The following is a 144,179-nucleotide window of genomic DNA, read 5'->3' as shown; positions in this document are numbered from 1 at the left end:
AATGCAACTCCCCCAGAAAGTTTTATTTTGTGTATTGTAGTAAGGGTGCGACCATAGTTCCTCTGAAATCAATAGCAAACCTCCCATTGATTCCACTGGGTGCAGGAGTAGACCCAAGGCCTCTGACTCTGGAACAGGAAAGTAGTTCTAAAAGGACTTCAGCGTCTGCCTACTAGAGTAGATTTTGCACAAAATACTAAATAAGCAGAGTCCCCGGCCTAAATGCATCCTGAAATGTGATAAGGAAGGAAAAAGAGAATCCATTATTGTTCAAAGAGCACATTGGAGCTACACAAGCAGAAAATGTATTGCTTGATAATGGATATCCTTTTGGCAGGAATATCTAGTAAGTCTACAAGGTCATCAAAGTTCTGCAATAGTTGTTGTATAATGAAGAAAAAGCAGTAACTAGATCCCCACGCTTTGGGAAGGTAACAAATCTCTCCTTGCTTGCAGTTTCCAGATTCATTCCCTTGTGAATCTCTGAATCCTTCACACTTCTTTTATATAGAAATTTCCTTCCTCCCTCTTCTTCCTCAATTTTGGTAATGATAAAATGTGCCTAAAATTGTATGTCTCAGTTGAGCGACTTAATTTCATTTGTTGTGGTACCAAGAGAAGCGAGGGAAAGATGTCAGATACTACAGAGGTATTCTCACAGTTGCATTTGCTCTTTTATGTCACAGAAAGTGGCAAATGAGAACTCCATCCTACAGATCATTTGCAACATCTTTTATTCTTATAAAGAAAACATTCCAATACTATTTTTGTTTTGTTTTGCTATTTAAAAGAAGAGAAAAAAAATAGTAGCTGTGTCTGGCCAGTTGGAATGGAAAGGGTTCTGCATGACATGAGAGAGTTTATATACATGTGCGATGTAAGGCTTTCAGTGTAGAATAGAAAAGTAAATAAAGATTGCTTGGGCCCTGTAAGGGCCAAACACACATAGTATGGATGGCTTCCCTCAGCCATAGTCCAAATTAAAGGTTTTTAACTGGGACTTGACTTCAAACCAAAAGCAAAGATAAAATAAGGCTCACATCAGCCATGTTCCAGAAAAGAATTCGCCAATTTCCCTTCCCGCTGGTTCTCTACGCAGCCCTGCCCCTCTGTCTCCTGTAACACCTTCCCCTTCAGTGGATAGCCAATGATTAGGAAATCAGCTGCCTGCTGCAAATGAGGATCGAATGCAAATCCATCCCTGCTAGCTAACGGAATGCAGGGATGGTTGGCATCTGGAGCTGTGATATAACTTATCCCTGCCAGAGCTAATGTGGGGGTCCCCTCATCCCATGACATAGGAGCTGGTTGTTTAGGGGAGGCTTTTTAAAAGTTCCTTCTTCTCTTCCTAGGACAACAGAAAAATGTTACTGCCTCCCCAGTTTTCAAAAAGGTCTTCTTTCTGCCTGTACGACTGTCCAAAAATGGAAAGGCAGTTAAACTCTGAAGTTAATATGCCAAACATGCCTTTGCTACTGTAAGCTTAGAAATGAATCTTTTGTTTTTCTGGCATGTGTCTCATGCTCTTGTTTACTGTTGAACTCTTCAGAGAAATTCAAGGCACAGTGGTCAAATACAGAGGCCACTTCTGGCACCCATACCAACAACAGTTCATAACCATGTCACTGAATAAACAACGGCTCGGTTGCACAACTCTTCCTCATGTTGGTGAGTACTTAGTGACACGAGCAGTCCCAGAGATGTCAATGTGATTATTAATCTAAATACACGCTCACCAAGGAGAACGAGGTTTGCGCTACCTAGTCCTAAATTAAAAAGGAAAAATAAAAGAAACCAAAGGTAAACATAAAGCTTCTATTTCTCCATAATTAGATTTTGTTAGTTAGAGTCAACAATCTCTTCCATGGTAACAGTAAGGTCCCCTCTTTCAAAAGTGTTATGGGTGGAGCTTTCAATTATTATCTGAGCACACTCTTCAGATTTGTCCACACAGTGGGGCAGTTTAATGTATGGGGGTGTGATTTCTAAAGCACACTAATATATTGTGCATTAATTTGGTCTCTTAGATTCATAGACTTTAAGGTTGGAAGGGACCATCCTGATCATCTAGCCTGATCTCCTGCAAATTGCAGGCCACAGAACCTCACCCACCCATTCCTGTAATAGATCCATAACCTCTGGCTGAGTTACTGAAGTCCTCAAATCATGATTTAAAGACTTCAGGTTGCAGAGAATCCACCATTTACACTAGTTTAAACCTGCAAATGACCCGTGATCCATGCTGCAAAGGACGGTAAAAACCTCCCAGGGTCTCTGCCAATCTGATCCGGGGGGGAAATTCCTTCCCAACCGCAAATATGGCGATCAATTTGATCGTGAGCATGTGGGCAAGACCCACCAGCCAGACACTTGGGAAAAAATTCTCTGTAGTAACTCAGAGCCCTCCCCAGCTAGTGTCCCATCACTGGCCATTGGAGATATTTGCTGCTAGCAATTGTAGATGGGCCACTCTAGGCAGTCTCATCATACCATCCCTGCCATAAACTTATCAAGCTCAGTCTTGAAGCCAATTATGTTTTTTCTACCACTAGACCCTGGTCCCTCTAGACCCTGCTGGTGCGCACTAAAGTTTCCCTAGTGCGCTTTAATGCAGTGTTGTTTGAAACAATACTAGTTAAAATTCCCGATTTTAAATCACACTAGGGAATCTTTTGTGTGCACTAGCAGGGTCTACATAGATCAATTAACGCACAGCACATTAATGCTCTTTAGAAATCACACCCCTGCAGAGCACATTACCTCACTGTGGAAACAAGCCCTTAGAATCACATGGACCAATTCTTCCTCTCCCTTACACACTACAAATCAGGAGTCACTCCACTTAAATCAATAGAATTACACCAGTGTAAACTTGGTGTGAGAGAACAATGAGGCCCTATGAACTCTAGCTGTCACAGACATTGCTGGACTCATACAAAGATGTTGACTGTAATCAAATATCACGTTATGTGATGCTGAGATAAAGCTTTTCTCAAAATAGGTAGAAAAGAGACACAATCTGAGTGCCCAACAAAAGTTTCCAACTCATGCTGTGAGGGAATAATAGCCATGCCACTTCTTTTTAAAACAGTACTTGGTGTGTAAATTTAGTGCTTACGGATGGTCCAGACTGACCAGCTGTGGAGGCTGAAGCCAATGGTTTATCCACAGAACAGGTAAAGCATAGATGGTGGCCCTGTAGGCTTCCCCCTATTGCTCCAACACTGTGCCCTGATGCTCACCTAGAAGGACCAGCTCTTTGGGTTCATTGCCTAGGGCCCATTCAGTCCTTGGCCTCTCCACTAAGCAAAGGTACTTACCGGTGATTTTTGTGATGTGGCCATTTAATAACCCAAATTCCACTATACTGGACATAAAGAAAGAAACATTTTTTTAAAAAATAATAAAACATGAAGGAGTCTAGCTCACTAGGGGGTGGGCCAGGGAGATAAAGACGGAGACTTTTTATTCCTAAAATCCCGCCAAGTCACCATTTTTGTCATGGCAACGATGAACACCAAGCCTCGGTCCTTTTAGGGCACTGGTTTGCATCTCAATGTCAATGAAAAATGACTTACCGTGTCATGCTGCTGTTCTGAAGAAATCATCTTACAGGATTCTCACGGCTGGGTCTCAGCTTCTCACTGAAAGGTTGGTGAAATGCCCCTAGTTTTTATAGCTTTTGACCATTAAGCATAGTGGTAACAAGGTAGTGTGTGAACCAGGCCCACTACTGATGGTCACAGGCCATCCCCCGAGCATAAATACTGCCCTCCAAATGTTCCAGTCAGTTCTGATTGCCTGGCTGTGTGATCATAAAACTGCCCAGATTCAGTGAGAGTAGTAACTGACAGCTGCCCAATAAGAAGCAGATTATGCCTCTTGTTACAGGAGCGTTCTATAAAAGTATAGAGAGATGCAAATTAGAGCTGATCAAAAATTTTCTGACAGAACGCTTGTTCCCTTGGAAAATGCTGATTCAGTGTAACCAAAACATTCTGCAGGAATGTGTCCATTCTGTCAAAACTTTCGATGAAAACCAGGCAAGCAAGCAGACTAGCTGCCTGGCCAGCCTTGCTGTCTGGATTCCTGCCAGCCAGAGGCAAGTTGTGAGGGTACCTGGGCAGCCCAGTAAGGCAGCTGCCCAGTGAAATAAGACGCATGGGGCGCAAGCTGGCTGGGAAACTAGGGGCAGTTGATAACCTGGAGAAGGAGCTGCCCAGGCAGCCAGAAAGCCAGCCGCCCAGGGAGCAAGCTGAAAAACTGCATTTTGGTTCTTCCAGAAAGAAATTTTTCACACTTTTTCCTCCCACAAAATTTTTCAAATGTGTGACCTTTGAGCCTGATTTGAGAGACATTTTTTCACAAGTGGGAGATTCCTCTTTTCAGCCAACTCTAATGCTAATGTGTCTCAAACCAGGCCCTGCAAAAGAGAAGCACCTAAAATGAGTGGATGCTTTTGAAAACCTGAGTTTAAGGGTGACATCCTGGCCTCAGTTAAGTCAATGGGAGTTTTGTTATTAAGTTCAGTGGGACCAAGATTGCACCCTAAATGATTTATCCTTGGTCACAGAGGATGTTTTTGGCAGAACCAGGAATAGAACCCAGAGCTTCTGACTCCCAATCCACTGCCCCAACAACAAGACCATCAGCCCCTGAAAATGTTACCTCTGGGTCACTCTCCCTTTGTGCCAGCCCTACACTTTAGATCATTTTTAAAACCTTTCCTTCTGGTTCAACTCCCACCTCTTTGCTGCCGCCCCTGTGCTCCCCCTTTCCCACTGATGCAAGATTTCCATCTGCTGCTGCTCCGCTTTTCCCGGATTTCTTCTAGAAAGCTGTCACTTCATTTTTCACACACTCTCTTTTATTATCCATGTGTAAATGCTATTATTTCCCCCTCCCCACAACTACTTGTCCTTTCCATTTATTTCCATTCCTCCTTTTCCTGACATGTGCTTCTATGGACCTCTGCATGATTTTTGTTCTCCTTTGCATTTCAATTAAGATATCTTGGGGCAAAATTGCTGCCTTTTCACATAGTAAATGGCCTCTCTGAAGTTTCTTAGTGTTGTCTTAGGCTGTTGGTTGGCTCTCTCGCCAAAGACCCAGGGTCACCTTCGCTAGTTTTGTAAAAAAGCAATGTGCAATAACCAGAAATGGGAGAGCTGAGCTAAGCAGTTTTTATTTACTCAAGGGCATATTCACCGTGTGATGTTCTGCAGGGATAGAACTGGAATGCAGGTCTGCAAGGTGCATAATGGCCAACACTTCTGCAACACTAACCAGCAGCTCTAGCAAGGCTGGGGGCATTACCACAGACTCTGTGGGGATAAATTTCACAGGAAAGCCCACTTCAGAAGGTCAGACCAACAGGTTCCCTTGTCATCCCCAGTTGGCCCAGGCACGCTATTTAGGTCCAGGAGGTGTGCCAGGAAGTGTCTGAGCAACAATTGAGCTCCTCTGCCAGCTGAATAATGCACCTGCTCTTGGACCCCTGACCTTGACTCTCACTCCAGGTTCCTGACTCTGGCCACTGCTGCTCTGACCACTGGGCCTGTGATTCTCAAACTTGTGTACTGGTGACCCCTTTCACACAACAAGCCTCGGAGTGTGACCTCACCTTATAACTTAAAACCACTTTTTAATATATTTAACACCATTATAAATGCTGGAGGCAAAGCCGGGTTGGGGTGGAGACTGACAGCTCATGACCCCCCACGTAATAACCTCACGAACCCCTGAGGGGTCACAACTCCCAGTTTGAGAACCCCCTGTTCTAGGCCTTATTGTCCAAGTCCCAATTGTGAGGCAGCCTCACAAATGATGCCCATGTTCAGTCCAGGTCTACCCTACACACGTTTGCTGACATACCTATGTCAGTCAGAGGGGTGATGAGGTGTGATTTGTGACCTACAGAGCTGCGCCAGCAAAAGCCTCCAATAGAGACATAGTTAAACTGGCAAAACTTTCACTTCCTCACTCAGAGGAGCTGGAATAAGCCCCGCCAGCAAAAGCAGAGTTTTGCTGGTACAAGCTGTGTCCATGGTAGGAGTGCAGTGAGTGTGTGTGTGTGTACATACATATATGCGCACGCATAGCTATACCAACAAAGCCTTCCAAGCATAGTTCAGGCTGGAGAATCATAACAGCCTTCAGCAGTGAGCTGCTGTTTAAAGTAGTTTATTCGGTGTATACAAGGGATGGCCAAAAAAATGTCAGCCTGAAGCTGTCTCTTCTTTATATGGGGGTGTTGTCCATGATAAAAGCAAGTGTAGTATTATCAGGAAAAATTCTGCCCTCAACTAAACACACTCAGTTCCCATTGAGTGAATTACGGGTTATGAGTTCATATTTGAGGTTAGAATTTGCAGCAGCAATACTTAACAGTTCTATCTGAGGTTCTCAAACTACTTCACCCAACCTCACAACCCCCCCAGTGAAATGGGTGTGATAAGTATTGTTGTTCCCATCTTGCAAACTGGGGTATAGAGAGGTTAAGCAGCTTGGCCAGGATCATACAATGAGTTGTTTTGACAGTCAGGCTCAGAACCCAGAAATTCTGATTCCCATAACCCTGTGCCGATTGCACGACCATGCTGAGATGATGTAAAATATCCCATCAGAAAACACTCTAACTTAAGAAGACTTGTCCTTCCAGTAAAGCCAGATCCAGGGACTCAACACCAAGCCCAAACAGTGGGCATCTTTGCAAAGATGGGACTGAAGGGGAGGAGAAATTCTCCTTACTCTTCAGTGTGGGTGCAGAGCTGCTCTGTAGAGGTTAGTTCATCCCACTGCAGGCCCCCATGACTCTGCTGCAGGATCCTCTGAATGGCCCCTCCAAAACCAACACTCCTTCCCACCTTTGCACAACAGAAATACGCTGACTCTGCTGCCAATAGGTCCTCCACAACCACAGAGTGGGGGGCCTGATTTGCCCCTTAGTGACTTGTACATAAATGAGTTACAGTGACTATTTATTATTTGAAGTCTATGACACGGGATAATTTAACTCTAAGATTTAAACAACTGTAATATTGGTTAGTCCAGAACATTATCTGCTCACTGCATGGGCTAGTGGAGGGGGCACTAGGCTCTGGAATGTCTTATCTCTCATACACCCATGGCATACCACCATATGAGACAAGAGACTGTCATGTTAACAATGGGGATGGGGAAAAGGAGGAGATTGGTGCATCTGTCTTGCTTCACTGACTCCTAGCACCAGTGTTACAGAGCATGCCTACGTTCACCAAGGCTGAAGTGAGCACTTACAATCACCATGAATTGCGGAGATTTAAAAAAAAAAAATTCAAAGAAAGTGTAGCATGGCATAGTGAAGAACAGGAGATTGGAACAGTCCCTTTAAATGAAGGTTTAGGAGGCACAGCTGGGCAAAATCCCCCTAATCCCTACTTCCTGCTCCCTTTCCTCAGTCAGTGTTTTGGGGGTGAAAGGCCCCCTCTTTGTAGACATGTTGCTGCAGAAACCAGTTTTTAGACAATGGCATTTTTCCCCTGTTCTTCTGTAGGACAACTTTATGAAGAAACACTGAGGTCCCTGGTGCTAAGCCCAAAACTCTTCAGTGGGTACCCGAAGTTAAATGTTATGTAAACGCATTAGCTAGTGTGGGCTGAATTAATTCCTGCTGTAACTCCATTGACCTTGTCGGAATTACACCAGGGCTGAATCTGACACCTAAGGCCACATAACTCATTGATTGTTCATGAGAATGAGTTACTAATTATAATTTCCAAAATGTTAACTGTTAGGAAAATACTGAGAACATATTATAGATTGTAGCTGCTAAGGTTATAAATTAACATGCTCATTTCAATTAAAGTTAGTAACCAAGTATCTGTAGAGGCCCTCTTCTGGTCTAATGAAAATCAGCTATGGGCTGCTGGCAACTGGAAAGCAACAGATGAAAAAAAATGGTAATCATGACCTTTCAGAACTGCTCCATCGTGTCTGAAGACCAACTTCCCCTTACACTTCCACATTATCTGCAACGAAATTTCTTCCAAGCTAAACAGTTTCAGAAGACTGATTTCAGGAATGCAGAAATGTCTGCTTAATTTCAACCTCAATAAGCCTGCATTGCAACTCATTCTTAATGTATCAAAGTTAAATGTTTTAAACATTTATCTAGTTGCTGTGGCTTTGCCTTGTGCATCACACACTTTATCCATCAGACATGACAACTGCATAATATTTTTTTATTTTCAGACACGGGTCACAGATTCTTCTCATCATGCTACTTTTTCCTGCCTGCCCTTTTGAGCTCACTGGAAAATCTGTTTTGTAATACTGCGGGTAAATGAATTACTGTCACAGATGGCCTGTAGAGATTTCATACATGCTGCAGTTCATTTGTCCAGGAATGAAGAAAAACCCTTGTCTTTCGTGGGTATTATCAGTGACAGCAGATCAGACACTATGAGGCTGCTTGCACTCTGTACTCTACTGATTTCCTAAATTTTTATGGCTCATCATTTACCATTTTTGGATTTAAACAAACTAAAAGTAGTATGTTTAGTTCCACAATGCAAAGGATTTACTGCCATGAACTGTAGTAAGGGGTTACAGTCCATTTTTATATTCCTGTCCTGTACTGTTGTGGCGAGCTGCTAAATAGCTGTAGTGTTCCACTCCAGAAGTGGCTGCACTTCAGCGGTTAATAAAAAAATCACGTCACAAGGGCATGTTGAGACTTAATTTGTTAATGTTTGCTAAGTGCTTTGAGATTCTCAGATATACGGTGCTACAGAAACTGAAAATATATTTGATATTAGGACAATGGAACGGACTGTGTAGGGAGGGTGTGGAAGCTCCTTCACTGGAGGTTTTCAAAAGGAGGCTGGATAGCCATCTGTCTTGGATAGTTTAGACAACAAATCCTGCATCCTGGCAGCGGGTTAGACTAGGTGACCCTTGTGGTCCCTTCTAATCCAATGGTTCTATGAGTCTATATTAAATAAGTAAGATGCTGTGAGTGTGTCCTGATCAGCATAGGCCAGGCTCCTACTGAAAGACTTGCCTGTTTACAGCCTATCATCAGGGTTCTCTGTTCTTGTTTAACACCCACCTTTGCTTCTGAATTCAGTCTGATAAGCAGTCGGAAACTGTATATCTGATACAGTACATGCTGGGGAGGGGGCAGATCGCTTAGGCCAACTTTTTCAAAATTGTGTGTCTAAGGTTAGGCGCATGCATCCAAACTTAGGCCCTGACCCTCAGACAAAGTCAATGCAAGTGGACCCTATGCCTCTACGGAGCCCTCTGTGTAATCCAAAGGCACTGTGCAGGGTTCCAACTATGCAGAAATCACTGCAGGATTAAGGCCTTTGGCACTGAAAAAAAGTAGCCTGGTTTTTAGAGGTACCAAGCATCCACATAGCCAATGAGGACACACTCATCTATGTGCCTAATTCTGGATTTAGGTATCCCAGCTTTGAAAATGCTGGATTTAACTTCCCCATGGTACAGTTTCCTGTTCTGTAAAACGGGAGTGACATGATATACTTACCGCACAGGGGAGTTGTGAAGTTTAAAGAATCAATAATGGTAAAGTGCTTTGAGATCCTCTGATGGAAGCAGCTATAAAAGGGCAAAGTGGCAGTAACAGCTATTGAGTTTCCCAGCCATCACAGCAGGAGACAGTCTTGTATATAGCTGACAAGCAGTCACCGTCTGCTCCCTGTCTCTGTTTGCACTTCATCAAGTTATCTTCTTGCAAGCGAAGAAATCCCAGCTGATTAAACAGCACATTCATCATCTGGATTTTTCTATATCATTTTCTATATCAATAGTGTAATAAAAATCCCACCTCAAAAGTTCATGGAGATCTGCTCTATCTTCCACTCAAATCCCTAGAGGAGCCACAGCAAGATTGGCAGTTAAAATATACAGCTTATTCATCCACAGTGCCAATCAAGGAACATTAAACAAAAAGATTAGTTCTGCTTTTATTTGTTTGTAACATGAAAAGCATGAAATATTTAACAGCACTGTAATGAATACCAGATGGGAATAATGCTGATTTTAAGGACACTGTTAACCACCTCTCTTCCACACTGCTCAAACAGCCAGGCAAATCAAGCAGCCCATTAGAACAATTTATGAACTTCCACTGAGGGAGTTCTATCAAGAGGTCCACTGCTAATACAGTGCAACCCTGATAACATCTGTTAGGGTTATTCATTGAAGAGGATTATATTACAATCCTTAGTAATACCATGAATGCTACGGTAAAACCGGATGAGACTTCAGTTTCATTCGCTCCAGCAATGTGTGTTTATCAGAGTGTTTTTCCATAGTTGGAAGCTGAGGCTGCATTCATGAAATGTCAAGAAATGAAATTCAGAAAGCCTGAAATATTAACTTAGGGGAAAAAACCCTCTGTCTTTAATCTCTGCTGGATGTAATACTCGCCTCCTACACATAGCACTGGTATTACTGCAAGGTGATTTCCACAGAGTGAATACGCCTTAAAAATCACTCCCTCTTAACTCCGCACTGTTGGTTTTTGTTTCATTCAATATTTATCATTCTGTAATCTTGCTCCATTTTTTTCTAATTTAATAGGTTTATAATGACGGTTCTGTTTTCCCTTAGTATTACCTAACCATATCATGAGTGTTCAGATCCAAAATTACATCATTATACTGGCAAGGACTTTTGTACAGTTACAATCTAGTGCTCAGGCATTAGACAAAGAACTACTACAAAATTGTTCTTTGGACCATTCTGTAAGATCCCTATTGACTATGAGCCACATCCTCAGCTGGTATAAATCAGCCTAGCTTCATTAACTTTAATGAGGCTATGCCCACTGGCACCAGTTAAGGATCTGACCCTCTTATTTTTATTTATTGAACTTGCCACCTTTCAGTGTTATGACCTAAACAACAGCCTTTGTCCTGCTGCAGCAAAGGTAACTATCTAAAACAGGTGTTTCTTCAATAATATCCAGCCTATATATTTATAACTGCCTAAGATACTCCTGTGGCCTCTAAAACCATTTACAGTAATTCTCATTGACTGCATCAACTCCCACTGATCAACTGCAGACTCCACTGCAGCCTGAACTTGGTCAGTCCACTACTCGCTCACCCATAAATTAGTGTTTTTCTTTTCAAGCCTGTGAAAATCTCATGCACAACCCTCTCCTCCCTTCTAGAAGTAATTTCCCTGCATTCTACATAATATCTGCAATACAGTAAAAGGCTCCAGTTTTATTTGGTTGTTTCAGAAAAACTGACCTAACACAGGCCTATCACCATGAAAGGGGCTCCTAGGGGCTTGGCCACACAAACCCTGTTGGTGCCCCCCATAAATTAATAACCCACAAGGAGGATTATATTGCAGAGAGAAAAGCTGTTAGTAAGAGTTGCAGCATCATTTGTGTGTTGATGTGAGCAGCCAATATACCATGGTGAGATAATCTATAGGTCACCATAGTCTGACTTTCCTAAGGTCACAGAGCTGCCTCTGTGCTTGCATGGTCTCCTCTCTACTGTTGCTGGCACCTCTGAGGGTAGCAATCACAGTCCTCTTCATGACCATTGCACTGCTAGCTTTGGCTGAAGAGTTTAAACTTGCACAAGTACGATCTTATGCCTTCTCCCTAATAACCTTGTGTTCTCCAAAATACATAAGGATCATCTCAGGCTTGGGAATCGGAAATCCTGGTCATTGGAAAAGATGTGTTAACAGCTGGCTAATGTTTGAGTGCTTGTCACAAAGAATGCTCAGGACTTTTATAAGCCCACATTGTTTTACTAGAGGCAAGCGTGTAATCCAAATAGAGAGAAGATTGTCACGAGTCCTGCTGGAAGAGTAAATAACTGTTGGGAGATGTGTTGTAATCTCTGAAGGAGAATCAGGGCAGGGCCGGCTCTGGCTTTTTTGCTGCCCCAAGCAAAAAAAAAAAAGGGGGGGGAGGGGCCAAGCAGGGGAATAAACAAAAAACCACAGCGGGGCCAGAGCGGCAAAGCAGGGGGGGGGGGCAAAAAAACGGTGCGGCTGGAATGGCAAAGGTGGAAGCGGAGAAACTGCAGCACAGCCGGAGCAGCAGAGCAGGGAAAAACAAAAACAAAACAACAACATAAAACCACAGTGGGGCTGGAGCGGTAAAGGGGGGGGAACAGGGTGGTGGAGCGGCAAAGCAGGTGAAGAAAAAAAAAGAAAAAGAAAACACGGCGCAGCCAGAGCGGCAAAGCAGGGTGGGGGAAACAAAAAAACGGTGCAGCTGGAATGGCAAAGCAGGGAAGAAAAAAAAAACCCTGCAGCACAGCCGGAGCGGTAACGCAGGGTGGGGGAAAACCAAAAAAACCTGCACGGCTGGAGCGGCAAAGCAGGTGAAAAAAAACAACCTGCGGTGCGGCTGGAGCGGCAAAGCGGGGGTGGGGGAACGGCACAGCCAGCAAAGCAGGGGAGAACAAAACAAAAAACCCTACAGGGCGGCCGGAGCCAGGGGACTCCCTGTGCTGCATAGTGCACGCCCGGTCTAATCATAGAATCATAGAACTTAAGATCAGAAGGGACCATTATGATCATCTAGTCTGACCTCCCGCAAGATGCAGGCCACAAAAGCTGACCCACCCACTCTTGAAATAATTCTCTCCCTTGACTCAGCTGTTGAAGTCCCCAAATCCTGATTTAAAGACTTCAAGTAGCAGATAATCCTCCAGCAAGCGACCCCTGCCCCATGCTGCGGAGGAAGGCGAAAAACCTCTAGGGCCACTGCCAATCTACCCTGGAGGAAAATTCCTTCCCGACCCCAAATATGGCGATCAGCTGAACCCTGAGCATGCGGGCAAGACTCTCCAGCCAGACACTCAGGAAAAAGACTTTCAATATCCCAACATTGACCCTCGGTACTAATTACCAGTGGTCGCACGTTATTGACCTATTGACTAAATCACGTTATCCTATCAAACAATTCCCTCCATAAACTTATCAAGCTTAATCTTAAAGCCAGAGAGGTCCTTCGCCCCCACTGTTTCCCTCGGTAGGCTGTTCCAGAATTTCACTCCCCTGATGGTTAGAAACCTTCGTCTAATTTCAAGCCTAAACTTCCCGACTGCCAATTTATATCCATTTGTTCTCGTGTCCACATTAGTACTGAGCTGAAATAATTCCTCTCCCTCCCTGGTATTTATCCCTCTGATATATTTAAAGAGAGCAATCATATCTCCTCTCAACCTTCTTTTGGTTAAGGAAATCAAACCGAGCTCCTCAAGTCTCCTTTCATACGACAGGCTTTCCATTCCTCGGATCATTCTAGTGGCCCTTCTTTGTACCCGTTCCAGTTTGAATGGGGGGGAGAGGGGAGAGCGAGGGGGGAGAGAGAGAAGGGGGGCAGCCAGGGTTTCAGGGGGAGCTCACCCCGCGGCCCCGACCTCCGTGCCGCCTGCTGGGAGGGTTCTGAGCTGCTCCGGTCGGTGGGGAGGGAAGGACACGGGATGCTCTGCCAACTTTGCTGCAGGGCGCTCCCCTCCTCTGCCCCCTACAGGGCGGCCAGAGCAGCAAAAAAAAAAAAAGCCCCCTAGAATCTGCCGCCCCAAGCACCAGCTTGCTCAGCTGGTGCCTGGAGCTGGCCCTGAATCAGGGATCTCTACACACAGGAAAATAAGACAACTGAGACAGTGCCCTACGTACAGCTCACCAGGAGTTAAACAACACCAGAAAAGACAGAGACCATCCCAAAAGTTCATCCTAATACATGACTTATAGGCAAAATACACAGAGGGGTTTTCCCTACTGCCAGAACATAATTCTTCTTTGGAGTTCTTCAACTTTGATTTTCCTGGCAGACTCGGTCTTGCTAGAATTCAAGGAAGAAACTGGCAATTATTTGATTACTAAAAATATTTCTGGGTCCACACAAACCACAATGGTAAGAGAAATAGGAGTAAAGTGTATAGTACATACTTAACTATAATAATGCTTGTTTACTTACACAGGATTAGACTGAACTAAACTTTGGACAGAGCAGGAATTCCCCTATATCCAAATATATATATTGTGTGTGTGTGGTTTCCCTCTCCTCTGGAACAGTGAGCAGGGATCATCATCTGGGACTCTTAGAGAAAAGTCTCACAGAGTCCTGTAGAAACGTAACAAGGTTCTATAGATTTTATATCTTTCTGTAGATCCTGCAGTGATATAATTTTCTAGTACATTTGCTAGGATGGTCTTAAAGAAAAGTTGGTATTTTCTAATAAGGGTTATGATTTTAGGATCAAGTAGCTGTATTCAGCACAATCATTTATTTGCCTGCAGTGTGTGAAGATGATGGGAAAGGAGGCAACAAACACTCGCAGACATTAGTTCTTCCTACCTTCTTGTTCTGTGTTCCTAGGAGAGCACAAACATATGGATGGAAAGAATTCAAGGCAGAGTAAAGAAAACAGAGAATCGTCCCAGTATAACTGAGAAGCCCTTAAAAAGAAAATATATTTATTTACTGCATTACAACTGCAACACATACAATTATTTTCCCCTTTAAAAAAAGACATGCAGTAAAATATTCCGATTTTACAGTGCAGTTTAACATACAGCATAGTACTTCATTGATAACAGTGACAAGCATAAAAAAACAGTCACATGGCAAGAATTGCAAGTGATAAATTTCCAGTCCCTTTATCTTTATTGCAGACAGGAAAACCACCTCATATTTTATTGGTCATCCAATGTTTTAAAACACTGGAGCCTGATCTTGCCAGGTGCTGAGTCCCCAGTGAAGTTCTGCAGGATCAGCCCCCATTGTGTAGGGAGATGTATGCTTAGTACCAAGTTGTGGAAGTATTTTCTACGCAATAAGCAAAATTCTCCTGTATGCACTACACTGTGAATCATTTAACAACCTAAGGCCTCACTTTCAGAGATGCTGAGCACCCAGAGTTCTCACTTACTTTAATGGGAGCCAGGGTGTCTCAGGGCTTCTGAAAAAGTAGGCCACTTTTGCATATTCTGAAACATTTCCCTGTAGATTTCTATCACATTCATCTGTGCATGGGACTTCAATTGATTTCATCTGGATTCCAGCAACAGAACAAATCCAGGCTATACAAGGGAAATCACAGTGCAAACCAGAACATAAAATTTTGCCTGGAAATGCTCAAAATGTAACCCACTTCTCTACTTAAAAGGCCAAAGGCTTTCATTAAGAAAGGACACATTCTGTCTCTCTTATTCACTTGGCACGTTACCTTATTCTTAATAGGCCCAATTTAATTAATGGGACTACCTGTGGAGTAACACACTGCAAAGTGCGAATAAGGATCACAGAATTCAGCCCCAAAAGGCTATGGTCTCATTATGGATTCTCCCATAATTTCCAGGCAGGGTTTCTTAGGAAATGTTACTTTACCATAGTCCTGGGTTCTGAATGGGCCAAGTTCATCCCTCTCCATATGATGGAGTTACACTAGGGATTAATTAAATCCAATAATCTTTTTTTTTTTAACGTAAATAAAGCCAGGCTCTTGTTACTGAAATTATAATTTTATACACTATCATACATAGGCAGCACCGAGAAGCCAACAGCTTCTTTTGATCTGTCTGGAATGTAAGAGGATATTTTTGAAGACAAGAGTTTCAAAATTACATGAAATTCAGTAGAATAAATATATATTATTTCCAAACACAAAGCAAGCAGCAGTTTACAAAAATACTATTGTTACAGTCTTTCTGCATCAAATGTGAGTAAGAGTAAAGGATTTGAAAAATTAGCATGACATTTCAAAAGACCACAGTTTTAATAAAAAAATAGACTGGTCCACATTTCCCTGAATCAAGCCAGAAAGGTTAAGGAAAGGTCCAAGACAAGGAGTCTGTCTTGGACGTGATATCAACTGTGATAACTTGCACATGTACAGAGACAGCTGTTTGGCTCCAGTATTGTTTACCTTAGTAGAGAGCCTAATTTATCACAAATGTATTTAAAAATCATAAGTTACATGACAAAAGTGGAAATGGTCCCTGCAATGAGTACTTGTGTTCACACAACAGAAAAGTGACAGCTATCCAGTTAATTACTTCTCTCTCTCTCTCTTGCTCGCACACACACAGACACACACACACTATCCTAAATGTTACACTGAACAGCACATGCATAAACAGTTATTAACACCAACATTAGTATTAGCTATCATATATGACAGCTGTTTGTGCTCTAAGTGCCTCTTACACTTGTTTTCTACTTGAATATTAACATTTACAAGTAGACCTGAACTGCAAAACTGGGACCTGGGTTCAGGTCTGGATTTCAAACACTCCCACATGGTAAGGCATTCAGATCTGGAGTTCTGAACCAGACTCTTACAGTGATTAAGGTCTGGATTGGGACTCAGATTATGAACTATCTTAAAGTTCAGTCATGTTCAGGATTAGGGATCTTGTCTGGCCTTTTATAAAGTCAGGCCCTAATCATGGAAATTGGATCCAGACTGAGGTACAGATGTCCACAATTCCATCCTCTACAGTTCAAGGATGTTCAGATGTTGGCTTCCAGTTAATCTCTAATAGCAAGTGGAAAATATATCTACATATCTGTACATCTTTTAATTTTAAAAAAACCCTCAACATTTAGGGCCTAATTAAAGGAAATTTCAGAAAACCAAGTTGTTCTTATTCAATGTTTTGGGACAATACGTTGACTGCAAGTGTAAATCCCATAGCTGTGCTTTCCTTTTTGTTGTTGTTTTTGGTAACATACACTGGGTACCTTTCAAGGGCTCTTAGCAAATTACCTTAAACTTTTTTCCTACAATTAAACAAAGGGTGTGTGTGTGTGTGTGTGTGTATGTGTGTGTGTGCGTGTGTGTGTGTGTGAGAGAGAGAGAGATGAAAGTAACAGAGATGGAGTGTAAGTGAGATGGGAAATGTCCACAACCTCCTTATGACCTAGCTCTGTGAACTGAATTGGGCCCAACACAGCCAACTGGTTCTAGAAGTGAGGACAGGTCTTCTGCAAAAGCTTTGTGCACCCTGGAAAAACAATAATGCAACTTCCATTCTTAGTAGCACTTTTTAATGTCAATGAGATCGAGAGTCTTATGAAAGGTGATGTCAGAGAATTTTCACATGCACTTTATTGTTCCTGCAAATGTTTCATGTAGGTCCAGTGCACCCAAGTAAACAAATGAGGAGAAAGTAAACTGCTGGAAATATAGCTGTGATGTTTTTCAGATGGAAACCACTCTCATGGAATTATGCAAGAAACTATGAGAGCACAAGCTAATAGAAGGACTTCCAGTCAAATATACATGCCTATGACTTGGAGATACAGAATTCAAACATAAGAATAAATCATGATGCATCTAAATAGCTTCAGAAACACAAAATGCTCAACCTGTGACTCTCAGGTAAAACTCTTAGGCTATGTCTGGCAGCCTCCCAGCCTGAATAGAGACATACGCTAGCAGGGCTTGAGCTAGCATGCTAAAAATGGTGGCGGAGAATCATGCCACCCACCTGATCTCAGACCCGAGGAATCAGGGGGGCTTGAGAACTGGAGCATGTGCCAAGCTGAAGCCAGGCTAGCATGAATCTGTCTACCCAGGCTGGGAAGCTTGTTCCCAGTTGCAGTGTAGACATATCTTTAAAGGGCCTGATCTGGCATGGTGCTGAATGGGAAGGTGAAGGCAATAGCATTTCAAGGTCTCAGCACCTCATGGGATCAGGCCAGAACAGAAGAAAATACTGAAAACTTGTTAAAATATATTTCTAAACTTTCCTTGCTTCATTTTAAAACAAACACTTTTCCTTTTCAAGCTGCACTTGAAAATTACACTGATGTGGAATGTCATCTTTCTTCAAGTGGTACAATTATTACACTTCCCCTTATACCCACGTCGCAGCAATGGCTAGGCTGTCCTTGCAGAGTACAGGGATACACATATTTGCAACGAAAACCAAGTCTGTGGTGTTTTACTCTTATTGGAACTGACAAAGGAGACATTAGGATTTTGGGGGGCCCTATGTTCTGAAAAATAAACCCTCCAAGCAAGAATTCTAAATGGAGGAAGATGTCAGCTCCAGGCCAGAAAAAAAGCTGGTAATGGCAGGTAGGGTTGGAGCCAGCTTGCGTCTTCCTCTGGCAACATTCCTTCAATATTCTCTCTTATTTTTTCAGAAATGGTTTGAGTTCGTTTTTCCAATGAACTAAAGGGCCAAAATAAATGGTTTGCTACAGTGGTTGATAAATGGTTTGTTATAACAGTCTGTCAAAAGTGCCCATTTTTCTGTTTGAAAAATACCCAACTATTTATGATGTAGAATTGTGTCATTCAAATGTCCCAAAGGGCTCAGGGGCATGCAGACCCAGACTGCAGAGCACATGGTAGTGCTTAGACAGTCAGAGACAAGGCTGGGATAACACAGCTGAATTTGAAATGGTGGCCCTTCCTTTTCTGATTAAATGGCAACTTTCTATAGCTAGTAGCTGAATTATCCATGAATGCCTGCTTAAAGGGATCAGAATGAAGGGGCTTGGGCAGGTTGTTTGTAATACAAATGGCATGGTGGCTATTATTATTTGTTAGGCACTGACAACACACTCTGATCTGTGTAAGACACAAATGCTCCAGTGTGAAAGGCAGATTAGAGAGAGGGCAAGATGTACCAGGAGATCCAGAGAAGACCGTTCATTGAGATCAGAATAACTTTAAAATGTATCAGAATAAAATTCTAACATGGGTGGTGTTTGAGGGCCTTGTAGCAGAAGTGGGTCTGTAGGAAGGAGCTGAATGAGGAAAAGGTGGGGGACGGGGACAGAGTACTCTGGGGTTGGGAGGCTGTTCCAAGTGTGGGATGGCATAAAAATAGGCAGGGAGAAGGAGTGAGTCAGTAACAAAGAGGTCAGTGAGGCAGGGATTGTTGGAACGGGGATAGGCTGTGAAGGGGCTAAGAAACTAGATCAGAGATGTAGGCTTGGGCAGAATTGTGCAGGGTGCAGAGGTGAGGAGGAGCCATTGAAACAATGCATGGTAGGAGATATTCAAAGAGTGGGAGCTACTGGCAGGCGAGGAAGACAAGTTTAACAGCTGCACTGTGGACAGACTGGAGGGGACAGTTATGGGAGAAGAGGAGGGCGGACAAGAGAAGGTTGCAGTAAACAAGCAAGAGATAGCCAGGTCACTGATAAGTCATCAGGCCAGGAAGGAAAGGTCAGATTTTAGCTATACCAGTGGGTGAAAAATTAACATTAGAGAGGGTTCAGAGAAGGGTGATGATGAGAATGACCAAGAGTACAGAAAAACTCACATGTCAAGATACACTGAAAAGACTGGGAAAGTTCACCTTAGAAAGGAGACAAATCAGAGGGGACATGATAAAAGAATTACAAACAACAAATAGCCGAGAGAATGGAGATCGAACACTTTTTTTCTGGGTATGTAACACAAGGACAAGGGGACAGTCAACGAAAATGAAATTTGTCAAATTCAAAACTGATAAAAGTAAATACCTTTTCACATAACATGTAGTGAGACTTCGGAACTCATTGCCACTTGATGCTATAGAGGCCAAAAATGCAGCATGATTCAAAGAGGGACTGGGCATTTATATGGATAACAAGAATATCAAGATTTATAATAGTTAATGCTAACAACAATTTTGGAAGTGATATAAAAATATAAAAAGTGATAAACATGCTTCAAGATTTAACACAATTATTAGGGATTAGGCAGAGACTTCTGGAGCACATGGTGCTGGCCTCTGCCAGACAGAGGATATGGGATAAAATCAACCTTGAATTTGATCCAGAGTGGTAATTCCTATGACCCCGTGTTACAGCACCTAGGAAACCTTATGCCTTTTGAAGGCATAATCCCTCCTGCCACCTCCATCGGGGTGTTGCACCTCCTCCAACACAGCTCAGTCTCTGCAGTGGTCAGTACCTGTCAATTGCTAAAGTAGATTAGGTAACAATGGTTTGCTTGTGAATAGTATTGTAATTATAGTGGTGCCATTTAGGCTACCAGTTGTGTTGGCATATTCCTGATAAACCCTGTTCTTCAGGGGATGCTGATAACTCTTCTACAAACACATGGTCTGGTTTTCAGTTAGACAGACCAAAGAACTTAAAAACATATTAAACAGACTGCATGCTAGATTATTAAATCATATTTGATATTTTGGGGAAACATTGTTTAGATTCTTGGATCTGTTTTATTTTAACATTGTACAAGTGCAAAATGAATAAAGAAATGGCATGTCTGTGTAACTCAAAAAGTCCAGTGATTAAAAAAAAAATTAAGTGTGGTTAGTCCAAGACATAATCAAACTTTTTGAATCATAGTTAAATATGGTAGAGATGTTAAAATTTGTTACTGAATGGATCAGAGTGTCTGTGCAAAGTTAGCTACAGATTTTTTTAGCAGGCAGACTTCAGAGAATAGTCAAGCACCCACAGCTGGATTAACACAGTGAACCGTAAGAGCTCAGAGTAGGTCAATGATCTGAGAACTATGAAGAACTTGCCTGACTCCCCCCAGCAACCCTGAAAGGAGCCCTTATATTTCATTGGGTAAATGTGTTTCAGCGGCAGAATACTAAATAAACCAATGGGCAGTAAAGTCTCCAAAAGCCAATACAATGTAACAACACACAACCAAAATCCATGCATGATTTCAGTCAAAGGTGTATTTATCTGAGTAAGGAGCTAAACGTTTTTCAAAGGCGGAAATAAATATATCTCCACCTGAGCCAAAATAAATATTGAATGTAAAATGAATGTTGTTGCTACTTAAATTTAGTCAACTATTATCCGACAATTCCCATGATTCCCAAGCAGCCAGAAAGATTTTCAGTGCAACCCATTAGTTTGCAGAATTCCATTTGCTCCCTTTTATTTATTTGTACAACTGAGTGTTTAAGCCCTATCTCCTCTTGAAGTGTTCTTGTAAGTCTCCTTCACGCTAATGGGAGTTCCATGCACACACCAAGTACAAAGTATTTAATGTTCAAGCTGAGTAAATTCCTGAGATCCCAGAGCACCAGTATATAACAGAGCTGGTAATTATTTTGTCTAAAGAAACACTATGTAGATATCTGCAACAGTCACTTTTTGGAGAGACTGGTTCTTTTCTGAGGACCGTAATCAACTCCAATGATTAAGGATTAAGTTGAGATGAATAGTGATTCTAAGATCCCTGCAAATTATGCAAAGTGATCACTGTATAATGATTAATTAGTAGTTTTATTAATTAGGTTAGCAGCTTTATTTTCAGCCAGAAATATTTGACTAGAGTAAACATAACAGCCAGGCAAATAAGCTATTATGTGGCTTAGAGATCAGGATAGCTCTGCAATCTTGGTGTTATCAGGAGAATATTACTTTTTTGTGTGTTCTTAAAACATACCTTTTCCTCACAGAAAGAGCACTGGAGAGAGGCTTATATAAATAGAATTTAATACAATCTAAATTGCTGGTTGGAATCAGAGAATATGCTATAAATAGGTATGAAGCACAATAGCAATTTTCTACCTTATTGTACTGCAGTCATGGAAAAAATTGTTGAAAGCGCCTGGCTGCAGAATCAATTACAATTCATAAATTAGACTCAGCAAGCTTTTCTCCAAAGGCTGGGGCTGAAGCCTGAACTTGGAGTGCGTGGAGATCCTACTAACTTCCATGCATGAGCAGCTGGAGTGTAGAATTTGGCCCTTTGGCATCATCCTGGTCCATCAGATAGCGGATGCTAAAGAACTTTGGTGCATGCAGTTTTGCAAGCACCAAAATGTTAACTGTGCACACAAAGTGAACTTGCATGCAGCCTGAGTAGTCAGGCGCTGGTCTGATTTGCATGTGCAAATAGTTCCCAAGCTCACATGCATTTAATTTAAGGGCTACAGCTTTCCTTGAAGGTGCTCTGACTCTGGATTAGCTGTAAACCAGTCAGGTAGCATGAGCACTGGAGGTGTGGCCTGGCCCAGTTGCCAGGCATTTTAAGTACACCATCAGCACTGATTGCATTCTGAGTCCAAATCTGAAGCCCAGTTGTGAAGCATCCAGATTATTATCAGATGTCACAGATAGAGCTGTGTATAACTGATTTTTCAGGTCAGTGGCCAAACAAACAAACAAAAAAATAATTTCAGGTTTACCCAAAACACAATCTTTTTTTACTTTTTCGGCAAATGAAACATATTGAAGAAAATACATTCAGGTACCATGAGGTGTTTTTAAACAAAAACAAAACAAAACAAAACAAAAAAACTTTCAATTTCTTAAAATAAAACTGAAGTAAAAGTCAAAATGAAAAGTTGTTTTGAATCAAAAAGGCAAGATGTTTCATTTCAAAATGTCAAAATGGAATATTTTGACTTTTTCAGAATTTTTGTTTGTTATTTTCTATTGAAACAATTAAGTGAATCCAACACACATTCATGAAAATGTATCAGCCAAAAAGTTTTACCCAGCTCTAGTCACAGATGATCTAAGATTTTATAAAAGTTAGGACAAGAAAAACTGTGTGCAAAAACGTAGACAGAAATTTGTACCTAGCGTTTGTGAGACTGCTTTTGAAACTTTGTTCCTTAGGGTGCATTTTATAGATATTGGGGCCTGTTTTCTTGACACAGGAAACTAACTGTGAGGAAAACAGTCCTGTGAGGGGGAGAACTGAATCCACTTTCCTTTACCATTATTTGAGCTTCAGATCTTAATAGCAGTTACCCTCCCAAAAATCAATAAGGCAAAATCTTCTGAATTAAATTAAGAAATGAGGGAAGGTTGGGTATTTCTCTCTTTGACCTTCCCTGCCCCCAACGGACACCCACACCAGAAAGGACCCAATTTACATTTTTCTTACACTAATGTAAACTGGGAATAACTCCACTGAGATCAATGAAGTTACACCAGCATAAAACTGGTATAAGAGAGAAATCTGAGCCTAATGCTTGAGCTGATTTCCATTAAAACCAGAGGAAGATTCACCTCTGCTATGTGATATTTGTATTGCTTAGTTTGTTTACAGAAAAGCTCCAAGATTTACAGCAGAGACGTTAAAGAATAAATGCAAGGCAAAACCCCAGCAGCAAAAGTGTGGTTCTAATTTAGATTTTTTTTTAAACCTGCCCCAACATTGAAACTTTAAGGTGACATGGAAGTTATTTTCGTAAGACCCTCTGCATGGAAATAATTTCTTTAATGTCCCCTACATTTGTATTGCCAACTCTTGTAAAACCCACTGCTGAACTCAAAAACAATTCAGACAAGAAAAGCCAGCGCCCAGAAACTCTTGGGAGAGTCTATAATTTTCATGCAAAAAACCTGACCATTTCCTCCTTGATCTTCACCTTAACTAACTTTTTCCACTTGTCATAGTTCTTTTTCTCTCCTGCCTTTCATCCTGTTTTATTTCATTTCCTGACCAGAACACCCCTCAAAGAAGCAGAATGTGGCTATGCTACAAACACTGCTACATCTCTATCCTGCCCCATCCCCCTTCTGGTTCTTTGTACACATTGAAACGGTTTGAAATGGAGGTGGGAGAAGCACATGGTTCAGAGCTTAGATTAAATTCTTGCTGCACAGAGTAGAATTTGCATGGCTCTTGAAACAGCTAACTGGGGGAGAGGAGGATGTGCCTCTCTTCTCTGCTGGAAATAACAGTTGCGAAGAAAGAATTCATTTGCTGCATCGCTTGTGAATTATAGTTCCTTTCCATCTGTCTCCTTTGCGAAGGAGGACACAGCTTGATGCCTTCCTTTCCTTCCTGTTTATATTTAAACCCCTTATATGTCTCTCACAATTTCTTCTTCTTGTCACCTTTCTGCTTTAAGTCACCAGTCTCCTCTCCTAGCTCTTAACTGCCAGTTTTTAAATCGGCATCGCTTTTAGATCCTCCTCTGTTCTTCCTTCTGCTGCATTTCTGCCCTCTGGCTCTGCCTACTCTTGCGTTTTTCCTTCTAATTTCCTAGTTGACTGAAAAATGTACAAAAATAACTGTGTTCCCTTTTTTTTTTGGAGCTGAATTTAAAAATTTCAATGACATGTTTCATCAGAATTCCTAAATTTGAAACATTTTGACCAGCTCTAGCAACGATCTAGCTCCAGTGTAGGTGGGCCATGAGCAGCAGATAACAATTTGACCACCTTCTCCTATCCACCTGCTCTGAGCGGGGTTAGACAACAGGTTTGTTAGAACACCAGCATTCTCGCTGTATTAGAACTCCCACTGGTGTCACTGCAACTGCAGGAAGCATGAAGAAAAATGTTTGTGTAGACAAGACCTCCCTGACAGTGAGAGCTCTCTGCAGGGGAATAGTCTCCTCAGAGAAATGGTAGAGGCCCCACCACTTGGACATTTGAAATTAGACTGGACAATGTACAATGGGAAATAATCCTGCATAGGCATAGAGATGGACTAGATAAATGATTTTCAACATGTGGTCCGCAGATTGCTTGGGACCCGCAGACTATGTCTAAGGGGTCCGCAAAAGGTTGTTGTTACCATAGGACATTAGCTTTCAACCTGTGGCCCATGGACTCCTGGGGGTCTACAGACTATGTCTAAGATTTCCAAATGGGTCTGCACCTCCATTCAAAGTTTTTCAGGGGTATGCAAATGAAAAAAGGTTGAAAACCACTGGACTAGATGGACCCTAATGCAGATTGTTCTTTGCATTCTATATTCTTACCGTTCATGCCTTCCTTTTTCAGACCCTAGTCTTTTTAATCCCACCTTCTCTATCTGCACCCACCTTCTTACCTCTCTCCCCCCACCGCTGCCTATTCCCTTCTATTCGGAACACCTCATTATTTCCTCCCTCCTATGCCAACTTGTCCTCTCTTATCTCATTTCCTCTCTTTATCAAAAAAAATTTTTTAAAAGACTTTGGGGGAATCTCAGATCTGAACTTTGTTGTTTCAACTCTTCATAATTATTGACTATAAGAGGGTTCAAAAAGAACTAGATAAATTCATGGAGGATAGGTCCATCAATGGTTATTAGCCAGGATGGGCGGATGGCGTCCCTAAGCGTCTGTTTGCCAGAAGCTGGGAATGGGCGACGGGATGGATCACTTGATGATTACCTGTTCTGTTCATTCCCTCTGGGGCACCTGGCATTGGCCATGGTCGGAAGACAGGATACTGGGCTAGATGGACCTTTGGCTGTTCTTGTAATCACCATTATACTTAGTGGAATTGGGTCTGTAGTTAGTATATAATTTACATCAAATAATATAACGCATGTAACTATGGGCCATATTCTACCTTTTATTGTGGCATGGAAGTCCCATGTATTACAATAAGGGATTGGTGTTTTGTATGCAGAGTAGAATATGGCAGGATGTAATTAACCTCCTGTGTGTTTTATGGTACAAAAAAGTGAGTCCCACCTACAAGTATACAATAATGAGTATCCAGTATAAAATTGATACTATTTTGGGACTTGTTTGGAGAGAGACAAAAAAGTCAGTTGCTGCCACCTAGAATTCAAGTTTCATCCAAAGAAATAGCCAGAATAGGGGACACTAAGTAAGATTTTTCGACTGACAGTACGACGACTATGACTCTGAGGATAAAAATGAACAGAAAAAAAGGAGGTGAACCAAAGAAGTGCCACAAAGTATTTGAAACAATTCCCTTTCCTGCCTTTGGACAAGATGCAGGTTCCAATTAGGTAAAACACCACCATGAAATGGTTGTTTCATCATAATAATGCTGTGAACGGCATTTACTTTAAAAAGCACACTGAATGCAATACATTTCTGTTAAAAAAGAAGAGCTGATGAAAACAGGCACAAAACCAGGTAAAAGGATGACAATTCTCAGTGTCTCAGACCTCAGACTTTTTAAAAACGTGTAGTATAATTGTGCTTGATGCAGTTACACTATGTCAGGTTTTGTTAGCAAACCACTGACATAACGCCTGCTAGGAAGGAATCATGTTTATTGACTGTATTTGTTAATGTATTTCTGTGCTGTGACCATTTTGTATGCTGAGGCTGAGACAAGCTACATCCCACTGTCCAGGTCATGTGGTCCATCCCAGAGCAATTTCTGTGCAAAAAACGTTCGTGTGGATGATCTTTATAATTTAAAAAGGGGGGACAAGATCATATTTTTCTCTCTTGCACAGTTCACTGCTACACAGAACTTTGTACACTGTAGCTGCACAAAATAAAATAAAAATTACAATTTGGTTCCAAAATCATTTCATTAGAGTGAGGTTTAGAAAAATGCCCCATTATTTTCAGCTTTCCTTGCCTGGGTTTATCTCTCCGACTTCAGGACTGACAGTGGACAAAGCATTAGAAAAAGCTGGTAGACTGTCACAGAGAGCATTTGAATATACTGAGGGCCTGGTCTCACCCCCACTGACGTCAATGGGAGTTTTTGCACTGGCATCAGTGGTGACTGGATAAGCAATAGAAAAACTAGCTACTGATCCCAAATAGAAACTTCCCCCTTTGCTAAGGCTGAATGTTAAACAACATATTTAAACATGATTTCATTGCATCTCACACTCAGAGACAGTTTTTCCTGGCACATGATTCCACAGAACATCCCTTATTTTCTCACACTCACTTTGATTTCAGTTGTAAACAACAGGAACTCAGTTTTTTAAAATATCTGCTATTCGTTGCTGAACAAAGGCAGAAGCAAAAACATTGCAGGATTAGACTAAAACAGTGGAGTTTAGATTTTTTTCATTATAGTTATATATACACACACACACATATATATATATACACTCATAGTATAAATATATTCATATAATATTGTAAAAATATTAATTTAGCTCTAACTGTTAATACCTGATTTATATGGACTAACCTTATGCTGCGTTTATTTGATGATGTTTCCAGTTAATCTGGTGGCCATATTAGAAACCCTAGATTTAGAGGACCAGCAATAGTCAAGACACCCAGGAAAAAGCAGCCTGGATGTCTAAGCCAGTCACTTCTTGCCACGTGCCTGTAGAGGAGTTAAGTTGGAGGAGGGCCTTCGTATCTCAGCATCAAGTTGAAGGAGCGGGCGAAGTTGTTGGCAAGCTTGCAGCTGTGGGTCTCCTCCACCAGGGGGAGCAGAAACGCCAGGAGCAGTAAGAACAGCAGGAGTATCTGCAGTGGCAGCGCTGCCCAGCACACGCGGTGCAGGAAAGGACACATCCCCCCTGGACGTCTCTAAAAGACACAAACCAAACGAGGATGACGGATTTATTGAGCATATTAACAAGAAAAATAATGGCAATAATTGGGGGAGGTGTGATGGGCGGGGAATAAAGACACCTCAAATATTTCCTAGAATCAGTGATAACGGAGGTGGAAAAGACCTTTTAGCCCATCTTATCCAGTGCAGAACTGGTGCCTGTGATATATTCCTGCATGTTCTGAACAGTTTGACTGATTCAAGTAATGGCGCTTGAACCACTTCTCTGAGGTTATTCCATGGGCTAACAGACCTCAGTGCTAGGAATTATTTTCTTGAGAATTATTGCTTGGCTTCACTGGAGAAAGAAAACAACGATCCTTAGGGTCAGGTTTCTGATTATTCAGCGATTATAACTACACATACATACACACACACACACACATACGACTACTAATTGGTCTTCTCCCAGGTAATGCCGAGGAGAAAAAGTCCATTTTAGCAGCTAATATGTCACAGCAAAATGAAAGCTTTGCTTCCTGGGAGAAGCCAAACAGCCTTAGGCTTTGTCTCAGTAGAGGAGCTTCATATGCTGTTTGTATTCATTATGGCCAGATCACTCAGAGATTTGATTTGGTTTGGTCTCCCAGTGCAGTCTGATCCTTGGGCCCTCTCTTTATTGCTGACCTTCCCCATGGGTAGGAAAAGCAGGAGAAGGCTCCCGCGTTATTACAGCCAATCCACTGTTTCTCATGCTTCGCCAAACAGATTTTATACTTCACGAGATGCAACAGAACGACAAAGAAAAGGGAGAAGCACAAGAGATGGTGAAAGCTGCCTTTAACATGAAGTACCCCACGAAAGGAAGAGAAGAGCCAAATTCTGCTCAGTTACACTGGTGCAAATCGAGAATAATTCTATTGCCCGCAAGGAGTTGCTTTGGATATACACCAATGTTACAGACCAGAATTTGGGCCTGGGACTTCAGGAAATACTCATTAAAGTGAAGGGTTCACAGTAGCAGGATTCCTGGTGATTATTAAAGATCTCTCAGGAAAAAAAATGGTTAAAAGTAACCAAATTCTCAGGTGAGGCAGTTTCTTCAGCAGGCATGGATTTACATTGGCAGCACAGTAATGATATTTAGCATCTACCCAATACCAGTCATTGGGATAGCCTAATTTTGGCAATTAATTGGTGTTTGACTATTAGCTGTAAATATGCCCAATGGCTTGTGATAGGATGTTAGATGGGGTGGGATCTGAGTTACTACAGAGAATTCTTTCCTGGGTGTCTGGCTGGTGAGTCTTGCCCACATGCTCAGGGTTTAGCTGATCACCATATTTGGGGTTGGGAAGGAATTTTCCTCCAGGGCAGATTGGCAGAGACTCTGGGGGTTTTTCACTTTTCTCTGCAGTGTGGGGCATGGGTCACTTGCTGGAAGATTCTCTGCACCTTGAAGTCTTTAAACCATGATTTGAGGACTTCAATAGCTCAGACATAGGTTTGATACAGGAGTGCGTGTGTGAGATTCTGTGGCCTGTGTTGTGCAGGAGGTCAGACTAGATGATCATAATGGTCCCTTTTGACCCTAAAGTCTATGATTCTATGATTTACATAATTTACGAATCTTAATTAATTAATTCATATAACACACCTGTGAAGGGTAGTATCCTCATTTCACAACTGAGGAAAAAGAGAAGTTAAGTGACTTGCTCAAAGCCACAAAGGAAACCAGTGTCAGAGCTGGGATTAGAAATTCAAACTCCTGGCTCTCATTTATACTCAGATTACTAGGCAATACCTTCCTCCCACTGCATTACCAACAGACACTGTCCTTTGAAAACACCAGCAGAGAAGATAATGTCAATAGACTAGAACACTGTCACAGACGAATGGTCTGTATTATAAATTGTTGAGCTGTTTCTCCCCCTTGTAACTAAACTCCTCAACCTCCTGCTGCTCTCTCTCTCTCTCTCTCTCTCTATATATATAAATAAATGCTGGGGCATTTATAGAAATTGCCAAGGCACACCACCAAGACACAGTTTCAGAGCATGAGATAATGATTCTGTAAAAATATTCTTCTGTTACAGCTGATGTATTTCTGCTGTATCAAATGACTGATGGAGATCTAGTTATTGGATCTGGCGGATGTTGAGGCAATAGAGTGACAGCTGGTTGGTCTACCCTTTCTGACTTGCTGCATTGCGACTGGGTTAAGGCCTGATCCAAATTCCACTGAAGTCAGTGAAAACTCCCAGCCCTTTGAGAATATGTTGGGTGCTTCGGCTGCTTCTGGTCATCTTTTGCTTTCAGTGAAGTGCTAGAAAAAACTGGGAGTGTAAATGAAGGTGTTCCCTGAGGGACCGTCACTGTGCACAGCTGCCCTTCACAAAGCAAAGCAAATCAAAACGTAGTGACCCCGGTAGCATTGCAGGAGCCATTTCTACATATGGATGTGCTGTTCTTGACTATTGTGTCCAACACACTAGACACAACTGGGTGTCCTTATAGGTTTTTCCCTTCTGTTAGTCCTAAAGGCCAAACCCTAAAGTCCTTAGTATGCTCTTAAATTAGAGTTTTGCCCAAGTAAGGACTGAATAAAATCTGAGCCGGGGGAGGGAATTCGCACCCTTATGTTGAATAGTCCCACTGATTACAAAGGGGTTAGTCACAGAGTAAGGGACTAATAACCAGGAGTAGAGGTGGCAGCATTGAGTCCTGAGTGAAGCATTCGGGGTTCGGCTCTAGATTCTACACAACAGGCTCTTCTTCAACATCACCACACTCTCCTTGGAGCCATGTAACTCAATGGCATTTCACTAGGGATTTCTATTTTCCCTGGTTCTTCTCTATTTCTGTTTAATTCCCCATTGCCACCATAATAGCCTAGTCCCGCAATGTGGCAGAGACACTTGTTCTAAATTCCTGTCTCTCACACTCCAGAGCCATGTAAAACCAGACCATGGTTATTGCTATTTGCCAACAGTGGTACACCTCTACCTCGATATAACGCTGTCCTTGGGAGCCAAAAAATCTTACCGCGTTATAGGTGAAACCGTGTTATATTGAACTTGCTTTGATCCACCGGAGTGCACAGTCCCGCCCCCCCCGGAGCACTGCTTTACCGCGTTATATCCAAATTCGTGTTAGATCGGGTGGCGTTATATCGAAGTAGCGGTGTAGTTTTGTTTGATGGAAGATTTGGGGAAGAATTATCCTTGCCTTGTGAAGATGAAGAGTAACTCTTTCTCCCACTGTCAGAAAATGAGCACTTCTACCAGGAACAATGCGTGGAAGTACCATTCTCTCTGGCACAAGGTTTAATATCAGCATTATTAAAGGAGGAGTTCCCTATAACAGTGAACAGCTCAGTGAGGGATGGACATTACAGATGAGATTTTCAAAAGCACCTGAGGGAGTTAATTGATTGTGCTCCTAACTCCCTTTGGCGCTTTTGCAAATCCCATCAGATAACTCTCCAGAATTCAGTATTGCTTCTGAAATTTGCCTTATGTTTGGAGCTAATTGCCAAGCCAGCTGCTCTGCATTTGCCCTCCTAGTTATTTATTCCTGCTGGAGAGGGGTTACAGAGACTCTAGGCTTTTCTATTTGTGCCTCAGCTCCACTTCTGTTGTCATCCAGCAGGTGCCTTAAGAGTATCCAGGACTTCCTTAGACTCCTAGGGCATCCATGTTGCCAGTAAGTGTAGTCCCTCTCTCACTCTCTCTTGCCTATGCCAGCTCTCCTAGGGAGGTGTAGAGGGGAGGAGATTGCTCACTGAGGGCCAAACTCTGCTTGGCCTTCAGTAGGTGCTCAGTGGTGGTGAGAAGGGTGCATGGAGCCTTCCCCTCACCTTCCATGGACTGCCTGAAAAATCCTAAAGGTACACAAAGGGGGCCGGGAGGGGGCAGAGTCAGGTCCCTACCCCTCCACGCCAGCCTCAGGGATGGAGAGAGGCACACCCCATAAAGGGGTATAGTAGTGGATGCACTCCCCCAGCGCATCCACAAACTCCAGGAGAAATGGCCTCTGAGGCAGACTCCTCCATGGCCCCTCTGGCGTGGTGTGACTCCACACTCTGCTCAAGACAGAGCTATGGCTAACAGGCATGCTCTAGCCCTGACTGTCTGGAAGCCCAGCTGACAGAGCTCCATACAATGCCTGCCAGCAGGAGTTGTGCTTTACCGCTACAAGGAACACATGAATTCTACTCCCACTGATGCACTGGCCATTAATTCAGTGCAAGGATAAGACACTATGGCTCAGTTTCTCCCTCTGTAAAACAAGGAATGGCCTTACCCACAGATGTGTCACAAGGCTTAAATAGTGCTTGTCAAGTGCTTCAAGATCCACCACTAAAAGCTGCAAAACAATACTGCCTTTCATGGCTCTGTGTATCTTACATATACCATTTGTCTGAGGCTGCCTTATTTATAAGCTAAGACTTTATTTCACTGGGGCTTTTAGTAGAGTAAGATACCACTCAATGAGACTAACAGTAGCCAAATCTGGCATTACATCTACTGTGCAAAGATGAACTTTCACACTGGGGAAAAACTTGAGGCAAGGAAAATGAATTTACTTTGCCTGCAGTTTCTAACCTATTTCCTTGCTGGGGTTGAAGAATAACTTTTTCCTACACAGCCCAGCTTCTCCATTTTGCCTGATCATATAGCAAGGTCATAATCTTGTATTTCACACACCAGTTTGTTCTTGCTCTTGTAGCTCGAAAGCTTGGTCTCTGTCTCTTTCGCCAACAGAGTGACAGCTCTGGACCAATAAAAGATATTACCTCACCCACCTTGTGTCTCTCATATCCTGGGACCAACATGGCTACAACAACACTGCAAAGAATATTTTCCTACTACTCTCCCTCTGACTTGGTTTTGATCATAATCCAGAATACAGGAGAATGTTGTGTTAATTTGTCCTAGGGACCTAAGAGATAGTAGTATCGTAAACCACAGCCTGTCCAGCTAATGGTACACTACTTATTGGTGAGTTTAATTACGTTGCTGCTACCTATGTGTGCCAGGCATATCAGACACACATACACTCACACACACAAAAGGCACCTCCAGAGCTGCTGTACATATCAGGGGTCCCGTGGGGGAAAAAAATAGTGATCATATAATTAAAGACTGTATCGTAATGCACAGGGGTATGAACTTAGATTACACAAACAATATTAATTCTGCATTTCTTACCTATGGAATGCTTGGGTTTGTAACCTTAATGTTTTTAAAATAGGTGGGTGGGGATGTGCGTGCCCATGCCACATCGGTGGGGAATTTTGAGAGCTGCCCTGTTCATAAGCAGACAGGCAAATCCCAGGGTTTTTAATTCCTCCGGTGCACTCAGAAGTACACAAGTTGACTAGACCAACAGCCAGAGTCTTTGTACAAGGGTCAATTTAAAATCACAGCAAGAAACAAACCAGCAGTTTATACTCTGAGTCTCAGAAGACATATGGACGACATTTCAATGTTTCTGCTGCAAAGTCGCTTAAAACTAAGTACGCTGCCATATGTTACTGTGACACGGATGGATTTACGACAGCCAGCTCTACTGATAGATATGGCACAACGTGCACTTAGGATAATAATGCCACAGGCAAAGTGGTGGCACCGGATCTGTTAGAGCAGCATTGCAGATAAGAAAACATTGCCTTTGACAATTCTTTATACATAAGGACCACACAAGTTTCTGGTTTTGAACTCAGCAAGCTCATGATATGATCAATGGAAGCTGCTTCCTTTCTCTATCTCCCCCCCACCCACTCCTTTATTTTTATTTTTTTAAATTGGGGATATTTGATCCTTGATAAGAGCTTAGGAAGCAGTGGGGAAGATTAATAAACAGATGTATAGGATAGTGAGCAGCAGGTATAGTGGTGCATCCAGGAGATAACCTACAGTGCTGCTACAAAACTGAAGCCCGGTCTCCCATTAGAATAGCTCGGGGGTCTGAGAGAGTCCAGGGATAAATAGGAGACTCCACTTTCTGGGCACGTACTGTAACCAGTGCTAGATCTACAAACACTGGGATGGATTCACTCCCCAGAAGATCCCTTGGCAGCAGAATTAGGATGTAGTAGTAAGGCAGTTCACTAGTGGGTGAAGCTGCCTGGCCCAGCCTCCCACTGTGGGAGGAGGCAAAGCCAGGTTGATTCAGCCTTTTTCCTGGGAAGTCTCTGCTGATGGGGCTCCTATTAAGATTCAGTGAAATTGAACACTGCCCTCCCCCATGCAGCCCTGGCTTACACCGTTGGCCCAGAAAGCGGGGATACTACCCTCATGTGCCTGGAGGGGTGAATCTATGTCACTGTTTTAAATGGTGAGAAGTCCAGTTTGCCGTGAATCATGCACGCTTGGGGTATGTATTGTTGTTTGATTCCTAAACCTACAGGCTGGCCTGGGTGCACATGAAATGAACAAAAACCACATAGGCATTCTCCTTGGGAAGAAAATGTTCATGGTTGGAGCAAAGATGGGCTCCAGCCACAAATCTAAGATCCAGATCTGAACTACTCCAATGATCTGGTGTATTTGGCCTTCAAGTTTTCGTTCAAGGGGAAAGATTTCTCTTATTTAGGGGGAAAGAGTTCCTCAGTGTTCATAAAACATGCATTAAACTGGGGAAAATGTGTCACCTTAATGCACTTTTTAAAAAGCAGTTTCCATTTTACCAAGCATGTTATTTTACAGCAGACTTCAAATGACCATACACCTGCCATGAGTCTGACCACCAAAACCATACAACCTATGATGCATTTTTAACAGGGCACTATATATATGCTGTGTTACTGTAAACAGATTTTGTTTCCTGTATACTTTTTGTCATATCTTAAGTTCAGTCTGTGTTATTAGTGTTTTCTCCCAGACAAGGAGTGAGTGCTATAGCTTTGTCCACAATTTCCTGGATGGCTGCATTAATTTGATTGACTCAAGATCTATGGTGACGTCTAAAGAAGATTAAATTACACACTCCCTCTTGCCCATGTGCTGCTGGAGATTACGTCCAGCAATTTCTCAAAAAGAAGCAATTAGGTGACTACAAATTTAATAAACCCCTAATTATATTGTTTGTACAAACAATAAAGCCAAAATTATTTGTACAGCAAGGAACTGTAATTACTTTGAAAAAAAAATCAGACAGTGCTACCTAGCCTCAGAAACAACCAGCTTTGGATTTCCTATTTATTCTAAAAATGCTCATGGAATATTTTCAGTTGGCTAGGAGCCAACCTTCAAAGGTAACATTTATCATAATTATTGTTTAGTATTTGGAATATAATGTCGTGGCATGTGCTAGGTGCACTACAGACAAATATACATACATGTTACCCCATCACGGGCACCTGTCAAAAACTCACAGCGGCTGATACAATTTCCTGCAAATGTTTTTTGTTGTTCTTGTTGGTCTATAAGATATCATTCTTTATGAGATAATGATCTCTTTGTGTTCATCTAGCGAGGGGCATGTCCTCAGTAGACAAGAAGAATGAGGAAGGGAGTGAGTAGAAAGCAGCACATTAATATAAACGGAAGAGGCTCTGACATAGACAACGCAATGGAATGGAATGTAGACTGGCAGCATCTGTGCCCCTCTATACCCCCACCCCAAACTATTAAAACATGGAAGATGAAATGAGAATCACCAGGAACAACACTTCACAGAAGCAAAAGATCAACTCAGCACCGGCCATCCTGCCCCTGCTGCTGCTTCTATAAGGCTTCTATAAAGAGAGATGTCACAAATCATCCAAGCTGAAATTCACCCCCTGAGCAAAGGATCAGCACATGGCCTAGGCACCATTCAAGTCCCCCAAACAGGGGGTCTGCTCCTACTGCACACATGCTGAGGGGAGTGGATTTTACAAGCTATGAGGTGATGCAGCCCCTTCCCACGAGTGGTGCAGTATTTCAGGTACAAGTTAATTAACGCAGGACATTATTAGTCATTCACCCAGAGAATTTTCATTTGCTGCAGTTTTGAAGGGATACAACCAACATAAAATGTATAGTTAAAAAAATCCTTTACTCAGCTACTGACACCACCATAGATCATTTAACCTCAATTTTAAAAAGCAACTACAAATATTTTAAAACTCTCAATTGCACCTCCCTATTTATACTTTTTGTCCTTCTCCCAGCTCGGATAGCACTGTGGGCCACCCAGTCTCAGCGCCAGGAAGCGCTGCTGAGTATTTGCGAGAAGCCTAGGTGTGTGTGCGAAGTGGTGATCCCAGCACACATTCCGGCATGCATTCATGCGTGTGCGGGGCGCCATGTGGCGTTTGGCGCCATTGTGAGTGTCTTTCGATTTCTCTGGGCATCTGATTTCTGTGGCAAATGCTCTGCACTCTGCTGATGTCTGCACTGGCGCCATTTCTGTTTGCACACAGTCACTTCTGGCTCACGCAGTGGCAGGCAAGTGGAGTCAGATGGCTGCGTGACTCTGCTGAGTGTCGCAGATGGACACTGTGTATCAGTCAAAATGCTCAGCTGCGGACACTGAGCGCGGGTGAGCGGGCACGAGCGGGCTCTGGACAAGCGCACTGAGTGTGGGGATCAGAGTGTCATGTGAGTGTGGGGATCACCGTTGAGCGCACTGAGTGGATCCTGACAAGCACTGGGTGGTGGGATCACATGCTGAGTGCTCTGCCCACTCTGGCTGAGAGCTGCCCCAACTAATGGCGCAGGAGCCCTAGCGGTGAAAAAGCGACTGTGGATGGCAAATCTGATCAGTCGGCAAATCAGAGACTAGCACGGTCGGTCGGGAACCAGTTTGGGAAGAGTGTCTTGGAAAATGGACTGTCGTTTGCATGCAAGTTTGCAGCTGCAATTAATCAGAATCCTGCTAAGAAAGACCGTGACTCTGGGGCGTGCTGGACGTGTGGATGGCTTTGCACGTGGAGGGTTCATAGACCCTGAGGCGGATAGGATGGATGCATTCCCTGGTTCTGCCCCCAACCTGGCAATCAGGGTATGGTGTGCAAGGGGTATTTCTCTATGGTTCTCGCGGCGCTTGTGGATCACATGGGGCACACGTGGTTACAAGGCTACGCCTGCCAGGGTTCATGGAGCGCATCATGACTTTCAGTGGCCTGTAGGAAGAGATGCAGGCAGCCAGACACCCAGACAGGAGAAGATCACACAGAGGGGGATGCCTGAATGCCCACTGTGATTGGACCCAGCCCATACCCTTTGCTGCGCCAAGCCCTATACCTTGAAGCAGGCTGAGAGCAAGGAAGGGCCAAGCGCCAGCCCGGCGCTGAGCTGAGCATGACAGGGAGAAGTAAAGGTGGGCGTTTAAGCGTTTTTGGACAGATGGGCTGGGGAGTATAGAGAACTAGACGCAGCAAAGTCATGCCCTGCTGAATAGGAAATGGCTTACCCTCATCAGGATAGCAGTGGAAGCTGAAAAACATTTCCCTGGGTGAGGCCCATCATATGGGAGGGAAGGGCTGATAGAGATGAGAGCAGCAGAGCCAGAGAGGGGCAATAGAGGCTGAATATGCACAGCCAGAGAGCAGGGCTAATAGAGGAGGCAGTTTGAGGCTGAAAGCCAACAGATGCATTTTGTTTACACTACTGCTTGAATATTACTTCTTTATATAATATTCTAATATTATCATAATAATAATATCTTTTGCAGTTCCTCTATCTGCTAAATTAAGCTAATAAAAATCAAATAATGTTTTTCTGTTAAAAAAAAAAGAATTGACAGACAGACAGACAAACAACATTTCATTAACACAACGAACCACACAAAGAGAAATTAACAACTTAGTGTGACAGACTTGACAGATCACAAGTTTACATCTGGATTTTGCATATTGCAATTTTGCTGTGTGAACTTAGGGTGCATATGTTGCATATGCCCTGGCATGAAGGGTGGTGGAATGCTTCAGGGTGGAGGGGTTGGGTGGTGAGTACAGGAGCTGGCTGGGTTGCAGAGGGAGCTGTGGGGAGTGGGTGTGTGGGTGGTTGAGATGGAGGGGAAAGGGGAGGCAAGCTGGGGGGGAAGGCTGGGGAGTAGGTGGGGGGGTGCTGGAGGGGTGGGGCTGCGGCACACTTATAGACTCCGGGGAGGGCTAGCAGACTGTAGTTGGGCCGCTCCATGCTTAGTGGCAGACTCTCAGCTTTCCTCTCCTCTTCCTTTTCTCGCTCTCCTTGCTTCCCTTTTTTCTCTTTTTTCCTCTCTAATTCTTTTTTTTCAGCATGTCTCTCTTCTTCATTTTTTTCTTTTCTCTTTTTGCTTCTTTTCTTTTTTTTCCTCTGTGATTTTGCTCATCTGGGGATTCAGTCACAACATGAGCCTCACATTCACTGTACACACAAGAAACAACATTTTAACACGGGCAGCATTGTCACACTGAGGGCAGTTACATTGAGTTCTTCTCACACCACTTCTGCCAGCACAAACTTTCTTGCATTCAAGAAAGCAAAAAAAAACACAGACAGGAGGGAGAAAGGAGGTGGGGAGAGAGTGTGAGAGAGGAGGGATTGCTTGGGTAATCTGGAGTGCTGGGAGGGTTGAGGGTGAAGATGCATGGGTGATCTTATCTCCTATCTCTTCACTAAAGAGTCTCTCATTTTTTCTCACAGGACTTATCCCTGGAGATGTTAAGATACTCAGTCACACTAGGGAACAGAGGGTTTACTTCAGCCGGGATTCGAGGCACTGGGATGCGAGCAGCGTGGAAATTAGAAATGGTCAGCTGGCCGCCGAGAAGGACGCGGGCGCGAGCGTGGAGTGGCGGACACAGTGGCTCTCACTATAAACCCTGACTGGCAGTGCGCAGGCCTATTGATCTGGCCTTGCGCTGCTTTGGATGAGATGCGACTGATGCGTGAGTGGGCAGATGAACGACCACATCAACGGGTGATTCCATGCATCTCCATGCCTGCATCTCCCCTTCCCCCTTCCTAACACTCCAGAAGCAAACCCAAAAAAAAATAAAAGCCGCTTACCGCCACCTCTGCTCTGCCTGTGCTTCCTGCTCTGCGCTGCTGCTGGCTTCCTCCTGGCTTGAGAAGAGCTCCTGGAAGGGCCTGCCAGCTCCAGGCTCTTGCCTCCTCTCCCCCCTTCCCAGCCTTCCCCTCTCCTCCCCTCCTCCCCCCTCTCTCCTCCCTCTCCCCAGCCTGCTCCCCCTGTCTCCCCCCCAGCCTCGTCTCCTGGGGGGTCACCCTGGTCACCCCCAAGTGTTGTGTCATGTTGTCCGTAAAGCGGCGGAGTCGGCAGGCCGGCGGATCGGATTCTCCTCTCCCCTTCAGGGGCCTTAGCTCTTTCAGCTCTGCTAACTTTCTGCCTGATGGCCCCTATCCCGCAGATCCCCCCTATCAGCTCATGAGATATGCTCATTCCCACGGCCGGAGCGCAGGGGCGGCTGAGCGCAGCTGTGCCCCAGAACACCCATGAGGTCCTGCCGTCCTGCAATGTGCTCCTGCTCCATGCCTGCATGCTGGGCGCTGGCATGGGAGGCATGGTTACCTGTAACCTGTAACTGATTAACTATAACTGATACCACTGGGCTGCTGCAAACAAGCAGGAAGGAGATTTTTAAATTTCCAGGGCATTTAAAGAACCTGAGGCAAGAGCAGCAGAGTGCAAGTAGAGTGCAAACTGATGTGCAGAATTCTGGAACAGCTCCTCCTTCCCTCCTTCCCTGGAGGAGGGGCTGGTGAGTGTCCGAGGGTGAGCAGCGCTGAGCAGACCAGCTCACGCTGCACTCTTAACCCCAACCGGAACCGTTTTCAGAGCAGCTCAGCCAGGAGTTGCAGCAGCGGTGCTGTTGCTGCAGTGTGGTGTGGGTGTAAATGCAGCGCTGGAAAGCCTCCACCAGCGCTGCAACTTGTAAGTGTAGCCAAGCCCTGAGACCAGACCGGTCAATGTCACTCTCTAATTCTCGTGAGCTAGACCGCATGCTGTTATGTCGGGGGATGTTTAACTCATAGATGTACAGCAGGTCATAACGGACCCAATTCTGCTTTCAGTGGCAGCAATATGAATCTGGGATAACTTCATTGAGGTCCATGGACCATCACAGGTGTAAGGTGGGTGTAAATGAGAGCAGCATCTGGATCATTAGCATTTCTAAATCACCCGACACCTAGAGCCGTCTGATAATGTTCTTTTAGGTGCAAAGGGAACTCGCCCACAGCGTGTTCTGGTTCTTTTTCTGAATTTCTTTGTCTCTCTCCCTTTGCACTGGGTAGTCGTTCAGAAGTCAGGGAAGCAGGACTGCCCAGAGGATTCAGGGGGCCCAGGGCAAAGCAATTTTGGGGGTCCCTTCCATTAAAAAAAGTTGCAATACTATAGAATACTATATTCTCATGGGGGCCCCTGCAGGGCCTGGAGCCTGGGGCAAATTGCCTCACTTGCCCCTCCCGGGCGGCCCTGCAGGGAAGGGCATCAGTACTTCTCGGCAGGGATGATTTGCCTACTGTGGGCCTAACTGATACTAACCTGCCAATATTTCATGCAGGTATCATCAGAAATTACCAGTGTATCTGGACATGGCTCAGGAGGATGAGAGAGACTGAGTACCAGCCAACATTAAGATGCTGTGCTGATGTCAAGGATGGAATCTCACTGCTCAGTGGAGATACAAAAGCCACAAGCATTTTCCACTACATGTGACTCTGATCAAGAGAGCCATATTAAAACAGAAGTCCTTGATCGGTTCGTTGAACTTTCCCTTTAGGGTCATTACCATGGAAAAGTAGTTTTACTCAATGTCTGACAGCCTCTACAGCAAGAATTAAGATGCCACATTGTTTTCCTAGGCTGATAAGGAACTTAAGGGAAGATTCTTGCCACTTGAGCTATCATGCTGAAAAAAATCCAGTGATCTTTCTGTTTGGCTCATTACACCCAGCCCGTAGTGCTGAGCTGCAAGTACAATAAGGAAAAGGCTCTGGGGGTTACCGTAAGGGTTCAAGATTGGCCAGAATTACTCGAGAGGTGTGGGTATCACACTGCACATACTAGCACTTCACCAGGATATGAGCTGGGTAGGGCTTTACTGCATCCTTTGTACACCTGGGGAGTAGCCTTGCTGCACTGGGAAGCCTTGGCATGGGAAGGAGCTAGGGATGACAAGATCCATGTGTGCATAACAAGGAGACTTAATGCCAGGTGTGAGTGTTCAGCATCTCTTAACAGGAATGGGATGTGCTTCTCAGAGGGAGTTATTTGATCAAGAGTTATTTGTGTGGTGATATAATCACAAAACTCATTATTCATTCATTTAACTTTGCATTGTCTAAATAAAGTCTCAGTCTGTACCATCTAATAACAAGGCAGATGAGATGATGTAAAGTGGGAGCCATCTTTATTTATGAACCAAGCAAATGGAGGTAGCGATAAAGGGCTTGATTCAATCCCATTAAGGGCAATAGAAAGACTCAAGATCAGGCCCCAAAAGAAGAACTGCTCCTTAACTTTAATCAAAAGCTGGTGTTTTCTTCTTTTCTTTCAAGCCTAACCCTTTTTGTCTCCTCTACTGTCTCTGCTCTTTGTTGTTTCAGCCTTTTATGTGAGTCCCAAGAGAAATTCCTTCACAGAATGCTGCACAGAATCAGGGCTTAGTCTAACAGCATTAGGCAAATTACCTTACTTTACCCACAATTTTTCACTTGAAGGGACATAGAATCATAGACTATCAGGATTGGAAGGGACCTCAGGAGGTCATCTAGTCCAACCCCCTGCTCAAAGCAGGACCAATCCCCAGACAGGTTTTTGCCCCAGATCCCTAAGTGGCCCCCCTCAAGGATTGAACTCACAACCCCATGGATTGGATGAGCTAAATTAAAATTCCAAAATGTGAATTAGGAACCTGTGACACACTGTACCCCACAGTAGCACCCAGTAACCCCCCTATCCATCATTCATATATGGGTGTGTTGTTTCATACAAAGTGTGCCATGTAAGATATCTGCTGAGACCGACTGTTCTGTCAAAATATGTATATCGTTAGTGTGTATGAAATGAAGAGATTCTGTTCTATGGTTGTTACTGAAATATGTTGTGAGTTTGGGAGTCGCCCACTGATAGTCCTCCAGTAACAACAAAGGAGCTGACCAACACCCAGGCCAGCCTTAAACAACCATTAATCAGTAGGGAACTTGTAAACAAGGGATTTACAATTCTGTAAGAGAGTTGTGCAAGCACCACACAGTGTGATTCAGTTACACAAGACCACACTAGGGGGATTGCTCAATTCTGGGACTCCGCAAAGACCACCAGGCTAGTGTTGACTTCCAATGAGATTTAGGCTCCTAAGGGCTAGATCTACCAAGGAGCTTAGGCTCAGGATTGCAGTGCATACCGTTTAGGCATCCCGCTGCCTAGTGGAATCCACAGCACCGAGTTAGGTGCCCAGATTCCCCAAGCACAGGGACAGATAGGCACCTAAGAACAGGATTCATAAAAGCCAGCACACACTGAGGGAGAGCTACCTAACACAGCCAATAGGGAATGCTGAGGAGAGGACGTAAGCTCCTAAATTATTAGGTAGTTTCAAACCTGTTCACCCTCATCTACACAGGAGATGGACAGACATCCAGTTCCTATGCTTCTGTGATGGTAGTATAGTCCAAGGGCAATACTCTGAGAGCAGAAGGAATTTAATCCCCTTAAAAAGGAAACTGCTTCTCCTTTTTAAACTTGGGGTATGTCTACACCAGTGTTTCTCAACCTCTTTACCACTGTGGGCCGCATATGCACTTCTCCTCTATGTGTTATGTGGGACGCATCCACACTACATATACACTACCTGTATGGCCCTGAGGATGTCATGTGGGCCTCAGCTGTGTGCTAACTGGGCTGCAAGCAGCCCATGGGTTAAAAACCACTGGTCTACACTATAGCTGCTACAGCAGCTCAGCTACAGCATTGCATCTGTGTCGCTTACAACCAAAGTGTAGCCTATACCAATGGAATGGATTCTTCTGTTGAAGTAGTTAACCCAACTCTCCAAGAGGTGGTAGGTAGGTCAGCGCAAGAATTCTTCCATCAACCTAGCCTCATCTCGACTGGGGGTTAGGTCAATCTAGTTACGGTGCTCAGGGTGCAAAAAAAAAAAAAAAAAATTCATAGCCCTGAACAACGTAGCTAGGTTGATCTAATTTTTAAATGTACACCAGGCCTTGTAGAAGAGCAGCTTCCTTATTAAGGTACTTTACATAAACACTTATCCTAATGCAACCAACTCTTTTCAAGACCCTTAAAAAAAATCTCATTTAAAAGTAATTACCTGTGAAACTTCTAATCTAACACTTCTGAGTTTAATGATTGGAAAATATTGTACCTTTCTGAATCCATCGGGTTCTTCCAAAGATCTAGGAGTCTGTTTAAAAAAAAAATAAAAAAAAAAATAAACACAAACACAAAATACCATGAACCTGAGATCCCAGTGGAACCTATAACGGAATATTCATTTCACAGGGGGAACATTTCTTTCAAATTTCTGGTCATCTGGATAGGCTGAAACAGCAGGTGACTGGTGTTTAATGAGCTTTTAAATGCACATCAGGAATAAAACCCAAATGGATTTTGTTTCCTAACAATGTAAGTCAGATGCAGTGTTACCTAAGAAATAGCTTTGATTTTACTGACACCTATTGACTAAATGTATTCTTACACAAGGTACTTGGGCAAAAAATGTACCACACAATAACTCTGATTTTACACTATTTCTGATTAACAGAGACTGCTCTTCATCTCCACTGCAAATCAAAGAATTTGTGTTCTAAATAAATACTTTCAATTTGAAACTCATTGACAGCTTCTTTGAAGACTAGCGGAGAGGGACAAAAATTACAGATTTTCTCCTACACCTTACAACCAAGATGCGCATTCGATGAAGTGGGTTTTAGCCCACAAAAGCCTATACTCAGATGTGTTAGTCTCTAAGGTGCCACAAGTACTCCTCGTTCTTTTTGCTGATACAAATTAACACGGCTACCACTCTGAAATCGAAATATTGAGTCATTTTAGGTGGGTCATTTTTCAGGTGCCCAAGTTACAATACTTTAAAGAGGATTTATTGCCGAAAGTGCCAGGTACCCACAATCTGAAAACCAGATCTCAAAGTTTGGCACCCAGAATCACTAGTCGCTTCAGAAAATAAGGACTTAACTATGCAAATTTATGCTAAAACTAACTGCAAATATCTTTATCATTATTTGCAATACACCTCTACCCTGATATAACACGACTCGATATAACACAAATTCAGATATAACGCAGTAAAGCAGCGCTCCGGGGGGGGTGAGGCTGTGCGTTCCAGTGGATCCAAGGAAATTCGATATAACGCGGTTTCACCTATAATGTGGTAAGATTTTTTGGCTCCCGAGGACAGCGTTATATCGGGGTAGAGGTGTATTTCTTACTGGATAAACTCCACCTTCTTTACAGAGCTTTCATATACAACTCTCTGATATAAAGCTTTATGTTTACCCAGACCTATACTTTGGTCCTCACATTAAAATCCATTACAATTGTCTATGACATCAGCTCTTTATACCATTCCAAATGCTTAGCCCATGAAGCGAATCTTATAAAGAATCTGGCTCCTTCTGTAGTTTCTTTCTGAAACAATCTGTTCTGTTCTTGACTATACTGATCACAATGGCTCACAGAGCACCACAGAACAGAAGACAATTCTACAAGTAGAGTTCTGTGGACGTATAACCTTGTTACAGTAACTGTGCAAAAGAACATTCTGTGGGGGAGAGAAGGAAGCCCCTGATTGGGATTTCCTCAGTACTTGTCTTAGAGGAAGTTCTCTCTCTCTCTCACACACACACACAATTACTAATTGGGGATTGGTCCTGCTTTGAGCAGGGGGTTGGACTAGATGACCTCCTGAGGTCCCTTCCAACCCTGGTATTCTATGATACATGGTGTAAGGACCCAGAGACTAGAACCCAGGTCTGTAGAATGTAGAGGAGTTGATATTCCCACTAGGAGGCCATATGGAGACATAGCCAGGGAGCACTGTGGAGAGTAGGTGCCACAGGAAATAGAACCTAAGAGACTCGGATTGACAGTACCCTGTAGCCCTCTGTTTGGCCAAGTGCCCCTACTTAACCCCAGTGGTTGCCCCAGGAGTTGTCTGGGCAACTACACAGATTTCAGTCTGCTGCAATGCCAGACTTCGCCTCTACTCCTAATATCTGATCTCTGACTCCAAGTGACTTCAACCTTGATTCTTGCCTCTCAGTCTCCGACCCTGGCCTGACTGATCCTGACACTTGTTTATGAGACCTAGCCTTGCGATTCCTCCAACTCCAGCCCAGCAACTCCTGTCCCTGGTGGGCAGACCTCAGCCCAGCTGAGACCACTAGGTAAGACCATCTATGCCCCAGTCCCTTACATGATATCATGTTAGATGATATCACTATTGGGTCAAATCTGAAGTCTTTACTCAAGCAAAAGTAACGAGCATTGCTTGTGTGGAGACAAAGAGGCCACAGGATTTCTAACTGAATATTGAAAGTGTGTGTATATATTGTGACAAAGTTCCTCCTCTACCTCGGTGGGTCCTGCACTTATTGGCGGATTTTGCTAGCCTCAGAGATCTTCCTGTGTTGGATCAGGAGTTGGGAGGTTTTGGGGGGAACCTGGGCCCGCCCTCTACCCCAGGTTCCAGCCCAGGTCCCCGTGGACTGCAGCTGTCTAGAGTGCCTTCTGGAACAGCTACACGACAGCTACAATTCCCTGGGCTACTTCCCCATGGCCTCCTCCCAACACCTTCTTTGTCCTCACCACAGGACCTTCCTCCTGATGTCTGTTAACGTTTGTACTCCTCAGTCCTCCAGCAGCACATCCTCTCACTCCCAGCTCCTTACGCACACACCAACTGGAGTGAGAGACTTTGTATATCAGGTGTCCTGATTAGCCTTAATTAATTCTAGTAACTTCCCAATTGGCTACAGGTGTCCTAATTAGCCTGCCTGCCTTAATTAGTTCTAGAAAGTTCCTGAGTGTTCTGGAATAGTCCCTGTTATCTTACCCAGGGAAAAGGGACCTGCTTAACCTGGAGCTAATGTATCTAGCTTTGACCACTCTCTTCTGGTCGAAGCTAGATACATTAGCCTGACCATGTCACAATTTAAATATATTCAATTGACTTCAATGGGATTACTTATATGCTTAAAGTTAAGCATATGTTTATGTCCTTGCTGGATTGGGACCATATTTGTCAAAAAGCAGTGGTTACTTAAAAGAATCTTGGAAAAGTACTACAGTGTCTTTAATACTAACAACTCTGCTGCCTGTTCACCTACCAACGAGCTGCTGGAGTCTTTGAGTTTAGATTTGTAGAGCATCCATTGATAACGCAGGTCCTCCACATCTTCAGAGGTCCCGTCAACTGTCTGAAGACTACGGAGATCTTCGAAAAGACATTGCCCCTCAGGAACACGAGACTGCAGCTCCTTCAGGGAAAGACAAGCTCATTAGCAACATGGCATTTAAAGGAATCACTGCCTTGCCAACACAAGAGATTTAGTCATTTTAAAGGATATTAGCGTTGTATCCAGTTGGTGGGAACTCTAAATTTATTATGTTTATGCATTTAGTTTTATTTTGCTATCATATATGCATCTAGGGTGGTCTCCAGCTGCAGGATTTCTCTAAATTGAGGATTTTTATTGTTAGGTTTGCTCTAATAGTTGTAACTGTTGATGGATTTTATTCTATTGGTTATAAGTATTAAAATGCTAAGGATAAAAAAATAAAAGACAGATTTTTAGCCACAAATATTAGAATATCTGTGCCAAACAAAGCTGTTTGTGACATACACAAATGCTGTAGTACGACTCTCCACTTTCCATTGCAGCATGGGGGCTCTTACAGATCTCCCCTCAAGGAGTGGAATATTTGTGGAAAACTCCAGTGCTTCCCAGGACACCCACCTCTCCTGTGAGTTCTATAGCAGGGAGATGTGATATGGCCCTGGATGCTGATTTTAGCTTTTAAATAATTTGGAAAGGCTCCTGGCCACATTTCAGCCTCTGTACTGTGGAGGAGGATGAAAGTCTTGGGAAAGAAGAACATCAAGCTGGAATGGAGGGAAAAGATACCGTAGTTGGGACCCTCCCTCCAGATGATATCACGGTATCCTCTTGCACTGAGGATACCCCTATTATACCCCTATAATCCCAATGATAAGGCACAAACAGATAATAGTAACCAGGGATTCAGCTATTAGAAACATACATGCCGTATATACTCAATCATAAGCCGATTTGTTTATAAGCCGACCCCTCCCCCCCAAGATGGATACGTCAAAATGGAAAATTTTTATAACCCATTCATAAGCCAACCCTATAATTCAGGGGTCAGCCAGCTTTGGCTCCCAGGCCATCAGGATAAGCCACTGGCAGGCTGAGATGATTTGTTTACCTCCAACATCCGCAGGCACAGAGGTAAACCTAAGTAAACAATGTGTCCTGGCATGCCAGCTGCTTACCTTGATGGGCTGGGACAGCAACTGGTGGGGAAATTTTTTTAGGGGGAGAAGCTGGGAGTCAGGGGAGTAACCCCTGTGACCACCCCCCACATGACCCCCCACAGTGCTGGGGAGGAGTGGTGGTTGTGGTATATGTAGACACCAAAGAAACCTATCACAGTAGCATTTAACTTCAAAAAGGGGAACTACACAAAAAAAAGGAAGCTAGTTAAATGGAAATTAAAAGGAACATTCACAAGAGTGAAATGCCTGCAAGATGCATGGAAACTATTTTAAAACGCCATAATAGAGGCTCAAACTGCATGTAAACCCCAAATAAAAAAAACCAGTAAGAGGTTAGCTGACTGTGAAGAGTTACAAAGGGATCTCACTAGACTGGGCAACAAAATAGAAAGATGAAATTCAGTGCTGACAAGTGCAACGTAATGAACATTGGAAAAGATAATCCCAACTACACATATAAAATGATGGTGTCTAAATTAGTTGCTACCACTCAAGAGAGAGATCCTGGAGTCACTGTAGATAGTTCTCTGAAAACATCCACTCAATGTATAAATGCCACTGTATAAATTCATGGTACGACCACCCCTTGAATACTGCATGCAGTTCTGGTTGCCCCATCTCAGAAAAGGTATTAGAATTGGAACAAAATACAGAGAAGGGCAACAAAAGTGATTAGGGGTATGGAACAAATTCCATATGAGGAGAGATTAAAAAGACTGGGACTGCTCAGCTTAGAAAAGAGATGACTGAGGTGAGGGAGGATATGATAGAGGTCTGTAAAAACACGAATGTGTGGTGAAAGTGAATAGGGAAGTGTTATTTACTCCTTCATATAACACAAGAACTAGGGATCACCCAATTAAATTAATAGACAGCAGGTTTAAAACAAACATAAGGAAGTAGTTCTTCTCACAACACACAGTCAACCTGTGGAACTTGCTGCCAGAGGATGTTGTGAAGGTCAAATGTATAACTTGATTCAAAAAAGAATTAGGTAAGTTCATGGAGGACAGGTCCATTAATGCCCATTAGCTAAGATATGCAGGGATGCAACCCCATGCTGCACGTGTCCCTAAACCTCTGATTGCCAGAAGCTGGTACTGGACGACAGGGGATGGATCACTTGTTAATTGCCCTGTTCTGTTCATTCCCTCTGAACAATCTGGCACTGGCCCCTGTGAAAAGACAGGATACTGGGCTAGACAGATCACTGGTATGACCCAGGATGGCCATTCTTATGTTCATCTCCCAACATAATTCCCTACACTCCGAAAATTAGTGTTTGAAAACCAACCTTCAGCTTGCTGTGTATTGCTTTAACTTCTTCAAAACTGGAGGGTTTCGTGACAAGAATCTTGCTCAGTTTGTCATTTTCTACATGTAACCACTGTTCAAAGTCCTTCATGAGTTTAAGGAGGTGACTGTTCTCTTCCTCTTTGCTCACATTCACCTGAGTCACAGAACAAAACCCAAAAAGGAATTTATAAAAAAGGAAACACACATTATTATTACTGCCTTCAGTCACCAACAGCCAGTCATGTTCCTGTTGAACTCCCATTGACTCCAGTGGATCATCACCAGGGTCCAGGTCTGGTCTCTCCTGTCTCATCTCAACTGAAGCCAATTCTACAAAGTGCTGAGTACCTCATGAGAGGTGCTGAGGACCCTCACCTTCCACTGAAGTCTCAAGTCCCACAGGCTCCCAATATAAGGAAGAACTTTAGGTCTGGATTTCCTATGTAGACAAAATCCCCTATGATTTTCATAGGAGTTATGTATGTAGAAGGACAAAATAATTGGAAATGGAGCAGGAGGCACCATCCATCTGTGATTCATGTTATAATTAACTGGTCACAGGAAGGAGATGGAGGGCCAGGTCCTCAGCTGGTGTAAACCATCTGCACTGGAGCTATGCTGATTTACACCATCTGAGAATCTGGCACTGGGTTTGCTCTACTAAAATTTGACAGTGGAATGAGGAATTTAGCAAAACACAGAAGATTCCAGGTGGTTTTTTCCCTAACTCCCTGCCTGGCATAATGGTACTATTTACAAGGGTTTCTACTATAACACATACCGTTTCATATCCAAAACAGTACATGGGAGTTTGGCTGAGTGACTTCCACTGATTTGTATGGGAGTCATGAAGCTATGCTCCTACATCAGCCTTTGCAAATTGAAGATGTCAGATGTGCTTTCTAATGACCCAGTGAGGCTCAGAGCCTTGATCCCCACCTTTCAGATGTTTGCTGAACTTTGCAAATTGGAGAGTTTTACATATGGTATCAGACAGAGCCAAGGGGAAATGGGCTTTGTAAAGTTATTAAGGAACGCTGATACAGATTACTTCTCTCACCTGGGAGTGCTTGAGAGTTACCTCTGAAGAGCCGAAGGCCAACCCAGTCATCAGTGTCTTACCCATGACGGTTATATTCTTCCCCGTATCAACCACTGTTGTATTTGGCTGAATGCTGCTGAGGAGGCTTGAAAATACAAAATCAGAGAAGTCAATGCAGTGATGCATCTGACAACTGATACATTCATGGAATGGGGGGAAGGGGTGGGGAACCAAACCAACATACCTATGCTTAAAAATATTATTATTTCCTTACTATCTCCTTACTATTAATAAAGTAAGAACAAGTAACAAATCAGCAGGGTCACACAGTATTAGTAGTACCCAGTGCTAGCGCTGACTCGTAGCTCTTTAAGGAAAGTTATCAGAACAACACTCTTCTCTGCACAAGCAACACCACTGATAGGCTTTAATACTTCAGCCGGTCTGTTGATGTCCTTGACATGCTCCCTCCTTGCACCATCTTGAGCCCCCTGTCTCTACACTGCTTCAAGCCCCTGGAAAGCAAATGAAAAAGCACGGGACTCAAACTTGGATGCCCCCCACTACTGTCCCATGTAGCAGTTCTGGTGACTCCTCCCTCTACTGGGGTCATGTCTGGCTGATTAGGGCACCAAGAGGTTTTTCTAGTAGCGAGTAATCACTGGAGCATCACCAGTAACCCTAATCATATAAATGTAGCTCCACAGCGTACAAGTTGGTGCAGGTTATTTTTGTATGAATATGGGTACATGCACATGCACAGCACTTTGTTAGAAGTACAGCAGGGACCTGCAAATCTGAACAGCACTAGGTACTATAGTGAATGCTGCTATAAATACAATGAGTATAGATAGGTAGGAAAGAATATTAGCTCTGCTTAGAACGTTGCAAAACATTAAGAGCCAACTCCAGAAGTGGCTCCTTGGAAAAGTACAGTTGATGTACTTTCAGAAGAGAAGGATGGTCTTGTGGTTAAGGCACAACAGCAGGAGTCACCTGACCTGGGTTCTAGTCCTGTCTACCACAGAGTTCCTGCATGACTATGGGCTAGTCCCTGAAAGGGATACTGTCAACTTGAAATCTAGGCTCTTTGAAAAAGGAAAGTTGAAGGTAGTTTCAGGCTCTGAGCCTGAGTTTCTCTGCCAGATTTTGTGGGTTTTACAATCACATTTTCATATTTAAAAAATATTTTCTCTCCATTACCATAGTGTGGAAATACTACACATGGGAACCAGTGAAATTAACAACAAACAAAGTACTGTCAAAATATATATAGTAAACAACATGAGAAACCTTTTCCTCCATTGTCTGAGTGACTATTAACACCTAAAATGACTATCAGTACAATATTTTTGGAAAAGAGGGTGATTTTTTTTAAAAAGTTGCTGGCATCCCTTTAGCCCTTCCATTCCTCATTTTCCCCTACCACACAGAGATGGGCCCGAGTTGGATCCAAACTTTCTCAGTTTGGGAGCTCTTGGCTCTTGGGGTTTGGTTCAGGCCCATCTGTAATTTTAGGCTCTGCCTCTTTAAGTATCCTGTCCTGAATCTAAGGATCCATATCAGGAGTGTTTCTTGGTGCACAACTATGTTTTGACAATCTAAAATATTCTAAACAGTTAATATCAAAGTCTGCTGGTATTACCTATATGTTAAATATAGTGCTGTATTTACATACATCCAGAAAGCTCACAAAATTAACATGGCTAGAATATGTAAGTTATGCCCACTGACGCCGTCATTTTATTTTCAAGGTCTCCAGTTAGCAAACTGCGGATAATGAAATGCCACCAGGGGATCAGAGTTTGGCTCCCAAACATATCCTTCATTCCCAGGCCTCAGGGACTGGGAGCATGGTGCAGGCAGAATGCTCTAACTAAGCTGCTTATACAACTCCCCTCAGGGGAATACCTGACTGACTCACCAGCTATGATGAATTTAGCCTCACAGCATCCTTGTGAGGTAGGGATTATTATCCTCATTTTACAGTTGGGGAATGAGGCACAGAAATGCTGAGGCTACGTCTACACTAGAAACTTCAAAGCGCTACAGTGGGAGCACTCCTGCGGCAGCGCTTTGAACTGTGAGTGTGGTCACGCGTGAGCGCTGGGACACAGCTCTCCCAGCGCTGCTGGTAATCCACCTCCATGAGGGGATTAGCTCCAAGTGCTGGGAGCACAGCTCCCAGCACTTGGGGCCTGTCCACACTAGTGCTTTAAAGTGCTCAGACTTGCTGTGCTCAGGGGGGGTGTTAGAGCGCTATAAAGTTAGAGCGCTATAAAATGAAAGTGTAGACAAGGTCTAAGGCCATGTTTGCACTACAGCTGCTACAGCAGCATAGCCAGTGGCGTAGCCAGGTTTTCAGGGTAGGGGGAGCAAAAAACATAAAAAAGGCGCCCCCCCTGGGCTCCCCCTCTGGCCACGACCCCAAACTGGAACCCCCTCCCCTGCTCACCTTCGATCCTGCGCTTCCGAGCCGGGCTGCCGCTGCTGCACCATGGCTCCTCTGGCCATGCGGCCAGCAGGCGCCGCTTTCGCGCCTGCCGGCCTGAGCGGAAGCAACTGCTTCTGCTGAATCCCACCAGCTACACTATTGAGCATAGCTATGGCCCTCTCTATCTCTCAACACACGGGGAAAGAATTCCCAGAGTGACCGTGGGATGTGTCCTACGACGTCTCAGTGCCACACAAGTGAGTGCAGTGCAGTGCAGTGCAGACACAGAAACTCAAGTGTTATTTTGCAATGCAGCTGCTCTCACTTGAGCTAGGCGAACATGAGAGAAATAACTCAAGTGCAAACCGCTAGTTACCTCTGCAGTGAAGACATACCAATAACAGAACAGCTCATTTTAAAAAAAGTGAGGGGGGTGGGGGAGAGGCTAAAGCAGCTAACAGAAGTTTGGACAAGAGAAAAACATGCAACAGCCTGAAAAATGATGAATGAAAGAAATGCCTCCAAACATCAAGGGAGGGTTGTACTGAGCCCCCTAGTGAGTCAGCAGCAGTTAGAGATTTTAGCAAGCCTTACTCTGGAGCAGTAGCAGGCAGGACTTGAAGATAATTAGTTTATTATTAGAGGCTTCAGAGTAAGCCAAAAGGGTTGATGAGTCTGGGAAGATGATCCAGCCTATGAGAGAAGAAATGTGCTTTAAAACAGGGGAATACAATGGACCGAGGGATGGGATTGCACTGCAGAAGAGGCATGGCAGTTACAGGAGAGCATAATGGCAGGAACGCTAGTCATTGTTATTGGTGGGTTATTTTATTCATTGAGCAGCCAGCTGGACAGTGCACTAACTGCACTCAAACAGATAACTACACAGCCCATGGCCTGAAGGGAGCCCACTCTCAGTGTGGACATAACACAAGCAGTGATGGTCATAAACAAAAATGGAGTAAGGGGAGAGGTAGGGAAAGGGTCACAGATACATCTCGGTGGTTTTGCTAAATGTGGATTTCTTAATATAATTTGTATTAGCTTAATCCTCAGAGGTGCCACAGCAGACGTGGGATCTGAATGAGGAAGTGGTGGTAGCCAGGTTAAAGGGTTGCGGAGAGGAGGGAAGGAGAAGCGTGAAATAAGGCATGAAGGTAGAAAAAGGAGAAGGAAACAAAGCGGGTGTCAGACAGTAGCACTGGCAGAGCCAAGAGTGTTTGGTGGGAAGGGAGAGACAAGCTTGGAGTTCTAGGTCAGGGCTGAGTGAAAGCCAGAGGGAGCTTGTGACATTACACCCCATATTCTTTATGGAAATATGCTTATGGCATAACAGATATATTTTATGCAAGATGGGTCTTGTAAGGTATCATCAGAAAGGTTATGATTTACTGAATGTGATTATCCAATTTGTATGCATGTATCATTTCTGTATCTAAAGTTAGGAATATTGATTATGTAACAATTACAACTGTGTGTGTATTTAGGGCACACCCACCAGACAACAGGCCATCAGCCTTGATGGGTCATTAGGAAGAAACAATAAGCCTTTGAAAACTAATCTCTCTCCTTCCTGAGAGGCTGACACTGCTAGGGCAGTTGCCCTGTCACCTGGTACTAAACACCCTCTTGGACTTCTAGTAATTTTCCACTAAAAGGAGGAGGAAGTCAAGAGTGGGAAACAAAAGATTCCCGCTGTATGTAAATTTCATTTAAGGCTGGGCAGTAAGGGCAAACAAGACTCTTCTCCACTGCCTTCCTGCCCAAGAAGAAAGGCAGCTGAAAGTACCTGAGGGGACAAAGGAACTGAGCAGTGGGAAAGGCAAGAGCTGAGTCCAGACTAAGTCAGGAGTCTAGTCTGTAAAGAGAAATAACTGGAACTCTAAGCTACAGAAACTCTGCAACTTGCCTAAAACATTTAGCGTGAGAAATTATTTCTTGAAACCAGTCTCTCTAAGATCTTAAGCTTAGTATGTTTTGTTTTATTTGCTTAGTAATCTGCCTTGTTCTGTTTGCTAGCCCTTATAATCACTTAAAATCTTCTTTTTATAGTTAATTATCTTATTTTTGTTTATTATTAAACCCAGTTTGCACAATTTCTAATTGGGTGGGGGGGAGGGGAGGAGAAGTTGTGCATATCTTCCTCCACATTGAGGGAGGGGGTGAATGTATGAGCTTACGTTGTATAGATTACTCTACAGCGCAAGACAATATTATTTTGGGGAGACTTTCCAGAGGGGAGCTGTACTTGAGTGCTGGGTGATTTCCTAGCTGAGTCTTCTCATAGAGAGCTGTTTGCAGCCTCTGTGTGACTTTATAGCTGGTGCGTCCCTACCTATGCGTCTGCGTGTGCTGCTAGAGAGCCTAATTCAGCAAAACAGGGAGAGGGAGCCCAGGCTAGTGGAGCAGGCAGGCTCGGTGAAATCCCATTACATCAGATGGCATCCCAGAAGGGGGGTCCAACCCATCACAAATCTAATGTGAGGTTAAGTACCATGTGAAAGATCTTTTTATGCAGAATGGAAAATAAACTAGAAATTAGCATTAATGGATAGAAGCACTTTTGTCTCATTTGAGGGAGCAAATTCCAAAATGAAAATAATTGAGAGTGCTCTTAAAAAAAATCATCAGAAGCAGGTGACCAACCTGTTATTTCTTTGTGTATTTATCAACAAAATCCAGGACACCCACAGAAATCACGAGAGCCGGAGAACTCCTCCCAAGCACGTGGTAATCCAGACAAACCACTTGTAAAAGAATCCAGGAGCTCACAGCAGAGATGGAGAGGAAATGTGTGGTTCTAATTAAGAAGCATTCCTTGACAGGTAACAGCCAAGGCATCTGGTAATGGCAGGGGTAAGAATGTCTTCCAAAGGGACACGTAGCTGCCGGCAAGACCTAATTAAAGAGTGAGCTCTGTGTGTGTGTGTTTGGCTTGGCTTGTTTTTGAACGGCTTTAATTTGAATTGTTTATTCTTGGGAGCCATGCTCTGAAATCTAATGAGGTTTCAACACAAAACTGTGTGAAACTGTCACCCACATTACAGCTGGTTTGCTGTGGCTGCAAGAGGCACAGCTCAGAGTCTCATTATCTCCTACTAATGCTTGCAGGATACATGGGAGGTGGAGACTGTGTCAGTTTGGGGTGGCGGATCATGATAACTAACCTAGACACGTTATCACGGTGCTTGGGTGAGCATCTCAATTCCCCCCGCCTAAGGCCTCTTCTCTGCCATCACTAACAATGTCACCCTCTCAGCCCCTCAGGTCGCTAAGCCCAGAGGCACCTCCGACTCTGCTCTCTCCCTAGCCCCCCACATGCAGGCAATATCCAAGTCTTGCCTCCCCTTCCTCCTCCATAACCTCTCCAAGATCCAGACTTTTCTCTCTGTTCACATCTGCAACACTCTCATCCAAAGCCTTATTTCCTGACTCAAGTACTGCAAAGCTCCCATTGGCTCAGGCCTAAGGGAGATTTGCCAGGTACAGTGTCTGCTCACAGACCACAATATCCTGGCTGAAGTCTCAGAAGAGGTACTGTGCAGGGCATAGACACAGCTGGCCTGAGTCTCCATCTTCTTACACCAGTGTAAATCAGGAATAATTCCACTGCAGTCAAAAGAGAATCAATCACAGCCCCTAACTTTCAATACTCCTTTAGGCTTAGCATTTGCAGGGCTGGTTATAGAGCAGCAGAGAGAATCCCCCTCAAAGGGACATGGGAAAGACACATATGAACGCTTACCTGATTGTCATTTTTTTGAGTGATCTCAAAGATTCTGTCAGCTGGTTCATTTCAGTATGGACGTGTGCTGCCCCCTCTGGGGAAGAACTCTCAATCACCAGCTGGCCATGAGCCCCAACGAGGTGCAACTGGATCTCTTTACCTGGGAATTCAGCTAGCAGCCCCTGAAATTCACAGCACTCACAGTCACTTTCAGGTGTCGCTGCTATTGCTGAAGCTTTACCACAATGCATGGTACCTGTGTCAAATGAAGGGCTACGTTCAGCTCAGGATCATGCTCGTTTCTCTTGGCACTACACTAGTTACGGGCCCCCAGCTGCAAGATCTGCTAGGGGTTCCTGGAGGAATCCAGCAAAGCCCAAGAAGTGGGTAGCATGGGATTAGGGAAGGGGTGTAGCTAGTACGTCCCTGCTGCAGGGTAACACTGTGGGGCTTCTCAGGAGCTCCCAATGGAAATTAAAACTGCTGCTTCCCGCTCCAGGGCCAATCAGCCCAGGCTGGCACAGAAAGAGTAAATCACCACTATGAGTGAATCTGACCCCAAAGTACTTCCATGGAGGGAAAACTGAGCAACTGTGGGAACGGAGACATTTTCCCTTTGACACAAATAAATGCAACGTAGGATAAACCAATAGAATAACGCACCATTTAATGCTACACTGCTGTGTGTCTGGAGAAACCATCCTGCCAGGAGGAATTCACTTTCAAGACTGGATTTTCCTTTAATGATGCTGCAGACATTTCAACAGAAGCTTGGTGCTTCTTTCGCCCTGACCACCCCCAGATCATCATGCACTCATCATAGAGCAGTCCAGTTAGGCAGTAGGAATCCTCTGTCCACCCGTTTACACGGCAAATGGAAATGGAACCCAGGGAAACACACCACTTCTCCTGAACATCTACCTGCTGCATCGATCACAAAAAGCAAATGGATGATGACATCATACGCCAAGATGTGATCCTCACCTCCAGGTCTGCGACTCTGCTCTCCGTGTTCCTTTCCCCACTGGCATCCTGATAGGATTCCAACTTCTGTTCAGTCATTGTGATCCATCGCTGAAGGTCTGATAGTTTGTTATTGAACGCCCAATGCTCCCGAACGTGCTTCTCAGTCCGCGCCAGGATGATCTAAAAATACCAGGAATGACCAAAACACATCAGTGATAGAACACAAAGAGATAGCAGGCTTCACAAGAGAGATTATGGCGACGGGTGCTATAGAAACACAAAGAGATGAAATAAAAATAAGGATGAAAGGCAGGAACTCCTAGCTGTTTAGTACCATGACATGGAATGCACCTCCTAACTGGATATCTACAAGCTCCTGCAGATCTGAGCTTAGCCACATGGTGGGGCATTATGTATTAGAATAGTTTCCCTCTTTACAGATGACTCAAAGTGAAAAATCTTGTATTTTAGTATCTGAACTAAGTACTTCCTCCTCCCCTCTTTGCATGCAAAATCACACAAGATATAATAAAAAGAGATCTGCCATATGGTACTTTTACCTGGAAAAATACTATTTGTGTGATATATTTGTTTACTATTTGTGATTAAAAACTAGAATTCCCTAGCATATTAGAGTCAAATTTTATTACGGATAATTATTTAGTGACAGCAAACCAAGAGAATTTTACATGATCTCAGTTTGTTTTGGGAGGGAAGATTTTTATAGCTGTCTTTACAAGCAACAAAGTACTTTAGGTCAGCAGTTCTCAGCTGGGGATCCGCAACCCCCTGGGGACCATGAGCCCTTTCAGGGGGACCGCGGAGCCCCACGGCTGAAACCTGGTGCCCCAAGCCCCAGTGCTTAAGACGGGAGTGGCGTGGGACTAAAACTGGCGCTCCACCCCTCCACCAGGAGCGGCACGGGGCTGAAGCCAGCAAACCTTTCCACCCCTCACCAAGCCAGGAGAAACAGGGGGCTGAAGCCGGGAGCCCCAATGCCCCGCCCTGAAGCTGGGAGCTGCACTGAGAGCCAGCCCCTGCCCGTACACAGCCCTTAGCTACCCCCTGCCTGCACCCTGAGCTACCCACCTCCCTGCACACAGCCCCTAGCTACCCCCTGCCAGCACCCTGAGCTACCCCTTTGCCCGCACACAGCCCCAGCTACCCCCCTCCCTGCACCATGAGTTACTCCCCTGCCCACAAACAGCCCCTAGCCACCCCTTCCCTGCACTGTGAGCTACCCCCCTGCCTGCACACAGCCCCTAGCTACCCCTTCCCTGCACCCTGAGTGGTTTTCCAATGTTTTGAACTGAGTCCCCCTTTGAGTTATATTTCTTGGTTACATCCCTCCACAGCCCAGACAGGCTGGTGGCTTCCTGAGTGAGTCAGTGGGTGGAGGTGGCGCTCCCTCCCTGGACCCTGCTGTGCACAGCTGGCTCAAGCCCCACCAGCCCCCCCACAAAATAGAAGTAACACTATCCCTATGCCCAAGGGGTCCCCTCCCTGGGCTGGAGCCCAGCGCTCCCTTCTCCTCCCCCGCTGGGCCCTGGCGTTTTTATAGCATGCTGAGAGGGGCCTCAGCAAGAAAAAGGATGAGAACCCCTGACCTAGGTCAAATCAGTCCTTGAGGTAACTGCTGTGGGTTTGGTCCATTAACTTTTAGGTCTTACAAAGTCTGCGATAAACCTTCCAGATGACCCAGTACTAAATGGCCTATGCAGCAAATCCCAAGAACATTGCACGAGCCCAAGCCAAAAAGATCTGGACACTCAGCAATGGATTCAGCCCCACAGAGTGGGGAGCCTCACACTGCACAACTGAGACTTTCCAAACCAACGCGTAGTAGTGTTTATAGGCTCTGAAAGGGAGTCTATCCACTCCTCACGACTTGTCTGAACACAAAAGTTGTATTGTTTAACTATATTGGTGTAGTTAAAGTCATACAACCCTCACTAGTGTGGACACAGTTATATTGGTATAAAGGTGCTTTTTCCCATACAGAATGGGAAATATACTGGTATAAAGGTGCTTTGCATCCACTGTAGGGGTTGGAACTTTTTTAACTATATAGGTAAAAATTCCCTGCTCCCACAACCAAAATATTTATACCAGTTCAACATCTAAGTGTAGCCTCAGTTGGTAGGATGATGGCCACAATGTAGGGTGAGGAAGATTAAAACAGAGAAAACTGGGGAATGTTTAAAGATTGATCAAGGCCATAAGAACTCAACCCCTGCCTTCCATTAGCGGAAAATGTCAGTGGTTGAAAGCAGACATTATGATAATGTGAAAGGATAATTTTCATAGTTGCCACTTTAAATTCTCCACTAAATGATGAGTTACCTCCAGAGATCTCTTCAGTGTCTGATAGTCAGATGAAAGCTGGTTCATTTTATGCCTGTGGGTGGGATTAGATTGAACTAGATTCTCCAGCTCTTCCATTTGAACTATAAACTCTGCCAACTCTTCTTGGATCATCTGTAGAGAAAAAGGAATACTGTACACTGGCTACTTCCATACTGAACATGATTTGGCCCTACAAGACAGGTCAGAACGTTGATTCTGCAGTTGGTTCTATTTGACAGCATGAGATGTATTAAAGAAAAATAACTCATTTTAAGCATTTTAGTTTTTGATGCCTAGAACTGAAAATTTACAAAAGAAGCCAGCAGGCATTCTGATACATTAGCAGCTGATTACAAAGAAGCCAAGTGATAGCATGCTTGCTGCTACTAGGCTAATTAAAGCACCACAAATGTTGCAATAGCATCAAAATAGCAGCAATTTAAGGACCTGATTTTGCTGTCACCGAGGCCAGGTCTACACTAAAAAGTTAGGTTGACCCAGCTGTGTTGCTCGTTTCTCTTTGCACTACAGGAAATATCCCAATTCCCAACCCCGATTCTCACCACTGTGAGATCAGAACCAGGCTGTATACATTTATCATAGAAAAAACATTTTTCTAGAATCAGATAATCAGATAATCTAGATTCAGACTTGTGTGACAAGTCGAGCAAAGAAGGGCTTCTCCTCACCGCCCCCCGGTACTTCTGACATTAATAAATTACACATTTTGCCTAGAAGGAAAATAAATCAGTCAGGCCATCTGCCAACGTGAACGTGATTAACATGCAGGTAGCATAGATAACCATCATTGTAACATACCTGTAGTCTCTGGAGTCGTGTTTCTTTACCTAAAAGGTCAGGTTGTGGTTCATTCTCTAGATCTACTTTGGCTCTGATAGCAGATAACTTCTTCTGCAGAGGCACAAAGCCTGCATCAAAGTCTTTATGTTGAGTTACCAAATTCTAGGCAGAAAGAGCAAAAAGAACACTTGATATAGAATCATAGAAGATTAGGGTTGGAAGGGACCTCAGAAGATCATCTAGTCCAACCCCCTGCTCAAAGCAGGACCAATCCCCAAACAGATTTTTACCCCAGTTCCCTAAATGGCCCCCTCAAGGATTGAACTCACAACCCTGGGTTTAGCAGGCCACTACAATTATATTATTTTGTGAGAGTCTACTTGACACTCTGAGCAAATAAGCAGCTTCCCTGCACAATAATCCATGTTTCTATTAATCTACAAAATGCATCAGACACAGTTGATTAGTATTAGTGAATTATTTATACAAATCTGGATTAATAAAAGATTAATCACAATCTTTGGCATGGATATTAAATAGTAAGCAGGCCTTGGAGTGAATTTAATATTAACTGCTCACCTGCAGTCTGCTTCTCCTTTGCAGCAGACTTTTGTGTAGAATTTCTCTCTCCTTTGCCGTATCGGTTACTTCCACTAGGAGAGACTTCGCTCTCTCCTCACCAAAGATACTGCTGAGCAAATCCTTCTTCAGCTGTAACATCACCAACTGCTCCTTGAATTGGGAGCTCTGAGCCAGGCATGCCTACAGGAGAACAATTCTTCTAGTGAAATCGTAACACCAAGGGCTACATGAGCAGATCAGGTGGCAAATGCACAGAAAAACAGCAAGGCCATGACTGTAGGACAAAAGTATCTTGAGCATACCTGCTATACCACAAGGCACCCACAGTGTGCCCAGCCGAGAGCCAACTCGGCAACTTGCCAGAACCCTCAGGGCAGCACTCATTTTTTAAAATAAAGGGAGCCAATTGCAGTCACCTTCATGCCTCATTTGGAGATGAGGCCCAACGACTCAGCATGAAGCCTGGCTGTTCGCATCAAGGTGAAGCATTGTCGTCTACACTCTCAAAAGGAGGAAGCTGTGGGCAACACTGCAGGGCTCTGTGGGCCTACTCCAGTCCTGGTATAACGTATGACTCAGGCTGCTATACCACAAACTGCATCAGGAACGAGTCAACACTGCTCACAATATTTCTTTTATATAAACCGGACTGCTTCTTTTCTCTGGTTTGCTGGCCTGCATGAAGGAAGCCTACTCAGCTACATGGTGCCTGACATGAAACTGTCTTATCAGAGTTACGGTTCAGTTTGATCCCTGTTTATAAAAGCATTTATTCCAGAGATCCAAGGAGTGAGGGTTTTGCCATCACTACTCAATTCATGGGTGCATGCAGCAATTATGCACCTTCATCTCTAAACTATATTATTAGAAAAGTATTAATGGAGTCCTCAGATTTCCAACCCAGATGGATTTGGGGTTACTGACAAAGGCAATAATAAGGCTCTTATATAACTTTCCTTACTCAACTGGCAACTCTAGCTCATTAAATAGAATGCTCCAAATGATGCGATTTTGTTACAATGAGTGAAGATGTAGGCCTGAGTTTCAGCAGTGTGTTATTTCCTACAGGAACTGGAAAACATTCTCAGTTGTCGCCATCAGACAGCTGCATTCGTGCACGTGTCACTACAGCTTGTGCCATGCGAACAAGATACTGGCTTCCTAACTTAGCTGCAACTCTCTACCTCAATCTGAAGTAAGAAAGCATGTGTCAGGGAGGGCTCAGCAACGTTAGCAGTGCAGTCCAGAAGTCTCTGAGCTGATGGCTTCCACAGCTGGAACTCTCGCAGTGGATTCTGAAAACTCTGCCTGAGCTCAGTTTCAGTCCCAGTGCTCATTTTAAACGTCTTTCCCTTGACCCTGCAAGAATAAGCAGACAATGGAGAGAATGATTAAAGTGAAATCTTTAGCTAAATGTGCAATTCACTGAGGGACAAAATAGCACAATCCTCGTGTGCCTGCTCCACCCAACACAAAGAACCTCGGTTTTCTCCTTGTGTACTCTTGGCTTTGTCCACTCTTTACTAGGCAGCTGCTTCTGCCAGTCAGATATCCAACAAACCCTGCTTAGATCTGGAGGGACACATTCATCTCTGCTCCAACTCCACTGAAATCTGTGGAGATGTACCAGGGATGAAATCTGGCCTGGCAGTTCCAATGCCAAACAATCTCATTGTGTTCCGTTTGTTACCTTCAGTATTATCCACCAAGTAAGTTCAAAGGAACAACGTGGCTGGTGGATGGGAGACACAAGCCATGTACGTACATCTAAGAGACCTAGCGTTTAGCTGCACCCCCCTTTAGCATTTATACATAAAAAGGTGAAAAGGGAGGTTTGGTCCATTTTTAAAAATTTTTTAATCTTTACACACACAAAATAAATGTTTGATAACCCAAAATTGCCCAGAATAAAGGGGACACAAATAAATTTTCCTGGTCTTTCATTCTAAATTTCTTAAACTTCTTAGAATCATTTGAGTGTGTCAAGTAAAATCAGTGGATAAATTAAAACACTCTTTAAACTAATATATGGTTTAAATATCCAGGTTCCCAGTATGAAAGCTGGTCCTAAATGCTGTAGGGCTGTGAGAGTAACTTATTCAGTTCCCTTCCCAGCGGCAGATCCCCTACAGCTACCTCCTACTTCCCTAAGCTTTCCTGACCTTGGATCCTGAAGTCAGGAGCAGCCTGCAGTATAAAGTTTACGCATAAAAGGAAACATTGTCTTGTTAAGACACAGGAATGAGAATCAAGAGACTAGAATTCAACTCCTAGTTATGCCACAGACTTCCAATGCAATCTTGGCTAATTGCACTTTTCTGCATCTGCTTCCCCTTTGTGAAATGGAGATAATACTAGCTACCTACATGTCACAGGGGTGTTTGCAATGAGCTTAGCTTTGAGGCAGGGCCGCCCAGAGGATTCAGGGGGCCTGGGGCAAAGCAATTTCGGGGGCCCGTTCCATAAAAAAAAGTTGCAATACTATAGAATACTATATTCTCATGGGGGCCCCTGTGGGGCCCAGGGCAAATTGCCCCTCTTGCCCCGCTCCCAGGCGGCCCTGCTTTGAGGGCCCTGAAATCCTCAGATGGAAATCTCTGTTATTACTTCCCTTGCCATTCACTCTACAGCCTCTGCCAGCAGCAGCCTGTGACTTTGCCACACCTTTCAAAGAAGCAGGAGTTATGGGAAAAGCTGGCAACTCATTGAACAGCCACTGATTTCTGATCAGAGGCAAGTTTAAGTCTCCCATAGTTGTTCTTTAGTGGAAAATAAACCCCAGTTTGTTTCATTTTTTAAATTTGAATTGCTTGCTTTTCTGCATCAATTTTATTCCTCCAATCTTTTTCCATTTGCCAGCACAGTCTGCTCTAGGGATAGGAAAACCAGTTTAGATACAATAAAAATAAACTGACCTTCTTTTTCCCTTCCCAGACTGATCCTTTCTTGAAGTTTGCTAACTGCAGCCTCTGAACTTCCTGATTCCAGACAGCCTGGAAGCGGAAGTGCTAAAGCACAGGGAGAGGCTCGATGTGTAATGTTTCCAGCCCGAAAATGGAAGCAGGAAACAGGAGGTAGGTAGTCAGGAGAAGCTGGAGTAAGCCCTGCCAGATAACTGGGAGGGGAATGATTCATCAAAACAAACCTCCCAGAAAAAGGCCGTGTGCACTCTGCAGTTATTCAGCCAAACTGTTTACAACAACAGTTCCCAGTCTAATTTTTAGGTGAGTATGAAAAGCAATCAAAAAATAAAAATATTGATTCTACAATGCTAAAACAAGCAATCAAACCAAGTATTTCATCCAGACTATACATAGTGCAGCAAGAGAGGGATCCCAGAGCAGGAGATAAGGAATTTGTGTTCTAAACCATTATGGAGGCTGAGAATACACTGTACACACAGTCAAACCTTCCCACTACATCAGAGAAGCCACAAAGATCAGTTTCCTTTGCTATTTTTTAACACGTAAATGCATGATCTTGCTCCCATTGAGGTCAGAGGCAAAACTCCTACTCACCTCAATGGAAGCAGGCTTGGGCCCTAAGAAAGAGATTTTCTAGCACTCAGAACTAGGGCCAGATTTATGGAAGTATTCAGCCACCCAGCAGCTCCTGTTGCAACACTTCTAGCCGGAATGCCAAATGAGGCCAACGCACAATGGACTGAGCTCTGCTGAAAATCTGGCCGTTTATTTTGGTGCCTAAATGGGAGTTCAGTTCTTCTGGGACTTCTCTTGAGTCAATGCTTCTCAGCAAGGTTCCAGGAACTGGTCCCAAGGCAGCAAGGTTAACTGAACTGTGGGATGTGGCTATCACCAGTAAACAAGAAAAACAAAAGAAAATCCCCAAAATCCTTTGTGACTCTGCCACCTAAGGTCAGTCTAACTTGCACTTTTTCCATGGGCCTCTGCTGATCCTTGGAGCCATTCGATCCCCAGTGAAGTTTTATGGCAAACTGCTAGCCCACCCCACCCCCATTCCCCACTGATCAATACCTTTGATATTCCCGTATTGCGGTTACAACGCCGTCAGAGAGTGGTTGTACATTCTGTGAAAACCGGAACAATTCCTTAAGCTGAGCCTTCAGTCTGTCAACCTTTGAGTCTTCTGCTGCAAGCGCAGCTCTTGTTGCCTTAATCATAAAAATAACGATCAGTTTGCATTATGAGCACAAAACCTGGAACATGAAATGTATAGACGATGCTGAATCTAGAGATGGTCAAACTATTTGCCATAAGCCATGTGTGTGTCAAATTTGGCCCTTTTTCTGTCCTCAAACTGTCCATGAACCGATCAGGATTTTCATAAATGTCCATGTTGTTTGTTATAGTTAAGTGACTAATTTTTAAAAACACCTTTGTGCCTATGGGAGTTTTGTAAACTGTTCACAGCAAGTGCTCTGTGAGTACTTTACATGCAGAATTCACTATTTGAACTGTCAAGTATCAGAGGGGTAGCCGTGTTAGTCTGGATCTGTAAAATCTGTATTTGAACTGTATGACTGGTCAACAAAGTCATATGGGCAGGGGTGCTGGAACAATTTTTACAGTGGGGGTGCTGAGAGCCAGTGAATCAAACTGTAAACCACGGCCATCCTTAGCCATACACAAACTACGCAGCTGCATAGGGCACCAGGAAATTTGGGGCACCAAATTTCTTGGTGCCCTACGCAGCTGTATGCTGCTCCAGTGGCCAGCCTGATCGCCTGGCTGGCTGAGCCGGCCAGGAAAGCTCCCCCCGCTCCCACCTCGCGCTGCAGCTCCCATTGGCCTGGAGCAGCGATCCGTGGCCAGTGGAAGCCACGATCGGCCGGACCTGCGGACGGGGCAGGTAAACACACTGGCCTGGCCCGCCAGGGGCTTTCCCTACACAAGTGGCAACCCCTGTTTGAGAAACCCTGTGTTAACAGGAAGTTAATGATGTGTGATTTTAAATACTCTATCTACAAAAGACCCTCTTCTTATGCCATCTCATGTTTAGAGAAGTTTGATTTTTTTAACATGGGAGTTCTACAACCTGAAACCTGAAATTATAAGTGTGCGTGCACACGCCCACCAGTATGCACTTTATTTTAATGGGACTACTTGCAGAGAAAGACACAACCCCATATAAGCAGGAACAAACAACATTATTTGCTGTACCTAAGGAGAAGCTGAGAACAGACAGTGTGAGGCAGAGACTATAAAATTGTTGGTTCTTTTCTCCCTATTCACATTTTTCCTTATTCGATTCCACATACATTCTTATACCGTCCTCAGCCCCATAGTATCTGAGCACTTTCCTGTAGTGACAGGACATTGTGACAGGACTAGTATCTGTATGACCAAGGGTGGTCATGTACCTTCAGTTTTGTCAATGTGTTTACCACACTTCTCACTTGTTGTTTTTAGGCATACAAAATACAACAACTTACTATGTATTTTCTCCACAGAGCTACTAAGTCCTCTTCACTCTTCGGCTTCTCCCCTGACTCCAGGTCATCTTCGAGTCTCTGTAGCATCTTTCTGAATTCCTGGACCTCTGCTTCCAACTGTCTGGCTTGGGACTGATAGGCACTTTCTGACTTAAGGATCTTATGCATTCTCTCCTCTTCCTCACCACATATTAGTTTCAACTTCTCCAGGGCTTTCCTCAGCTCCTCCAATTCATCCTTCATCTTCCCAGCTCCCAGGGGTGAGGTGTTCTGGATCACCCCTGTAGACTGAACTTCCAGGCATTTCAATTTCTTTTCACCACGCTTAACATCTTTGGCAATGTTCTGAAGAAAGAAGGGAATCAGAAAGGGTTAAGTGGAAAGAACGGTGGGGCGGGGTGGGGTGGAGGTGGTGGGGAAATGACACCTGATAATATTTACTTTTATCTGTGTATTTATTTTCTTCTCCAATTGTTGTTTCAAGACATGTCACTTATGAAGTGGCCAACTGCCAGATTTTATATACTTATTTTAAATGTGTAGCCTTATGATTTAGCTAATATAACAGCAGGAGCATGGCTTCCCAAGAACTAGAGGAATCTTTTAAAACTGTTGGGCCTGATTTTCAAAAGTGCTCAGCATCCACAGTGCCAGTGGAAGTCAACAGGAGCCACATGTATCTGGCAGCACGGATACTCAGGCCACAGAGGTGTCTAAAGTTTAGTAGCCCAAACTAAGGCACTCAAAATTGGAGACCACTTGTGAAAAATGGTGCTGTTAACAGCGTCACCAACCCCAAGCATTCAAAAATCATGAGTCAGGCACACCTGAAATCATGAGATTGGCTTAAATCATTAGATTTTAAAAAATAATAAAGGTCAGGGCTGTTTTTATTTGCCTTCTGGCCTTTGAGCCTCTCTGCTACATTCAGATCATGTTTATATGCTTCTCTCTGTAACCAGGAAGGCTAGAAACTTACATTTCTTTTTTTTTAAATGAAAGCTCAGATTCTCATGTAATCACATGACTCTAGGAACTGGAGCTTTAAGAAAAATGTCAAATAGCATGAGACTCATGATAAAATTGGGAGAGCTGGCAATGGTGTGTTAATGACATCACAGAGAGAAAGTGGCAGACCTGGCCAACTCCTGATTCAGGACCCCTTCCTTTAGCCACTACACCAGAATTTGTTTTAAATATCCCCCTCTGATAATATGCCTCCCCCCCCTTCAGATTTCTCCCCAGAGCCAGATTTGAACTTACAGTGCTTGAATTCTAGGCCCACAGCATACTCTTAGAGCCACACAAATCTTAGGAATACAGTCTTCTGTTAAATATTTGTATGATTTGGGGAATATACACGAGAAGGGATTCAGCTGAGGAGAATGCATTTCTTAACAGTGCTCTCCCTCCCGCTACTAGAACTGTATCATAAAGAACCTGCAATGTCTTTAGCCCGTTGTCTGCTGGAGACTTTGTTGTTTCTCCGACGCAGCAGTTCAATCTTTCAGTCACACCATTCAGCCACGATTGAAATTGGTCGACGTTGGTCTTGTATTGCTCATGTTCCTTTGTTATCTTTTCAAGCAATTTCACTCTGCACTGTAACAAGAAACGTCCAAAATGGTGAGGGCAAGAGCTTACCTGTCTCTTCACAGGTTGCATTTTTAACTAGGAAAACAGAGCCCACTTCCTTTCACCCTCATGTCACTCAACCTTTTCAGGAATTCACACCTCATCTCCAGTATGAGGACAAAAATATGTAAAGCTTTCTCTGGGTCTCGGCTGTGCTGTAGCATCTCAACATTTATTCAGAGAACAAAAGATAGCAAGGTCCTGTGAGGTCAGGGCCAAGCCTCCCTTTTCCAAAGCTTCGTATTTTTCATTAAAAAGCAGTATTATCCTTTCCCAACTTTGCTTTGAAACAGAGACAATATATGGGGTCAGCCTACAAGCTACAGCGACAGCCTCCATGCTGGCAAAAAGTATAGGATTACTCTGTCTGATCATGCCTGAGGCATGTCAATTATTTCACAGCACTTGCCATTTAAACAAGATGTAAAGAAACTGCTATAATTGCACATTAGAAACTCTGCAATATTTTTAGCATCTATGGTAACCTCCAAAGACTTTGCTTTCACTGGCACAATATATAGGGCCTGGCAGTGTTTGGCTCTGCACAAACTAGGGGCAGGCAGCAAGGAGACATCTCTCTACACACACCTTATGTCCCAATGCAGGGGCCAGAGACAGGACTGGATCCTGGAATCTGGCTGATCTACACAGAGGTCAGGTCACTGGTCTAGGGGGAAAAGTGACTCAAAGCTCCCATCTGCTCTCCCCTGGCCCTGGAGCTGCTCTGTGCAGACCCTGCATCAAGTTGGAATAGTCTGAGGGTACCTCTGTCTTGTGTCCTCTGCAAACAACTCCAGCAGTCTGAAGACACCATGGTATAGGAGCATTCTGGCCATGTCACCTCTCCTCCAGCCATGCCAGCAGCGCAGAGGCAGAGAAATGCATGAGGCCATATGTCAGCTCCAGACACCAGAGAATCACCCTTGTGCTGGGATGATCCTCCAGAGCCAGTCCCTCTTGCTTTAGGGCCAGACCGTGACAGTGGTGCAATGCAAAGCAGCTACACTGCACTGGAGAATCTGCCCCACGGTGACAGTCTTTGCAGTCAGAAGGCAAAATTCTGATCTCAATTACGTGGAGTATTGAAAACTCTGTTGAAATGGGAATCTGTCCTTTAAATTTCAGGGCACATTCCTGATCCTACTTGCAGGCTAGGGAGCTCTGTAGCAAAGCGTGTGATCTGGGCCTGGCCTAGCCTAGTGTGAGGGATCATAGACCTCAAATCAAGCCTTGCACATAGTGGGCCAGATCCCTTGGCAGAGAAAGTGAACTGAAGACATAAATACACTAGGGCAGGAAGTGCAAACTGTAAAAACTCCCAAGTGGCAGGATTCAAATCTGATTGATAAACAGAATTATGGTGAAAATGTGCTCCAGCATCTTACAGTAAAATTACAAAGGCTGATTAAGGAGGAGATGCACAGCTTAAATTGAGAAGTAGCTTAACTTCTGCCTGGGACAAGCTGTTCAACCAAAATGAAGCAGTCCAAGGCTTGGAGATTACTGCTGAAAATGTTGCGATCAATCAGGTCATGTGATAAATTACACACATTTGAACAGACGCAACATTGTGCTAAGCTATCATATGAAAAGCTAACCAAGGGCAGGCTGAAAACCTGCCAGACTGCTAGAAGGAGCTGCCTCTGAGTGCAACTTTTAATGAAGAGAAAGACGCTGCCATTTGCTCTGTCAGTCAACTAATTATTCTTTTCACTGAGAAGCAACACAAAAGGAGCATTAACTCTTGCCTTCTGCAGAAGCACTTGAATAATCAGAGAACATCTACCAGCCAAGATGTGGCATGAGGAGGAATGTTTGTACTGACAAGAAAATAACAGATCCCAAGCAGGCTGAGATGGGGAATACTAAGAGATGACATTGTGAAGAATATATGCAGGTTATTGGTTTCAGGTTCAGGACATGCTTTTGGTGCATCGTTACCCAAGAGATAAAGCATGAAGGTCTACCCCATTCTCTGGCCTCTATGGGTATGTCTACACTGCACACTTAGCCCAGGTCTGCGGGACCCAGGCTTATAGACTTGGTGTTTCCAAATCAGAGTTTGAGTGTTCACACTGCATTGTAAACCTTGCTTTACAATTGCGGGATTCATGTCTCAGAGCTGTGCTAACACGTCCATACAGCACTATGCAGACCTTCTGACTAGGTCTGCAGCTTGACCTGGGTCCGCACTGCAAAATGACAGGGCTTTGACCCACTCCCTTAGCGGGATCCTAGGACCCGGGTCCTGAGTGCTTGCTGACCCAAGTCAGACTGATGTGTGTGTGGACAGAAGTGGGGATTGGGCTCAAACCTGAGTCAGAGCTCAGGTTTAGTGTGCAGTGTAGACATACACTATCTGCCACTCCAGCAGCAAACAGAGGCTATAAGTAGCCAGCAAACAACTGAGGGAGAATTCCTGGTGCAGGCACTGTGTGGGGCCTCTGCTGGCTCCCTGCAAGCATTGGTACAGGAGGTGTGTGAGGGCAGTTGTGGGGCTGGAGACAGAAGAGAATGTATTGGGGCAGAGCTGTACAGCATGCTACCATGGTCAATCTGAGCTCTGCAGAGGATGCCATAACTTAGGGGTGCTGAAATTTCGCTAGAGGTTGTTTCAGCCCCTGGAGCAGCCCAGAATTGGGAAGGCGCCAAAAATGACTTCAAGCCACCCTCTGCCACTCTCTCCCCTTAACTCACATGGGATTGTCTGAGAGTAGAATGAAAGACGGAGCCAAGAACCTGTAGGTTTAATTTAAGAGAACCAATGGGAATCAAAATATTTGTGTTTTGCACCAGCCTAGATTGAATAAGAGTTGAAACTTTACTTCACTACTGTTCTGGTTAAACAAGAAAGACAGGATCTCTCAGTGATTATTTATATTTAGATTACATTCTTGGTTAGTACCAATAACTTTTGGGGGGGGGGAGGGCAGAGGGGGTGGAAGAGACATGTGGAGCGGGGGAGGGACTTGGCTGCTGTGTGTAAAAATGTTACAACAACTGTAATTAAAAGACATTCCAGTGAATATAATTTTCAGTTTGGGAGTGAGAAGGATACTCAGTGGCAGCAAGAAAATACGTTAACTCACCGGAGAAGCAATATCACAGTTAAACCATTTGAGAAATGGAATTCACTTGCTCAGCCTGTGACAGAAATGGACAACTGCACGAGATCTAAAAGAGCTTCTTGAGTACTAGTGAAATTTACAAGTACCAGCAAGCTGTCTCCTGCAGCCAACTTTGGAATTCAGCTGTCATTTGCAATTTACACGTAGTCTGGCCCCCGATCATGAGAGGGGCTGAGACAACTCAGATTACGGGATCTCTTTCATTCAGTCCTCCCTCCCATTGTGAGAGGTAGCAAGGTTCCTTCAGCTAACATTATTCACTGCCTGGCAAGACTCCCAAGCTGCCTCTAATCTTGGAATCAGCCAATGAGTCCTCCACTTATTTCAGTCACGAAAACTAATGTTTTCCACCACCCCTTCCACCCGCAGCCTCCAGAGATTTTTCAACTGGATTGTTTCACTTTCTCTTCCGGTGCAAGGTGGCATTTGTAGCTGCTTCAGCTGCCTTTTCTAGAGCCTCAGTTAGGTGGAGACATCAGCATGTATTTTACCTAAATACACTGGGCCTGATTCTGAGCTCACAGCAGCAACAATCAGTGTAAATCTATGCCGGTGTAAAACTAGCCTAAGAGATCTGACTCAGGCGCTCTGTATTCAGATAATTTGTTTGAGGGAACTAGCTAGTCCAAATATCAAACTGCACAACACAAATATTAGCTGTTCATGGATAAAGGACAAACCCTTGTTTAGAGAGAAGTCATGAAACATTTAAATTGGGAATCTGGTGAAATTTACAATCCCAAGAGTTGAATTGCCAGGAGCAAAAAGGGGTGTTTTTAATGAATGGATTTACTCTGCAACCTGACTTGGATTAAATGTTTCTTTAGATGTATTTATGGCTAGGAAGTGTGACTGCGGCAGCTGCAGGCACAGAATAGGGGTTTAGATTTTTTAAAATATTTTAAATGAAAAAGTAACTCAAGTTCATCCTCATGAAAGATTCTAGCCCTGGAGACTCGAGGCTTCTGTTTCCCACAGAACCACAACTTCCCCACACTGCCCCTCCAATGAGACTCTGTGCTCCCCTTGAACGATGATTTCTTGGGATGAGAGTGTCCACCAATCACCAGCACCACCCAATCCTGGGTCTGGGTGGAGAAGTGGGGAAGAAGAGCAGGTGTCATGGTTGTACAGGCAGATGACAGAGCCCATGTAACGGAGTTCAGTTTTATTAACACTAGTTTGGATTAGTCAGTTACCAGACACTGGAATGCCTGTTCTTCCCCAAGGCAAATCCAAAGCCACTGATGTACAAAAGCTACTGTACAGGTGGCTGGATATACCCTAGATATGTCCTTGATCTACTCTCATTGCTTTAGTGTCTTGAGCATCCCTACGTGTAAGCCTCTCCTACCCACCAAAGGCAAATCCTTGTCTCGTAGCCAGATCCTTCCCACTGGCTGTGGAAGTGAAGGATATTGTCTCATCTCAAACCTTCACCCAAACCAACTATCAAAGTGAGTCAGGGACATGAAAAGGTGAATTATAATGTTGGCCACCCTCTTGTCTAATGACCACTGTACCTCTGGGATTGAGGGCAGGTGCAGACTGGAAAATGAATTAGCATCTATTGAAAATTTTTTAGCTATTACTGTTGGCTGCCTATTCTTTGTGTTGGAAAAGCATTAACTGCTTGCCAACTCTGGGATTATGGTGTGTGAGTCTTGATCTAGGGATTTGTGTTATAGCCTCTAATGAGGGTGCGGAGTTGGGATGCTTCCTCATCTCCTTGGATGGATTATTTTGCATCAAGATCACACTGAGATCTTTGATTTACCAAAGGGCAGGGAAGCATTTGCTTTGGGATTGTTCGTATTAATCTTGCCCTGTTAAGAACACTCAAATCTTCTTTGCACTATCGATACATTCTTTCCCCATGAACCATATTGGGAACTCCTAGCTCTCATATCAGAAACACTAATAGTAAATAATACAGGCTAGTAACTGGTGAGCATCCTAAACCCTCCTCTCTTTGACAGTTGCGTTTTACCTGAGCTTCTGCCTTTATTTCTTCATATTCCACCTTCATCTTCTTCTGGACGTCCTCATCGACACTCGGGTCACCTATCCTGTTAAACAAGGAAGCAGCTTCCTCCAGCAGCCTTTCCAGCAGGACTGACTGATTTAGGACATCGTTCAGCAGAACCTGGGAGTGGCTCAGCTGCCATTGCTTCTCCTTTAAACCGAGCTGCAGCTCTATGTCAGGCTCCAAGGTAACCTTCCTGTTATGAATCCAGGCGTAAAACTCATCCTGGGCTTTCAAGTATTCACTCCAGTGCAGCCACACCCATTCGATACGGCTGTTGGGGAAAGTGAGAAACAAGATACATGAGGTTCTCCCAGGACCAGTGAAAAGGGTGGGGAGTTTAAGATGCTTTAAAAAATGTTGACAATAAAGAATCAGATTCTCAGACAGGATAAATCAGCCTAGCTTCATTGACCTGAGTGTCACAATCCACTGCCCAGCTCCCCCCGGCTGTGAGAAGAAGTACCCTGTGCTAGCCCTGTGCTTGGCAAAGATTATTTCTCAGGTCACTGAACTGGCATATTGTGGGTAGATGCAGAGCCAAGGTTCCACCTACTCTTTGCTCCTTTCCGACATATGCATGGGAACCCAGTGAAGGCTCCTCTCTCCCCACCACAATACAGATAGCCAGAGCAAGGAGTAAGGCAGCATTGTCTGAGAGCATTAGACAAGCCACAGTCTGACCCAATATGTCAAATACAGTCTTTGTGGAAACAGCATGTGTCCTACCTGTGGCAATGAGTAATGTAGATGGCTGTTTCTTCCCACATGGCTTTAATGTCTTTCAGTTTGGATAGTATCTCATGCTTTTCCTCCTCGCTGATGCAGCGAAGAAGGGCATCTGCTTTCATCAGGACCAAATCCATTTTCAATCGACCTTCTGGCTCCAACGCACAAATTTTCTATTAGAAAACACAAAACTGAAAACATTAAAAAAAAAAAAGAGAGAGAGCCTGCCAGTGTAGTTATTGAATTCGACCTTTGTTTTTATATGGAAATCACTGCACCCCTGCTGGAAAACTCCTACAAAATTTGATAGAAATAAGAACTTTCCTACTGTTTTTTTCAGTATTCTTACAGGATTTAATTAATAGAGAAATATATCCCTGTTGTAAAATAGTTACCACCACCAACAGAAGGTAGATCATTTTCGGGTAACTTTTGTAGGTTTTCACGGTAATTTCTACACAGCCCTGTTGGGTTTGTGCCTATTAAGTTCTATAGGACTTGCCTGTACTAGCGTGTCTCCACTACTGCTACAGATTTATTGCACTACATAAGCACATGACGTCTAATTCACTTTCCTGGAATAAGTGCAGAGGAGACACTATTCATGGGAAACATTGAGCAAAGCCAGTATTGTAAGTTGCACCAGAACATGCCATGGGAGCTGCACAAAAAAAGCAGTTTGTTGCAAATCATAGAAGACACACTTTGAGCCACCCTATAAAAAGATTAGAGAATTATCTCTCTGCTATTAAATTCTATTTCTACACAAAAACATGTTGTGTATCAGTTAAGGCTCTGGCACATACCTGCATACCTAACACAAAACCTACAAGCAAGGAAATGAAAATTAAGCCATCTAACACTGTGTATCTTCCACTCTTCCACCCAGAGACAAACCTAAACCCTAGTACAAACACCCCACACCACACACACCACCTTAATTCTGCCCTAGTAGTGTTGTCAGCCTTCCAGCATCACCTTCCCACTATCACGCAGACCACTAGACTTCCTTTCCCTGCTGTTCCTCTGCACAGTTCTGGGAAACCACACTCATTCAAGCTGGGGGAAGGGGTGCCAAAAGGAAAATGTTGAGACACTCAAAATCTGAGGTCACTTTTAAAAATTTAGGCCTAAGTGATTTGTCCAGAGTGATTTGCCTTATTACCCATAAATACATCATTTGATTCTTTACTTGTAAAAACACAAAAAAACAAAAACAGAGCACAGGGGAAAATATAAACCACACCCAGCAACCAATAGAAAGATTCAAAACCAAAACTTAGTCCAGGCTTCAGTCTTATTCCTGCTCGAAGTGACATGAAAGCAAATGAGCCCACGACTGAGAAAGCCGTGGTTGGAGCTGGCATTATTTCTAATGATTGTTTTCTTTGGCTGGCATTTTCATTAGCAAATGAACAGAAAATAAATCATAGTGAGGAAGCCTGAATAAATGCAAGCCAACTGGGAAAGAGGCACTTGGAACGGATGTTTTTATTTAAAAAAAGGTAATGAGTGAAAGAATGAGCAGGCCAGAAGGAGACATCAGCTGGGTGGCAGAGGAGGAAGAGGGGAAAGAAAGGTAGAACTAATGAAGAGCCACTGCTTTTTGTTTAATAATAATGATGGATTTCCAATATCCAGATTAAAAAAGCTACTATAACAAGGATTTTCTATGCATTATGACCCTGTTCCAAAGTCCAACAAAGGCATCAGCTTTATATCAGCCCAGGTAAAATCATCACAAACCACATAATCTTCATTCTTGTGATCTGTAATGTTGACAGAACCCCTTGATAAACTGTCTCCCACAGCACTGACTTTCCTGAATTCTCTGACTGCATTACGATGTTGTGGGTATCAACATTCCTTATGCAAAAGGTAAGGGCTGTGATCATCCGAAAGCAGAAACAAATCCACAATCCAAAATGAAATAGGAACTTCCAGCCTTTGTGACTGCTATGCAAGTCGGCCCATCACCACCAGCTCGCGGATGAGTCTCTATGCTAGGCCTGGTACATGCTCCAACCCACAATGAACCCCATTTGAGAAAACGGTCCTGAAAATACTGCAACGTCATTATATAAATCACCCCACCAGGAGTGCCATTTTTCAGTGCTAGTCATCCCATCTCAAAAACAGAGGGGGTTCAAAGGTGGGGGCAAACATGACTAGATGCACAGAAAGATGTTCATCTGAAAACAAACAGAGAAGGCGGTTTCATTTAGAGAACAGGCCTATCACAGGGAAATATGAGAGATGTGTAGAAAATAAGCTAGTGCGATGGGGTATACAAACCCCACACTGGGGAACACAGGGTTAATGAGCTATTGTGGGCTCGGTTGGCCCTGCCTTGCCACACCTGTGAGGGATGTCAGACTTGAAGGGAGGATTGTAAAAAGGTAAAACACAGCACAGCTAGTGGCAGAGCAGACCTGGCGGGAACTCCTCAGATCAGTGCAGCCCAACAGCCACTCCCTGATGGAAGGGACGACTCGATGCTGACCCACATTTGCTGGGACTGTTCTTCCATGTTAGCCTGTGAGCCTCGTTGGGGCCACAGGAGATTTACAGAAGCCTTCAGAAGAAAGAGCCTTACCACACCTTATCCATTTGTGTTCATTCTTTTTGCAACCCTGAAAGGAGCAGGGTTCATTGCAACCCTGAAAGGACCAGCCTGCCCAGGGCTCAGCCAGAGAAAACACGTTTTTGTACGCTGAGTACCTCTTATGACTGGACTGGCACAGCGGAACACTCAGGCCTCTCAGAGCAGAGGCCCAAGTGAGTGTAAAGGCCCAGCCTGAGGGTGCCCTGGGGAAGGATGCAGTGATACTAGTCTCAACCTACTGCCCCACTAGAATAATGAATGGTACAGCTGGGGTAGATAGGAGCAACCAGTTTTCTCAGTGTACAAAAACAAGGGACATCGAATGAAATTGAAAGGCAACACAATTAAAATGGATAAAAGTAAACACTATTTTTTAAACACACAAGGCATAATTCATTTGCCACCAGATCATTTGCCAAGAGATTAACAGGATCATACAAAATATGATCTTTGTAGATAATGCACAGATTCACAGTTCCATTAAAAGGATGAGAGCTATAAACCCACTAACTGACAGGGTTTAGGAAGAAACTTGTCCTACAGACAGATTATTCCCTAACTGTCCATCCCTGGGATTCCGGTACCTTTCTCGATAGCATCTGGTGTTATCCAGGGATTCTCAGAACCCAAAGCAGTGGTAACTTATTGTCTCTCTCCAGGCAGGATCAGGAATAAATCAATGGGTGGCACAGCTCATCCATCTGTGCGCACGTGTGCGCGCACACGCAGACACACAGAGTTGCAGTCAGGCTAGAGCATTTCAAAACAAGTGCCGTATATACTCGATCATAAGACGGTTCGTTTATAAGCTGACCCCTTACCCCCAAGATGGATAAGTAAAAATGGAAAAATTTTATAACCCGTTCATAAGTGGACCCTATAATTCAGGGTCAGCAAACTTTGGCTCCCGGGCCATCAGGATAAGCTGCTGGTGGGCCGAGATGGTTTGTTTACCTCCAGCGTCCGCAGGCACGGAGGTAAACCTAAGTAAACAAAGTGTCCTGGCACGCGAGCTGCTTACCCTGACAGGCCGGGCCAGCAACTGGTGGGGATTTTTTTTGTGGGGGAGAAGCTGGGAGTCAGGGGAATAACCCCTGTGACCACCCCCCACGTGACCCCGTCCCTAGCCTGGGAGCCGCACACTCTCCCCATCCCATCCCTTCCCACCTTATCTGGGGAGGGCCAGGCAGGCTGGGCAGCACGGCCACAACCCGCTCTGGCGGGCCAGACTGGGCGGCACGGCTGCAGTGTGCTCCAGCGGGCCAGGCGGCACAGACACAGCCTGCTCTGGGGGGTGGGGCCAAGCGGCACCGCTGCAGCCTGCCAGCCCTGGAGCTGGAGCTGCTTAGGAGGCTTGGGGGAGAGCAGCCTGGCCAGAAGTGGAGAGACTCTGGCCCCACCTCTTCCCTTCTGTCTCTGCTGGCTGCGCTGCCTCTCCTTGCCCCCTTTGTTGGGGGGAGGGGCTGTGTCCCACCTCTCCCTCTCTATACTCGTTCATAAGCCGACCGCCTTCTCGGGTGATTCCCTTTTTTACTAAAAAAATTTGGCTTATGAACAAGTATATATGGTATATTTACTTACAGTTAAGAAATGGTTTTGAGGAATCAGTGGTCAGCCTTCCAGGGGGCCCCGCCTTCCAGCTAGCTGCAGGGGAACTTAGCTGTCAGATCCATGTCCAAAAGAAAGCTTCCTTGAAATGTTCCAAAGCATATTCTTTCACCTAATCTTTCTATAGCTAAACTTCAAACAAAGCACACAACCTATAGTGACTCCTAGTGGGTCACCAATTCTCCTAATTTGAGCAAAACTACTCATTATCTCTTATCATCAAAACATTTTCTAGTCATAACAATGTGTCTGGGGCACTTAAAACCTCACTCACTCTCTTCAACACTTGTTAACTTTCTGCCCCATCCTCCTATTCTGATTAAAAAAATGCAAGTATGCAGCTGTCTGACCTTGCCTCATAAAGGCCAAAGATTTGCCTAGCTATGTGATGTTTGGTTTTCAGCTGGCAGTGGCTGAACATACAAAATGGTTGATTGTGGCATTATCAAATTCTGGGGTATTGTCCCCTGTCAGAGACGTGGGATGTGATGGGCTACTGGCCTCATCTGGTAGCATCATTTCCTGAACTGCATTGGGTGGTTGCAAACCCCAGTCTTGTGATTGCGAAAAGCAACTAAACGTCCACTTTAGCATGCACAAATGAATGAGTGCTGGGTACGGCAGCTGAGATACTTTGGTAAATCAGGATTGCTCTTAGTCTTCCAAATACACATGAAAAGTCTGGGAGCATCTAATCTAACAGCAGGATGCAAACCTCCCCGCACCCCCCCCCATTCTATTCCCTTTTTCTATGGCAGCAATAAGCAGCTTGCAAAAGAAGAAGCTGGAGAGAATGCTGAAGTGATCCTGCCCAAATGGGAGCAACCTTACAGCTAGTGGGGCTATTTTCATGCCCTATCCCACCTTGATCGTCTCCTAATGGCAACTTCTCCATGACTCCTGGCAGTCCCTGCAGTGCCAATGCCACTTGTAAATCTGTCTCTCAGAAAGGAATATCAGTCTGCCCCTACCTCAGTCTCTCTTAGCCTGGCTTCCAGGGCAGACCGAGGTCCCTTGGTGTTGTCATTGATCCGCAGTCTCTCCTGGATGGCTTTCATCCAGGCTTCTGCATTCTCCACACTTGTGTCAAATTCATCCTGGGGCTGCTGAGTCATTGCATTAGAGGAAACTAAAAAGATAAAGAAATGCGGAATTAAAAACAAACAATTTCTCTTCTCAGGAAAGTCTCTCACAGTCTTAAGGAGCAGGGAAAAGAGGAAAGTAACTTTACTGATCTCTTTTTGATTAATGGCATCAAAATCCACAACCCACAGTAGTCCTAAATCTCCATGAGACTCAACAGAGGTGAGTATGGAGTAAAAGTTCAAACTCCGAGCTTCTAAAATGAAAGGATACAAGGGAACGAGATGAAGTTGGGACACTCCTTTAAGCTCTGTGATTTGGGCTGACATTCAAAGGGCTAATGGTCACTGCATTTATTTGAAAACCAAATTAGGTTAATTTGATGCTTATGAAATGTACCAGACTGGACACTAACGTCCTTCGTATTTTCCCAGAACATGCACAGCACAGGCAGCGGGAATCTAAACACGTCCATCAACATGACTCTCTTTAAGCCCATTTAGGGCTCAGCCTTGCAAGGTACTGAGCACCTGGCCCTGGCCCTGGCCTAGCCAAGCACTTGAGTGTGCGCATAACCTTAAACATGAATTGTCTCAATGAAGTTGGCCAGATCAAACCAAAGTACTCAGCACCTTGCAGTTAAATCCACTCTGCTGAAACTTCTAAGGAGGCTGATAATCAGAGCAAGTTGTGGTGATGGTTTTGAGATACGGACCCCATTCCTGCAGGAACTGGGCTGAGACAGCTAACACAGATCACTGTCAGTCATCAGATGGGACCATCTTTCAGTGCCTGTGCACTTTGGGTGGATTTGAACTGGGGACTTATAGATAAAAGGTTTTGTGGACCAGATCCAAAGTCAATATAAAGAGGCTCCTGGTGTTCAATGGGTTTTGGCTCAAGCCAATGCCTGGCAGTCAGTTTCTCCTTAATGAAAACGTTATGCCTATTTGTTCTCCACAACTGAATGTCTTTCTTTAAAGGTCTAGAGATAATTCCCGAGGTCCCATTTTTGCCACTGTTATTCTGATCAAGTAGGACTTCACTCTGGAAGCGTTCCCACTGATTTCCATGGGACTGCTTCCACACAGTCCAGTACTGCGCAAGGGGAGGCAGAGTATGGCCCTTGGTGAATCCAGCCCAGGATTTCTGATTACATCTTGAAATTAGAAGACACCCTGATCATAACCACTGGGGGCAGGGGGGAAGGAGAGTGACCTGTTTATGCCCCCTCCCCCACTTCCACTACACACCCCCACCCCAACCCTAGCTTTTCACTAGCCTGTTGCTGTTCCTCTCACTGTGGTGGCAGGGCATGCGCATTCTCACACGCTTGTCACAGCTGCAGCATCACCCTGAATCAGGGTCCAAATGTGCATTCCTCTGTGCCCATGGGGGTAGCTGTGCTGGAGAGGGGATTCTCCCTAGGCAAGGGAGTAATACTGCTGCACACTCCACTGCGGGTTCTCCTGGTGGAGGGCACAGGCCAGGGCTTCATCAGAGCCCACAAAGGCAAAGGCTGCCCAGGGGAGACACTGACTCCCTCCATTTCCCAGCCAGCCTGAGCCACGTATACCCTGGGTAGTTATGGCGGCTGGATCCAAGCCCCACAATGAAGCAGGAGTCATGGGCGGGTTGGGCTGCTACGTTCTCACTTCTACTGGGCCCGGTTTGACAAGCTGACATACCTAGCAGACAAAGTTCAGCAGGGGCGATGGAAGGATTGTGTGTAGGAAGGATTTGGCCTGCCTAGGAAGCCTCTAGGAAAGGAAATGGGTAGTCCTAGGTTGCACAAACCCTCCTATGACAGAACCAGGAGTGAACTCATTCTCAAGGTGCAGGCCAACTGAGAACTCTGGCTTGGAAAATCAAACCTAGCTCTCGCAGAAACAGTTTAAGAAATATTTGGCAGCAAGGCTGGACAACAAATGGTCCCATCTTATATGTGTTCTATGAGTTGTCCAAATCATCCGGCCACACATGAAGGAGGACTTGTGGGCTTCACTGAGGACTGAGGCACTGCTCATCCTACTCTGTGTAGTTTGGTTTGAGGGATGAGCCAGAGGCACAGTCCTACAGACACTTGGGTCTGGTGTGGCTGGAACAGCCTCCCACCTGAGATCTATAGAGGTGACTCTTGGAACTGTTTTTGTATAAAGATTCTACTTTATTTACGTATTAATTTATAATGCACATTGATAATGAAGAAATCTGTGACACCATATGTGAGTAATAATTAATCATAAGAAATAAAGGTGTAAACAAACAAAGCACTGAACAAAGCAGTCACCCCCTGTGGGACAGTACAGGCAAAAGAGAGGAGAACATTCCAAGATACTGAGAGAGAGGTAGTCTAACGCAGGCCAGCTCCTCAAATATATCCAGGGGTTATAAAAAGTATTTGAGGGCTGAGTTTGAGTAATTTGGTAAGTGGAAAATATTAGAGATGAGCCAAAACCGGACCCATTTAGCTGATCCACTTTTCCCATTCCTATCTCGCCCCTCCCCACAGCTCTGACCTCATATCTTCCCCTCCAAAAAAACAAACCTTGGCCACTTAAATCAATAGGGATCAGGTCAGAAACAACCCTGATTTTACCAATAAAATACTGACCCAGATACTGAGCTGTGGCTAAGTTCTGCTCAGCACAGCTCAGGACAAAGGATGCAAAGGGAGCTTAATCACACACGTGCACCCCCATGGCCATGGACCTACCTGGCTGTCAGTCCAGTCCCTTGTATAAGTTAGAGCAGCCAGAGGCACCATTCTGACCACAGAAGATCATTGGGGCATAGGGATGCCTGGCTGTGCTCGTATTTCCCTGGCCATACCCCTGCACAACCACCAGAATGGTGCTGGTGTAGAAGCTGTTCTACATCACCTGAATAATCCCTTGTCTCAGGGATTCAGTGGCAGGCTCAGCTGGGTTTAGGGTCAGAGCAGCACCCACCAAGATTGGCGTGGGCATACCTGGTTCTGTCTCAGAACAGGGGAGTGGACAAGATGATCTCTCAAACCCCTTCCAGCCCTACATTTCTATGTAACCAGCTTCCATGTACCAGAGGATCTGGCCCTCTATCTGCATCGCGTTCTCTGAATTTCCTAAAGTACTTTTTTTTGTTAAATTTATGCATCCAGTTTAACTATCTTTCAAATAGGTTTAACGGCCCTCATCGCGTATTGTGAGGTTTAATTAGTTAGTGTTTGTAAAGCACTACTGAGATCCTTCAAAGTCACTCTTTAAGTGCAATGTATTTTTGGCAATATTATCATTATTTTTCCAAGTTTCTCAATACACATTTTTTCTCCCTGCAAAGCCATTCTGCTTTTCCTAATGTAACACATTTTTCACAATCGATCCCTTTCTTAAACATACTTTTAAACCAAACATTTATAGTGCACTGGCTTTTAAATGGTTTCAGTATGTCTTGAATTCCTGTGCTCATATACTACTTGACTCACTTCCAGAACCAAGCTCTCTGAGAAATAAAGAGAGGGGGAAAGAAAAGTGCTCCAGGAAAGTTAAATCACTTGCCATTGGGGACAGTATTTTCCAATTATTGAAATACTTCAGGCTTTTCATAACTCTTTCCATTTGGAAGAGATTAGGGTTCTGGGTTTGCACATGAGAAGTGTTTTTAAAACACTGCAGTGTGTCAAATTTTATACAAACGCACAAGTGTGGAAGCTATTGTGGTTCTGGAAATTGTTTGGTACTTGGGTCCTGGGGTAATTTAATAACTGCTCAGCTGCCCTGGATAGTGTAAGGAGAGTTCTGAGAAAGAGAGACAGTTGTATAGGAGCACAAGTCTTTCAAAGTGGAGATGGAATTAGCATATACTACTGTAGAAGCGACACATCAATCTCCACGATTCCAAAGCTGAGAGTTCTTGGCATACTAATAATTCTACAGCTCTCAGTCATGCTACGATTAGCACATACATCCCTAGATAAGGGACTAGATTACTTCAGTGGGAATCATACTCACAGCAGAGCTAAATTTGGTCCAATTTGAGTAAGTGGAGAAACTCTTGAAATTCTAGTAAGCATTAGCTGTATCCCCAGGAATCTGCAACTTAACCATTTTTGGGGGTTCAGGACATTAACCCTAGCACCTTGAACATCTTCCAAGGCAGTTTTTTCCTGTACTATTTGTGGGGAACGTTTATGACCATCAGGAATTGTTTGTCCAAACTAATGTACTGAAGAATAAACACATGCTGGGTGTTCTTGGAACAATCACTTCCATTTCCTTCTTAAAGTTAATGGCTATAGCCAAGTGGTTGTCACACGGGTGGCAGGGTGTAGAGCATTTACTTGCAGCGCTGCCATTTCCTTTCCTCTCATTTCCAAACAATACCCATTCTCAAGGGAAACCCATAGCTACTTGACAAACCCAACTGCCACTACGTGATCACAACAGCTACTTTTCAGCTTAACTGACACCTACCACGTGTCATTGAACATCAGAATGATAACACAGTTTGTTGGATCTGTTCACCAGCTCGTAGTGAAGATAATTCTTTCCAGCACACAGATCTGTTTTAGGCTTGGTCTACACTACAAAATAACGTCAGTTTAACTACATTGGTGAAGGGTGTGAAAAAGCCACACCCCTGAGTGGCATAGTTAAGTTGACCAAAGTCCCCGTGTAGACAGTACGAGGTCACAATGGAGGAATTTTTCCATCAACCTAGCTACTGCATCTCAGGAAGGTGCATTATCTAACTGACTCCCTCTTGTTGTCATAGGTAGCAGCTACACTCAAGTGCTGCAGCTGTGCCGCTGTTGTGTTTTAAGTGTAGACAAGCCTTTAAAACTCCAGTGGGATAAAATATAAATGTAATTATTAAGATTGGGACTTTTCAGTTTGGAAAAGAGACAACTAAGGGGGGATCTGATAAAGGCCTATAAAACCATGACTGGTGTGGAGAAAGTAGATAAGGAAGTGTTACTTACTCCTTCTCATAACACAAGAACTAGGGGGTCACCAAATGAAATGAATAGGCAGAAAGTTTAAAACAAACAAAAGGAAGTATTTCTTCACACAACGCACAGTCAATCTGTGGAACTCTTTGCCAGAGGATATTGTGAAGGCCAAGACTATAATAGGGTTCAAAAAAGAACTAGATAAATTCCTGGAGGATTGGTCCATCAATGGCTATTGGCCAGGATGGGCAGGGATGGTGTTCCTAGCCTCAGTTTTACCAGAAGCTGGAAATGGGTGACAGGGAATAGATCACTTGATGATTACCTGTTCTGTTCATTCCCTCTGGGGTACTTGGCATTGACCACTGTTGGAAGACAGGATACTGAGTTAGGTGAACCTTTAGTCTGACCCAGTATGGCCGTTCTTATATAATATCCCCTCACTTTATAAACCTACTTTTACACTTCCATAACTTCCAGTTCTAAGAAGCTATTTGCAGAAGTGTGGACCAATAATTCTCCTCTAAAAGGAAGCTGGACTTGTAAATAAATCAGGAGCTGAGCTCCAGGGTTACTCCCTTTTTCACTTCAGGGGTGGCAGCCAGCAGAACTGGATGGAAGTTTTTAAAATTTTGACATTTTAAATCTTCAAAATTTCAAAGTTTAAATTGTGAGGGGGAAAAAAAGAAAATGCTTTTCCTTTTAATTGCAAAATCTCCCACTCCCCTTTATTCTGCCACCTCGCTCTAGTAGACATTATCCTGCTGTGATTCAGCCAGATTAGTAAAATGCCGGGGTAAGTAAGAGCACTTCTAATTTATTTTTATGACCAGTGAAACACTGTACAATATCTATCTTAGGTATTTATATGGCCCCCATCATCATGGGATCTGAGTCCCTCACAATCTTTAAGGCAGATATCCTCACAACATCCCTGTGAGGTAAGGCAGTGCTATCATCTCCATTCAGCAGATGGGGAACTTGTTATAATATGTATAACAAACAGCCGCCAGGGGGAGCAGGCAGATAGTCAGATAACGAAATGTGTAGCTGTTCCAGGTTGTGGTAGGTGCGTTGTTGGAAACTGCTGGAACTGTGGGTCTGTGGAGCTATTGCAAAGTTATATACTTGTTGCCTGAATAAACAGACAGTCAATACTCAAAGAAGCTGGAGTGCCTACAGCTTACAACGCAACAGAATGGAGGCACAGAAAGGCTAGGTGACTGGCTCAAATCACACAGCAAGTCTGTAGCAGAACTGGGAGTTGCAGCCAGATCTCCCAAGTCCTAGACTAGTGCTCTCATCCCTGGACCATCATTCCTCTAATATGCTAGTAGGAAATCCTCAGAATGAAGTGCATCTTCTCCTTCTGCAATTGCCAGTAAAAGGTAACTAGTAGCCTACCTGCAACCTTCAGATTGTGAACTTGGAACCCCTCCTGGTGAAACTGTCCGGACTAGATTTCCAATTTCTGCTCAGCTCCCTAAAATAAGAGAGACACCATCAGTCAGCCAAGGGAAAAGCACTGCAAGCCAAGCACTTTAGAATCATAGCCCCGGGGGCTGGGATTTATGTAATTAATTAAATCCCACCTGTCTGCTAAAGATTGCAGGTCCCCCCAGTTCACATCTGGGTGCCATGCAAGGGTTCTGATAATACTGACCAATAAAGTTCTACAGCGTCTCGGTCTTGGCTGGGACTGGAACTGCTGCCGCGTGAACAATTTTTAGTGAATAACGTATCTGATCAATTTCACTCCTTTTGCTGGTCACACCTTGCATGTGAACAATCTATGATTTTCTTGCATGTGTGTACTATTCAAAATGATTTTCCAGATAAATTCTGCAAATTATTCTTGCTCAGCAGTTTGTTCTAACAGTTCATTGGGAACACCCAATACTCCAGTTGTGCTGATTAGTTTTAATTAGACCCAAAGGTAATATGGTAATCACGGTTTCTGTCCTCTGACTGGATGAGAGTAACTCTTATTATTAATGTATTAGTATTTATTATTCGTACTGCAGTAACGCCTAGTATCCCAGGCCTCCATTGTGCTAGACCCTGTACAAAGAGAATAACTTACACAGCACCCTACAATGAGCCTGGACGCTTTAGGGAACAAATATGATAAACCCCCTGCCCTGAGGAGCTTATAGTCCAACTACCAGACCAGACTGAACAAGTGAAAGCAGCAAAATAAAGAGCCTGTAAGTATGGGGATAAGAAATGATGGACAGAAGAAGGGGCAACAAGGCTTACACAGACACATGTATTGCTGTGAACATCCCCTGACGATTCTAATACGCATCTCACAGCTCATCCTCCTCACTTGGAGCCAGAACCACTCCATCCATAGGAGGGGCTAGACAGTTCAGAATCTAGAAATATGCCTGAAGCCACCTTATCCGATCCAAATGTTCTCAATGTCTGAGTGTTTGGAACTGGGACTTTTTGCTTCAGACCCATCTTTTTAAAAGAACTGACTTTGAACCTGATATGCTAACTGCCTATCTCTGACAGGTGACGGGGAGCACTCAAAACACAACTCTGAAAGCAGTGGCCCTTGTAGGTAACCTTCAAGTATATATTAGAAATATGAACATTTACAACTACTAAATGAGTGTTCAGAACTAATATGTCAGACCTGATCCTTAATAGGGTACCAATGCCCTTTCCCCCTTTAAAAAACAAAAACTTGAGGGAAAAAAATGAAGGCCTAATTTTTTCAAATCTTAAAAAACCCTTCATCTTCATGGACATGAAACTGGCAAAGTTTGCCATTGTTAGGTTTTTAATTATTTTTAAGCTAAAATTAAAATTTAAGTCTGTGGGAATGACTGTCCTATGGAAGAGGGAGTTTGCAAACACAGCCCTATTCTAAACACAGCATTCAATGCTTAAAATAATTGTGTGATCTCTAGAGGATCAAAGCTCATGATCATAAATACATGAACACGCTTTTATTTACACCACCGACGTTTTTTTAAGAATAGCATATAACTGCTCCAGGGCCTAAAACATTGGAACCCTCTCAAGAGCACATAATCCAGGGTAAGTAAAGTTGCGTGTAGATAATCCAATAATTCAGACATTATTCATAACAATATCTGCGTTGAACTGATGCCAGGGCTTTCTGTTGCAAAAATGGCATCGCTCTGTGTTCAAACAAACCCGAATTCTAGAGTAAGCTAAGCCTTGCCTACATCCCAGGTGCAGTAAATCATTGAAGCCGACAGCAACCTTACCCCCAAGCTCTTTCTTCGGGAACTGAATAGTCCACTGCAAACCGTAAATAGCATCTAAATTAATTTTGAACGGTTGAGAACATTTCTGGAATTGAGTAAAATAGGCTGCCTTCCTGTGACTCATTTTTGCCTGAACTCTAGCGGTTTCCATAGCTTAGTCACCCTCCCACCGTGCCTATATGCCAGGCACTGTGGGTCAGTAACAAAGCAAGCATATGCTTTCAATCCCAAAGACTATTCCTATTAGCCGTTGGAGTTTGCTGTTGTGCTCAGGTCCACTAAGAGGCTGTAACCCCAACACAAAGTTCTCTTATTGTGTAATCTGATACATTTACAACCAGTGAACACCTTCTATATGAGAAGCAGCACTATCTTTTTCAGTAGAGCATTAACTAGGGTTGTAAACCTAACAAAGGATCCAATCCTGATCCCATTGAAGTCACTGTTGGTTTGCCATTGATTTCAGTAGCAGCAGGACTGACCCTGAAGTTTTGTGTCAGCAGTCCCTTTCCATGTTCTTGGAGCTATTTTAAACTGGAGCTGTGATCACAGATTGCTGCTGCTGAGCAATGAAAGTAAAGCAAACATTTAACACTCCCTACCGCAGTGGAATTCAACTTTGCTAACCTTTCGGAAATGTAATAACTTACATGTTAATAACTATACCTGGGATTTTCAGTCATGGCACCTAAAGGAGTTAGAATCTAACTGTTATATGCTCAAATCCCACTGAATTTCAAATCCTCACATTTAGATGCCTTAACTCCCATTGAAATCAAAGCTGAAATTAATGGGAATTAGGAGTACTAAATACCTCTGAAGATCTCGGCCTTCGTGCCTAATTTCCTTAGGCTCCTTCGAAAACCCTGTGCTAAATATTATGGGGCAGATCCTCAGCAGTTAATTGTCAGGTCCATTGAAGTCAATGGAGCTGTAACAATTGACACCAGCTGAGGGGCCATCTATATATAGATATATCTATACACACGTTTGTATATTCAAAAAACAATTACAGTTGCTGAGTGATGATAATGTCACATCATTCACAAATCTCAAGCACTTAAAAGTTAGGATATGGATAGTTAAGAATCTTGTATATCCCACCGAAATATTTTTTTCTTTGTTACAGTAATGTATATTCCCACCACAACACAACAATCTGAACTCTCGCCCTAAAGAAGTAATAGTCTTTCACCAGTAATCTCAAAGCACAAACACAAAGCTCGTTAGAACACCATGTGTCATTAATGTGAACATAGGTAACTTGTTTTTTTTCAAAAGGGTTTTGTGTTGTATCAACTATTCCCCACCACTGCCAACCCACAGAGTGTGATCCAGCAGTTGTGCCCTGGCAAACCATCCAAGATATGCACACCACAAACTGAGAAACACTGACCTAGAAAATAGGTAAACATCACCTTTAAGAAGGAAAATCTGAATATCGTGTCTGTGGGGCAGTACTGCTGCTAAACTGAAGTGAAACAGAGCCTGTGACAGACACTTCCTGCACAGGGCTCACTAAATGCAAATGGTGAAGCTATAGTCAAATTATGTTCTATATTTGCAAGTGTTATTAAGTTTCCTTAACCTTCTAACTTGCTCTATACACATAGGGCCATATCTTGCACAATGGTCTGATAATACTGAACTAGTGGCACTATCCATAGGAGGTGTTGTGTATTGTCTGTTAAATTGGAAAAAGCTAGTGTTTACTATAGAGTTACACTAGTTCATTGACATTTTCCTTGTGAAATACACTAACAACGTCCCAGCAAATCTAGAAATCTAATCTAGAAAGAAAGCGGTAAGGTTTGCCTGCATATCACCTGCATGAAGGTCAGTAGAAGAGGCGTGTCAAAGCCAGAACTATTTATACAAACTTCCTCATCTTTAGATCTCAGATCAAACGGGGCCTGGATCTGAACTTCTGGTTTTCATTTTGCAGACACAAACCCATCCCTTAGTTCTGTCCACCTGGAATTATAAATATCTTGTGACTTTAAGGTCAGACTACATAACAAACCTAAGGAAAATTATCCACAGCTTTCAGGAGTCCTGAGTTGGCCAGGACTGTCCTAGGTTTTAAAACTCAATCCCCAGTAATTTCAGTCACAGCTACTGTTCTAAGTCTGTAGTGTTGCTATGTCGTGTCTTCCTGAATCATTGCCTCTTCTGGCTGTTCAGCAGCACTCCCTATTGACTCCTGCTGGCTGCTTCTACTCTGCAACTCTCAGCCCCGCTACTGGAGGCTGGCACCAACTCATTAATACTTTTAAAGACTCTCTTTGTGTCTTATGTTAGTATCAAGTGGTAAATGTAGAAGGATCATGTGGATAACAAAGAAAATCCCACAAAAATCTGATTGAATCTTAGGGATTCTGGAAAAATTACAGTCAAAATTCTGTTCTGATTTCACCACCATTCCCCATTGGTTTCCAGGGACCCAATCACAACCCAGCCTAAGGATTTACTTTGTTAGGAGTTGTGACATCAGTGCAGCATGGTGATATAAATTAGGACATCTGAGTACGAAGGAAAAGAGATGAGTTTCTTTTTAGTCATGATAGTGAGAGAATAGGATTTCCTCTTACTAAATGGGCATGGATGGGAGATGAGAAGCCAGACTAGAGATCAATCTGACCAAAGAAAGGACAGCACACAGCATGATGCCACTGTTTAAAAGGTGAGTAAGATTTAAATAGAGATAATCCCCAGGAAACTCTCTAGAGTTCAGGTCACCAACTAACTAGCTGGTTAACTCCTGTAGGGATTAATGTTTGAAATTATTATGTCTGACAGATGTTTGTAGAACAGGAATTACTAAAAACAGTAAGAAGCAAAAGTGCAGCATGGGTACAAATTAGAGCCGAGCCTTCAGAAATCATTGATATAATCTTGGACACAGAGGTAACTTTTGTTTGCCTGTCTTAAGTATTTTTCCGTTTCTTCTGCACTTTCCTGGCAGTAGATTTTTCTTGCTTGTACTGCCGAGAAGAATCTGATTGACATATTAGCTGACTGTGAATCAGTTACAGCTCTACAATCCCAGGAAAATAGGGCAGAATTTAGCCAACTTCTTCAATCAACACCAGCGCTATTGCTGTTTGGCCAGGGATCTCCCAAACGGAATCTGTGTTTCATGCATCACACTTTTCTGATGCTCAAACTCATTAGGTGTTGTCTGTCTCCTGACTTCCTGGAACCGTTGGAAAATAAAATGCAATGTTTTCTCAACTCAGTTCTGATGTCTTGAGCCATTGTTACTGTTAAGCTTGCTAGCAAGTCAAACCTGCAGGATTGCACCACTGCTACACTGGGTGTAGTTTACACTTCCACCATCAGAGCATGCTGAATCCAGTTTATCTGCTCCAAGGCATAGCCAGATTGCACTCTCACTCACACCAGTGTAAATGCAGAGTAACTCCACAGAAGTCAATGGAATCTTTGTGGATTTGGACTAGTGTAAATGAAAGCAGAACCTGACCCACGTCATCTTAATTTGCACTATACTTGGCCAGATTTCTAGGGTTAAGATGAATGTAAAGAGGAAATGATGACTGGAAAGGTAGAGAAAACATGGGGATGGAGAAGAGGAAAAAGTCAGGTCTGATCCTCCTCTCACATCAGTTTTGCACCCATTTAAGTGAGTGGAAAATTAGGTCCAGGAAATGTAAAAACAAAGCAGGGAGAAAAGAGGAACACTGTAAAGAGAAATTGTTTACTAACTTAGCCCCTAGAAGACCCCCTGTAACAGAGTGCTGGGCAAGAACTGCTGACTCAGCCCTGTGTCACACCAACTCCCATTAAGGGAAGTAAATTGGAGCCCGCTAGAGAAAACCTGCGCATAATTGGTGAATGGGAGACAGCTGCCAGCCCAATTAGCCTGGGGTTATAGAAAAGGCTGGGAGGAAGGAAGCCAAAGGGAGCAGAGTGATATCTCTTCCTCAGCCTTCCTGGGGGCAGACACTAGCACCCAAGCTGTGTATAGTGAAAAGGTGGTGGGAGCATAACCCATAAATAAATGGCACCAGTGGTTACTGAACTCCAGGGTCTCTGAGTGACTTTGTCAGCATGGCAGGAGCAGGAGCCAAGAAGGCCCTGCAGTGCCCTGCTACACCCCCTCGGAGACTGTTAGCAAAAGAAACAGATAAAGAGCGAAGCTAGAAGCTAAGGACCAAATTCTCCTCTCAGCTACAAGTGTGCAACCCCCGTGTCGGCAACTGAGAGTATAGCTCAGGGCAGAATTTGGCCACAGCTTGAAAAAGCAAACCAGGGACAGGAAGGTGTGAACATCAGAGAGAAGCATCTTAGGAGTTTACTGCTTCTATGTTCCAAAAAGGAAAATAATTCACTTTCAGAACAGCAGACAGATCAAGATCCCTCCTACTTTCAAGACTATGATTACACAATCCCCACTCTGACAGAAGCTCTCTTAGTACAGGGCTCTATGCAGATGGAAATGTAATGAAACTTGCTTGCTGTGCTGAGGTGCAGGCCCATCTATCCAAAAAGAAACCAGCTTCAGACCTTGGGACTGCCAAGCTGCCTCAGGGGCAGAGGTTAGAATGTTCACAGGTGAGCCTCCTCTCTGTCCTGTCTGCTCTCCCCAGCTGGGAAATTTGCTACAGCCTTATAGCATTTGGGCTAAGAACGTACTCCCTAGGAAGGAAGCAAGCTTGGGCAGCCACATAAGGCTGAAATCCACATTTACTTAGATTGTAAGTGCTTTGGGGCATGGACTGTCTTTGTGCTGTTTGCACAGCACCTAGCACACTGTCTATGGCTAGGGCTATGAAGCACTATGGTGATGAAAATAAATAACAGCAACATTGTGCAGCTTCTTCTACAGGGGAGATACTCCCTCACAATGAGAAGCAGCCTCTGTTGATGACTATCCTAGAAGACTCATGGAGCTCAGCAGCCACTAAGGCAATTTAGGATGGACCGAGTCCATTATCGATAACATAAGAATCAAACTAACGGGCAGAAATCTGCCAATTCCCCAGAAAACTTTCAGTGAGTGAGCACTGAAATATAATACACCTCTAACCCGATATAACACGACACGATATAACATGAATTAAAATATAACGTGGTAAAGCAGTGCTCCGGGGGGGCGGGGCTGCACACTCCAGCGGATCAGAGCAAGTTTGATATAACGCAGTTTCACCTATAATGTGGTAAGATTTTTTTGGCTCCTGAGAACAGCGTTATATCAGGGTAGAAGTGTATTTATATTTTAATAAATCCCAAATTACCATTTATGAGCACAATTCCCCTCAGTCCCAAAGCTGATCGTAAACTGATACTGATATTTCATAACAATGCTTCACTTTCTGCATGTGCCCCCAAAACAAAATTGTCTGTTTTTTTTTCTCGCTAGCACTTTCAAACCCATCAGTGTTGCAGCTGGGTGAAAGGCAGCAGTGTAAATGGTAACTTTTGAATCTACACATTCTGTGTTCAAACATGAATTCAAGTATTCCTATAAATAAAACTGGTTAGATGTTTTCAAATAAGCCCACAGTTCACATGCTGCAAAGGAAACACAGCTCATTAAACACTGAAGCCAATGGAGTTACTTAAAGGATTATTTTGGCTCACTGTTTAATCTACCGTACTTAAATGATGCCCTGGGCAGACTGGCTTAGTTGCAAGGTAATAATCTGCAACTACGCACTGCTGCATGGGTTTGATTCCCAGTCTATGGGCTACCAGGGGGGACAAGAGATCTCATGTTGCTTGAGCTCCAGTACTTAGGGGACAAGGTTGATGCGTTCCTAAGACAGTTTAGTTCTCCTGGGCCACAAGGTGGCTGAGACACATCAGGGCCACAAGAATTGTAGGGTTCAAAGCAGGATAAAATTTCTTCAGAGCTCTGATAAAGAACTAGAAACCCCCCGTTGGGGAGGGAATACAGAAGCCTTTTGACTCTGTAGAAATGGTTGTTTCGCGGGGCAAAAAAGTGGCTTAAGCGACCATTCAGCGTAGGGCCACTAGACACCACAGTGATGAGTATGGTGTAAATGCCGATCAACGGATCGATGTCAAAGGAATTTCTTCTAGAGTGCTGAAGGAATCCACTATCCGTATTACTGCGTGGGGAAAGGGCGTCACTCAAGCTCTGACAAGGAACAAGTCAACTACCCAACAACCGCAGCCAGCTTTAAAGTCAACCCATCCCTCTTTAAAACAATGGGTCTGCTGATATTTAGTAATTTACATAGTTATATTTAATCATCCAGCTATTAATTATACTACTACTACTACTGCAGTAAGATTCCCAGTTCGGCATCAGGGTGCCATTATACCAGGCTCTGTACAAACGAAGAACACACAGACAGTCCCTGGCCCAGAGAACTCACAAAATCTAGGATTCTCACAGCACACAACAGGTGAATAAACAGACAATTGAAGTAGGAAGACCAGGCAACACTAAAGGGAAGGGTGTTTGTGTCTTTGTGACCATGGCATCTCATTTGTCCCAGGTGGACACCAACATAATCAATGCCTGATGGAAAGGAAGATTTTAAGGAGGGATTTCAAAGAGAAGATGGTGGCTTTGCAAATTGAGATGAGAAGTATCTTCCATAAGCATAAGGAGTGGCATGTGAGGATGTGCCAAGGTATTTCTAGGAAAAGCAGACAAGGGGGCTGCCAGGCATAAGTAATTTGAGAGCTCTGCATTGAGCACATAATTAACCTATGTTAACAGGCACTCTCATTACCATTACACTCATTCTCTTTCCCCTCCTGTGCTTTATCTCACTAACCATGAACTTGTTGATTTTAGTCTTAAATTAGATTATATGCTTCCCAAGGCAGGGTCCACATCATTTTATGCTTTGCGCATTGCCTATCATCACAATGGGGCTCCCACCCTGCTGGTGTAACAAATAATAATTTTCAAGGAACAGACTGATCTTGGGCACTTTGCCTTCAATCTTCAAGGCTTTTGGAGAAGCAAGTTTCCCATGTTTTGCTAGCCAGATTCACAAGCCCGTTTGGCAACCTGGAAAGATGGGAAAAGGAGTTAATTCTGCACTGAAAGTGTTGTTAAAAAAATGTCTCTCTAGTGGACAAAGTGGGTCTAAAGCACAATGGGATTTAAAGCTTTGATGCTAAATCCACATCTATTTCTTTCATTCTGGAGCATGTAAGGCTGAAGATCTTATCTACCCAACAGCGTTCTACGTAACCTGTATGTGAAGCATTTTTTAAACCCTCGGCACAAAAATTAATAGAGCTCTTATGACCTTTAATCTGAAAGTATGGGGTGAAATCCTGGCTCCACTGAAATCAACAAGGGTTTGGCCACGGACTTCCATAGGGCCAGGATATCACCCATGATTTCTACTGTCTTACAAGTCAACAATTATAGTTCCCCTTGGGTTCTTTCCTTCTGAGCAGGAGATTGAAACTAAGAATGAAGCCTCTGATACATTTACTGAGCCAGCCTGATGTGCTACATATTCTACCTACAAACCAAATGCCAAACCCCTTGTGTTTACTACCTGAACTATAGAACATTCTTGCTGACTTAAATAAGAAACATCATCTACATTTGTCAAGCATTGCTGTCTACCAGAAATGTAGCCAACTACCACATTCCCGCAGAGACTGAAGTGCAGCCATGAGATGAGAATGTTTGCATTAAGGAAAGTCAGTCAGTACAATTACAGATAATTTATTGCTCAGGGAAGACACTGAACTGACAGCTCCAGAGGTTGGTTTCTTCTGTTCATCCACAGAATATGTATGGCATGGGCAAATTTCCTCACACTGCCCTGCCATTAACGTGTCTTGAAAGGACAACAGGATAAGTCAGTCTCCAAACAGATTCTGCCCTTTGCCTCTCTGCTGAGACTGCCAATACGATTTTGCAAAAACAATGAGGACTCTTTGTGGCACCTTAGAGACTAACAAATTTATTTGGGCCTAAGCTTTCATGGGCTAAAACCCACTTCAACAGATGCATGGAGTGAAAAATACAGTAGGCAGGTATATATATTACAGCACATGAAAAGATGGGAGTTGCCTTACCTAGTGGGGGACGGGGGTCAGTGCTAATGAGGCTAATTCAAACAGGGTGGATGTAGCCTATTCCCAACAATTGACAAGAAGGGGTGAATATCAACAGAAGGAAAATTACTTTTTGTAGTGACCCAGCCACTCCCAGTCTTTATTCAGGCCTAATTTGATGGTGTCAAGTTTGCAAATTAATTCCAGTTCTGCAGTTTCTCGTTGAAGTCTGGTTTTGAGGGGTTTTTTTGTTGAAGTATGGCCACTTTTAAGTCAGTTATTGCGTGTCCAGGGAGACTGAAGTGCTCTCCTACTGGTTTTTGAATGTTACAATTCTTGATGTCTGATTTGTGTCTATTTATTCTTTTGCATAGAGACTGTCCGGTTTGGCCAATGTACATGGCAGAGGGGCACTGCTGGCACATGATGGCATATATCACATTCGTAGATATGCAGGTGAACGAGCCCCTAATGGTGTGGCTGATGTGGTTAGGTCCTGTGATGGTGTCCCTTGAATAAATATGCGGATAGAGTTGGCAACAGGGTTTGTTGCAGGGATTGGTTCCTGGGTTAGTATTTTTGTTTTGTGGTGTGTAATTGCTGGTGAATATTTGCTTCAGATTGGGGGGCTGTCTGTAAGTGAGGACTGGCCTGTCTCTCAAGCTCTGTGAGAGTGAGGGATCGTCCTTCAGGATAGGTTGTAGATCCTTGATGATGCGCTGGAGAGATTTTAGTTGGGGGCTGTAGATGATGGTTAGTGGTGATCTGTTACTTTCTTTGTTGGGCCTGTCCTGTAGTAGGTGACTTCTGGGTATACTTCTGGCTCTGTCAATCTGTTTCTTCACTTCCCCAGGTGGATATTGTAGTTTTAAGAACGCTTGATAGAGATCCTGTAGGTGTTTGTCTCTGTCTGAGGGATTGGAGCAAATGCAGTTGTATCTTGGGGCTTGGCTGTAGACAATGGATCATGTGATGTGATCTGGGTGAAAGCTGGAGGCATGTAGGTAAGTGGAGCGGTCAGTAGGTTTCCAGTATAGGGTGGTTTTTATGTGACCATTGCTTATTTGCACTGTAGTGTCCAGGAAGTGAATCTCTTGTATGGACTGGTCCAGGCTGCGGTTGATGGCAGGGTGGAAATCATTGAAATCCTGTGGAATTCCTCAAGGGCCTCCTTCCCATGGGTCCAGATGATGAAGATGTCATCAGTGTAGCGCAATTAGAGTAGGGGCACTAAGAGACGAGAGCTGTCATTGTTCTAAATCAGTCAGGATTTTGGTTACAGTCTATATAGGAGTCCATTGGGAACTGGACTGAGACCAACTCATTTCACATAAGTCACCATACAGTCATCAGATGGTAATGGCTTTCTGTCACTGCTGACCCAGTATGGATTCAAGCCAATTACCCAGAGGTAAAAGGCTCTATACCCCATTATTACCAATCTGCCAAGCCATCCAGTCCCCAATGGCTGCCTAATACAGATATCTTTGCTGCAGACATCCAAAGATTCGGTGCATGTGTTAGCATTATAAAATGCTGATTAGTTCTGTAAAATTGTTTTTTAGTCTAAAACACAATACCCTCTAGTCTCCTACAATTGCTTCATTATTATAACAGTAAAAAAAACCTGGTGTCTGATTCCTTAAATCAGACACCACTGATCCACATAACAAACAGAGGCTACATTACAATTTAAAAATTATCCTAGCTCTTGAGTCACAATTTGATTTTCTTCTTGCTGCTGTCATTCCAGCCCATGTGCTAGCTTATTTACCTACTTACAGGCTTCTCTACAGTGCTTATCAGATTATCTCAGTGCCCCACATTCATGAATGGCTCTTGCCTCACAACACCCTTGTCCATTAGGAAAGGATGAGCATGCTCATTTTCGAGAGAGGCACAAAGGAAATTAAGGCCGTGGTTTCCAACAGTGACCTGTGATTTAGGGTGCCAAACTCGAAACACATCAGGTATTAGTCTGTGGCAGAGCTTGAAATATGGACCCAGCTCTCTTTGATCCCAGTCCAGTGCCTTAACTACATGGCCATCCTTCCTCCCTTAACAATCGCCCACCTATAAATTGTTTCAAGGTTGTTTCACGTCACAAAAGGAGTTGACAAAATACTCCTTAGAAACAAGGTAGGTGAGGATATTGGACCAATAAAAGTTATTACATCCCCCACCTTGTCTCTCTCATATCCTTGGACCAACAAAGCTACAACACTGCAAACAATATACTGCCTACTCAGGCAAAACTCACAAAACTTCAATGGGAATTTTACTTAAATAAACAAGTGTAGAATCAGGTCAATATTTATTAGATAAATAAAAGGATTTTCAAGAAGGCTCTAGTTCTCTCAGAGTTAGCGTTGTCCTGAGTCTTCTGCCATTTAGAACCATGAAGCATGACATTCACGAAAACCACAAGACACTATTGCACCAAAGTAATAAATGGGAGGGAATGTGTTCAGTGGAAGCTTGGACTCTGGATCAGCAGTTCTGTTCCTGACTGTCACTCAACCACTGTGGCCCTTGGGCCTGGTCTACACTGGGGAGGGGGGTCGAACTAAGGTACGCAACTTCAGCTACGCGAATAGCGTAGCTGAAGTCGAACTACCTTAATTCGAGTTACTTACCCGTCCTCACGGCGCGGGATCGACGTCCGCGGCTCCCCCGTCGACTCCGCCACCGCCGTTTGCGGTGGTGGAGTTCCGGAGTCGACGGGAGCGCGTTCGGAGTTCGATATATCGTGTCTAGATGAGACGCAATATATCGAACTCCGAGAATTCGATTGCTACCCGCCGATCTTGGGTAAATCACTTGGTCCCCATATGCCTTTGTTTCCTGAACTGTAATAGAGATATAATTATATTTACCTACCTCCCAAGGATGTTTGAAACATTCATGGATCTGATTCTTCTCCCATTAAAGCCAGTGCATTTTTTACTATTGATTTTCATGGGAGCAGATTATGGCCCAATATCTCAAGTGTTTCTGGGATCCTCCATTGACAGGCATTATGCACAAAAAAATAAATAGTGCCCATGCAACTTTAAAAGGTATGAATAACCACTTACAGGTCAGTGCCACTGATAGCATGACCACATTTCAGAACATTTTGAGTCGTAAGTGCCTTACTGCATATTGCAGTTCTAACTGTTACGTCAACTTGTAATAAATACATACATACAAACAAACCAGGAAAACACAGAACCACCCCCCACTTATCTGAATTCGGAATGAATGTTGGCCTACCTGGTTTCCTTGTTTCCCATCTCCCTTCCTTTCCACTTTCCCCAGTATGTTATCTGTGCAATTTGGATGTGGCCCGGGGTTAGGGCCTGACACCTGATCCCAACCCCAGTGAAGTCAAAGGAAAGAGTACTGTGGAGTTCAGTGCATTTTGTGTCAAGCCCCTGGTCTCCTTTTGGCTGTAAAGTAGGATGGACACCAATGGTGATATATAAATAAAACATCAAAACCACAAGGAATTAAGTAGTCTAAAAGCAAACAACCTAAAGAGCACCAGATGGGGCCGTGCCTTCTTGAGAAATCACCGCCTTTTTTTCTTGCAGTGCAATTAAGATGTCTGCCCAAATTTATTTCAACACAGAAAGCACAGGCCATCGAAGATTGTTTATTAACTGAAGGCACGTGCACACACACACACACACACAAATCACAGCCTGGCATGACCCTCCTAAGGCTTACAAACAGTCTCAGCTTCTACGTTTGCATTATACAGACTGGACTGCACAAGAGGCTCCTGTCATTTAGTGAGGCAGGGCTCCTTAATTCAGCCGAAGTTGAAAGTTCCGCAGCTGACATCACAATGAATCATTTCATTGTAATAAGGCTAATGTCATCCTGGGAGTAACTCGATTTAATCCGTCATTGTTTCAAGAGTCCTGGTTGTCAGTGAATAGCGCAGGCACAAAACATAAAAAGCAATGGCTCGCCCCACCTTGCTAAATCCATGAGTCAACCACAGCCAAACACAATGATTAACAAATCTGGTGTATTTACTGTTTGCACTGGCTTTGTATACCTGAAAGGTAACCTCTTGCAGTGTTCTGAACTCATTTGATGCTCTATTTGGTACTGGACTGGCAGACTTGGAAAATGGAGTGTTCCAGGTACAGCATGGGCACTACCCAAGCAAGCTACTCCCCAAAGTGTCTCAATGCTGGAGGAACTACCTCTAGATATGAGGTATCAATCAATATCTGTAGCCAATTATATTTTTGATCTCTATGTCTGGGCTGCCAATGCGGATGCCAATAAGGACAGTGGGTTTTGTAATCTCCCTAATGGGAACTGGATGAGACCACGATATTTGTTTCACATGAACCACCAAACAGCCATCAAATGGTAACAGCTTTTGAATACCATTACTATTCCCAACCTGCTGCTGGTTTGCACCACAACAGTAACGGTTCTAAATATTTTTGCAACAAACCGCAGTTCGCTCCGTCTCTCAGTTAAAGGGAACATTGTCAAAGCTAACAGCCCCATATTTTTTTATTACTAATTTTTTGTACTATTTATTTTCTTAAATTTTTTAAACATATTTACGGGCATCTATCCAGTGCTCCCATCCCATAAATTTAAATTTACAACATACACACAAAGAAAGAACTGGCCATAAATATATCCAACACAACAGCCTTAACAAAGAGACCAACTGTCTTACTAAAGACCCCAACAGAGCTCAGGGCCCCATTGTGCCGTACAAATCAAGCACTTGAAGGACACAGAAGACCAGAATCTTGCCTTGGGGAGCTAACACTGTAAAAGACCTATGTGATGCACCAGACAATGGTTTGCACATAAGGGTCAGAGATGTTGTCAGTGAGATCAGGAGATGAAGGTCATGCAAAGGAAGGCTGTTCAAAAGGAGTAGCCTTTCAGGAAGGCTCTAAAGGAGAAGGAGAGAGCTCAGCATGTGAGTTGTGGGAGACTGCTCCAAGGGGAGAGCAGCAGGGGCACAGAGCCCGAAGGAAGAGGTGGAGGAGGAGGAGAAGATGGGAGCAGAGGAGCACAGTGCCTGACCTCGCGAGGTGCCAAATGCTAACAGGAGCTGAGAGCACTCAGCACTTCTCAGGACTGGGTCCACGAAGAAAGTGGGAGCACAGGATTAGAGGAGAGCAATGAATGATCTAAAGAGGAGAATATTGTTATGTATTTTCATAGAAGGACTATCAGCTTTGACAGAGCCTGCTTCATCATAACTCATTTGTAAACAATAATGTTCATGTGACTCACTCAGAGTTATGCTTTCTGTAGAGATCAAGTTGCTAGGGGCCGTAACTGGTTACATTTTCCCTCAAAACCCAGTTGGCTCACATCCTTGGCAACAAGAGATTCTGCATTTGTGCACGTCCACTGCCCACAGATTTGAGACCCTTTCAAAAAACACTGAAAAACAATTGATGCCTTTTATTATTTCTTTTTTACATTCCTTAACCAGCAAGGAATTACCATGTACAAAGATTTTCGAACAGCTTGCAACAGACACGGAGCTAGAAGTAATGTCCCAAGCAGTAACAGCAAATGGATCTCAATGGAATGTGGTGCTATTTGTATTATTTTTTCATTATTTATTTAGCACCATATGGAGGACATGATGATTTAGAGGCAAATGAGAAGACAGCCCCGCTTTAAAGAAAATCCTGCAACCCTTACTCATTTGAATAACCCTTACATATGTGAATAATTCCAACAGACTTCTGTGGGACTACTCATGTGACTAAGGGCTACTTGCATGAGTAAAATTTTGCTGAAAGAAGTCCTAATGGAGACAGAAACCATAAACAGAAAACAGGCATTTGGGAACAGGGGAGTCAACAGAAAACAAGGGGCTAGGGGAAACTGACGCAATGCTGCAGCTTTGTGTATTCCCCCTTTACAGCATGGATGTGCAGAGTCTTGGAAGTGAGAGCACGGACTCTCAACTGAATGCTGGAGAAAACAAGGAGCCAGGGAAGAATCTTAAGGAAGACGTTGCGGGAGATACGCTCACAGCTGCAGGAGCAGAAGACAGGTTTTTCCGGGGTTCTCTTTTATCACACTTTTATCTGTGCCAAGGAAAGTATTGTGTAAGATCATAGTCCACCATATATCAGAGGCAGTTGATAGCGTTCTGAGAAAAGAGCAAGTTGGTTTTTGGAAATGGTCTTCAGACCAGATCTTCACTTAGGGCCATCCCTACCTATGGTGGTGCCCTACGCAGCCCAAGCACTTGCACCCCCATCTGCGGGGGCGGGGGCAAGGGGCGCTCCGCTGGGTGGCTGGCCCCTCCGAGGGGGGCAGAAGGGACTGCACTCAAGGGCTGCAGGGCCGCAGGGGCAGGAGCTGTGGGGGGCAGCAGTGGGGCAGGGAGGCCCAGGACAGCACTGGGGATTAGCAGGTGGCCTGGCACCAGCAGCAGGAGTCGGGCCTGCCCCATCCCCCCCGCCCTCATCAGCGGCAGTGGGAAGCAGAGCAACCCGGCCCCAGACCGCTCCACTCTCCCAGCTCCCAGCCCTGTCGCTTGGGGGAGGGGGCTTGGAGGAAGGGGTCAGGCCCACCCCCAGTGGCGGTGGGGGGAAGTGGAGCAACGCGGCTGGGAGCTGATGGAGCGGAGCGGGCTGGGGCCAGGTCGCTCTGCTTTCTGCTGCCACTGGTGAGTGTGGGGGTGGGCCCGACCCCTTCTGCCGGCTTCAGTACCCCACTAATCCTGCGGGCCACGTCACTTGGGGGAGGGGGCTTGAAGGAAGGGGTGGAATGGGGGTGTGATGGGGGCAGAGCAGAGGTGGGGAGTGCTTGGGAGAAGGGGTCAAATGGGGGCAGGGCGGGGGTGGAGCAGGGGCGCTGGCTGGGGGATGTGGATGGCTGCTGGAGCCAGCACCGCATACGCAGCATGCAGCTGCCTTGGGCACCACGAAATTTGGTGCCCCAAATTATGCCCTACGCAGCTGCATGTTCTGCATATGCCTAATGACAGCCCTGTCTTCACTCTACGAAACGTAACAGAACAGTGCTTAGAATGGCAATGGCAACTCTGAATAAATTTCATAGACTTTGAGAAGGCGTTTGATAGCATTCACAGAACCAGCCTATGGCGCATTCTGCGGGCATATGGAATTCCTTTTCGTACAATCAACGTAATCAAAAGCTTCTATTTCAACTTTACATGCAGTGTTGATCACAGTGAGCTCAGTTTTGAAGTCAAAACAGGAGTACATCAGGGGTGTGTCATGTCTGCAATCATCTTCAGCATTGCCATTGACTGGATAATGCAGCGTGCAACAGAAAACGTGCCACAAGGCATTAAATGGACACTCTTCTCATCCCTTGAAGACCTGGACTTTGCAGATGATGTCGCTCTCCTACCACATACCCAACACCATATACAAGAAAAAACAATTAGACTCAATGCATTCAGACAGCAAATTGGACTGAAAATCAACCACAGTAAGGCAGATATCATGACCTTTTATATTGCCTCACCATCACCAGTAGAAACATTCACATATTTGGACAGCACCATCAGTCAGGATGGTGGAACAAGCCAGGACATCCGGAACAAAATCAATAAAGCCAGAAACACCTTCAGGAGCTTAATATAGTCTGGAAATCATCAAAATACAACACCAAAACCAAACTCAAGATTTATCAGTGCTGCGTACTTTCAACACTACTTTATAGTGCAGAATGCTGGGGCATGAGAAAGTATGACATGTCCAAACTGTCTTCATTCCATACAACCTGCCTTGGAAAAATCCTCCGTATATTTTGGCCCAGAACAATCTCAAACCAAGATCTATTGACACAGTGCAGCCAAGAGGACCTGAGCACCAGCATTGCCAGGGGGCGCTGGAGATGGATCCGTCATGTGCTTCGAATGGAAACTGAGTCCATCACCAGAGTAGCAATAAGATGGACACCTGAAGGAAGCAAAAACGAGGCCACCCGAAAAAAACATAGCAAAGAGCTGTGGAAGCTGAGCTGAAAAACCTGGGGCACAGCTGGGGAACCATTGAAAGACTTGCCAGTGTGAAAGCAGAATGAATTATATTGTAAAAATAAGAATGGATTAAAGAAATGTTGTATGTACCTTTAAGCAGATATAAGAAATGTTGAAATACAGGTGCCAGGAAAAGAAACATTAGGCATAAACAATGGTGCTAATGGCAAAACGTTAACAGAAGATGGGTAATAGTTAGTAAGGAAATAAGATATGCATGCCTAGCCCAGGTAAACTTATCAGATTCTGCTTCCTTTGTTATCTTGTTAAGTTCTCGCCCTTTTATCTGTATAAATAAGATAGTTTGTGTCTTGCATGGTGCTCACATTATCTGGGTGTTATTAGCAGAGCGCTGTGCTAATAAAACAGAGTGGTCTGACAAACTGAGAGTCCTGAGTCTAACTTTGACACCAGAAACAGACAGGAGCGGAGCTTCATCACTACCCTAAACACCAGAGGCATAATAGGAACATGATGATGATGATGATGATCAAACTGTGGGTCAGTAGCCCAATGGGCTTGTGACCCTGTTTTAATGGGGTCACCAGGGCTGGTGATAGACTTGCTGGGGCTAGGAGCCAGAGCCAGAGCCAAAGTCTGAGCCTCACCACCTGTGGCAGAAGCTAAAGCCTGAACCCCACTACCCAGGGCCAAAGTCCAAGCCCAAGCTCCACGGCCTGGCGCCAAAGCCAAAGCTTCAGCCCTGGGAGGCAGGGCTCAGGTTACAGGCCCCCTGCCTGGGGCTGAAGCCATTGGATTTCAGCTCCGCGCCCCCCTGCCCTGGGTGGTAGGGCTCAAGTTTTAGCTTTCCTCACACACACATGCTAAGCAGCTGGATTTAACAAGAGTTTGGACACCAGGAGAGAAGAGAGGAAGAGGGCACAGAAGACTGTGAGCCTGCACCATGAGGTGGATAGTGCAGTTGCCAAATGGGACAGAGAGAAGAGGGGAAGGAACAGGAGTGAGCACAGCAGCGAAGATGAGAGGTTCCATTTCTGACACATTGATTTTGTGGACTGTTGTTCCATAGCTTAGTACAATTACAACCCCTGAAAACAACGTTCGTTGTTGGAGTACAATATATAGCAAGGGAGAGCATGGTGATTTAAGGGTGGGCTTTATGGAGCTGAAGCCAAACAACAGGAAACACATTTTAATTGTCTCTGTGGTTCCTTTGCCCCAGTCACTCACCCAACCGACAATCTCAAAGAGTTTCCCTTCCCCGCCCCTTTGGTGGAAGCAACTCCCCTTCTGGAACGATGATTGTTTATTCTTCATTTTTACGGGCCCTTGCAACTGCCAGTCAAACAGCGTGGGCAGGATTCCCTGAACAGAGTATGCCAGCAACAAATCTACAACACTGGAGTACTGTGTGCCAAGCTGTAATTACACAGCCTTGCTATGTGGCCTTGGATGAGCCGTGATGGCCAAGTAATTACACACAGGGAAATGTGCCTTTTACATTAACCCTTGAGGGCTATGAGTCAAGACTTGTTCACAATGTAATGGGATAATAAAGAGCAAATTACACATTGATGTCAAAGATTTAGGCTCTTGATTCCAAGTTGTAAAGGACCAAACTGCAGATGTCTGCCTCCCCTTTTTCCTCCCACCCCCAGCCATGTCTTTCATTTTAAATGAGATTTCATTCTATCAGAGCACAAAATGGGACACTATCATTAAACTGCACCAGAGTTTCCACGGCAAACTCACATTTTCATTCCATTGTTACTTTACATTTATTTACACTGTGTCTTTAATACAAAAGCAATAGCAAAAGGTGATAGCTGGTTTTACGGGCGTAAAGAGCTCTCCCAGGATTATAACTTTATACAACAGTGGAGGCAGGGGACAGTTTGCCCAGGCACCTACAAAAGTGCCACGGGGTCGCTGATGTCTATGTAGTTAATTATATTGTACTCACCATCGTGACTGTCTGAACACTGAGTAATAATACCTCTCTCTTGGGTAGCACTCTTCATTGGTAGGTCTCACAGTGCTTTACAAAGGTCACAATCATTATCCTCATTTTACAGATGAGGCACAGAGAGGTGAGGTGAGGTGATTTGCCCAAGGTTTCCCAGTGGCAGAGCTGAGACTAGAACCTAGGTCTCCCAGCTCTATCCACTAGGCCACACCGCCTCCCATAGTGTTAACATCCACAGTGTCTACCAGACAGGACGTTGTTTTTACATTTTCATCCAACAGAGCCAGACATGGAAAACTGCCTGGTGCTCAATTTGTCTAGTGAAGAAGAATTAAGGGTGATGGAATCTGGACTTGTGGTTCTAGGTATCACAAACACAGAGCCTGAGCCTGCAAAGAGAGCCACACAAACCCTTTCCCTGGTGCAGAATCCTTAGTGCTCCACTTCAAAGGCACCGTTTGCTATGGGGAAAGAAGACAGCTGCCCCCACCCCGCGCGCTTTGTTTGCCACTCCCCCCCACCCTTTTCATAGGTCTTTAGCAGTGGTGGGCAGCCTGCGGCCCACATGCAGCCCGTCAGGGTAATCCGCTGGCGGGCCGCGAGACAGTGTTTACATGCCCATCGGCAGGCACGACCGCCTGCAACTCCCAGTGGCTGCGGTTCGCCGTTCCCAGCCAATGGGAGCTGCAGGAAGCATCGGCCAGCACATCTCTGTGGCCTGTGCCTCTTCCCGCAGCTCTCATTGGCCGGAAACGGCAAACCGCAGCCACTGGGAGCTGCAGGCGGCCATGCCTGCGGATCATCAATGTAAACACTGTCTCGCGGCCTGCGAATGGATTACCGCATGCAGCCCATGGGCCACAGGTTGCCTGCCACTGGTCTATATGCACCACTTCTTCTCCCCCGACCCCTGCAGGCTATATAATCAGATATAATGTTCTATACGCTGATACAACTTGGAGCCCCACAGAATTTTTCTGAAATGACATTGCTGCTCTACTTGGCCACAAGGGGCCTGTACACATGGAACTGTTTGCAGGATCGGGCCCCTGAACAGCTCCAGCTCTTTGTAGTTTATGCAATACCAATTAAAGATGTTTTCATTTTGTGCTCATGTTGCAACTCCAAACAGATTGGAATTTTTAAAGGGAACTCCCTGCTAGCCTAGTATAGTTCTCAGTTTCACTATACACTGACCCTACCACGTGTTTGGGAAGGAGGGGGGAGCGGATGTTAAAATGAATACTACTATTAAGGGCTGTACCATAGTAGCTCTCACACCACCCGCAGGGCTGCTTCGGTTAACTATAAATACATTATGCTACATGTCCGTGTCGAATACCAGAATGCCAGTGCACTACTCCTCTCCCTCCCCCCCTTCCTGCTGACTGACAGAGACCTGCTGAACACAACAGAGTGCAGGTGCGGGATAAAACACTGAATGGAGCCTCAGGAATAATATTAGCACCCACAGGATTCAAGTGCAGGGCAAACCCACCAGTTAAGTGGTTCTCAACCTTTCCAGACGACTGTGCCCCTTTCAGAGTCTGATTTGTGTTGTGCACCCCCAAGTTCCAACTCACTTAAAAACTACTTGCTTACAAAAATCAGACATAAAATCACAAAAGTGTTACAGTGCACTGAAAAACTGCTTACTGTCTTATTTTTACCATATAATTATAAAATAATTCAATTGTAATATAAATATTGAATTCACACTGCAATGTAAAGTGTACAGAGCAGTGTAAAGTGTACAGAGCAGTAAAAGCAAGTCATTGTCCGTATGAAATGGTAGTTTTTGCACTGACTTTGCTAAGTGCTTTTTAAGTCGCCTGTTGTAAAGCTAGGCAAATCTCCAGCTGAGTTGATGTACCCCCTGGAGGACCTCTCAGTGCTCCCAGGCATACCCGTACCCCTGGTTGAGAACCACTGCACCAGCTGGTGCCAGGGGCAGGAAAGAGTTAAGCTCTGCTGCCACCCAACTTGGTGGCTTCCCCTCTCAGGCTGAGCGCGACTCACTCATTTCCCCAAGCCCTGCAGTGGTGCTGGAACAATTTTTATAGTGGGGGCGCTGAAGGCGGAAACCATGTATTTGGGTTGTTATTACTACTTCAAGCCTGGGGGTGCAGCACCCGCCCCCCTCCGCACTCCCTACGCTGCCTAGAAAAAGTTTGTTTCCAGCAGAAGGGGGGACACAACGTGCCAACTCTCCTCTCCGCTTGTCAGCGCGCGGATCCCGCCTGCCACGGCCTTGGCCAGGCTGGGACCCGGAGGGCTCGGCGGCCCCTTCTGGGCGTTCAGCAGCGACTGTGAAAGTGCCCTGCAGAAGAGCAGCGCTCTGCCCTCCGCCAGGGCACCCCGCAGGGCTTGCGCCCCCCGTCCCCGGCACTGACCCGGAGCGCCCGAAAGGGGTCACTTACCCAGCAGGGGCATGGGTGGCGGGGGGGGCTGCTTGGGACGAGCCTCAGCAGGAGGAATCCGGGAGCAGGCGGCTGCGGCAGTGGCGCCTGCGGGGTTTGAATGGCGTTTGCTGAGGCCCCTCCTTCACGGGCTCCCTCCCCGCCTCTGTCCCGTCCCCGATCGGCCTGACACAGCCCGTCCCCGCCACATGCAAGCGGGGGAGGCGAGAGCAATGGCGAGCCGTGCCCTGCCCACTGATGCCCGGCTGGGTGGCTGCACTCCGCAGGCTGCTGCTCTGGATCGTCTCCAGTTGGGTTGCAAACAATCCTTCCGGCCCGCCTGTCCCGTCCCCCACGCCCGCTCCACGGGAGGCTGCAGCTCAGCCCATCATGTGCCCGCCGCCCCTTGCCAGGCTTGTAACCGGGGGGCACGGAGCCGCGCAGACAGCGGCAGCCCGTTATGTAACCTCATCAGGGGGCTTATGCAACGGACAGGGGGATCTGTGCGGGGCCCCGGCGTTCAGCGCCAGCCTCCGGAGCCGGGGAGCAGCTTTCAGCGGCGTCCCACTCACATCAGAAAGCCAGCTCCCGCTTTCACAATTGCCTTGGCACTTTTGGGCGACGAGCCGCAAAATCCGTTTGCCTAGTAAGCATGGCTTCTCTGCCTCGTCCCTGCCCATCTCCTCCTCCTCAATCCCGCCGCGTGTGTGTGATGATCCCCCAGCTCCTTTCCAACGCAACAGCTTGCTATGTCATACACACGCAGGATTATGACTTCATCCTGGGATCAAGCTGAAGGAGAAGCTGAGTTAAGAGGGAGAAAGATGTGATTAAAGCTAGAGTCGCCTCTGCAATGGGCAGGGCATTACAGGGAGAGGTAAATGAGGTTTGTGGTAACCTAGTTCCAACCGTCATAAGGCCCACGCACAGCAGGTAGGTTGTTTGACTCTGAAGGGTCTTGCCTTTTATACTCGGTTATTTTAATCCTGCACTGTGCACATCCAAGAGCTGTGTATTACTTTAAAAGCAGCATAAGTGTTGGAAGGATGCACTTAACAGAGCAGGCTGTTTTCTCTTAATACCTTTTTCATACACCGCTTTTGAGAAGTAAATGGTGACCTTACAAAACAATTACAGATTCATCTAGGACTACACACACTGTTGTCACAAGGGTAATCAATTCCATCTCAGAAATAAGAACAGCAGCTTCTATTTTAATATCCATGAGTATTGTTTATATTATAGTAGCACCTCCTGGCTCAAACTGAGAATTGGACGCGATTGTGCTAGGTGCTGTACAAACACAGTAGCAGATGGTCCTTGCCCCACAGAGTTTATAATCTAAACAGACAAGACAGCCAAAAGGAGACAGCATCCTCATTATGCAAATGGAAAATTGAGGCAGAGCTAAATCTCCAGTCTTATAAAGAGTTATATGCTAAACCAGTATGGTCAAGCTCGAAAATTCAAAAAGCATTACTCTGGTTTCCATAAAGTCACAAGACTGGCTTAAAAAATGTTCTAATTCCCTTCTTTTTTTTTAATCTTGAGGCTCCGCATTTTCGTGTTTTTCTCTGCAATCATGAGGGCTAGAAACTTACTTTATAAAAAGGCAGGAGTCTGATGTAATCACATGACTTCAGGAACACGGGCTTTATGAAAGTCACCAAGTATGAGACTCGTGATAAAATCATGAAAGTTGGCAATGTTGCTTTATACTTGGAAATAGCTCCATTGAGACTACACGAGCAATCTGCAGCAGACCTGGAAATTGGACTCAGGCTTTCAGTCCCAGACCAGTTCCTTAACCACAAGGCTATCTTTCCTCTTGAATTACTGCCCATAAGATAGGCCAATAGTTTCACACTTCATCATATAAACCAATAGGAAAAAACAATTCCAGTTTGTCACAAAAACAATATCAAAACAACCAAAGCTCATTCAAAGTAAGAACTAAGAAACTGAAAAACACGAACTGTTGTGATGTTCACTTCCATTCTCAATCAAGTTGCCATATGCATTTGATCAAGATAAATTATTTACCCTGCAAACAAATCTATTATGCTTCTGCCCCTACTGCATATATGTATTTATATAAAAACAGAAAGACCAAGATGTTTTGATTTTTCAGCACTAAGGTAGTCTTTGTTTACATAACCAAATAAAGGAGCACAGGCAACAAGAAACATCCTACAATTTGACCTGTAGCATCAGAGTATTTAGCTAGAATCATTAAAAACCACATTGTATCAAGCAATTCCCATTCTGTCTCAGGTTAAAGCTTTTCTGTATCCTCATAACATAATTGAACAAAAATCAAATGAATACATAGAACTCTGCATTACAATCATTAGTAAGGTTTAAGTGAGGGTGCATTTCCTAAAAGAAACATTGGGGCAAATCTAAACAGATGAGGGTTTTTTTGTTTGTTTGTCTGTTTGTTTTGTTTTAATGTTAGATCTAAACTTTCCATTGCTTGGACACATCCACTACAACATTTCTGCAATCCATTAAAAAGGTATAGCCAAAGTGACTGCATTGAGCCCTGAACTTGCTTTTAGGTGTGCTGGATTTAATAAAAAAGTATATATTGCATGTAGCTTATACACTATTATCTACGGTACATCTATAACTAAATAAAACAGGGATGTGTATCACTGGTTGCTGCTGCACAGAATCAGAATTACTCAACTTCACATCACAGTCCCTGGAAGGTATTTAGACAACTAATCCTCAGGGATTTCAAAGGGAAATAGGCACCTAAATACCTTTGAGATTCTGGGCCCACAAACCTCTGGACTGGTTCGCTGGCCCTTGGCAGTAAAGTTCCAGCACACTGCAAAAGGCTCCCCCACTCCCCTGCACTTCTGCCATCAGGGCCGTCCTTAGGATTTATGGTGCCCTTGGCGGGATTATTAAACTGGTGCCCCTGTGCCTGTCTTGTTCTTAGCCACACAAACATAAGCTTACACTATTGGAAAACTTGCCACATGCATATTATTAAAACCAGTTTAACTTAATTAAGCACACTGTAATGCTGATGGACTAGCACTAAAGAAGTAGCACTATAGAAAAAATTCTGATTTGACAGAATGATACAAATAATATAATTTTTTAATTTGTCAACATTTTATTGGAAATTTATATGAAGAGGTATTGAAACAAGGATTTGTTTTTATTTAAAAGCAATCTTTCTGGGGTTTTTTGGCTGCAAAATCAGTAATAATGTCATCGTATGACAAAGACAAAGTGATGTCTTGTTTGATTGCAAGACTAGCAAGACCAGTCAAGTGTTCCTGACTCCTTGTAGAGCGGAGATAGTTTTTAATGAGCTTTAGTTTTGAGAAACTCTGTTCTCTTGATGCTACTGTTACAGGAATTGTCAGTAGAATACGAGTGGCAATGTACACATTAGGATATATGTCAACAAGTTTGCTGGTATGAATAAACTGTGCAATGTTCATCATCAGTTTTGCATGTGGCAACATTGATGACAGTGTACTCAATTCTTCACACAGTTCAAGTCCATTTAAATCAAAATGATCGCCATGCTTCAGGAGGCTCTCTAGGTCAGGGGTCCCCAACATGGTGCCCGTGGGTGCCATGGCGCCCGCAGAGGCCTCTCACTGCACCTGCGTACTGGCCGGCGGACGAGCATCCGCGGAAATGCCACCAAAATTCGGCAGCATTTCGGCGGCGACACCTCTGGATGATGCCACTTGCCGCCAACAAGCGGCATCATCCAGAGGTGTCGCCGTTGAAATGCCGCCGAATTTCAGCGGCATTTAGGCAGATGCTCGTCCACCGCCATGGTCCTTCCTCTGGCACCCGCCAGATTAAAAAGGTTGGGGACCACTGCTCTAGGCTCTTGCACTTTGTCATTAGTTGCTCTTGTTTTCCTATTTCGTTGAATCTAGTCCTGATCAGCCCACTTCCAGCTGAGTGAATGGAACCCCAGGCCAACAGCGGGTTGAGTGGCTCAGCCAGGGTATCAACCGCCAGCCTGCTCAGCCTGCTGCCAGCCTGGGGTTCCTTGGGGATCCCCAGGCCAGCAGTGGGTGCTGAGTGGGGCTGGCAGCTGGGACCCGGGTGGCAATGGGGCATCAGTTGTTGGAGGGCTCTATTTAGCAGTAACAGGGCTATAGGAAAGTCAGTCAACATTTTTTGTTTCTCTGATGAAAACTGGCCCACTCCCTTCCCCATATCAAACTTGTCACAAATAATTGTCAACAACTTAATTTTCTGTTTTTGGCTAAGATATTGATTTTTAAAAAAAAAATATTGAAATTGAATTCAGGATTGCTAGCAAGCATTTTTGGCAAACAAATTTGTTAAATGACAATCTAAATGGCAACACAGTACTGCTTTCATGCTTGGCTCACCCCCCAGCCTGCTGGTCCAACAGCTGCAGTAGAGGAGGAGATAGGTGGAAAACTGCAGAACCCCAAAATCCACCTCCTGGGGTGCAGAGTGGCAACAGCAGCAGCAAACCCTCAGGTTTGATCACACACCAACGGGCACCACCGCCAGCCCAACAGACCATGGTGAAGTTAGCACAGAATCTGATCTCAGGGACGGGGCACCCATGGAGCCACAGCAGCTCATCCTGCCCTGTGCAACTCCCCCTGGATAAGATGGATCACTGCCAGGCTGGGGGAGAGACGTGCTCCCCAGCTAGGGTGACCAGATCCAGATGTCCTGATTTTATAGGGCCAGGCCTGATATTTGGGGCTTTGTCTTATATAGGTACCATTACCCCCACCTAGGGTGACCAGACAGCAAGTGTGAAAAATCAGGATGGAGGTGGAGGGTAATAGGCGCCTATATAAGAAAATGACCCAAAAATTGGGACTGTCCCTATAAAAGTGGGACATCTGGTCACCCTACAGGTGAGTTTCCTTCCCCCACCCCTTCCCAGAGACCCCAGCAGCCAATCCCCTCCCTCAGACTGTGCTGAATTCAGCTCTCTCTAGGACCCAGCAGCCCTGCTCTTACATGCTCCACTGCTTCCCGTCTGTCCAGGCTCCCGGCAGAGTGGTGCCCCCAGACCTAGTGGTGCCCTAGGCGGCTGCCTGTTCTGCCTATGGCTAAGGACGGCCCCGTCTGCCATTGTTTTGGAAACCTCCCTCCCCACCTAGGAGTGACAGGGTTAACTTACTAGCTAGTGTGTCAAGGGACTGAAAGGAATATGGCAGCATAGAGAGTGGCCAGGCTTCCCAGGCCATCCTCAACAAAACAGTGTAGGCCAAAGTCCACATAGCACTTACAGAGGAGCTTCCACAGGGCTGGGTGAAGGGGGTACAATGGTGCAGACGTGACAGTGCCTGTTCCATATCCATGGATCCATCTGATTTTCTTCCCCTTAGCCTGTGGAAATGGATATAACCCTAAAGCATTATGCACCCCATGTGTGTGTCAAGATTGAGTAATCATATTTTATTCTGTATCTACACTAGAAACAATTATTCAGTCACCATTACGAGCAAAGGAGCCACCCTAATGGAGGCACTGACTCAGTTGCTAAAAGTCCTGCAGATAAGAAATGAGGTTACACTCTTTGATCTGTTATGGCAGAAAAAAATGGTCTAATGCATTCAGAAAGATTTCCTTTGCCATTTGAACCGCCCCAAATGGTCAGTGTTCAGAGACACACTTTGAAGGTTGTGTTGTTTTTACCATTAAATCAAAATGTTGATTGCATTGAACTTCTCTTCTAACATTTCCCAGTGTTGATACCAGATTTTATATTATTTACCAAGTTACACAGCTGATTGTCTCTTGCCATTGATGACAGTTTGTGATATGCTTAGGTCTAAAAGTCATTATCATTGTACATACAACCAACATGATTAAACAAATGAGTACTCATGCTTAGAAAACCAGTCTGCTATGCAAACAATGGAAGGGTGACCTCAGCAGGTATCACTTCACACCTAAAAAAGTAGGGAGAGATTAAATGATTAAGGATGAAGTACAGAGGTGCAGAGCCTGTCAAAAGAACTGAACAGCAGCTCTCTCTTTCTAAATATATGTTTTTTTTCTTTCCAAGATAAAAGTCTTCTCTCACTGACAGACCTTTGTGGTTTGATTTAGTGTGCAGCAGTTTCATACATTTCCTGTGACAGGCAGAATGCCTAAGAGACTGGGTGGAAAGCACCAAACAGTTGCTGGCAAACAATAGTAACATTTACATTGGCACGGTTTGATCTTTAGGCGGAACCTGTGCAGCATCTTTACAACAATGCGGAAGCATTTATAGCACCACAAGGTAACTGGGCTCTTCTATTTTTAGTGCACTACACCCATTTGCACATTCTTGTGGTTGATGACAAGCAGACATTATAGAGAATCTATGAAATTCTAATGTTTCTCTTTTCTGTTCTTTGTGGACAGGGATGTACCCAAACCAGAGAGAACTGCAATCCTTACATTCCTGAAAACTATTATTCAAATGTTATTAACTCACTCTGTTTTTTGATGCTGCACATGGCTGTACAGCATTCAGAGGATGTCACTAGAGGAGCTTACAGAAAACTTCTTTCCCTACTGGGAGGGGAACAAAGAGTTCTAAAATCCAATGAGTCAGATCCTCTGGGGCACTGCTCACATACCTTGTGCACTCACTAAAACAGGAGTTTTGTTGCTGCAAGGAACATAAATAAGTTTGGACCTTTTGTCTGAGCAATCTTGGTAGTGCCACTTAACAGATGATACCCAAATCAGGTACAAAGGATATCTGTTAAATGCTTTTCTCCCAGCAGTCAGATATGTCCAAAGAAGCAGCAAGTCCCTGAAGCATCCTTACATGTGAAGAAAGTCTAGCTGCACATACCACAAGAGAACATAGTGGACAAGATCCTCAGCTGATGTAAATCAATGCAATTCTATTAAAGTCAATAGAGCTATGCCAATTGACACCAGCCGAAGATCTAGCTCAATTATGCTTACACAGTTATGGGCAAAACAATTTTATTATAACATATGGTCTGCAAGCTAAGATTCTTCCCATGAATATAACATTTGCTGCAGTCTCGCAGTATTTTTGAGTTTACACACCATGTAGCAACAATCTGTATCCATATTTTGGAGACATTTGAATCTTTCAGGACATTGGAAATATTCATAAAAATACAATTGGCACAGGCTTGATCAAGTTCCCCCTGCTGGATCTCACCATTGTGTTTTGATCCACACTGTGCTCATGCATGTGCTTTTATGCTCCCCATTGTCTGGGCAGGCTGTAGTCAAGGTCTCTGGGTCCAGCCCTTCTGACTAGGGGCGGGTCTAGGAATTGCACCGCCCCAAGCAGGGCGGCACGCCGCGGGGGGCGCTCTGGCAGTCGCCGGTCCCACGGCTCCGGTGAACCTCCTGCAGACGTGCCTGCGGAGGGTCCGCTGGTCCCGCAGCTCTGGTGGACCTCCCGCAGGCACGCCTGCGGATGCTCCACCGAAGCCGCGGGACCAACGGACCCTCCGCAGGCATGCCTGTGGGAGGTCCACCGGAGCCGCCGCCCCAAGCGCGCGCTTGGCACGCTGGGGTCTGGAGCCGGCCCTGCCTCTGACACACTTGATGGGGACAGAATCTGTCTGATCTCCCTCTTCTGGAAGTCCCAGAAATGCTGTCTCTCTAAGACTCCACGATAGCTTATGCACCCTCTTATGGCACTCTGGTTTATAATGTACCTGATTGTTGTAGAAAATAGACACGGATTTTGCAAGAGGATTCCTAAAACAATCACTTTTTATTTTAGGCTGCACAGTATATATATATATATATATATATATATATATATATATATATATATATATATATATATATATATAGATATATATATATATATGTATTCATAGAGAATAAGGACACAGTTCCTTGCCTCTATTTCCTCACCACTCTTGGGAGTTCTTTGGGATTTGGTCACAGTCCTCAGGGGAGTGTAGAATTCTTCCTCTCCCCCACTGCCCTTCTATATAACCTTGCCTCCTATCTTCCTTGCCCTCAAATGGCCAGAAAGAGAATCTTCCTTTTATAGACTTCAAAAAGTACCCCATCAGGTGATCTGTCACTTGGTCACCACCCACTGGAGTCCACACTTGACAAACTGGTTTGCCCTAGGTGGTAGGCAGCTCTTTGTCCAAGGGTATTTTCATTTGAATGATCATCAAGGTTTACGGGCCTGCCCTTGTTAGCTCTCAGGTGCAACAATTTCATCTGGTGCAAGAATTTCCCCTGAAATCTCCTAGATATCCCCTTTGTACCTGATTTGGGTATCATCTGTTAAGTGGCACTATCAAGATTGCTCAGACAAAAGGTCCAAACTTACTTATATTCCTTGCAGCAACAAAACTCCTGTTTTAGTGAGTGCACAAGGTATGTGAGCAGTGCCCCAGAGGATCTGACCCACTGGATTTTAGAACTCTTTGTTCCCCTCCCAGTAGGGAAAGAAGTTTCTGTAACCTCCTCTAGTGACATCCTCTGAATGTCCACTGTACAGCCATGTGCCGCATCAAAGAACAGACTGATTTAGTATTAAAATTATTTAAAATCTACACTATGCCAGGAAAAGCCCTGATGTTGCAGTTTTTTTTATCATTCCAAAGACGACATTGGTACACCACACAAATGCCCTGCTTCTCACATCTTACATCACTTTTTCAGGTCTGCCAAGTGACTCAATAACATTTGAATAATAGTTTTCAGGAATGTAAGGATTGCAGTTCTCTCTGGTTTGGGTACATCCCTGTCCACAATGAACAGAAAAGGGAAACATCAGAATTTCATAGATTCTCTATAATGTGTGTGTGGAGGGGTTAGGGGAGAGGAAAGAAAAACTCCCTGCCTCCAGGGATATATTAGGTTGTTGGAAGCAAGAAAAGGAAAAGAAACAGGATCAGGAACTTTGGAGACAGAGGTTATGTCTACATTATGGGTGCTACAGCAGCATAACCATGGCACCAATAGCTATGCTCCTGTAAACCCACAGAATATATGCCGGCTACAGTGACAAAAGGGTTTTTTCTATTGCTGCAGAAACTCCCCCACCCGAGTGACTGTAGCTTGGTCAATGCAAACATTCTTCCATTAACCTAGCTACGACTAATCTGGGGGTTAGGTCAGCGCAGCTCACACCCCTGAGCTCCGTAGTTTTGTCAACCTAAGATCAGATCATGTAGATCAGGCCATAGCAGCAATTCAGTGCTTGTTTACATACCTATCCTTGAACAACCACAGAGTTATACTAGTATAAAGGTTATTCTGGGGGCTTGTCTACACTTACATTTTATAGTGCTCTAACTTGCTGGCTCGGGGGGGGGGGGTGAAAAATCACCCCCCTGAGCACTGCAAGTCTGAGCACTTCAAAGCGCTAATGCAGACAGGCTCCCAGTGCTCAGACCTAATCCCCTTGTGGAGGTGGATTACTAGGAGCGCGACCACACTTGCACTCCTAGAGGAATAAGCTACACTGGTCTAAGGTGCTTTTTTACTGGTGTAACTGTGTCCACACTAGAGGTTGTTCTGTTATAACTATTTCAGTAAAAAGCAACACACCTCTACCCAAAATAGTTATATCAGCACAAAAGCTATGTGTAGACCAGACCTCACACAGGTTAGGAATGGGAAACAATCCTATTTTAATAAGCAGGGGGCTTGATCTCAAAGTAACAGGAAGGGAGAGGGCAGTGGTTGGGAGGAAGATTAGAGTAGCTGCAGCTGGAGTGGCATTAATTATTTCAAGGGCTGACTGGCTCACTCTCTCCATGAGCTGGTTACAGGTGGGAATGCCTTTGCTTTCTTTTTTCCTATATTTAGTGGTCTTGCTAGAGATAGATTCCAGGTGCTCTGTCTTATCCTCATCTTTCTGATCATCTTGTTACTGTCTTTACAATTTACTTCCAAAATTCACCATTCTGCAGGTTTCTCATCAGTGTTTTTCAGCAGGGTCTCCTCCCAGCCACCTGTAGCCTATTGACTTAGGGAGAGGAACAGTCTAATATGTAAATAGAAAAGTTGTGTAATGATGGGCTTGGGGAAAGCACTATGCTAATGTTAGAGATAATCTCTCTTTCCGCTTTCCTGTACCTTAAGCTTACCTCTCTGGAGGGATACAGACCGGAGTTTGGCTTTCTAAGATCAGGTGTTGTATCTATATATATAATACAGAGTTAAATATGAGAGAATAAAAGTGACAAAATCTCTAAAGGAAAAAAATGTACAAAACCATTCTCTATATAAATACATAATGGTTTACTTATAACCCATGAAACTTTGAATATTGTCAATAGCAGCTTTTTAAAGATAATACTTTTGCAGGGGTGGGGGTTGTTCCCCAAGTTTTACTAATTGTTATTACCATAAGTTCAATGCAAAATATGATTTATGCACATACATACAGTCCCTTAAAGCACTTCTCTGGGACGATTTATCCTTCTCAGTCTCTGTGGAATAGTACCCAGCCAAGATGTAGCACACACCAGCTCCTTAAAGTTGAAAAACAAGGGATAGTCCCACAGTCTCCTTCAAATTCCCTTGAATTTTTGGAACGGTCTGCAATTTGCACAGCCTGCAGCATATCTAGTCCTCTTCTCCAGTAGGGTGAGGAGCCGTCAATCTAATCCAACAAAACTGGCAAAATCCCTGAAACTCAGTCCTTACAGCAGACACTTGTAGTCTTCATGCTGCTTCATCCCCAGTGTGGCTTCCACTCCTATTATTTATAAACTTATCTCCCTTCCCTTGAGTTCCCATTGGTTGCTCTTTTGGAGTTACTGTGCGTGTAACCTGCCAGGTTGCTTGCCCATAATGGAAATCACCCAAATAGCTTCAAACAGCTAATGAGCACACCTAGTAACTGCCACCTCTAATTTCGGGATGCTCAGGACCATCCAGCAGAGTCACCGTATCTAGCTCCAGCAAGTCTGCAGGCACACAGGATGCTATCCATGAAGGGACTTATGTGTTGCATCACAGCTCTTAACGTCTAGGAACCTAGAAAATCACAGGAACAACACTGCAATCCGCAAAGCCATGTTAGTTGCCAAGGCTCCCTATACAATGAATGGGGAGAGAGAAGCCAGTGCAGTAGGCTGGAAGCTGCCTATGCTACCCAAAGGGAGATGCTGACAACAGGGGTGTGTGCTAAGCCTTGCCCCTCTCAGAGATAGATGCTTAAGTCCGGCCTGCAGGGAGGCATCTATCTCTGTTAGTGATCCACAAACAGGAATCCCTCTCTTGGAGTCAGGCAGCTTGGGCACCTGAGGCATTTCTTGTGGGACTCTATTAGACACCTGTCTTGTTCCACACAAACTGGCTGGAGGCAGAGATTGTCACCCACTTTATGACTTTTAGCCCAGAAGTTAGCACACTTGCCTGGGATGTGGGACATCTAGGTTCAATTCCCCCTTCTTCCAGAATGGAAGAAAGGATGTAAACAAAGGATCCTACCTCTCAAGAAAGTGTTCTAACCACTGGACTACAGAGTCATTCTCACACACTCTCTCTCATTGGCCCAATGACAATTTAAGTATTTCTTTACAATGGAACACGTGGACAAACACCTATGTTCCCCTGGTTTGTGACTTGCTCTGGCGTTTAGGCAGGAGACAGGCATCCAGACATGTAAAGGGAGGCAGTGCACGTACTCAGAGACAGAAACAAAGGCACTTAAGGAACTTTTACTCTGAAAATGTAGGCACCAAGTAAGGTTAGCTATGCACCAGGAGATTTATCAGGACTTTTGTGAATTGCAGTGGAGCCAAAACTGGGACTGGGTAGGTGCCTAATTACTTTGTGGCTCTGAGCCAGAGTCCCTCAAAACAAAACTGAGAACTGTGTATCCTCCCCATTCTTTCCTCCCTTATTTACACCAATAAATGCTGCAGTGGAAACAGCTGCAAACTGAACAGGAACAATGCCACTGAGAAAAGATGTTCTCTTTACCTCACAGTCCGCAAGTTGAAATGATGGCCTATCTGTACTATTTGGGGGGAAATGCTATAAAAAGTATAAGCAGCCATAAGTAATAAGGAGCAAGAAAACTTGAACTCCCTTGTCACCAAAGAAAAGTAAAAAAATTGGTACAACAGAGATGACACCAGGGTAAAAAAAAATTAACAAGGGTCCCCCACCATGAAGTTTGTCAGGGGGAAAGTAAAAAAATACCCATCTTGATCAATCCTGATCAACTCAAGTGTAGTTTGTTTGTATGCCAATAAAGAAACCTCAGTGATGAGGCTGGAGTTGAACTGATTGCTTGGATTTCAGACAACCGGATAAAGCATTCTCCCAGAACTGAATGAGGTGTTCTGGAGAAGCCGAGTTTGAGGGAACCCCCAACCCATAGAAATCATTTATATTCAGTTCTGAGCATAAACAACATATAGGAAAGTTTATTTTACTAAAATAATCCTGGCATTTGCTCTTATTAAGTTCAGTGGCAACCAACTGCACTCCCCTCTCCAATTTCTTTATTCACAATGCACAGTGATAAATGAAATGTTGCTATCTTGATCTTCCTGACACACAACTGCCCAGAATCTCCCTTCCCCCTCCACCTATACTACTCACTCAGCTCTCAAGCATTCAGACTTCAGATAGTACAGTTTATTGTTATTTGTATGCAGTCTTTCAACTAGCGGGAAACAGGTGCATGGCCAAAGGACTCTTGCTGGCTCATGTTTAAATGCTGCAGTTCTTGAAACAAACCTTTATTTCCACTTTCCCCAATTTGGCATGTGCCTTAACCCGTCCACTGCTGCAGCTCTAAGCTAGAGTGGAATGTGGTAATGTTCGCTTGGCTCATCAATGCCTCCAGGTGAAGAACCTGATACATCTGGCAGCTGCATAAAACATGTACTTTTCTCCACCTGCCTACCATGTCTGGCAGCAATCAAAAAGCTAAAACCAAAGCAAATATGTGCTGAGGCCCAAACAGCTAATCATTTAGAAAGGAGTCCTGGCAAATAAATAACATCAAAGGCCATTTGCTTTACTGTACTTATAAAGAACAAGGCCATTATCAAGGGGAAAGGGGTAGTTATTTCATAATCCAAAGCCATTTCCAGGACTTTGTATACAGGATGAAATTAGCATTTGGCTATGAGGTTAAACGGATGGCCCAGTCACTCACAGGCCCAAGAGACATTTGTAAACACCAAGCTGATGATGCAGTTGAGTGAAGTTCACTTTCTTGATTCAGGTACTCAATCCTGCAAGATGCAGAGTACTTCCAGGGAGGTGTTCAGCACCTTCGACTCCCATTGACTTCAATAAGAGTAGGAGGTGTTCAACACCTTGCAGGAAGTGCTCAGTATCATGCAGCATGAAGCCCTAACTCCATTATGATGAACCTACATAAGTGCTTACTGTTTAGCTTATATCTGAGCTAGTCATTGAACAACCAAATATTTGTATGTGGATGTATATCATTTGTTTGCAGAAAGGGAGCGTATTACTCTAAAGGGATATTGTCAGCATAAAACCTCACATTTCGGTGTGAAAACTCTACTCACTAGTAGTGCTGCAAGTTAACACCTGAGATCACTATAAGGGAAAGAGATTGGAAACAAAAATCTCATTTCCTCCCAGTTTGTTTACTTTGTGCATTTGACAGCACTTTGTAAAGAGTCCATTTTAATGAGTCCTCAGAACACTCAGTTAAATCAGATTCCCAGTTCTATTGATTTTTTTACATTGCAAAAGGGGAAAGAAAGACATTTTAAAATATAAGAAAATAATTGTAAAGCCATAAAATTCAGCAGAGCCCTTAACTCATTTTTTAAATGAACATTTAAGTTTATGGTGTCCCTAAGGATAACTAATTTTTAGTCCTCACCATGGATATTCTGACTCTATTCTTTAAGTCTTTATCACTTGTGTTGCAAATCCTAGGATGCCTAAATCACCATATCCTCTAGGGCATAATTACAAATGGTGACCCATATGGGGATTAGAACCGCTAAGAACCTTTGAAGACCAGGATACATTTCTGATGCATTACTCTCACTAATTGTGTGGCTCTTTATTTCCCTCTAGTGGCTAGACCACACACAGAGGCTTATGAGTCTGCTACTGCCTTTGAGCTAATGCAACTTTTGTCCTTTATCTCAAGCGGTGTTTTAATTTCTAAAAAATGATAATAAAAACACCCAGCCACTGTTTAGGGTACCTTGACAATCTTTCTAAAATTTCCCCAAATAAATAGACCAATCAATCTCTCTAGATCAAATAAAACTCGGCAGCAAGCTGAACAGAAATTAATGTACCCCCATGCAATTCCCACAGCCCCTTCTTCTCCCTGCCACTCCCAAGTCCCCTTGCACAGCCAGTCTCAGTTCCCCCTTTCCCAGTTCATCAGATTTGTCTCCTCCCCATGCCCAATGTTCCCCAGTCCCCATTCCTGAACTATTCATCCACCCAGTGCCTCCCAACCACCCCAAACTCATTATCCCAATCTCTTTGCTCAGCCAGGACCAGTTCTCACCACAAACTGGTTCCACATACATCAGGCCTTCCCCACCAGTTCCCAGCCCTCCACCCCTAGTTCCTCCCCTCTGGTTTCCAACCCATCCTGTTTCTCTTCCTGGCTCCCAGTCTCAATCTCCTTGCTCAGCCAGTACCAGTTTCCCTTTCCCCCTCACTAGCCTCCAGTCCCAGTCTCTTCCCCACAAGTCTCCCACCTTGTCCCAGTCTGCTCCCCCTGCCCTTGCAGGACCAACTCTTTTCCCCGCTGCATTTGAATCAGGCAGCTTCTTTCTCCATGTTGCAGGAATCCACCAGGGGAGGCACTGAGAGCACAAGCCAGGCTCCCTGCTCTCAGTTCTGGTGCCTGCCTCTGAGCCCAGCACAGACATTTCTGGGAAAGTCTTCCTCAACCTGTGGCTGGGAGCATGCCCAGTGTAGAAGGAATCTTCAGAGATTTTTAGCTGTTAAACTCCAAGAAGTCTGTATTAAGCATGTACAAACTGCAATTTTTCAAAGGCTCAAACCTTGGCCACATCTGAGTGAATTTTCTTAGAGACAATAAAAGGCACTTCCCTTGCCAAATGTCAAGCCCATATTCCAAAGCACAAGGGTATTACAGCATCTCAAGGAAAAGGTCACCAGAATTTTTAATATGAGCAAAACAACATATTTGTCTCTAACCTCAGTCTCGGAAATCCTTGGGATATTTTGGCTGAAACTGTTCAAAACAATTCAGCTTGAGGCAGACTGAAATTTTCCATGCCAGCAGTCCAACTGGTTAAAAAGTTTGGTAAACTGAAAACAGGGTTTTATCATAGAAAGCGTTGGGCAACCTTAATAATAGGCAGCACTACTCACACCACCTATAACATCAATATCATTTTGACAAATTCTAATTAGAGGCTCATTTGAAAACTATTCTCTAGTCTCCTGTCTCCCCTTAACATCTCAATAAATATATTACACATTCTGGTGAAGAGGTTACAAGTTTATATTTTTATAGAAAGAACAGACACCTGACAAGTCTTTTTACAGCAGCGTCACCGACGATATTATTGTTAGACCATCAATAGATTGCATGTACTCCTTCACAGCTAAACTTTTTTAAGAGGGCCCAGATTCACTATGAGAACTACAGATTTGTAGGCAAAAGCAAGTGATGCAGATTGGGTACGTTTAAGTTTTAACAAGACATCTTCCTTCTTGCCACCATATAAAACAAAAACAAAAAAACCTCCCATCATTGTAGTACAAAGTGGCCCTGGTGACCTGTACGAAGAACCTGAGCAGTTCATGTAGTCAATGGATAGGTTTATACTACCAGACAATAACCTAAAGACAGAATAAAAATGACTTTATTGAAAAAAATACTGCAATTGTAAAAGATGTTTGAAAGCCTAAAAATGTTTAAATTAGGGTAAAATTATGTATCAAAAATTGAAGTCAGGAAATTCAAAGAAAGGCCTCTACAAATATCCCTAACTCCATCACCCCTCCATACCCTGCTACAGCATGTGCCAACTCACATGACAACTTCACATCTATGCTAAGTATTACAAATAAATAGGAATGATATAAAAATGAAAAAGCATCACTCTATTCATATTCATACCTCTCTGGGCAGTAGGTAAGAATCTTTGAAATATGCAAGGTCACATGGCCTTCTATGTTCAATAAAATGAGCTGACCTGTGGCAAGTTTTGGTAACACAGATACATATTTTGTTACGTGTATGGGAAGTCTGAAACTATAAGGGGGGGGAAGGGAGAGAAGAGCTCTACTTTCTTAATCTTCATACAGAAAGGAACGTAGGGTAATTTAAATTGGTAGCAGTTCAGCTGCCTTGATGCTGTTGCTCACAGTGGATCAAGTAGATAGCAGATATTTAGCGTAGGTAGAGCGCTGACTAGAGTGAAAAAATGGGATAGGAAAGTGCTAAGTCATTGGTCTTGGTAAGAGACAAGATTTTGGTGCAAGTGGCTCACAAGATTAATCAAGAAGAGCATGTAATGGAATAGGTAGCTCTTACACTAGTATGGATTGCTACTGAAGGGATGGGATGGAAAGTGACTCATACTAGGAGCACAGGAAGAGGTATAGGGCATGTCTTAAGGAGAAATGTCTTGATGAGATATCTGTTGGTGGTGGCCACTACCTTTCTCCTGCTAGTTTCAAATATGTTCAGTAAAAGGGTTCTTTTGCTTTTCTGGCTTCCTTTCTTCTGGGGAGGAGTTAAGAGTTCAAGGAAGGGGATGAGGCTCTAGAGAGCTTTAGGCTAGATGGATGGGGTGGCAGTCAGACTGGTAGCTCTGGCACTTATCACCCAACATATAACTGGAAAAATGCAAGGAAACATCACTGATGGGGAAGTACAGCCCAGTTTGCTAAAGCCATGGGCTGACTTGTCTTACCAGGTGTCTCCAGAGAGGATTAAGCTGATGTGTGGGGAAGCAGAGCTTCCCAACAAGCTCTCCAGACTCCGATCCCCTACCCATTGGAAAGCAAGGGTCTTGTGGGCTGCGAGCAATCATAGCACAAGTCTTCTTGTTCACTGCTTTCCTGCTCCATGATGATGGAGAAATGGAACAGGGAGAGGCTATGCAGCTGGTCTCATTCAGGGAGCAAAGTTCTGCAGATCTGGTATTCAGTGGAAAGAAAGATCTGTCTCTCCCCTCTCCCTCCTTAAAAGCCAAGATTACACTTTTGTATCACTGTTTGTGCCACTAGAGGAAGAGAATCTGGCTCTAGGGCAGAGGTATGGGCAAGCCCCAAGGCCTTACAAGAGAAGTCAGGCTGAGCCTGTACCATCTCAGACTGGGAGAGCTCAAGATCTAGAAAAAGCCATTTCCTGTTAGAGGAGCTCAATGAGAAATCCCATATACAGTAGTAGTTGAAGGGAGGGGCTCTAACTCTAGCTTCTAATATAAAACTAATCACCATCTTTACTACACAGAGACTAGTAGCTCTCTAGATTATCCAGCTACATTGTATAAGAGTTAATACCTACTGATCTCATAATAGTCAAGAACTGGAGATTTTTCTATTTAGCATGGAGCACAGACACCAACCTGGCCCTCAATAGGTTTGCGTCTGCTGATAACCAGACTCCAATTCCATCCAACTTCTTCTGCAGAGACCACACAAGCACTCAGAATGTCCTGGTCATTCCTTACACAGTAGGGCTCTATGCTTTACAAAGCAGACCAATTACTGATATGCAGCATATTATACCTTGACACTATTTAGAGTCAGACAATCTATGGGTGGTCCAGTTACTCTGATGTTTCTTGTTCTTCAAAACCAAACATTCAGAAGCCCCATAACCATACCTTCTGTTTGCTGGTTTTGGAACTCACTGTTTTCTTTGGTAACTAGCATGCTGCAATTCTTCTGTATACCTCTACTGAACTCCTCCCAAAAAGAAAACACCCCACTTTTATTTATTTTAGTAGGCCAGGTGTAGAAAGACATCTTAAGAATGAATGCAAAAAAACCCTGTAAAAACCCTTTAGAGTCTCCTGAGCACTAAAAAACAGGATTAAACAAAGAATTAAGAAACATTTGATATTTAGATCATTTTGCACTATTGTTTTTATTAGCATCTAGTTTAGAGTGATCATTTATACTGTAGCAACACCTAGTAGCTTTAGCCAAATCATATTGTTACTGTGCTAGCACTATAGGTTTCTCAAAAACCTGTATAGGTCATTCTTATTTACAGTTCAGGGAACATAATAGAAAACAGATAAAGAGAAATAATTCCATTGTTGGGTTCTAGATGCCACTCAAGCCACTTTAACTTCTGGTATTGGAATAACAAGCTGATCAAAATGAAGTTTAAAGGAGCTTCCTAATCTCACTTGCATTCTGGAATACTAGAATAGATGCTAGCCTTTGACAGTTGTGTGATGAGTTGCAGAAAGCATTTGTATTCTTTCAATAAAAAAAGGAAACAGGCAAGTGAGTGACTACAGTTAAGTCTTAGCATATTTCACAAGTGTTTACTAATAGTCTTTTTATTTATCCAGAGATGTATAGCTAGTTTTGTACCCCATGAAGCCAAGAGTTACACAAGGATCTGTTGTGTGGTACTGAATAATGTTGTATTATGTAGCATGAGCAATGTCAATAGTACAAGAACTATACAGTTAAGTAGTTCACTGGAAGTGTGCTACAAATCAATTTAGCAACTAGGTGCCCATTATAATAGGCAATCCATTCAGATTACAAGACAAATTAGAGGGATTGTATAAGCTCTGCAACTTCACTTAAATGTTACTTGTTTTTATCATGTATTACAGGTCTTCATAATGAGATGAGATTGGCTTCCCCAACAGAAACATCTGCAACATTAGGGGTGCATAAGATGTCCTTAAAATTCCCAATGAAGCCACATTCAGATTTCTTCAGAGCAGGTGATTTGAATCACTAACCTGGCAAATAAATAGAAAGGTTTATTAATTAGTTTGAATTTTAGAAGATTACAGCTGAATAAAAATTACAACTAACAGCAATGACTAGTTATGGTGAAATGGTTAACAGACTTAATAGCAAGGATCTCATCATTAATTGGCATCTATTTTATGGGATGGACACGTGCATAGGATAATACAGTTTATGCTACACAGACAAAGGATCTTGTTCGGTTTCAAGTTTATTCAGTGTTGTTCCTGCACATAAATCCAAATATACATTTGGAAAGAACAGGTTTGAAGGAACCACCTGAAAATTTATAGCAGTTTTTAGTGTTCAGCAAAAATTGGTATTTGCTAAACAATATCAGACTGCAAAGTTACTCTTACTGTTGGTAGATGGATAATGACATGGAATAAGTCATTATCTCCGTGGCAACAGAATTAGGACTGTCAGAGGAATATTGCACATGGTTCTGCTATTACTCTTACAGGCATGCCTCGGCTTCCTCAGACAGATGCTCTCTCTGCAAGCCTGGTAAGCCCCAAGCACAAACAACCAAGGGCGGCTCCAAGACCACAGACATATCATACGAAACTCAGAAAATCCTGGGCAAAGTTTTTAAGAGTGACAAACACATGGAGCCAATGGTGAATAGAATCTGGGCACCTAAGTGCCCATGTCATTTGTAAAAGCAGGGACTTAAACACCTAAATCACTTCAGTGACTTTAAAATTTTACCCTAAGATACAGCCAGGGCTTTGGAGCTGTGCTCCACTTCAGCTCCAAGCAGAAACCTGCAGCTCCACTGCTCTCAGGGTATGGCTACATTTGTGAGTTGCAGTACTGGTGGAGGCTTTCCAGCGCTGCAATTAGTAAGTGGCCACACCTGCAGGGCACTTCCAGCGCTGCAACTCCCTGGCTGCAGCGCTGGCCGTACACCTCACTCAGCATGGGGAATAAGGATTGCAGCGCTGGTGCTGCAGCGCTGGTCATCAAGTGTGGCCACACACCAGCGCTGTTATTGGCCTCCAGGGTATAAGGGTGTATCCCAGAATGCTTTTAACTAAATGACTCCCTTTGTTTTGTTATGCAGCCTCTTTGTTTTGTTGTGAGCCTCCGGAGCTCCCTGGAGCTGCTCTACTGGAGCTGCTTATCAGCTCCTGTTTGCTGTGATCAATCTGTGAACAATCAAATGAGATCCTCCTCCCTGCGTGATTCACAGGGGTTGAGTGTTTGCTCATTCACAGGGTTGAGTGTTTGCTTTGCTTGAGAGAAACAGGGGGAGGGGGCAGAGGGGGGAAAGAGTATGTTGGATGCAGGCTGTTTGCAGTTAACAGTAAGGGGGTGGGAAAATTCTGATTTTGCACAGTGTCAGTTCCAAAAAACCACTCTCTCTTGACCCCCCCCCCGGTCCGTCACACTGCCCCACACCCCCCCTCTTTTGAAAAGCACGTTGCTGCCACTTGAATGCTGGGATAGCTGCCCATAATTCATCACTCCCAACAGCGCTGCAAATGCGGCCACACTGCAGTGCTGGTAGCTGTGAGTGTGGCCACACACCAGCGCTGGCCCTGCACAGCTGGACGACCAGGGCTGCAACTACCAGCTCTGCAGAGTTGTAAGTGTAGCCATACCCTCAGTGGAGTTCCATGCTCCAGCACTGGGCTCCGCTCCAAAGCCCTGGATTCAGCTTTTAACTGGTACTAGAGCAGGGGTCGGCAACCTTTACTATCAAAAGAGCCATTTTGCCCCCTCTTCCACTAAAGAAAAATAGTCTGGAGCCGCAAAACATAACACCGCTTATAAACTATTAAAAGTTTTAATCTTTTTTTAAATTTTACCTGTTACAACAACAGAATACAACAAACAGAAGTGCAGTGTGCATGTGTAGGCCTACTTTGAAATAAATTAAACACTGAACTATGCAGGCCTTTGAGTCCTTCCTGTATTTGTGTAAAATTAAAATAAAATGTAGCCCACTTTAATATAAAAAAAACATAGTTGCAGCTTAGCAGTTTTAAAAAAGTAAACATAAAATTAGGAACGTTTTTTGACAAGTCCATTTCAGTGTGCTCTCATCCTCTTCAGGTTTCTTTCTCGGCCAGCAATCAACCGAAGCACCTGAACATACAATAAAAAACTACATCAGCTCCGGGTCTGAAACAAATGTTTTTTTCTGAAGAATAATAGCCTATTAAATACTAGTGTTCTCACCTGTTTAATGTGACTTCTGTTTCTGAAGCTCGATGCTGATCTTCCCTATGTCGGGGCTGTAAGATGTGACTTTGATCTTCACACAGGACTGTAGGCTCTCATTTGTGAGGCGGGAGCGATATTTGGACTTTATGAAGTTCATGCTCGAGAAAACTTGCTCGCATAGGTATGTTGAGCCAAAGATGGACAGGACTCCAAATGCATACTTTTTCATGTTCATATACGTGTCGGGAATGGCACTCCATGTTTCAAAAACAAGTTTGTCGGGTTTGGGGAGGTTTTCAATATCATTCCATTTGTGCTCTTTAGCGAGAGTGGCCTTCTGACGGGCGACTTCTTCGAGATCCGCTGTCAGGCTTTTGAACTTGGACACCCATAAGTCTTTATCCGCTAAGTCGGCCAGTTCAATTTCAAGATCGGGCTGACTTATCCCTGTGAATGCGGATATGTTCAGCAGGGATGGGTCGATGTCCAGTGGTGTGACAGGGAAGGACAGTGTTTTTTTCCTTTCTGAACTCGCTGAATCTTCCTCCAAATGCAGCTTGCATTGCCATAATTGCATGGTGTAAATAATCACAATTTATGTGATTGTTCTCTTCTTTGAACTCTCTCAGGGAGGGGAAGTGAGAGAGTGTACCTCTCTGTACATCTCTGGCAAACACTGTCATCTTGCGCTCAAACGCCAGAACATCCTCCAGCAACTGCAGGGCCGTGCTTCCCTTTCCCTGGAGATTTTTATTCAGCGTGTTTAAGTGACTTGTCATATCCACGATGAAATAAAACTTTTCCAGCCAATCGAGGTCTCCCAGTTCGGGATAGCTGAGGCCTTTGCTTTCCAAGAAGGTTTTCACATGTTCCAGACAAGCAGCGAAGCGTTTCAGCATGTCTCCCCTTGACAGCCACCGAACTCTGTTGTGCAGCAGGAGATCCAAATATGCGCTCTCGACTTCATCTAACCATGAACAAAACTGTCGGTGGTTTAACCCATTTGCAATTATTTTGTTCACTATCTTAATAACGAGGTTCATCACTTCCACACATTCAGGGGGGAATGTTTGAGCGCACAGTGCTTCTTGGTGCAAGATGCAGTGAAACGTCATCAGCTCTTGATCCAGCGACTTTTGAAGTAAATTCACAAAGCCCTTCTGTGCTCCTCTCATACTGGGTGCACCATCAGTAGACACTGACACCAGGTGAGTGGTGTTTATTCCTTTGGCTTTTAGGCAACTCAAAACAGCCTCACAAATGGCCTGTCCCCGTGTTTGGCCCTTTAGTGGTACGAGTTCAATCAGTTCTTCCTGCGGCCCATCAGAGTTCACATATCTGCATAACAGTGCTGTCTGCTCAATATCGTTTACATCACTTGACTCATCACAGGCAATTGAATATGCTTGAGCTGAATTGATGTCAATTTGCTTACTGGTGATGTTTGTTGCCATTTTAATGGTCCTGTCCTTGACGGTCTTTGCAGAGAGAGGCATTTCTTTAATTTTCTGAATAATTTCCTGTTTGTTTTTGAATTCGGAGAATAGATGCTCTGATATTTTTATGAACGATTCTTTCATGTGATTCTTTCTCCGTCTGTGAACGGCTTCCCCCTCCTTACGATCTCATGAGCTGCCACAAAACTAGCAGCTGTAGTTGAGTTTGGAGAGTTGATCCACTTCTTGAAAGTATGTTTGCTCTGCTCAACTTTCCGTAGTAGTTCCGAAATCGCTCTCTTTCGCCCATCTTCAGTTGGGTACTTTTCAGAAAATGCTGAGTGCTTGTTTTGAAAATGTCTTTCAATGTTACATTTTTTGTTGTTTGCTAATTTCTCGCCACATATCAAGCACACAGGTAAGCCAGCGTCGTTGGCAGTGAAGGAATCTGTCCATGCAGAATTAAACTCTCTATTTTCTTCTGAGATTTTTCTTTTTTGGGATGTATTCATGGTTAGCTTACCGCGGGGGTCGCACACTCACAAAGCCGCCTGCAGGTAAAGGTGAGGGCTATAGACGTGGATGTGACGCATATTTTAATTGACAAATTATAAAAACTTTTAAAAAATTCGATGTTAAAGTATCACCTCAAACTCCAAGATAACTGTGCAACAAAATAAACAAAAATAAAATATATAAATAAAAATTAAATTAATAAATAACCGTTATTCTTTTTTTTCTATTTTTCTTTTGTCAAGGCCGAAGGGAGCCACAAGGAGGCTGAAGAGCCGCATGCGGCTCCGGAGCCGCGGGTTGCAGACCCTGTACTAGAGAAAGAGGCACCCTGTAGGGTGACCAGACAGCAAGTGTGAAAAATGGAGATGGGGGGGAGAAAAGGTGCCTATAGAAGAAAAATCAGGATTGTCCTTATAAAATGCCCCGCTTTGCCCCTTCACACACCACAGCGCCGGACGGGGCTTAGTCTCAGCGAGGCCGGCCCCGCTGGCGGGTCTCTAGGGCGCTCGGGGAGGCGCGATGTTACCGAGCCTGATGGGACACACGGCTCTCGTGGGCCTGGGAGCCAGTGACCAACCCGCTCCCCCACTAGGGCTCGGCCGTCATGCGCGGCGCGGCCCGCCCTGACCTGCTCGCTAGAGCCTCAGGCACCCGAGCGCCCCGCGGGGCGAACCGACCCCGGACAGGGCGCGGCCCCACCCAGCGAGGCCCGCTGAGCTCCGGGGAGGCTCTAGGCCCAGGGAAGCAGCTCGGGGATCGCAGTCCCGCGTTAGGAGCCCGGGGGGGGCGGGAGACCCCACGGGCGCCGAGCCCCCAGATACCTCAACGGCCTCCCCCCCACGCCGGCGGCCGCAACCAGCTCCCCGCAGCCACCGCGAGCCGCGCCACGCTGTACCTCCGAGGTGCCCCGCAACGCCGGCCCCGCGTCACAGAGTTCACCACGCCGGAAGCGGAAACAGCCAAAAATTCCCCACGCCGCTGCCCTCCTTCTTCCTGTATCGAGACCCTGACTAGCCTCACCCTACGCGGCTAATACAGCCAATAGCAACGCGGAAGGGGCTGGATTGATAATTCAGTGGGCGGGCACATGCGAATGTGTGGCGCATTATTGGCTGCGCGGTTCGATTGACAATTTTTTATATCCACTCAAGGCCTGCCGTATGATCCCAGGCTCGGCCAATAGGGAGGAAGCGCCTTGAACTGGTGGATGGGCCAGAAAAAGTCTCTGATGCACGCTATTGGCCACGGATGTGGATTGACAGATATTTCTGCCTCTCTGTGGGTGAGGCTATCCGTGACGTTTTGCCGCCTCTACCAATGGGGAGGAGGAACGGACTGAAGGTGGATCGGAGTGCCTGTGTCTCTGCCTGTGTAAGAAGCCGTCGCTAGGCAAGACAGCGATGAGCGGGTCTTTGTGCTGGCTGCGCGCGGCCTCGCTGCTGCGGGGGGCCCCGCTGCGGTGGGGGGCGCGGCCCCTCAGCCAGGCCGCGGCCGGCGACGGCTCGTCCTCTGGCGGCGGTGAGGGTGGCCGAGGGTCGCGGGAGTCGGTAGAGCGGCTGGTGCGGGCGCACCCCGTGGTCGTGTTCATGAAGGGCAACCCGGGCCAGCCCCTGTGCGGCTTCAGCAACGCCGTGGTGCAGATCCTGCGCCTGCACGGGGTGCAGGACTTCCAGGCGTACGACGTGCTGCAGGACGCCGACCTCCGGCAAGGTTAGCGCCCGGTTCGCCTCAGGCGGCTGGGGGAAGGCACTGGCAGACACCCCCTCCCCCGGCACGCTGGGGCGGGCCCGGCTGGGGAAAGGCAGGCACGCCCCGCCGACACACGCTGGAGGAGACCCTGTTGGGGGCGGTGGAGGGAAGGCAGAAACCTTCCACGTACACATCCTAAAGGGGACCCACGCGGCGGTAGGCAACATGCCAAAGGCTGCACATGAGCTGATTTTCAGTGGCACTCACACTGCCCGGGTCCTGGCCACTGGTCTGGGGGAGCTCTGCATTATAATTTAATTTTAAATGAAGCTTCTTAAACATTTTAAAAACCTTATTTGCTTTACATACAACAATAGTTTAGTTATATATTATAGACTTACGGAAAGAGACCTTCTAAAGAGGTTAAAATGTATGACTGGCACGCAGAACCTTAAATCAGAGTGAATAAATGAAGACTCAGCACACCACTTCTGAAAGGTTGCCGACCCCTGCAGGGTTTGCTTTTCTCCAGGGGCGCTGAGCACCAGCAGCTCTCACTGACTTTAATGGCGCTATAGGTGCTCAGCAGTTATGAAAAAACAGGCCTGAAGTGCTTTCTGTGAGAGAGAAAGTCACAAGGGGATGTTATCATGTCTGTGTGAGCTGGCATCCCTCCTTGTCACTCCGCAATGGCCTGAGTTGTAGCCCATCTGGGGAGTAGCTCAGCTTGTCAGTTGTAGAGGAAGGGTGATCTTGGAACTGGGCATACAGAGACCTGGGTTTTGTTCATGACTGCTGTAGATGTGTGGTTTTGTGCTGCAGTTATCAATAGGGCCTAAGGAAGTTAAGTAACCAGATCCCATTGACTTTCAGAATCCTTTGAAAATTTATCTTTGTGGCACATCTGTAAGAAAGAAGTAAAATTTATCTGCGTACTTCACTTGGGCAATGTAATCTTAATGTTTCTAAAACACTTTAACCTCTTAACATAAGAACGGCCGTACCGGGTCAGACCAAAGGTCCAGCTAGCCCAGTATCGGTCTACCGACAGTGGCCAATGCCAGGTGCCCCAGAGGGAGTGAACCTAACAGGCAATGATCAAGTGATCTCTCTCCTGCCATCCATCTCCATCCTCTGACAAACAGAGGCTAGGGACACCATTCCTTACCCATCCTGGCTAATAGACAATAATGGACTTAACCACCATGAATTTACTCAGTTCTCTTTTAAACGCTGTTATAGTCCTAGCCTTCACAACCTCCTCAGGTAAGGAGTTCCACAAGTTGACTGTGCGCTGCGTGAAGAAGAACTTCCTTTTATTTGTTTTAAACCTGCTGTCTATTAATTTCATTTGGTGACCCCTAGTTCTTCAGTTGGAATGTGCACAAAGCAGTATAGATATTAGCTCAGCTGTACGCTGCATTGCCTGAAAGCATCATCCTGGCATAACTTCATCCTACAGTGAAATTTTGTAGTCTCTGAAAGTTTTCCCAGAACCCATTAACACCTTGGTTCACCATGTTTCAAATTGGGATGATCCCTGAGAGTCACAAGTGTGTTCACAGGTTAAAAGGTGAGGCCTACAGAGATGACAAGCTGTGGCACGATTCTTTATCTTGGTCTGAGCAGCCAACCCATGTGGTTTGTTTTCTTTGCAGATTGAATCATTTTTCTTTTTTGAAAGAAAGATTCTCAATTCACCTAGACCTGTGCTCACTTTTACAGATAATGGTGTCAGTACCATATATTAAGGAAAAATTGAGGCTATAAACAAATTCTGCCATGTTTTACACACTTAAACTTGTTTATTATGGGCTTTTAAAAATAACTAGAATACCTAAAACATAGTGTATGCCAGTAACAATGGAATACAAGAATATTTTGTCTATTGACTCAAAGCTATAAAATTCCTGAATAAGCTTCAGTAGGAAAATAATTTGTCAAAATCATCACCTTTGGCAGAAAGCTGTAAAGGAATATGTTGGCTCATACGAGATAGGCAAGGCTTATTATCTTCATCCCACTGAATCCAGATCTTAATTTGAGTTACATTACACTATGTGCTCCGTTCTGTTTATGCAAATTATTTGCCATCCTCCAGGCTCTTACAAACTTCCAGTGTGGTCTCTAGGTTTGGTGAAATTTGGGTCAGAGGTGGCACAGTTCAGGTTATGACTGAATGACATCTCCTTTTGGTTATAAACTCTTTACATCTTGTCAGTTGCTTTGCAGTTCTCCTGATTTTAAACAGCCATTGACACTTCATCACAATAGTTGCCTCAGGAATTTTGTGAGGTTATCAGGAAATTATTAATGGAATGTGAAATGGCCCACAATATGATCTGTCTTAAGGCGTGATGGACACTGAAAAAGTTTGAGAACTCCTACCACAGTACATCAGTTCACAGTGTATCAGCATTGACTGCTCAGGACTTTTCCTTCTTTTGGTAAAGTATAAAATATGCCTTCTCAGGCCCCAATAACATGCACAAGAAATATTCAGGGAACACTGCCATTCCGAGCAACCTAGAAGCTAGCTTATGTGAAAGTATTTGCGCCTGTTTTACTGGATCTCCATTTCTAGAAGGTTGCTAGTCTGATCACGTGAAACTTCTTTCTGCTTGCTTCCCTTTTGGACATGCCTAGCTAAGTGTTAAGGTTTCATAGGGTTACTTGAGTATAGTGATTGTGAAGTGGAATATTTTTGCCTTGAAAGCAGACTTGCAGGTGTAGGGAATTAGCAATGCTTACTATGAACACTTTACAGCAAGTTTGTTTTTGGTAGGATAGGAATTTAATACTTTATATTTAGATCTATCAAGTGGATGATTTCTTTCTCTGCACCCCCATTTTCCCCTTTACTTCTTGCATTTGGGCCTCTGCTGTCTTCTTTTCATTTAGCTTTTAGTTGAAAGGTTTATATCTGGTCTTCATTTTTATTTTATTTTTTTCAAATTGCTTTTCAGTTTCATGACTTAACTGTAGTGAGATGTCATGGTTAAAGTAAAAAATTAATACCAAAAGGTCTTTTACATTATATTCAAACTATCTTATTTTAGTTATTGGTAAACTTGAGATTTTAGGATTGTGCTTTCTGGAAGTCTTTATTAAACTTTAAAATATAAAAATGTTGTAGCTCTTTCCATCTCTAAAGTAAAATGATTTGTTAATCTTATGATTTAATAGAATGAATTGGTAAGCAAAAAATAACATGCAGCTGGGTTTCTTTCATGAACCTTGAACAGGTCAGTAGTTCATTGCGTAATGATCCACAGAGTTTATTTATTTAAGCTCTGGGATTGGATCATAGGTATGCAGCATTGAAAACAATGTTATGACATTTTACTTGTTTTCCCCTTTTGTAATAGGACAAGTTTGTGCACTGTACATCTAGGGAAGAATGTTGATATGTTCTTAATATTACACTTAAGGTTTTGTTCAACATTGATTTCTCAGGTAGTATTCTCATTGTTTTCAGTGGGAGTTTTGCCCAAGGAAGGGAATAAATAGGGAATGCTGAAAGAAAACTGACAGTAGGGAGTAAGGAGGGACACCAGACTTTAGGGGATGGAACTACAAATATGAGAGAGAAAAGAATTATTTTGTTAGACACTTTCATCTGAGTGACAATAAAACATATCCTAGGTAAAAGGGCTATTAATAGTTAAAATGGTGCTTTAAAATGTAAGCATATTAAAATGTTATCCATAACAAATCTTAAGATGCAGTTTCTAAAGAATTAGTGTTGGTAGAATTAGCTTTCTGTATCTGCATTGTTGACTGTGCAAACCATAATCTCTCATGATTGGAACTCAAACACTTCTTTTTCAATCTGTATTTTAGTATGGAGGTGAGTAATGAGAATTGGTTAATCTGATTAGAAATCAGAAAACAAAGCACTTATTGAAGTAGAAATTAGTTTATTATAGCAGCTAAATGAGTAAATGGCTTGGATAGGTCACGTTCTTTCAAGTGCAGAAAACAGTCTAAGATTGTTTAGCTTGATACAGTATCATCTGGGAGGCACCTTTAACAGCCATTAGGAATTTTCCATAATGTACACTTTAGATAGCACTGTTCTATTGTCAAAGTCAAATTTGTAGTAATTATGAAACACAAAAGGTCCTATAATTTTTAAAGAACTTTTAAGGCACAGATAAATCATAGATTTTAGGTGAAAAAGTCTTAATTTGACTCCACTGTTTGACTGCAATTTGGAGAACATAGTCTCTTGCATACAGATATATCTGCTATTAAGTTGGTACCTTGGTTTATTGTTTCCGTTAAAGAATTGTGTTTTAGAAAATACATTTTTACATTTCTGTAAGATGAGAAAACTTAATCTTTCCATGTTGTGTACTACTTGCTCTTAATATTTTTCAGTCAATATTTTGTTACCCTGCACTGTCGGGGGACATCTACTTAGAGCAGTTATTTTCAAACTGGGGTACATGAGTTCTTGTCAGGGGGGTATTCAAGGAAAATCCTGTAATGGCGGACAACGCATTTTATTTAGTAACACTTGGCAATCTAATTATTGGTATATTATGATCGTCTCTCAGATGGGGGGATATGATAGACTACATTATTTGGAAAAGGGTACACAGTCTACAAAGTTTGAAAACCACAGACTTAGAGTATGGTCTGGGATCCTAATTAATGACTGACTAAGGATGAGCATGCAGTGATATGGTTAGGTTTGCAGCATTTTGGTATGATATTAAAGTTACAAACTGCATGTATAAACTCTTTCAACAGCTGTAATAATTCTTCCTTATCTTTCTGAGATCCTTTAACTGTAACTAGCATCAACAAGTAATAATGCTTGGCATAAGGGTATTCTGTTATGATAAAATTTGACTGGTCTTATTTAACCTCTAATGTAAATAATTAAAAAAATTGTTTAGTCTACATGGCTTTTCATAAGGGTTAATTGTAGCAGACTACGTATTTATTTCTTAACTTGTGATGCTAAGCACATTTTCATAGTGTGTCTTAGGTGCATGTTGCATCTTGTGCCCCTCCCATGAATTTCAGCGTCTGCCAGTAAAAGATAAAGCACTAAGAAATTCAAGGACTGTTAGAGGACAAGTTGTCTAGCAAATGAATTTGCAGTAGCAAATAGCGCTGTATAAAGGCAGTAAGAATGTATTCCCTACAAGGAGTTTTAATAATCCTACAGAGGATACTGTAATTAAATTCCCCATACAAACATTACAGAACACTGATTTAAAGGCTCCTGATTTTTTCGTTGGCCAAATAAGTCACTTTAGTACAGTGGTTCATTTTATGGTAAAAATGAGAAAGTAAGCAATTTTTCAGTAATAGCGTGCTGTCACACTTTTGTATTTTTTTTGTCTGCTTTTGTGAGCAAGTAGTTTTTAAGTGAAGTGAAACTTGGGGGTCCTCAAGACAAATAAGGCTCCTGAAGGGTACAGTCGTCTGGAAAGGTTGAGAGCCACTGCTTTAGTAATCTTCTCTCATCCCCAGGAAGCAAGCATGATACTTGTACAGCTCCTGTTTAAGAGTCACAGTTGGAACTGAACTCGGGTCTCAAATTTCTAGCTCTAGGTGGGAACCAAAAAAGTTTAGTGGAATGTAGTTAATTCTGATGGCTCTTCTGCCATAAACAGGACCCACAGCCTCAAAGAGAAGGAACTGAGAGTATTAAAAGCTGCATGCTGAAGCAATGCCTCTTACTTTTAATGAATTCCAGTATATTTGAAAACAATAGATTTAACCTTTTTAAATTTATTTTCTGGTACAGGAATTAAAAACTACTCCAACTGGCCTACCATCCCTCAAGTATACCTTAACGGTGAATTTGTTGGTGGCTGTGACATACTCCTCCAGATGCATCAGAATGGAGACCTAGTGGAAGAGCTTAAGAAGTTAGGAATCCGCTCTGCACTTTTGGATGCAGAAAAAGACCAAGACAAAAAATAAACCAAGCAAGATATTTCATTTTAAAAGATGGGACTATAATAAACAAAACCTTTGACAATAACTTATTACCAGAAAAGCCTTACATGTTATCTCAAAGGAGGCATCTTTTTGAACTGACACTAATGTTTGTTTATCAGTAAACCTCACGGTACAGGTTATTTGGTATTTTGGTTTAAGGATATTCTGTTGTGAAAATTTGATTATAACCATTGCACTGTAATTCAATGTCTGTGGAACTGAAGTAAACAAGCAGCCTACTTCTACTTGTGTCAATTCTTCTTGCCGGAGGCGGGAGTAAAAGAAAGATTGTAGAATATTATTTTTATGGCTCATCTGTGTATATCACTTGGCTAATGCTTTGATATATAAACCTATGTAGACAGTGTTTGTAGTTTTTTTGGTTCTCTTGAAAACACTATCAAATAACTGCTGTCATTCTGTATGAACACTTGAAGGTAGGACTTCTTGGGAACCTGTAAACTTGTGTATTGGTTACCTGCAAATCTGTTTCTAACAAACTGGAGGAAAACAGTCACGAGTGATCTATGAAATACACCTTTATTCCTACAGCTATAAATAAATACATTAGTATAAACAAATGATACGTTGGTCATTATTGCTTTGATTTCCCAGACTGTAGGTTGTAACTACTGATGGCTTTTGGGAGACTACTGGGAGTTGTGATTAAAAGGTTTTAAAGTAATTTATGTTGTACCTCTGCCAAAAAATGGCCTCGGTTTTTACACTTTGTGAAATTTAAGTCTCTGTTATCAGTGGTCAGATGTGGAAGTTCTATAATTCTTCCTTATAGAGAGCGGAATAACTTGAAAACCCTGAATATAATCTTATACTACTTGTCAGCAGCTACATTCTTTAGCTTTACGCTGACAAATATTCATTCCTATTTGACTGCTGTGCCACAAAGAGTGTTGTCTTCAAATATGAAGTAAACAAATGAACTGTTTCTTCTAGGTACCAGTAAAGAGCAAGGGAGGGGATCTACTGGGCAGATGGCAGAATTGTTTGCTGGATTGTCTATTTTCTGTGAAGTGTCAAACACTGGTGTTTCTACAAATAAAAAAGGTCATACAGTATATCTGGGAAAAAAAATAGCAAATTAAAGTTAGTAGTCCCTCAAGAACTACTGCTATTTAGTTTTATGGGTAAAAGCAGCATTTATCCATGGATTAAGCAAATGATCTGAAAAATAATTATCCTGTGATTGTATGATTGTCTACATTATTTTGATTTATCATAAAGTTTCTAATGAATTTGATTATTTTTGTTTTGAATATTATTATTGAGCATTCTTTCACTGTGTGATTGACAGAAAATGTGTTTTTTTGTTTTGTTTGTTTGAATTAAGAAAATTCTGAAGGGTGGGGAGAATTCAGGGCCATAACTTTGCAAATTAGGAATGAGCAAAATGAGAGTTCTGGAGTATGAGTCCATTTCAAATCTTCTGTCTAGGTGCTTCTTTGAGAGGTAGCTCAAGTGCAGAAATCATGAAAATTAGCGAATTCTTCAATGAATACTATTATATTTTACAGTAACCTGACTGTAAATATGCCTAATTCCATTAAGGAAATAGTGAAGAAAGTATCAACATGATGAAATACAATATTTATATCACCTGCTTACAGTATAGTGTATTGTGAATTTTTAAATTGTACTTTGGGCTAAGTACCTGTGGCAGATTCTCTCACTTAAGTAAACAAGTGATTATGATGTTAAATGTTCATAGTGGATATTTGAATCAGTTTTTTGAGTACACTAAAGCATGCCTATTTTCAGATGCTCTTTCAGATCCTCGGTTCTGTTCTTAATACCCTAAGGATGTAAAACCGTAACACTTCTTGGTCAATATCTCTAAGTAGGTATGGAACTAAAAGTGAAATTTAAGATAGAGCAAGATAAATGTAGCAATGAGTATGTACTGTGTATAAACACCCTTAGTTTTATCTCCATAGCTTCCCCTTTGGTTATTTTATTACAGTACAAAATAAACTAGACCTTAAGAGCAGCTATTTGCAAATATCAGTCATGTAGAATTCTAGGTGGGTGAAGTCTCAGTTTGTGTACCACATTGTATTCATGAAGTGCACCCTACTAATTTTAAACACTTGAATGTCAGTTCTGTGTATTTCAGTCTTAACTTCCTTACTCTAATATTATACATCCAAAAATAGCTTTGTGTACATAAAGCCTTTACAAACTATCTTGTTTTCAAAATGAAATATTATTAAATGCTGTTTTTACTTCCTCCTTTTCCTCTGGGAGATGTAAGTAGTTTTCACCATCACATGCTAACATTTAACACCCAAGCTAGCGATATTATTTTTCATTCTTCCTCACTTTGCTCCTCAACTGTTGCCCAACCTAATTGTTTGAAAAATACTCCATGTTACCTAACCTGCTGAGGAAAATATTCATGCATGGTAGGTTTTCAAATGTTTATTCAAACAAATAAACCTCAGAGCAGCCCTATAACTTAAGTATATAACACCTCTGTCTTATTGCTAGTGTTTCTCTTTTCACGTTGATTAGAGATGTTGATCTTACGGCTTCCGTAGTACATGAGTATAGCGGGGGAGGCCAAACTTACTGACACTCTGAGCTCGATACAGCATTCTTCAGAAGTTCGAGAGGCGGGGCACCCCTGCTGAGGCACAGGGTTTCAGCCCCGTGGGAGGTCCCTGATGGGGCTTGGGCCTTCAGCCCTGCTCCTGCTGAAGCAGTGAGCCCTGGCAGGTGTTCCCTGCGAGGCTGAAAACCCAACCCCTACGCCTACCCCTTGCTGCAAGGCAGAAGTCCTAAGCTCTCTGCCCTGCCCTCTCTCCCCCTCCCCCTTCCAATCTGGTAGGTGGAGAATGGAAGGGGAGAGGGGGCTCAGCAAGCCACACTTTAACTGTAAAAGAGCCACATGTGGCTCATAATCCACAATTTGGCCACCCCTGGAGTATACTGTTGCTGACCAACTTCAGCAGCACACTGGTTTTCTCTGACTTCCTTCTTCCATTCCACAGAATTGTAGCTTTTATTATTGAATGGCAACTTTCTATAGTATGTGGTAGATTTTAAGCAGGCTTTACTGGATAATTCAGTCAGTTACCTGCTCTGAGTGTGTTTGTTCAAGTTAGTGAATGAGTAAGAAGTCAGATGACTAAAATGAACAGGGTCAAGGTCACCAGTATATCTTGCTGCCAAAAGTGGGAATATGAATTGAGAGTTGTAGATCTGTCTCATATCCTCCCCGTCTTCCACCACTGTTCCTTTTAGTCCACAAGTGTGTCTACATGGTAAGACTGCAACACACTCCTGCTGTAGCGCTAATGCAAGTGTTGTGGGAATGAAAGACTCTAGTCACAGCATTGCAGGGCACCTGACTTTAGCTGTACATATGTTGACTAGCACTGGTCCTATTACAGATCCCTGGGGCCCCCACTATTTACTGCTCTCCAATGTGAAAGCTGACCATTAATTGCATTTATGTCTCCCTTAGCTCCCCCAGTCCAGCAACTCTGGTCTCCAAACTCAATTCTCTGGCTCTGAGGGGCATGTAGTGCATGCCCCCCCCATGCCACCTGCCCATAAGGCAGGTAATCATACATGGTGGTGTCTGTGCAAAAAACTGGATAGCCCCCACTCTGCTGCTGGACAGCCTCATTATTTTTGGGGGGGGCGTGGGGGTTGTTTGTTTCTTTGTGGAGGGGGTGGCTGTTTATTGGCCTAAGTTTAGATCTTGGGCTGATCAATGCTCTCCCTTCATAATAAACATGCTGAAGAGCAAACACTGTGACTCAGGTTAAGATGAACTTAACAGATGTAGTACGAATGGCCTCAGGCTAAGGCTTCTGAGATAGAGACTTATGTCTTTATCCTAGACTAGAGGTGGGCAACCTATGGGCCGCAGGCCACATGCGGCCCACAGGACCATCCTGCCCAGCCCCCGAGCTCCTGGCCTGGGAGGCTGGCCCCTCCCCTGCTGTCTTCCTGCCCCCGCAGCCTCAGCTCGCCCCACCGCTAGTGCAATGCTCTGGGTGGCACAGGGCAGAGCCTGGCCTGACCCAGTGATCTGCACTGCATGGTGGCATTGGCTGTAGCGCTGCCAGCCACCAGTGCTCCAGGCAGCTTGGTAAGGGGGCACAGAGCAGGAGGGGGTTGGATAGAGGACAGGGGAGTTTGGGGGATGGTCGGGGCAGGGGTGTGAATAGGGGTCAAGGGGGGGAACTGGGAGTTGAAAGGGGGCAGGCTGTCAGGGAACAGTGGGGGTTGGATGGGGCAGGAGTCCCGGGTGGGGGCCCGTCCCCGTCCCCGTCCCCGTCCCCGTCCCCTAACCGGCCCTCCATACAATTTACAAAACCCGATGTGGCCTCCAGGCCAAAAAGTTTGCCCACCCTGTCTTAGACAGTGACGCCAGTGAGGAGATTCTCATCACAGGAGGACCTGGCAGCTTTGGAGATAAAACTTCTTTCCAGAGGAAAATCTGGCAACCTTAGTAAAATAGGTAACAAAGGCTTAAGCCTAGGAATGTTAAACTCAGGAATCCTGCAAGGATAGCTAGCATGAGGAAGCCAGTCAAGGAGTTTTCAGTGCATAAATCCAAGCAAGGGAATATTAAGCTGTGGAGTGGGATGTCCTGACTAGAAATCCTCCTGTCTAATGCAGAGACCATACCCCATTCTTAAAAACAAACTCGTACCCTCCATGTAACAGGGGTATTTGCTAAAAGACAACACATGGTAACACGTACATTCTCCTTAAAGAACTCTGCATATGAACATGGAAAGCACATTAAGGAAGGCCTATGAGTACCCCAAGTGCTCACACTGCCTTTTTTGCTGCATGCTCATCTGCAGCCTGCTGCAGAATGCTCAAGCAAACAGGTTGCCTTGCAGGGAGGCTTAAAGGAACTCGAGTCCCTGAGAGCCTAATGTCCAATTTTTATGTACGTCACTCATGTTATATGATCATCTAGCACTGCCGTCTCTTAGATGGCCTTCATATTAGGGCTCTAGTTAACTGATTTAGCTTGTAAGGCATCTCTCCTTGCCATATCTGTTAGGGAAAACTCAGGACTTTTTCCTACACATTAAATGGGACAGAACTAAATTGAGTTTAATTCACCCCCTTTCAGCTATTTTGGGGCAGGTGTGTGTGGTTAAGGCATTTTTAAATTGACAAGTTAAGTTGAAATAGGGCACTTTTAATATGAAATAATGTCCACACAGAGACATGCACCAAAATAAATATTTGAATTAAAAGAGATTGTGGTCCTAGTTTGTATGTCCTAGTTTATGTAGACATGCCCTTACTTCTGGTGAAAACCCTGGCAAAGATCCACTTCTCCGGTCTCTCATACTAAAGAAATCCAAAGCAAAATTATTTCCTCCCCTCCTGATTTGTTCACATTCTGGATAAAGAGATTCTGAATCATAAACCTTACTTTATCTTACAGCTTCTCAAAATAAATCCAGTCTAGTTCCATTGGAGCTAAGCGCATGCAGGGTAGAATGTAATTCCAGCAAAGATCGATACCTTGGTAACTGGAGGTGGGGAAGAAGAAGAAAGCTACAATATTTTGCATGGCTGTGGGCTTAATTTATGGACTGGTGACCCATAGGTACACCTAAAAATAAACTATTCATTTGTAAGATTACTTCTTGATAATCAGAAATAAGAGGTGGTTACAGAGCTTCTGAATCCACAATGCAAAATTAGGCCATCATTCCTGTACTAATCTTTCAAGAAGGGATAGTACCTAATTCAATAAGTTTTTAGTCTCAAAAGTGACCTAAACGTTTCAGCAGCTCCTGGATCTGAAAGAAGTAAATAAATTCCTCAGCCTGCCTTCCTTACAAATTGATACATAAATCTGTCCAGTAGGTAAGTTGATACTTTTCACATGTTACATAAACCCTTTCTTCAAAGCTTAAAGGATTTTACCAAACAAATAATTAAACTTCACAAAATCTGTGTGAAGTAGGTCAGTATAATACTCACTTTGTGGAAGGACAAACTGAGGTACAGAGAGGTGATTTGCCAGCCATCACATACTGAGTTATCAGCAGAGCTGAGAACAGAATCTAGGCATCTATTCTCTGTTGTCTGTTCTAATCAAGGGTCACCTGGGCTGCAAAGTTTGGATGCAAATTTGATTAGCCTCCATTTGGGGTGATTGGTTCAGGCCCGTCTTGTATTACAATATTCAGCACCACCACTTAGGATTTAGATAGTACTTTTCTTCTTCAGTGAGCTTTACACATATTAATCAATTAATATTCTTGACGCTTCCTGAGAGCTAAGTAAGGTATTAGCCTTGTTTCAATATGGGGAAACTGAGGCAGATAGTTTGGGACTTCCAGAAAAGCCCCACTATTGTATTAGAGCAGAGAGTAGAACTCAAGAATACCTGATTCCTAGAAACAGGCTTTGGATACTTTATAGAAATGCTGTCATTACAAACCAAAGCCAATTAGAAATGTATTGCTAGTGCTCTTATTGAGGCGTGCATTGAATAATGATTGACATGAACCAGCAGATGGCGCTGTTTAACTGAAAAAGAATAACTGGATCTAATTGACACGAACAAACAAGCATCTTTTAATAAGTCCTCTTTCTCAGCCTTGTAATTCAATAGAATAGTATTCTTCAGGGTTCTCATTTTTTAAAAAATAGGTCAGTGCTAACCATTAAATATGTCCTAGAATGATACTAATTTGGTCTTTGGGCCAAATGATTCTGCATGCTCAGTGAAAGCAACACTGGAAAGTGAAGGAGGAGAATAGCTTTCTTTGGGCTATGTGGAAAAAAGAAATCTGGGATTAGGGAAATCTTCAAAGCTAATTGTCCTCCAGAACAACTGGATGAAAAATTCTGTATAAGAGCCATGTATTTTTCTTATAGTGGCCTAATTCACCTTAGTGGGTTCAACAGACTAAGGAGATGAGCC

At 43.9% G+C, this 144,179-nt stretch overlaps 2 protein-coding genes, 1 long non-coding RNA gene and 1 other non-coding gene across 6 annotated transcripts; 2 read left to right on the top strand and 2 right to left on the bottom strand.

Moving 5' to 3' along the window:
• Nucleotides 1-25,062: 25,062 nt before the first annotated feature.
• Nucleotides 25,063-130,645, bottom strand: SYNE3 (spectrin repeat containing nuclear envelope family member 3). Of its 2 annotated transcripts, XM_039533854.1 has the most exons (22): nucleotides 130,488-130,645; nucleotides 107,141-107,349; nucleotides 84,372-84,450; nucleotides 83,293-83,332; nucleotides 77,926-78,083; nucleotides 72,742-72,914; nucleotides 71,977-72,286; nucleotides 66,664-66,825; nucleotides 65,224-65,568; nucleotides 63,806-63,942; nucleotides 60,995-61,169; nucleotides 59,808-59,990; nucleotides 59,247-59,390; nucleotides 58,425-58,559; nucleotides 56,100-56,261; nucleotides 55,134-55,297; nucleotides 48,973-49,099; nucleotides 47,911-48,066; nucleotides 45,427-45,576; nucleotides 42,444-42,482; nucleotides 26,804-27,153; nucleotides 25,063-25,538 (listed from the first exon to the last, which is right to left on the bottom strand). In XM_039533854.1, exons 4-21 carry the CDS (start codon nucleotides 83,324-83,326, stop codon nucleotides 26,956-26,958), a joined length of 2,952 nt encoding a protein of 983 aa, XP_039389788.1. In that variant the 5' UTR covers nucleotides 83,327-83,332; nucleotides 84,372-84,450; nucleotides 107,141-107,349; nucleotides 130,488-130,645; the 3' UTR covers nucleotides 25,063-25,538; nucleotides 26,804-26,955. The 2 variants fall into 2 exon arrangements, with proteins under 2 accessions (XP_039389788.1, XP_039389789.1); XM_039533855.1 differs by lacking the exons at nucleotides 83,293-83,332; nucleotides 84,372-84,450; nucleotides 107,141-107,349; nucleotides 130,488-130,645 and adding an exon at nucleotides 82,489-82,661 and having other exon boundaries at nucleotides 25,064-25,538.
• Nucleotides 107,337-127,590, top strand: LOC120403103. 2 transcript variants are annotated; one of them, XR_005597467.1, is made up of 4 exons: nucleotides 107,337-107,501; nucleotides 125,327-125,440; nucleotides 125,932-125,975; nucleotides 127,530-127,590. It is a non-coding gene; the product is annotated as an uncharacterized LOC120403103 (long non-coding RNA). The 2 variants fall into 2 exon arrangements; XR_005597468.1 differs by lacking the exon at nucleotides 125,932-125,975 and having other exon boundaries at nucleotides 107,338-107,501.
• Nucleotides 125,754-126,023, bottom strand: LOC120405469. The gene has a single exon (XR_005598584.1).
• A 342-nt stretch (nucleotides 130,646-130,987) lies between the features above and the next one.
• Nucleotides 130,988-137,829, top strand: GLRX5 (glutaredoxin 5). The gene is made up of 2 exons (XM_039533857.1): nucleotides 130,988-131,302; nucleotides 137,049-137,829. Exons 1-2 carry the CDS (start codon nucleotides 130,993-130,995, stop codon nucleotides 137,225-137,227), a joined length of 489 nt encoding a protein of 162 aa, XP_039389791.1. The 5' UTR covers nucleotides 130,988-130,992; the 3' UTR covers nucleotides 137,228-137,829.
• Nucleotides 137,830-144,179: the final 6,350 nt, after the last annotated feature.

This window comes from Mauremys reevesii, linkage group 4 (assembly GCF_016161935.1).
Source record: "Mauremys reevesii isolate NIE-2019 linkage group 4, ASM1616193v1, whole genome shotgun sequence".
NCBI lineage: Eukaryota > Metazoa > Chordata > Testudines > Geoemydidae > Mauremys > Mauremys reevesii.
Note: the sequence above shows the minus strand (reverse complement) of the source record. Positions and strands in the feature narration are given on the sequence as shown.

Bases quoted from the DNA above. Each gene is read 5' to 3' on its own strand.
- GLRX5 (XM_039533857.1), top strand. From the start codon at position 130,993: ATGAGCGGGTCTTTGTGCTGGCTGCGCGCGGCCTCGCTGCTGCGGGGG. The intron at 131,303-137,048 runs GTTAGCGCCCGG...TTTCTGGTACAG, and splicing joins GGACGCCGACCTCCGGCAAG to GAATTAAAAACTACTCCAAC.
- SYNE3 (XM_039533854.1), bottom strand. From the start codon at position 83,326: ATGCCAAGTACCCCAGAGGGAATGAACAGAACAG. The intron at 78,084-83,292 runs GTAATCATCAAG...TTATCTTTTTAG, and splicing joins AGAGGGAATGAACAGAACAG to TTTCCTCTAATGCAATGACT. The intron at 63,943-65,223 runs GTAAGTTGTTGT...TTTATGATTAAG, and splicing joins CTCTGTGGAGAAAATACATA to GCAACAAGAGCTGCGCTTGC.